Source organism: Alligator mississippiensis, chromosome 6 (genome assembly GCF_030867095.1).
Source record: "Alligator mississippiensis isolate rAllMis1 chromosome 6, rAllMis1, whole genome shotgun sequence".
NCBI lineage: Eukaryota > Metazoa > Chordata > Crocodylia > Alligatoridae > Alligator > Alligator mississippiensis.
Genome location: NC_081829.1, coordinates 55,305,730 through 55,437,651, shown reverse-complemented (window position 1 = coordinate 55,437,651; position 131,922 = coordinate 55,305,730). Strand labels below are relative to the sequence as shown.

The window sequence follows — 131,922 nt, the reverse complement described above, 5'->3', positions numbered from 1 at the left end:
TGCTTGCTCATACATTTTTCTTAAACATCTAGTATTTGCATACACCTGATTCAAGAGGGATGATGACTTCAGGGAGCTGGCCTTTCCAGCCCAACTTTCCTATGATCCTGTGATGTATATTAAGACAAAAAGGAGCAGTTGACGTCCCCAGTTTTTAAATGACTGTAGCATTCCATTAGGAACAGAAGTAAATTTTCCTCTCTACAACAAATGTCTGCTTCTCCTGGAAGCTTTGATGCACTTATTGTTTACAGTAATATCTGTGTGAATAGCGAAGCTGCAAAACTCTCATTCTTTGCAAAAAGATGCATTCAAGATTCCTATTACAAGTCTTTTTTTTTTCCTTCTAAGTGTTTAGAGGGTAGAAACCTTAACTTTCATAACAGGAATAAGAAGAAAAACATTTACCCAGTATGAAGTAAATCCTAGTAGAAATTCTACTAAAAAAATCTCCAACTAGTTCCCAATGTCAGCTAGGTTTTGAAACAGAACAATAAGCCTCTAATAGACGACTACAGAAGCCAGTACAAAACCAAGTTAGTCTGTGCACAAAATTACAACTACAAGAATTTCCCATAGGAATCCCTGCTTGAGTTCTGTAACTTAAGGCTGTCCAACCAACAGCCCACAGGCCACATGTGGAGCATGAGGGATTAATTTGCGGCCCCCCAAGACTCTCACCCTGCCACTGCTCACCACTCCTATTGCTCAAGCTACTGCAGTTGGGGCCTCCGGCTCCCCCTCTCTCCTCTGGCAACTGCTTTCTGCTCTCACTCCAGGGGGCCAGGACAGTGCAGTGCACAGCAGAACTGTCTGGAGTCTCACAGTTCAGTGGGAAGTGAAGGGGTAATCATGTCCATGCAATGCAGCATGGAGAGAACACAGTACAAGAGTATGGGGGGTGCTCACATGGGTGCCTGGTGCAGCAAAGGTGGTGGGGATTGCTGCAACATGGAGTGCTCATGGCTTGCCCTGGTGTGGCCCACTAGTGTCCAGTCCCAACTGGTGCATCCGGGGGGGGGAGTGGGGGGTGCATACAGCCCCTGCCAGCTTAGAAGTTGGACAGGTATGATGTATGTTAAAGAAACAGGATCCCTTTATGTGGCATGAGCAGACCACAATGCAGGCAGATGAGGCAGCATTGACTGAACCTGGACAAGATCTGAACTGAGAGTACCAGTTAAATGGAAAGTGAGAAAAGCACCTGGAGATAAAGAAAAAAATAAATGAAAGCTGGACTTGAAATACAGGGAGAAAGAGAAGGGGCATGTGTGCACAAGAATGGTCCTGGAAGCTCATGAACAAGGAGGGTTTTCTTTATCAAATAATATTCTGTAGGGGTTCTATTTCTTGCAGCAATTGAACTGTTTTTGACAACTGGTGCTGATAGCTCCTCTTGAGACCTGGCCTCTTCCAACCATGGTTAGACAGGAGGTTGGATAAGACCCAAAACCATTTGACATCTCTGAAGTCACAAGCCTTAAAAGATTCCCATCTAAAGATGTGAAAAAGAAAAAGCATTGTGCAAGGATAGGAATCTCCATAATAATTAGGAACAAACAACTTTGGAGGAAAACTATAAAGAAGAAGCTTGAAGAATTCTGAATCAGTGCAGTCAACAACATAGAACAGAAAAGAAAAAACACATGATTAAATTAGTGTCTATTTGCTGGAGTGGGCCTTAATTCATACACTGAGGAGCCTTGAGAGAATTCCATTACAATTCTTCTGGTGTACACTCTTCAAATTTCTGCAAAGTGTTTTATCTGGATTCATAAAAGTTACAGGATGTAAGTTCTAAGACTTGATCCCTGCTAATAGATGCTCAAGTAGTTAATTGTACTTTAAATATATATTTATTCACCACAGGAAGAAACTGCACTTTGCTAAGCAGGAAATTACTAAAAAGTGCCAAAGATCAGCACATTGCTAACAATGAGATAATTCAGAAGCACTGAAGCAATTAAATAGTATCCATCTGCCATCTTCATACAATTTAAAAAGTTGATTACATGATTGACCCTCTAACATAGTGTGTTTAGGAAGCAATTCCACATTCCTAAAGTTAATCTACATGTGAACATATACCAGTCTAATGAAATCACTGAAAAATCTTACTTAAACACATTTAAATCACTTAAAATCTGTTATCTATTATCCAGCCTGTAAATTTATAGGACAAACTTCAATAGTTTTAAACTTGGCTTATATCAGTTAAGAGTAATCCGCATAAAAAACACTGAACCTTGCCAACCTCATCACCAGAAGCAAATTTCCTGCAGTCCAATGTACACTGAATGGATCCAGACCATGCCAGGACAAGAAATGTAAAACCTGCCAACGTATCTCCACCACTCCCACAATAACTACACCCCACAAAAGAACCATCATCATCCCTGGATCTTACACCTGCACCTCCAGAAATGTAGTACATCTCATCCACTACACTAAATGTCCTGACGGAAAATATGTAGGAGGAACCAAACAACAACTGCATACCACAATGAACGCACACCAAAAAGCTATCAAAGAGAAAAACACCCAGCTACCTGTAGGTGCACACTTCTCACAAGACAACCACTCTCTCCAGTCTCTCAGTTCTAATCCTCAAAGGGAATTTATAAAACACCTTTCGTAGACGAGCCTACAAACTTACAAGCCTACAGACAAGCTGGGGAATTGGCTTTGAGGTTAGACCCAGAGAGTGGTAGTTGATGGAAGTCAATCATTGCGGTGCACTGTGACCAGTGGGGTCCCCCAAGGCTCCATCCTTGGGCTTATCCTTTTCAACATCTTCGTTAATGATGCGGACATGGCTGTCAGAAGCAGACTGGTCAAGTTCACTGATGACACCAAACTTTGGGGAAAAGCATCCACATCCGAAGACAGGATGGTTATCCAGACCGACCTTGACAGGCTCAGAAAATGGGTGGATGAAAACCTGATTGGCCTTCAACTCCAAAAAATGCAAGGTACTCCACCTTGGGAAGAAAAACCTGCAGCATGCTTATAGGCTTCGCAATGCTATGCTTGCTAGCACCACGGCTGAGAGAGACTTGGGGGTCATGATTGACCACAAGATGAATATAAGCCACCAATGTGATGTTGCAGTCGGCAAAGTGAGCAAAACTCTGGCTTGCGTCCATAGATGCTTCTCTAGCAAATCACAGGATGTCATCCTCCCACTGTACTTGGCCTTGGTGAGCCCACAGCTGGAGTGCTGTATCCAGTTCTGGGCTCTGCAATTCAAAAAGGATGTGGAGAAGCTTGATAGAGTCCAGAGGAGAGCCACGTGCATGATCAGAGGGCAGGAAAACAGGCCTTATGATGAGAAGCTGAGAGCTACAGGACTTCAGCCTGGAAAAGCACAGGCTCAGGGGGGGACCTGGTGGCTGCCTACAAGTATACAAGGGGTGTACATCAGGATCTGGGGGAATGCCTGTTCACCAAGAGCTCCCCATGGGATGACAAGGTCAAACGGTCACAAACTTCTCCAAGACCATTTCAGGCTGGACATAAGGAAAAACTTCTTTACTGTCCAAGCCCCCAAGGCCTGGAACAGACTCCCTCCAGAGGTGGTGCAAGCACCTACTCTGGACTCAAGAGTCAATTGGACATTTATCTTGCTGGGATCCTGTGACCACAGCTGACTTCCTGCCCCTGGGGCAGGGGGCTGGACTCGATCTTCAGAGGTCCCTTCCAGCCCTAGTGTCTATGAAATCTATGAACTTCACTTCATAAATCTACTGGATACAGATAATCATGGACTAAATAAAGACATTGGATTGATGGTACATTATAACCTGTTTGACATCAGATAACCCCAGAGCTGCAATTTGCATATTGGCTTCCATTCCATCCAGGAGAGCAAACAAAACACCACAAGACTCTCCCTATGCTTGAAGATGGGTGTTTGTCCCTAAAAGCTTGCAAAGAACCACTTTTCCAACCATGTAGTTGGTCTAATAAAAGAGATCACGTTTACCCGAAGAACGTTGACCACATAAAAACTGCATCAAAAGACACGTCTCAAGTTAGACCAGTGCAACCGTGGATTCCAATTAGGCCTTAGGTGCTTTTGTTACCTCAAAATGAAGCTGTTGCTGAGCTAGTAAACAGAGATATTCATTATGGTAATTTAGTTCTGTGCTGGTGTAGCTCCACTGAAACACCTCAGAAGTCTGTTTCTCCCCTGCCTTTTATCTCATGTAGTCATTTACCCATGGGCTGGGCAAGAGTAAAATGGCAGGGCAACATTTTATAAACAACTGCAAAACAATTGCTGGAGGTGTAATAGTAAAAAGTTGAAATCAGAATAATTGTTCTTTTGCATTGTCCCAGTTTCAGCTTATGAAAGTGTGTCATTTGCCAAATAATTTTAACCAAGAAAAGGCCTGACTAATTTATTCTATAATTTATGACCTATAATTGAATTCCAAATCTCAGAACATATTTTTCAGAAGTAGAACAAACAGAGGACCCAAACTTATCGCAATACTTGAGGTATCAGGCTGCAAGGATAAGGCTCTCAGAGTAACCAGTTTAATAAAAAGTTTGTGTTGCTTTCAAACCTCTTTCAATAATAAAATTAATTTGCTCTACAAGTTAAATGCATTCTATATATTTCTTACTCCAGATTCTTTCTTCCACATCATACAAAGATACTGAGCATTTGTCATTAGGGAAATTATTTCATTTCAATTCCATCCATTTTTGTTTGCATCCTACTGCTTGTCAGTGAACTCAGAAGATATATAGAGGATGCAGATAGAAATCACACGTCAAAAAGCTAACCACATTTAACAGTTATTCTTGCTTGCTACTTCCTATTTTTAGTGTGAACATTTTGAAGTGTTGATCAAAACCAGTAGGAAAGAAACTAAATATGACAGTATATTTCCTTTAGGTTATAGAAATTATTCCTACAATAACATCAACTTTCCACTACCCATTGATCATGGGCTAACGTTGTAGAATTTAATCCAGTGGAGAGCTCTTCTTGACATTACATGTAGTTGTAAATAAGATTATTCAGCCAAACTTGTACCTTTTGTATCTTACACTAGTTCATTGCCTTTCCCTTGTTTGGGGTGACACACTTTGAAACTTCAGACACCAGTGAGATTCACTGCCTAAAACCGCAACCCATTACATTAATTCTCTGCTTTGCTATTGTTACCCTCATCTTCCACCACCTCCTCTTGTTCTCTAGTGGACTATTTTGGTCCTTTGAGCAAGCCCTGGGGAGAGAGGAGTGTAGGCTGGATGTTTTAGGGGATGGATGGTAACCATGAAAATAATTTCTGGATGTGGAATGGATAGATGGAGATTAAGGACCCTGTTACTTCTTCCATTCCAACAGCACAAGGAAGGTATAGAGCCAGCAGTTCTGGCCAGTGAAGAATGATCTGAATATTTTGGGTTTCATCTATACCCATTGAAAAATAAAGGAAATGACAATGCGTGTTCAATAACCACTAGTATAAAAGGAGACATGCAGATTATATTTCTCTCAGTGAGCCAATGTTCCATTCTTTTGCTCCTCTTGTAGCAACTGATACCTGTATTAAGTAGGCCATAAGTTCTGTCAGCCCTGCCCCATACCAATTATCAGTTCCATTTCAGCCTCTTGAGGCTGTCTGCAGCCAAGGTATGTGAAGAATGCCCTCAAAGCTGTTCTGACGCAGCTGAGGCAGCTAGCCTTCCACAGAGCTGCAGTACAGTATGGGGACTACAAAGCTTCTTGGCCTTATATAAACTACTAACCAATTGCCCATCAAGAATGATGGGGGGGAGGGAGTGGGCAGGGATGGAGCCCCAAGCCTCCCCCCCCCCCCCCCCCCCGGGCCCACTTCCCCTTCCTCCTGCTGCTTGGGGTCTGGGCCCATTCCTCCCACTCCCTGCCACAGCAATGGAGGGGAGGGGAAGAATGGGCCCGGGCTTGATGCGGGGGAGGACTGGACCCGAGGGTGAGAAGCTGGGCTGCCATGACCGGAGGGTGGGAAGAGGAATGGGCCCAGGCCTGACACAGGGGAGGAGGCCCACTCCTTCCCTCCCCCAGCCATTGCTGTGTCGGGCTGTGTCAGGCTGAGCCCCCCTGAGGCAGTGGGAGAAGGAGAGGAGGGGGCCTGGGGAGCAGCGGGTACAGGCCCACCCGGCGGCAGGTTGGGAAGGAGAGGGGAAAGGAGAAGTGGGCTCAGAGTTGACACGGGGGAGAAGGGGAGTTGGGGGAGGAATGGGACCAGGCCCGAGGGTGGGGAAAGAGGCCCACACCTCCCCTCCCCCTGCCACTGCCATGTTGGACCAGGCCTGCTGCTGCCTCCCACCACTGTGGCAGGCCGGCTTCTCCCCAGCCTTGGGCCCAGTCCCACTTCTCTCCCACTGCCCCCAAGCTCACTCCTCCTCCCACCTCCACCCGGTTGGCTCAGGCCTGCTACTTTCCCCACCGCAGCAGCCTGGCTTCTCCCTACCCATGGACCCAGTCCTCCCGTTCATCGGGCCCAGGTCCATTCCTCCTTCCCCCCCACCACCACCGTGACAGCGTGTCCACTATTCCCCCCTCCACCGTTGTGTCAGCCTGCATCAGGCCCTGCAGGCGGTGGCAACAACAGAAGGGGAGAGGGGCAGGCCGAAGCCAGAGCCAGTGGCCTTGCCCCCACTCCCCCACGGTATCCCAAACCCACTCCCTCCCAAACCGCCACTGCCATCACCTGCAAGGAGTAAGGGCGGGGCAAGGCCAGCTCTGGTGGCTTCACCCCCACACTCTGCTCCATCCTTGCAACCTGCTTCATCCACTCCATTGCCCCCACCTCCAGGGAGCAGGGTGGGGAAGGCGAGGCCGCCTGTGCTGGCCTTGCCCCCCGCCTCCGTCCTGTGTCCCCACCATCATGGCGGTGCTCCACTGCCACCAGCTCCTGTTTAAACACTTGTTTGCACTCTGATTGGCTGTTTGTCAGCCAATCAGAGCATGAATAAAGCGTTACAGACAGACAGACTTACGCTTTTATAATATTAGAAATCTGGAGAAAATTGGTGGTCCTCCAGGACAGCTGTGAAATGTTACATTCATGAATATCTAAGGTGCTAGTCTAGGGGCAGACATTACACATAAGCTGATTTAAGTGATCAAAAACCGATCTAACCTGTACCCAAACAGGTATTCAGTGCACATAAACTGGTTTGAAAATGGCTGAAACCAGTTTGAGATAAGCCTGGTTGAACGCAGTATCAGACGTAACTGATTTGGGTCAAACCGGCTTATACAATGTCTGTCCCAGACCCCTTGCTTGTTAAAGATAAATCAGACTCCTGCAGCATCCCGGCATGCTCTCTGGTCTGGGTGGGGCTCTCTATTCCACAGCAGGGCTGGCTCCTCCCCTCCGCTCTCTGGCTGGAGCTCTGACGAAGACTACAGGTACAGCAGGGTCTGCCAGTCTTTCCCCTGCCCTACCCCCGCCCACCCTCACTGCTCAAGCAGGAATCTCCCCCTCCCTCCCCATCTTCCACAGCACAGACCTCAGCCCCTCGGACCATAGGCATGTGGTATGCTAGCCAATGCCAAGAGGTGTCTGTGTGTGTGTGTCCAATTTCACTGGGACAGGCAGATAGAACAGTGACTGCTTAGGGAATTTTGGAGCTAATCAACGGGTCAGCTGGTAAGCTGTTTAAGAAGAGTTTTAACTAATGGAGAGAAGCTATTGTTTTGCTGATGAGGTGATAAACACTTATCAGGTCCCTGCTGGGTTGCTTGACTGTCAGTTTGCTGCTGACAGTATGAAGAAGCATGGAGAGGAAAATTGAAAAACTCCATATCATCAACAGATGCATGCACTACACACCCTGCCCCCCTTGCCTCAGAGTGCTAGCATCACTCCCACCCCTTGAGCAGCCAGCAGAGAAAAGCCTGGGATGGTGCAGGCAGACCTTGCTAATCAGAGGTCCTGCCAGGGTCTGACCATGCCCCCCTCAGCTCAGTAGTGTGCAAGGGAAGGGAGGGCTGCTCTAGCAGCCCCCAGCTTCTAGCCTGAGCCACTCCAGGCATGTGCCTGAATTTCCTCAGTCCAGAGAGAATGTCTGTCCAGTTACAAACCAGTTCAGCCAAGGCAGGTTAGACTAACCTGCAAAGATTGAATCAGTTTAGGCTCAGGCTTTTTGAATGTCTGTCCCTAGCCCTAAAGGGCAATATAAATCACCATGCGAGTCAGATTTCCTTTTGGCATGATAAACTACTATGGTTTTTCTACCTGAGCCAGTGGTGGCAGAGATAGCTGGCATGAGAGTCAGTGGTGCAGAGAGATGCACCGTGTATATCATTCATAGTGTAACCATCACTACTTCTGTCATCTGCTCAATTTTTTGTACTGGAGTTTAGGTGGGTAGAAGACTACAATGACACTTAAAACACACAATAAAGCTGAACCTTCATGCTTATTTTCACAGTGATGAACCTCCTAATTTACTCAGTTCAATCTGGTTCTATTTCTGGCATGTCTCTGGGTGCAGACAGAAGTGATAATGTTCACCTGATCTGGCCATAGAAAGCAGTTTATAGCCATGACCAAACAAGTGCATAGTTTCAGACAGCTTCAAAAATGGCTGATCTGGTGAAAATCTGACCCCTCATTGCATGAGGGGTCAGATTAAGGTATTTCAAAATAGAGCATCTTCTGTAACTTCTGTCTGCATTATTTGCCAACCTGTTTTCAGAATGGGAGGGGGGAAAGGGAGCAGAGCGAGTTCAATCGGGGGGGAGGGAGGGGCACGTGGATTGGAGCCCCCCTCAGCTATGGGGGCTCCAATTTACCCACCCCACCCTCCAGAGCCAGCTGAGGAACCCCTAGAATGAGCTCCCTCTGCTCCCTTTCCCCCCCTCCCATTCTGAAACAGGGACAAGCTAGAAGAGAACCCTGGCCATTGCTGGGGGAAACTGGCTGCAGACTTGAAGCCAGCAGCTAGACCCCCCTTCCCCCCAGGACCAACTTCTGTTTAGTCTGGGGGATCAGTGTAACTCAGAATACTTCCTGCAAAGCATTCCAAGTTACAGCAGGGAGCTACATTTCTGTCAGCACTCTCTTAGTAAGCCTTTCTACAAGACTGTTATTAACTGGTCTGAAGCCAATGTACAAGTGTTGGTACCCAGAAGAAAAAAGGAGATCTATGGGCAGTCAAACTATCAGTCATGATAGGCTGTTCATGACCACATATTTGCCTCAGCGTATGAAGCAATGCCCTAAAATAATAATTGAGACATAGGACAGCAGCAGTCTGTTTAGTTCGGTGCCAAAAATCCACCCCTTTTACAAAAAGCTGGATTGAATGCTTCAGGGGTTTAGGTTGTAGCCATGTTGGTCTAAGGACATAGGCAGACAAGGTTCCTTGGGTGAATTTGATATCTTTTATTAGACCAACCCAGATAGTTGGAGAATAGTTATTAAGCAAGCTTTTGGGTTCAAAAACCCTTCGTCAGGCTAAGGAAGTGTCAGCAGTTGGTGTGTGCTCTTCCTGGATGGAATGAATAGTAAAGAAGCCAGGGGCTGGGCTGGGGAGTCAGTTGCCAGGCAGATTATAATGTATCAAAAATCCAATGTCTATGTTTAGTCCATGATCTCTAGTATCCAGGAGGTTGATGAAATGGAGCTCATAGGCTCGTCTCTGGGAAGTGTTGTGTAAGTTTCCCTTGAGGATCAGGACTGAGAGATTGGAGGGAGAGTGGCCCTCCTGTGAGAAATGTGCCCCCAGCAGTAATTGGGTATTTCTGTCTTTGATAGATTTCCGGTGTGCATTCATTCTGGTGCGTAGTTGTTGTTTAGTCTCTCCTACATATTTTCCATCAGGGCATTTGGTGCATTGGATGAGGTATATTACATTTCTGGAGGTGCAGCTGTAAGATCCTGGGTTGCTGATGGCTCTGTTGTGGGGTGTAGTAATTGTGGGGGTGGTGGAGATGTGTTGGCAGGTTTTGCATTTCTTGTTATGGCACGGTCTGGATCCTTTTGGTGTGTTCTGGGCTTGAGGAAGTTTGCTTCTGGTGATGAGGTTGGCGAGGTTCGGTGCTTGTTTGAAGGCTAGGATGGGTGGCTCTGGGAAGATCTTTTTAAGAATAGGGTCTCTTTCTAGTATGGGTTGCAATTTTTTGAGGATTTTCCATACAGGTTCAAGGGAGGGTGATATGTCATAACCAGCGGTGTGCAATTTGTGGGGGTTCCACACAGGCAGAGATACTTCTGGAAACAGTAGGATAATGAAGTATGGTGGCCCAAGTTGACAATACCAGCTCTATGAACAAGGTAAACTAGTGGAAGCAGGAGCAAAATGAGGATGTGCTGGAGTCATTGTCAGGGTTTCCCTGAGTGGGGGACATGAGAGCAGAGATGGCTAAGGAGAAGGAAGTACAGTTGACAAGCTGCTCAGTATCCCTGATATACAGGTTTTTATTGTACAACGTACCAAAAGCCTGATTTTGCAAGCAATGAGCTAGAGAAGAGTTTTCCAAATTCCTACAAATGTTAATATTAACAATCTTTTCTAAGATTTAAAATACAGTTGACAGAGTCATCACTAACTTTTAGATCTTATTAATTTCAAATTTTCAGATAAAGTCTCACATCAGATAAGAGAAACAGAAGCCCATATGACTAAAACATCAAAGCTGCTAATCAGCAAGAAGAAAGGCTGTTTCCATTGCACAAGATCTACATGTGATACACTTCACACTCAACATTATCTACTAAGAAAAGGCCACATGCTACTTCATGGCCATTTATTCAGAACAAAAACACAATTTCCATCAACAAAATGGATTCCTCAGTGTCCTGCCCTTGTCCAAGGGTATTCATTGGTATTAGCAGTAGCAATAACAATAATATAATTGCTTAGATTTATATCCTGCCCAATCCAGAATGGCACAGAGCAGCTTACAATAGCAGACAAACAACCCACAAGATAACACAATAATAAACATGCCAATCAACACCGTTAAACTTTAGAAGTCCATCCGATCCTAACAGGGTAAATAATGCCATCTTGTCACTGGAACGTCAAAGTGGGAGTACAAAAAAGTTCTTTGGCAGGTCTGGTGGGAACAGGCTACTAGGGAAACCTGCTCAAACAAGTTGACAGACATTTTCTGAAAGAATGCTTGGCCAGTGTCTGCTGCCCACAGATATTTTCATAGCCAAACAGAAGCTCAATTAGCATTGACCTCACTTACAAAAGCATGAACTGCCTTCTTCTGTTAATAATCCTCCAAACTTTTAAGCATAAACTTTCTTTAAGTACTGTTCATATGCAGTCCTTATCCCCTTACTTGCATTTGATCAGACTGTAACTGTTCCTTCTTCTTCAGCAATCCCTCGCAGTTAAGGATGGTTGTCTTCCATGATTGTCTTATCTGTGGGTCTGAAGATGGCTGATGGAGCTGGGATTGACAGATTCTGCTACAACTCAGGCACATGTTTTTGTGTGGGGTGGGGGGCTTGTGATTCTTGATTCAGTTCATGATGCACTGTTTCTGTCGCTCCTGCCTGCTTTTCTGTCTTCTGTTTGTTGTCATAAGGTTTCAAGGTATTGAGATCCATGCAGCAGACTCTTGCCCCATTTGGGGCAGTCCTGGGCAACAGTGTCCCATGAGTTGATGCCACTGTTGTATTGTTTCAAGTTGGCCTTGAGGACATCTTTGAAGCATTTTCTCTGAACTCGTCTTAAGCAAATGCTTTTACTGGGCTGGGAGAATAAGACTTGCTTTGGGAGTCTGGAGTCAGGCATCCGGATGACATGGCCATCCCAGTGAAGTTGATGTTGGATGATCATCACCTTGATGTTTGTGGTGGTTGCTTGCAAGAGAATGCTAATGTTGGTTCATCTATCTTCCTACTGGACTTGAAGGATCTTCTGCAGGTAGCATTGATGATACTTCTCCAATGATTTGAGGTGTCTCCTGTACTTTGTCCACATCTCAGCTCCATACAGTAAGGCAGGGATTTCTAAGCCCTTTCTGATGTTCCAGACAGAGATAGATTTATTCTTCTTGGTGATTTCAGTGCCAGTGTAGGAAGCAACTCAAACCTGTGGAATGGAACCATTGGCAAGGAAAGAGTACAAAAAGTTAACTCCAGCAGCAGCATCCTCTTTATCAAATGCATGGAACATGAACTCATCACCATCAACACACTGTTCTGCCAGAAAAAAACAGGCATAATACATCATAGCAACACCTGCAATCTGAGCATTGGCACCAGACTGACTACATCACTGTTCATGCCTAGAATCACAAAGATATCCTCATCATCTGAACTATGCTAGGAGCTGACAATTGCTGGACCAATCACTGACTCATCCCTTTGGTTATGGTCACTCAAATTGGCTCCCAAACAATGGTTGCAGCAGAAACAATGCCAATGGAAGATCAGTGTTGAAGGAATTGAGACCCAATCAAACAAGACCTCTTCCACACATGCCTCAACAAAAAACTGGTGAATTCCAATCAACAACAATGGGAGAATGTCAGCAGCACTTAGGGTGCCTTCAAGTCCACTGCCACCAGTGCCCGTGAAGACACTTGGATTCTCTACCAGAAAACATCAAGACTGGTTTGATGAGAATGACCAGAAGATCCAAGAGTTGACAGACTGCAACCACAAGGCCTGTGCTTGGCAGAATGACATCAACTTCAAAAGAAAAGTGAATCTCCAACAAACCAAGGCAGAGGTCCAAAGGGGGGGACTTGCAAGATGAAGAACAGATGTTGGGAAAACAAGTCAAAGGGGATTCAACATCTCACTGACATCCATGATATCATAGAATCACAGAAAATTAGGGTTGGAAGGGGCCTCGGGAGTGTTACCAGTAGGATTGCTTTTGACAGAAACCCCCAAAGACTGACACAGCCCCTCATCCAATTTGGTGTCAAGTGAACTTTAATAGTAATTCCTAAACACTATTACAAGTTTCCTCCCTGTAATAGGACCCGGCAGGTGGCTCCTTTAGATGTTACAGCAGTGACCTGCCGTGGTACCAGCCTCAGGTCCTTCACTGGGTGTGTGGGATGTTTGTTTCTGCCTTTCCCACTGTTCAAGCAGAAATTCCATGACTGCCCCCATCTCCCCAGAGTAACAGCATGAACACAGCTGTCCATTAGTTACAAAAGTAATGGACAAATATTCTCATCCCAAATTATCCAGTTCTCAAGTTTCTTACCTCATCTTTTTAGATAAGGTACTCCAGTTCTATTCAGGTTTTGATTTCATTTTCTTTTAGGGAAACTCATGTGACTGGTATGACGGGTGAACCAGGTACAGCACTCAGTTTTTCCATTGCCTTATAAGGCATTCTGTACAGTTGTATTGCTTAGTTCCAGGAAGGCCTCAATGATGACTAAAAGCCTTAGCTTAACTCAGTTTGCCTGCTACAAGGAGGTCATCTAGGCCAACCCCCTGCCCAAAGTAGGACCATCCCCAGTTATATAAGCCCAGCCAAGACTTTGTCTAGATGGGTCTTAAACACCTTCAAAGATGAAGATTCCATAACCTCTCTGGGCAACCTGTTCCAGTGTTTTGCTACTGTCCAAGCAAGACATTTAACCTAAACTTCCCTTGCTGCAACTTGAAGCCATTGTTCCTTGTTCTGTCATCTGCCACCACTGAGAACAGTCTAGCTCCATCCTCTTCGGAACCACCCTTCAGGTACTTGAAGGCTGCTATTAAATCCCCTTCTCAGTCTTCTCTGATATGTGCAGTAACTGTAACTAGAACAAGAATATCAACATTTATTATTTATGGCAACATTCGCATCTTTTTCATCTTGTACTGCAAATACCCATAAGATGTTTCACGCATTCCATAATACCAAACGTCCTTTTAAACACTTGTGTTGGAAGTCAGACAGGCAAAACACAGGCTAGTAGAGGGACCAAAATGGATTACAACCAAAATGAAGGCATAAGGAAGAATTGTCATACAAAATTTGAAGAAGATTTTTGGCAAATGTTAAAATGTCCTTTGGAGGAACCTATTAAAGTGCTTGTAACCAGGTAAAGTAAATAGATATGGCTGCTATAAGATTGAACTGAATGATCCTTCAGTAAACACTGTCTTTATCCCTTCCAGCCTTACTTCACTTCCAGCTTCCCACAGATGAGACCATCTTCTATACCTCTGCTTGAATTTTAATTATGTAAAAATAAAATGAGATGAAACATCTCTTACTCCCCATTTGTGTATTTCAGTTGAGAGGGAACCCAATTGTTGCCTGCCTTTCATTCATGTAGTCATTTGAACTGAGTAAAGCAACAGGTTAAAAAAAACAACAACAAAAAAAAACCAGTAGTGTCCTCAAAGGGCTAGGTTGACTGTTTTCCCATTACTCAGCCAGGATGATTTAATAGTATATTAACAGCATCCTATTGTTCCTGTAGGATTTATCTGAAATAGCACACACTTTCACTTGCTTAGATATAAACTGATTCTGGATGCATGACTACCAGCACTACAAGCATGGTATTTGTGAGACATTTAATACAAGTACTGGATGATCATGCAGTTATTTATTTCCCAATAAATCATTTGCTCTCCCAAATAGAGACAATTTAAAAAATAAACAAGTTCTTGAGGGAGAAAACACAAATTTTAGAAAACAAATTCATGTAGTTTGTTCTTATGTGGCACAGTATGCATATTAATATCATACTTATGATATCATCTGTAATGCACTGTCGTATAGATATTAAAAACTAATAAGGATAATGACCTTCAAATCAAAATATTTTAAATCCCCAGTGGAGAAAATAGTCACTATATTCTCAAGGCTGTATTTTAGATGAGTTTTTCATAGATTACATATGTATTTGAAATGTCAAATCCTGCAACCTAAATAATTTTTAGGGAGAAAGAAAGTAGTTTAAGAATCAGTTCATGCTTTTGGGATTCTTCTTGGCACTTTTAACTGAACTTTAGAGAGGGAATTTCAAGCATTTTATCGAAACTTTAAAAGTATCATCCTACAAATTTGTATGCTGTATCTTCATTTTCAGAAATCTTGTATTTCCTTTTAATTCATCTTACTCCACCTTAATTTCTTCTTACAGCTACTGGATAAAGGTACTAACATTATTTTCAAATCACATGGAAAGCAGATTAAGAGCTTTGCATTTTTCTAAATAGTTAGTTTTTTGGTTGTTTGGGTTTTTTTGTATGGAAGTGGCAGCTTTTCTTGTAATACTATGTGTCTTATCCTTCAGACAGACACATGAGTCTCATTGTTGCAGGTCTGGGATTATTTTTTTTAAATCCAGGAATAACCATTAAGCAGTGAATAAGCATCCTGAACATTTAAATGAGTAAGTATGAAACACCCAGCTAGTCCTAACTCTCAAGGCTATTTACGTCCCAGGTCATTAAAGGACTATAACATGTATATTATTAATTGGGACCAGACTGTAAAATTACCAATTCTGCCATCATTAACTGTGGGATTTAAGAATGGTGTTCCCATATGAATTATGAAGCTTAATCCCATGTGTATAGTAAGTGGAGCTTGTGATGATGAAGAGATGGATACATGCTGTTGGCTCTCTTTTAGCCTGAGTATTTGGTCCATATTTGGGACCTTAACACATTGTTTGCAGTAGAAGGAGAAAATGATGGTGGTTGTGAGGTATTTCTTGTGTGCATTCCTATATGTTTACAAAGGATGAACAGGAAGTCCATGGCCCTGATCACAGCTGAAGCAAACAACAGCAGGTACTTTCCTTGTTTGTGGTCCCTAAGCCTGCTTGTTCCAGCCAGTCCTGTGCACCAGGGGCTCTGACCCCCTGCTGTGTCTTGGGGCTGCCCTTACTACGGTGGACTAGTGCCTTTTTTTCTACAACCCAGCTTGCTAAAGAGTCCCCTAGCCCCTGAGCTTGCAACCAGTCCCAGGGAAACCCCACACAATTTCTCTCTGCTTAGGTATTATTACACAGCTGATTTCCTGGAAAATTTCACTTCCCTCCAGTTATCCAATTGCATAAAGAGGCTTTAGCTCCTTCTATTTATCCTCACTTCAAAATCATCTGCAATTGATCTCTATAATCAAAGAAAGTTACTTGATGGCAACTATTAACACTTCCCAGCATAACCAATAATAGAATTAGCTAAAACATTATTTAAATGTTATTTAAAGGTTATTTCAATTCACAAAGGCTGATATAACCTTTTAATATGGCAGCTTATCGAGAACATCACAAACTGTTTGCTTTTGTGATAATCAGCTTGTAGCTCTTAAGAATGAATGAATCGGCTATCTAAAAATCTGTAGTCTGGAAAAACGAAGTCCCATATGCAGCCACATACCATGAGACAAAGCAGAACCCAGCCCTTACTTACATCCTTACAGAGCATTATAAACAACTTTTTAGTGATGGAAACAATCCAGGGGCCAGATTTATAAAGGTATTTAGGTGCCTACAATGCAAATAAGTTTTATTGTAGAGCTTTCTAACTAACCTGCTTCTGAGTGAGTTTAGCAACCAAATGCCTTGGTAAAACAGCCCAGGAGCCACCTCCTCCATCCCAGCTTCACAGAACTATGTGCTGAGTGGTTCCTGATTGCTCCCATCTCTGCAGAGATCATCATCCCTCTACTCCTTGGTGACCCTGTAGAAGGAGTTAGAATTCAGGGGTGGGTAAAATGCGGCCTGGGGGCTGGATGTGGCCCACCAGGCCATTCTGGCCCACGGGGCCCCTAAAAAAATTTAGAAAATTAATATTTATCTGCCCCTGGTTGTCTATCATGTGGCCCTCTATGGCTTGCCAAAACTCAGTAAGCGGCCCTCCGCCCAAAATAACTGCCCGCCCTTGAGTTAGATGGAGGTTACCAGACATATAGAACAACCCTTGACATGCCAATACATGTCATTAATAAGGGGGACCAAGTTTTCACAGTACAGGCAATGCCCTTTAGCAGTTCCAGTTAGACACAACCAGGAAGGCAATGGCTAGGCTTGGCAGGATTCACTTTTTATGAGTAAACATTGATAAACCGCAATTTCACCTCACACACAGACTGATGGGAAAATATTCCTGTCCATAATCACCGAAATTTATAGAAGAGGACTGTAACAAGTACCCTTCCCTTATTTACTGGACAGTGGAAAAGGGAAGCTGGAGGGACAGAGGGCTGAGAGGTTAAAGAGGAAAACAGGGGGAGGCCTAACAATTCTTCAGTTAAGCAATTAGCCTAAGGGAGATAACAGGATACTTAAAGAAACCCCTACCCAAAAGGGGAGGGGGAGGAGGGGGGCAAGGCCATGGGCATTTGAGGCTCCAGCCCTGTTGCAGCAGCTTCCTGCCTGGCCCAGGCCCATGTAGTGTGGGACAGTGAGGGCAGCCACTGCCACGGCTGCTGCTGCTGCCACCAGTGCTACCACCACCAGCACCTTACCCCATGATCCCAGAGCTCTGGGAATACCACTGACCTCCTCTTCTGCTCCCTGCCTGCCAAGCTCTTTCCTGATGAATGAGCAGAATAATATAAAGCAGGTATGATTTACTGATATTTTTTAGATGTGATTTTTTTAAAGCTTTTAACAGTGTACTGTCATTACTAAATTGTCTGTCCCCCACACCTGAATTTCATACAGTCCTGAAAATTTAAATCAGTTAAAATCTAAATAAATGCTTTAAAAAGTAAACACAAATTTTAGCTGTCTAAATTATTACAAAAATAAAAATCAAATTCTGCCAAGCCTAGCAATGACTCACTGTACCGTCTTGCATGTGCATCACTTTAGCAGTGAGTAGATGATACGATCAACCTGTTCATTGTTTCCCAGTCCAGCAGGTGAAAGATATTAGGTTTTTGTTAAAAGAATTCACTACCTTCATTACAGCATACATTTTCCCCTCAACTTGGTATTACACACTCAGGGCAGACCCAGAAGGTGCAGTGGTGTGGCTGTACTCCCCATTTTGGACTGAAATGTGGTGTGGGAGCCTCTGGGGATTTTTTAAGACCCCCAAAGCACATAAGAATTCCCTCTTCCCCACTGTGCTCAAAAGGCATGTCTCCTTCCAACCCTATTCCCCAACCCTCCTGCACCTGCCACTGCTGTTTCCCCTGCTGTCCCAGGAGCAGGAAAAGTTTTAAAGCTGCCTCTACCAGCTTGCATGGGGGTTGGGCTCAGCTGGGACAGTGGCAGCAGCAATGGGATGGGTTCCCTGCCCCACTTGCTACTTATGGCAGCAGGTGCAGAGAGTAGGAACCACCCCCCGCCCTTCATTGCTGCTGCCTCTGAGATGGTTCTCTGAGACTGTTCTCAGCTGAACCCAGCCCCCATACAGCTGGGGGAAGCAGACAGGAGTAACTTTGAAGCTTGGAAAGCAGTAGTGGCAGGTGGGGAGTAAGTGGCAGGAAGGAGACCTGCCTTGTGAAATGAAAGGTGAGATTCTTGTATGTTTTGGGGTTTTAAAAAGTTCCCAGAGGCTACCACAGTGTGGGCAGCTGTTCCTGCACCCGGCTTTGCCAAATCCTGGATCCGCCCCTGTACACACTAAATGGCAGGTTGCTGTCAGTGTTAGATCAGCACCTGTAAAATAGACTGCAATACTTTTTGGCCTAAGTAACAGTATGTTTACCTTTTAAGACTGTAGTCATTCTGTGTTTTCAATATTTAAATTAAGGCATCACAAAGTAATGATATTTTTTAACTAGAATGACATTGTACTTCTTCCACTGTTTGAGACAGCAATTTAAATGCTTCCAAAAATACGGTATTTACCCAAATCCAAGACAGCCCTGCAATAATTAGATTCTATACATGGAAAATTGTACAAATTTGTTACAATTTTCCATGTATAGAATCTAATTATTCCAGGGTCATCTTAAATTCACCACCACCACCGTGGCAAGGAAAGCAGTTCAGGGGAGCAGGCAGTAGACCACAGGTGGTTGGGAGGCAGTAGGGTGGCATGAGGTAGGGAGTCCAGCAGCTTCATCCATGCACCTTGCTCCCTGCCACCTGTTTCTCCTCACCACTTGCCCCCTCCACCTAGCCTTAGGTCCCCATTCCCCATCTTCCCTGCTGCTCCTATAGGGCAGGGATGGAGTCAGAGCAAGCACATGCTTCATGTCCACGCTGGAGTAGGGCTAGAGCCTGCCAGAGCAAGGGTAAAGGGAGAGGGGGAAGGTAGGGGGGGAGAAGTTGTGGGGTGGGGTAGGGGGAAATGAGGAAGAGACAGCAGGCAGGTGAGGGCCCCAAGGCTACGTGGGTAGGGAGAGAGGTGCCAGGCAGCAGCAGCAGCTCTGGCTTTGACCCAGGACTGAGACTGGGTCCAGAGCCAGAACCATAGCAACTGCCTGCCCCCCCCACCCCCCGCCTCATACTTGAATCCAAGACAAGGGGCTTCCCCCCCCACCATGTAAAATGGGGAAGAAGCCCTCATATTGGATTCAAGTAAATACAGTTGTTTCTGAAAACATTCTGTACATATGAGTGATCGCACCAAGGCCAGACTCTTATGAAGTTGTCTGCTTATTAAATGTTTGTTTCCCTTTCAGCACACGTGATAAATTACCCTTTTATTCCCACTTTTCTCTTTTACCCCTACCAAGCTAAACACACAAACAGCCAAAAATACTCTTGCAAATGTGCACACAGGCCTCAAATGACTACACCTTTGGGACTTAGCTCCAGAGGAGACAATAAATTATTAGGTCAGTGGGTCAGTCTCCACCATCCTCCTTGCTACCTTCACTCCCCTATTAGCAGCAGCTGCTACTGTGGATGCTACTTGCCTACCATCCCCATGATGGTTTGGTACCAAAGCAAAGACAAAGGATAATTGATAGCTATTGTAACACCTGGCTTCAATGATTAGGAAGAGGAACTGCGGCTAATAAGGGAGTTTGTTATACTGGAGGCATGACATTTAGCAAAGCTAGTAAGTTTACCTTATCAAGAATTACAGAGAAAGTGTTCTTTATCAACACACCCAGGAGTTCTACAAATTTATCACACCATCTTTTTACTAGTAGTGGTTAAAATAAGATAAACATTAACTCTTATTAGTTCAGTACAGATCTGTTGTAAGATATCAGCATTCCCCCTTCATGAATTGACACAAGTTGGCATTTTCAGTTGTATTCAGTGACCTGATTTGTACTTGCCTGCCTATTGCATTCACTCTAAAATGTTGCTTTCAGCCAGCTAACATTTCTTACCAACAGCTTGTTGGAAGATGGGAGAGAAAGAGAGAGAGAGCACGTGCACACATACTTAAAGTAGCTATTATTAATGTAAGTGCTGCTGCTAGCTTCATTGGTAGTAATTACAAGCTTAAGGTTTTTCTCCTCGACTTGCATTCCCCTTTTTTATGCAGTGAAGAATGGAAAACAGTTCCTAGATGTTACACAGATCTATAATAAAAACAACATTTTATGTACACATCAAACTTGAAGTTAAAAGTTCTTGTAGCTTCTCATTATGTCACGTGTTGTTTACAGTTTCAAAAAGTAAAGCTGAATTAGCACTTTGAATAAGTAAAAACGTAAGTTAAATAGCCACTCTTAACATTCTTGTCATTCTGAAGCCTAAGCTCTGTCTGATATTATCTTTGTTGGGGTGAATACTGGTGACCTTAAACAGCATTCAGGCTCACCTTGTAACAGAGATTTAATTAGCTTCCAGATTTCCAAGATCAAAGAATCATCTGTCAGTATTTATGCACCTGCATAAAAACATATTAAAACATTAGAACAGAAAACTGCTGATATCACAGGTTTATAATACTATGTCTTGAAATAATTATGTATTGCTTGTGCCAGATTTCTACTCAGTCCATTTTCTAAAAACATGCTTCACTGAAATCCTGCATAATTTACATTTTTTAAATAACAGCCTACATACATTTCCTGCTGCAAAAATATTTTTGATATAATCATTAGTGCTGTTGAGTTGCTCAGAGCTAATGCTCTGAATTGTAAACAACAATAATTGTTGAAACAAATATATCTGAAAATAGGAATGCAGGGTTTGCTTATGTATTACTAGTAGCAACTACAGATGGGTAATGTACAAGCATAAAAAGATGACTTCTGCCCTAACAAGTTTACAGTCTTCCTGCACATTCTTGTAAGTCTCTACATCTCCAAAAATACATTGGTGTACTGCTGGCAAAAGTAGCCAGCCAAATAAGCTTCTCCTGAGTCAATAGTTTCAAGACTAACATTATTATGAAAGCCTCCTCACTTCCTCACTGAAGAAAGAATAGAAATGTCTATGTAATGTATGTATTTTAATTGCATCTATCACTGTAGGATGGAGGAGCCATTGAAACAAAAATATTTCCATCAATTCAGTGTTTGCAAAAAAAACAAGTGACACTATGTGGTTGAAGGGCAAGTCTTTCAAACCCCCATTCATCAGGTAGTAAAAGCACCAGCCCAGCCAGCCATCTGTCATTGCAACAGTGTACTTCAATATTTCAGTAATATGGTTTTCAGTTTAAAGAATCTGAGAGCCTGGAATAATGAGATGGAAGAAGGATGGACAGCTCTACATGATCAAGAAAACAAGTATATTTGAAGGTCAAAGGAACAGACAACATGAGGGTCAGGTAGACCCGTAGTTGGAGTGCACATTTCCCAAGAAGATGCTGTTTTCAGGCATGGTAAGTCTGCAGTATACACATGGCTTCAATATGTAACTGTAAATTCAAAAGCATTTGTCAGCCATTTTCAAAAAATGTAGTTGCAGGTATTCTCAACATTTTACTGGGACTCCATAAACCGTGAGGCTAATCTCAGCTGTCATACCAAAACTAATTTCTAGCTGAATAGCAGAGTGGACTAGTAGATTCAACTGGACTGAATGGTAACTTTACCCATTTCTGACATCTGCTCTATGGCCTTGTTCTAGTCACCCAAATTCTCTCCTTTTGCTTCTCCCCTACACACCTGGGAAGATGCTTCTTTTTTACCCCGGGCATTTTTCTGAAGTTTTTATAGTTATAAAAACACTACATAAAGTGAATGCTGTACTTCATAAAGGGGGGCAACTGGAATAAAGATGGAGGCAAGAGAGAGTGATGGTAACTGTGAGCAAGGGGGAGGAGACATTATAGAATGGTCAAGGAAGATGGAGCTTGAACTACTGGAGAATGAAAGTAAAGAAACTTGCTGCTGCTATTAAAAGGTACAGAGGAAAAATGAAGTAGCAAAAAAATGAGAGAGAGAAAGAGAGAGATAAGTAAAGATAAAGTTACTCCCTGAAAGTATACAGACTGTGTGAACATGACAAGAGAGGAAAAGGAAATCTAAACATGAAGAGAAAGGGTGAAGAAAGGATAAAGTATTATTTCAGATACTTAAATGTATTGATGTTCCAGTAGATTACTGTGATTTGTTGGCACAAGTTTTACATCTCTCTGTTTAGGGGTTGGTGAACTGTTCCAAGCAATTATCTTCTGCTAGTATTTTGAGCCACTCTTCATTTCATTCATAGACACATACATGGAGGGAAGAGAGAAAAACTATTTAAATTTCACCTGAATGCAGGTAAAATCCTCTGGCTGGCAGAAGCATCATAGCTGCTAGGATCTTTCTGACTTGGAAGATTTTTTTTTTTTTTTAAATTGATGCTACCAGACATGTACAAAACATGCGTAAACAGCTACAGTCCATTTCTGCTCAGGAACATGCTAATGGTGACTCAAGGACAAATTCCTATTTACATAAAATTATCAATTACAATGGGGTGGGACAAAAGGTCTGGTATTGATAATCTCTCCCAGAAGCCTTACACTGCCCTTTGAAAAGCAGTACAATGAACAGAACATTTTCTTGGGAACAAGGGGTCCAGCAATAGTTTAATAGAGTCACTAGAAAAATCCAAATTTAGATGGACTTGGCTGTGGAAATATGCAACAGGCTTCTTTCTTGGATATCAGTCCACATCCACTCAGCACTAACATTTATGATGTTGTTTAAGATGGGCTCATCAGTAGGATTATTACTTCCCAGACTGTCAACAGTTTAGAAAGAGAGAGATCTCTTGCATTTTAATGCTAAATCCAAACATTCTCCACCTTAGCCTTGCTAATGCAGTCTTGTGCATCAATTTGTAAAGGCATATGCTTTTACAAGGTACATCAAGAATAAATTCCTTTGAAGCATATTGCTGTCAAAATGGATGATATTACACTATTTACACCACCAAGGCCTAAGAGAGGAAGTAGGCAGGAAATTGGTTTATTAAGTTATTGTATTGCTGCAAGACCAACAGGCAGACTTGTAATTCCTGCAGTAAAAAGGAAAGACAAAGATATATCGAAGTGAAGGTTACACAATCTGGAAGGAAACAGGAGAATCCCAAAGAAATGCACACAGCTTCACAGACATTCCCTGGGAGGCTACAGTCAAGGTGGTGGAATCTTTACTGGATTCTACAACATGGGTAATTTACAATCGCCTGCATTCACTGAGTTCCTCTGCATGTAGACTGGGTGCACCTGAATTAGATTCCAAGACCATTTCCCCCCCCCCCCCCCCCCCCCCCCCCCATCTCTCCCACTGCTCAAACAGCCCCTTTTGCTTGTGGACTGCAAATTTATCAGTATTCATGGCTCCAGCCCTGAGATGATAAAACTACCTTACCCATGACCAATTTTTTGCTAAACCCAGTGCTAGACACATTTTTTACCTTTGTTACGTGTATGATCAGGCTTGGATACTCTTATTTACTTTGAATAGCCTTCTTGGTGCCCAAGTTGTACATGTAATACATATGCTATTCAGTATTGTTTAATCTCACTAACTTGGTGCAACTACTGAGAAAGTGTAATTCAGTCCAATTAAAGAAATGAAAAACTGCTTCTCACTGATAAGATATTGGTTTCATAAGAAATTATTTATGTGAATATTTAAACAAAAATTTTACATCTGATCCCATCTTCAAAGAGCAGAAAATAATCCCAAGTGATAATGAGCAGTGAGAACACAGAGAGAGATCAGAACTTGAAAACCACAGATACATTTTAAACCAAAGATGGTGACTTACAGGAAGTTTAGAATATCAGCTACAAACAGCTTTTCAAAGCCAGCCATCCAATCTCCATCAAGAATATTAACCAGGAGATGAGCTGGTCAATAGATAGCAGCAAACTGCTTTCCTTCCATGTCTCAAAGTACATTTTTTTCTGATTTTCACACATTTACACAAAATTTGACTCATCTAAAAAACCTGACTGATTAGCGATTGCCTGGCTCCCAACTTGAGCATTGACAAGGCTGTTAAAACAAGTCATAGCAGCATAATATAATAACAAATATGATTATGATTACTGTTGTAGATTTCTTTAAACCTTTTCTTCCCCAGTTGTTTCAAACAAGCTAACTATAACTCTAGATATCACTGAATCAGGAAGCTACATCAGAGGGTAAGGACAACCGCCAACATACCACAGACAATATGGCATGTAGAGAGCAGTTGAGCTGAAATAGCAAGCTATACAAGGCACATTTTAGCTTATTAAAAGAGCAATGGCATCTTTATCACAGAACATCACCTGAAAAATACTCAAAGTGTTAACTATATGGAATTCAGTGCAGTTACTTGAAAATGAGAAGGGCTGAGCCTGTTTCAACAACATATAGGAGTTTTGAACGTAAAGTTTAGAACCCAAAACCACCTGCTGCTTCAGTACTTCTTGAGAGGTACCTTCTAATTATAATTATTGTGCACATTATATGCATGCATAAGGAGCTGAACTTAGATTACCTGCTTACTGGAAGCAACTATTGATAAACAGAAGACCTACTAACCAGTGAAAACGTAGTCATCAAACCTGGAAAAGAGTTGAGGATATCCCAGCAGTCAAGGATCCAGTCTTTCTACCTGCTAAACATTTTAAGTGACATTTACTGCAAATTAGTATTTTTATCTCAAGGATAGTGTAAATAAGTGTATCATCTTGCATATGCTATCAATTTGTGTAGGTTGAATGTAGGAAAAAAAAGAAATGGAGAAAAGAAAAAGAAGTGCCCTTCCATCTCCTAAGCTAAGAGAAAATGGATAGATGACTTAAGCTGAGATTTGAAAGCAGAAGACCCTCAAGGAGAAGCTACAGGAGGACTAAGAAAATGGCCCAAAAGCAGAGATTAAAAAAAGGCAAGATACCAGCTGATATGCTGGACCAGTGTTTCTCAACCCATGGTACACGAGACATGGGCAGGAGGTACATGGGTACCATGTTTGGAGTTTGGCCCACCCCCCTGCCCAGCAGGTCGGAGGCATCTTTGCCTGTTCAGGCTGGAAATTCCAGCCACTGCCCCTCCTGCCGCATCACTCCCCCCGCATCACCGCTTTCACTCCCTGGCGTCAGTGTGCCAGGGGACAGGGAGGGGGGACCCATGCAGGCTGCTTTGCCCCAGACTGTGGTTCGCAAGGAAAAAGTGGGACTCAACTTGCAGCGGTGAAACCAGAAGTGCCACGGTGGGACTTCCAGTTTCACTTTTGCCGTGTCATTCATTAGGTGGTACATAAGACACCAAAGGCTGAGAATCACTGTGCTAGACCACTTGAATTCTACCTGCTGGGAGGGATACTTCCTTGCCTGTTTTTAAATTCTAACTTTTTGTTTGGCAAGAAATATTTCAAAGTCCTCACCTTCTTTAAAGCTGTTTTCAAAACCTGGCCCTTCATGAAAGGATTTCTATTGCAACGTTGCATTGGTCTCAGCCACCTTTATAAATATAAAACATAGTACTGTTTAAATGCTAGAGAACATATGAAGAATTCTCTGTGCATGACATATTGGTAGCTGATGAAAATAAGTATAAATAGTTGGGGGTGTGCAGAAAAGCAGGAAGTCAAAACAGACTTAATGAAGATCTTTCAATTAACATGTTCCATTTCAAGCCCTCAATTTTGGGACTGGTTTTGAAATACCTGTTTCAATGTTTTTTTTGGGCTCTGTCCTGCCAAGTAGAGTCAGCATCTCTGGAAACAGTCAACTGATTCATGTTTGTTATCTGTTTCCTTTACACTAGCCCATGCCCCTAGTGTTGGGGAAAATATTTTTTTCAAATTTATAATGTTCCTTTAAGAAACAACAAACTTGCATTCAAAGAAAGTTTTGTAAACTGTTCTGATCTAGGATGGCCAGTCTCCATTGTTCCTGTAATTTCTTATCTTTTCTCTCCAAAAGATTTCCATGCCTACTGAGTTAGAAGGCAGAGGGTCCCCTCACACATTGTCACTATTTATATCTCTACAGAGTCCTGTCATTTGCACAGTGCATCAAAAAGGTACAAGATTACATTCTGTAATCATCCAGCCCCCTGCAAATCAGCGAGCACAAACCTGAATGTTGTAGTTATTTCCTGTCACAGGCAAGATTGCTTCATACTGGAGATGTTAAGATGATGTGTTGCAAGAAAACACAATGCAATGCACCACAAGTGCACGCTGACACACACATTCAAGTAGAGAGCAGTTTTCAAAATGCAATTGTAACTGCCCACTTGCTTAACTGGCTCACGTGGATTGAGCACTCACAATACTGTTCAGGTTATTAGCAGCTCACTAGCAAGATAACATTCACTTAACTAAGATGGTTACCAGAGTTCAGATTCATTGGAATAATTAAAAATGGGTTAATGATTAAGATCAAGACAAAGATTAAGGTGGATTTCAGTGATTAAATCATGTCTGATTTGTGTGGCAGAAGGAGCTGATAATATTTTAATTCGATGCGTGGTCTGTGGCAACGACGAGGGGCCACTTTCTACCCTTGTTCCCACTCACGTTGAGGCAGGTTTTGCCTAAAGCACAGCAGACACTTGTAGATCCTGATCAAGGAAAGGAAGAAGCCCCTCAGTAACTTGTTCCTATTCCCCTGCTTACCTGTTCAGAAGTTAAGGCAGTATAGCTTATTCTTTTATCCCTTATGTATAGTTACCTTCTGTAAAATAGCATCTTTCAGGATTCTCCAGCCTGCTACTTACCATCTCAATTTACTCAATAGATTTCTTAATTCCATATAATGTATCTTCCAAGAATTTAATATACTCATACTACCAGTACTATTTACATGCAAAATTTATAATAGGTGTTACTTTACACAAATGCATAATTAACATATATAACTCAGCAACATGAGAAATAATTAAAGTGAAAGACCACAGTGAAATTAAGAAGTAGTTGGCATTCATTAACATAGATAATATTCTGAGTTATCCCCAATAAGATAGCAGTACATAAGCCAGCCATTACATCGCTATGGTTACAAGGAAGTTTTCTAGCAGGAAGGCTATTCCTGAATTTTCTTTCACCCTCCTTGCAAATCCAGTCACCATTAGAGCCAGCATACCAATCTGGATTTACTAGCAGTCTGACCCAATGTGATTATGTGGCACTGGGTATTTATTACCCAGAATTCAAGTATCTTGTAGTTACTAGTACCAAATGGCTCCAATACCTTAAATCAGTTCCTGTCTATTGATAAGATGATCCAAGGCTTCTCTGATTGCATTCTCTACACAGACACCCATGTTATAATCTGAACACTAATTTAGGAATCTCTTTAGCATTTAATTGCTTTTGTTATTCAGAGTACTATTACTGCACATCTGTAAGAGGCTTTGCTACTCAAGCTTCAAGCCCTTTGAGAACATGGGCTACAGTAAGTGCAATCTCTCTCCCCCTTTGGTTTTAGTTCCTTTTGGTCTTTTTACCCTGTTTTGCCTTCTCACTTCCAGAATATTTATTGCAACTTATAGGTACTATAAATAACCTAAATCTGTGAAATACCCACCCTCTTCCCGTTGTCTACCTCCAATTTGAATCCCTTCAGTAACATTCCAGTCAGCAAGATCAACTCAGGCTTCAGTTCTGTCCATCACACTTTGTCCTTCAAGAAATACTTCTTTTTACTTTGTTTCCTATCCCAGTTTATTTGTACAGACTGTTTAGCAATTAATATTTCTTTTATTCTTCAAATTCTGTTTCCAAACATCTCCAGATTTATTGTTCACGCATTATGAAACTTGCCAGGTTATTTGAGCTAACAGAAACATTCTTCATCTCTACCTACAGCATTAAGCCCTGACAGGTTGGATCCTGTTATTGTTCTGTTTAGATCTGTTTCCCTGAGAATCTATGCTTCAGTTTAAAAAAAAAACAAAACATCTTTTCTAACCACCTACATGACAAATATATTTCATTATGTAAAGCACTGTATTGCTGCTCTGAGTCTTGTTGAAAACTGTCTAACCAAATAGTTGCAATAGCAAAAGTGTGAATTATCCCCTCCTTCCATGCCTGTGAGACACCAACCACTGAACCTCCACTAAGCAAGTGTAAGAAACACCCATGCAGGTGACGGTAAGACTTTTTGAAGCAATGGGCCAGATCTTGGCTGACAATATCTCTGCTTTGTACCATGCCATTCTACCATCATCAGGCAATCCATCCCTACTTCCCCAAATCAATGAGCTTGTCTGGGGCTGACTGTGGTGACTAGACCACCACCATTGTGCAGCAATTTTCATCTTGAGTTGCTACGGCTCAGAAGCATTTAACAAATTAGGAGCAACCCTGAAGCTGCTTTAAGTTGTACCAGGAATGGTTCAGAATGTGCATCAAGCAGAGGTTGGCCAGACCCAGGTCAATTAATTTGGGCATTCTTCTCTATTGCCTTTATATAGGGCATTTGGTTTGAATTGAGTATGGATAGGAGTTCAATATTTCAAACAAACAGAAGAATAAAGGGTAGGGAAAGGAGAGAATTTTTACAGTTTGGGGACCCAACAAAATTTTCAATGCTTTCTTTAATAACTAGAGAAGTACAAGTAACACATAAAATGGTAGGAATATAGACAAATAAGAAAACTTACAATTGTATACCTTTAATAGTAATTCTAGGAGGCATGAGCAAATTCTACACTAGGGCTATGCACTAAAGTCATTCACACCATAAGGGACAGACAGATGAGGGGACATACATCAGCCACTGATAAAAATAAATTTGAATTAATGATAGCATTTATTTATAGAAAGAGACCATGTAGAGACCATGTAAAATTGTACATGTTATTTATTTGGCAAATTTTGATCTCAGTTACACAATCGGAAGGCCAGAGAAAATCCAGTGATTTGAGATTCACATAAGTTTAACAGCTCTGAATTGGATTGATAGTCCAAACCTGTCAGTTCTATAGATGGTTATGAGTAATGGCTCCTCTTCTCTTTCCCTCTAAGTGAATGTAATGCATAGACTGGCAAGGGTACTTCAGAAATGCCACTGCTGCTGGTAGCAGGATTCAAAGCAGGCGTTTCTATTCCAGGCAGAAAAATCAGCTTTCCTGCTTAAAACACCCAATTTGGGGTACTGATTTTGGGGGGAAAAGATGCTTATGGTATATGAGGCCATCTTTACAGATTACAGGTACCACGCAATTAACTGGTTTATTTTGCAATTACCTTGAGACCGGCTACATGTGCAAAGTAGTTATTATGCCATAAAAAGCTCCAACCAGCTATAAAGTTAGACCTCAAAAGTGTGTATGCACTTCATAGCTAGTTGTTATCAAGCTTTAATTCACACATGTAGCAGGGTCTCCCCTGTGGCCAGGAGCCCTGGAAGCTGATGGGGCTCCCAGCCACAGGGGTGCACCAGCCCAGCCAGGGCTGGGAGTCCCGCAACTGAGGGGACTCTCAGCCCCAACAGCTGCCAACTCCAAGACCTCACAGCACAGCTACTCCAGGGACACATGAAACTCTCAGGCCTGGTGATCACAGCACCTGTGATCCCCCCCAGCCCTGGGGATGCATGGGTTGCTCCTCCTTGCTGGTGCAGGGAGAGCCCAGGATTGGGCTTCCCCTGCATTGGCAATGAGGTACAATGGGATCTAATACATGATCCCACAATCATGCCTCCTGCCATGCACATGTGGCATTCTCTGCAACACTTCTATCTACATTTGACTTAAAAGATGCATCTGTCTGGTTTGTTTAGAATAAATGATAGAATCCATTACAAAAACAAAACAAAACCCTAATTGTCATGTGACTGGCTTTAACAATGAAGCTGGAAGGTGCTATCTGAAAACTTCGGGGGGGGGGGGAGGGGGAGGGAGAACCAAACAAACAAGATTCCCTAGAAACAGTATGACTTCAGACATTTAGGATGTGCATAAAATGGTCATTCAAGCTATGTCCAAAATCTGCATTAGATATATTTGTCAAGATCACAGCAGCCCCTAATGTTGCAAATGAAGAGGGAAAAGAGTTACTCAATGCTCTTAACCACAAGTTTATGCACTTGATTTTAACATAACAGTTTTTGTCTGTGCAATGTCAAAAGTATCACAGGGTTACCTTAATAGGTAAGTCTTGCTTGGAAAGATTATTTCAGAGTGTGGCGGAGCACAGGGTGCTCCTGCCACTTTAAGGGCCTGGAGCTGGCAGCCTCCAGGTGCCTGATTAGGGCAGCCATTTTGGGGCCTATATAAACCAGGCAGTTTGGCTGCAGGAGGTCAGGCAGCAACATCGCCTGGCCTTAGGGCTGCTGTGTACGACCCGGAGGTAAGGGGGAGCTGCAAGGGGTTGGCAGGAGGCTCCTGCTCCTGGGCATGACCTGAAACTGCACCCTGCCGGGAGTGGGTGGTCTGGTGGGGCTCTCAGTGGCACGGGAGCCCCCAGGAAATGCCAGGCCAGTGATCACCCCGGTGAAAGGCGGGTCGGGGCGCCTTAACCCCTAGCTCCCACCACCACCGGGTGGGTTACCCTAGTGTTTACTGGAGGGCCAAGAGGGCCCGTGTGATGAGGGCCGAGAGGGCTCGTGTGTGTGAGGGGCCCAGAGAGGGCGGACCCCGAGAGTGGGAGTGATGTGGGCGAGGTGCCGCGGTTGCTCCTAGGAGGAAGGGAGTAGTGGCACGGTGAGGCCCAGTGTTAGTGAGTGGCTAGAGAGACCCAGCCCGAAGGGGAGAGTCCCCTCGACTGGCCCATGCTGGGGCCAGGACCAGTGAGGGTCAAAAGGGCCGGGGCCCACCGCGAGGGACGCCTAAGAGCCGGGGGCCTGGGGTCCTGACTGGCCTTGAGGTGGGCCAGGGCTAGGTAGCCGAAGGTTCCGGGGGAACCACACCCGAGAGGGGAACAAGGCTTCGGGTGGGTGAGGTAGCCCAGATGACGGCGGAGTGGCCGCCTGAGTAGGGAAGACCATAGTGGGGTCTTGCACGGAAGATTCTGGGGCGCAGTGCGGGGGCCGGTGAGGAAGAACACCATGATGCCATCTGCGAGGCTTGGGCTGCGGTATTAGGGGAGGTCGGAGCCGCAGAGCGCCCCTGGGCATCAGGGCAGTCGAAGGGCAGCCTCCCGCTTAATTATCATCATAATTGAATTCATTATCATCAAAGGCGTGGCGGGCGAGATGAGTGGGCAGTTGCCCAGAGACAGGTGGGCGGGCCATGAAGAGCTCGGCCCTGAGTAGGCCTGCTGTCACGGTGACAGGCGGGCGGGCCACAGAGCTCGGCCCCGGGAGGCCCCCCTGTCACACAGAGTAATACACACAGTTATCCAAATTAACTTCACAACAAAATGTTTGAGTATCAAGTTCCACTTAATCTCTTGCAAGCAATGTCCAGGTAGGGTGGATTCTCTTCCTTATCCAGGGTGCTGAACAGAATGCAAACAAACACCAACTGAACTCAAAATGTAGGACACTGTTGGCTACAAATGTCTAACTCAGGATCCTTAAAATTCTGGTTTATTAGGCGGATTGAAACACTGTAATGAAGTTAAATCATAAACCTTGGGGTCCCCATACATGCGCACACACACACAGTAGTGAGTTACAAGAGTCAGGTATACCTATCCCACAAGTGCTGGAGTCTGCCGTCGATGGCCAGTTGAGGCTTCTTTCAGCATGGTGTTATCCTCCAGAAGGGGGTTGCTGGCTGGTCGTTCTGGCTAGACAGGTCGGGTGCTAGTTAAGTTGGAGATCAAGAGAGCACCCCTGAGGATCACTTTTCACTGCTTTTCATCTGTCCTTGGCAGACTTTGGCGACTCCCCAGTTTTCAGGTTTGCCCAATTCAGGGGTCATTGACCCTCATGGGACTTCCCCCTTGGTGGCTACTGGATGGCATCTGTCAGCCCCAGGGGTCGTCCGCATGTACGTGCAGGTTTGGGAGTCCATTGATGAATTTTGAATAGGGTTCTGGGAGCAGTCGATCTGGAGATATTCAGCCCAAAAGTTAGTCCCCGGTGTTGATTAACTCAGACCAGGGCTTCTAGCCCTTGAACAGTGACGTTTAGAGAATTCCCGGTTGTTACATTGCCTCCTATTGATTTCTTCCATTGGTTGATCTGCGGTTTTCCTAGGTGTTAACTGCTGCTTGCTACTGTGTTACACATTCAATCACTGATTCACTCGCTCTTTCAGGGGCCCACCTGATACAGGGAAGGGCAGTTTGTTTCCTGCCCTTGTTAACATTGTTACAATGTATAACTTACTTCTGAAACTAAACACATTTAGTTGAAAGGTGAGGAGTATAAAACATAAGCTACAAAAGTAATGCCATGGCACTCAAATAGATAAAAATACCAAAATACAAGGGGAGATACAAAATGCACACATACAAATTTTAAAACACAATTCTTTATCTTAAAGTGAAAGAAAGAGGAAGGAAGAAGAAGTAGAAGAGGAAAAACATACCCAAGGAGGGGAGAGCAACTGCAGGCAAGAGGAAAAGGGGGCCTTCTGCTACAACACAAGTCAAAGAAGCCTCAGTCTTGCTTCTCATCATCACATGGAATTTAATCAGACCCCTGCAATATTTCCTGCTACAGAATTATAATAGTAATTGACTTGAGGAAAGCCGACTTTGACAAGCTCAGGAGGCTTGTCAGTGAGGCCATAAGGGACCATGACCCCAGGGAGAGCGGAATTCAAGAAGCGTGGTTGCTCCTCAAGGGAGCGATCCTCAACGCACAAGCTAATTCTATTCCATCTCGGAGGAAAGGCAGCAAGAGGGCACAGCAGCCCCCCTGGCTCTCCAGGGACCTAGCAGACCTCCTGAGGCTAAAAAGAAAGGCCTACAAAGGATGGAGGATGGGAGTCACCTCCAAGGAGGATTATTCTGCACTGGTCCGGTCCTGCAGGGAGCATACCAGGAAAGCCAAGGCTGCAACTGAACTCCAACTAGCTTCGAGCATCAAGGACAATAAGTCGTCCTTTTTCAGATATGTGGGGAACCGGAGGAAAAGCAGGGGCAACATTGGACCCCTGCTGAACCAGATGGGGCAACTGACAACTGATGCCCAGGAAAAAGACAACCTATTAAATGGGTACTTTGCGTCAGTCTTTCATCAGTCCCATGGGACACCCATGCCCACTACAGGACAGAGAAGTCCGGGTGAGGGTGATCCCCTGCCCTCCATTAATGCTGACCTCGTGAAGGAACATCTTGAGAAGCTGGATACCTTCAAGTCAGCCGGCCCTGACAATCTACACCCCAGGGTACTCAAGGAGCTGGCGAGCATCATAACCCAGCCTCTAGCGCGGATCTTTGAAAACGCTTGGCGCTTTGGTGTAGTGCCCGAAGACTGGAAGAAGGCCAATGTGGTGCCTATCTTCAAGAAAGGGAGGAAAGTGGATCCGGCTAACTATAGGCCCATTAGCCTGACTTCTATCCCGGGGAAGATCTTAGAAAAGTTTATTAAAGAGGCCATCCTTAATGGACTGGCCGACATCTTAAGGGATAGCCAGCACGGGTTTGTCGCAGGTAGGTCTTGCTTGACCAATCTCATTTCCTTCTACGACCAGGTGACCTATCACCTGGACAAGGGAGAAGAGATTGATGTCATATATCTTGACTTCAAAAAAGCCTTCTATCTGGTATCCCATGATCACCTCTTGGTGAAACTGGCCAATTGTTGCCTTGGGTCCACCACGATCCACTGGCTGGAAAATTGGCTCCGTGGTCGGACCCAGAGGGTAGTAATTGATGGAAGTCACTCATCATGGTGTCCTGTGACCAGTGGGGTCCCCCAAGGCTCTGTCCTTGGACCCATGTTGTTCAACATCTTCATTAATGATGTGGACACGAGTCGGAAGCGGGCTGGCCAAGTTCGCCGATGACACCAAACTTTGGGGCAAAGCATCCACACCAGAAGACAGGCGGGTGATCCAGCCTGACCTGGACAGGCTCAGCAAGTGGGCGGACGAGAATCTGATGGTGTTCAACACCGATAAATGCAAGGTTCTCCATCTTGGGAAGAAAAACCCGCAGCATCCTTATAGGCTCGGCAGTGCTATGTTGGCTAGCACTAAGGAAGAAAGAGACTTGGGGGTCATCATTGACCACAAGATGAACATGAGCCTGCAGTGCGATGCTGCGGCTAGTAAAGCGACCAAAACACTGGCTTGCATCCATAGATGCTTCTCAAGCAAACCCCGGGACGTCATTCTCCCCTTGTACTCGGCCTTGGTGAGGCCGCAGCTGTAGTACCGCATCCAGTTTTGGGCTCCACAATTCAAAAAGGATGTGGAGAAGCTTGGGAGAGTCCAGAGAAGAGCCACGCACATGATCAGAGGTCAGGGAAGCAGACCCTACGATGACAGGCTGAGAGCCCTGGGGCTCTTTAGCCTGGAAAAGCGCAGGCTCAGGGGTGATCTGATGGCCACCTATAAGTTTATCAGGGGTGACCACCAGTATCTGGGGGAACTTTTGTTCACCAGAGCACCCCAAGGGATGACGACTAGGTCAAACGGTCATAAACTACTACAAGACCGTTTCAAGCTGGACATAAGGAAGAATTTCTTTACTGTCCGAGCCCCCAAGGTCTGGAACAGCCTGCCACCGGAGGTGGTTCAAGCGCCTACATTGAACACCTTCAAGAGCAAACTGGATGCTTATCTTGCTGGGATCCTATGACCCCAGCTGACTTCCTGCCCTTTGGGCAGGGGGCTGGACTCGATCTTCCGAGGTCCCTTCCAGCCCTAATGTCTATGAAATCTAATACCTCAGATACCTCTACAACACACTGATCGAAGGTTAGTCCTCCCACCTTCATCTTGCAGATAACAATTCCCCAAACTTCCTTCTAAGATCACTCAAGTGCATGCCAGAGCTAGAACTGGGATTTTGGAAAAACCAACTCTCTGGTCCAAACTGGTTTTGGGACCCTCCAGTCTACCAAGCCGACAGAGAAAACAGATTCCAAGCCCATGGATCTAGGCAGGCCAACTGCTTTCTTCATTGTCCCATAATTCTGTATCTGAGAATACACCGAGAAGCTTGTCTACCATGGCTCCCTCTTCATTACTAACATTCCCTTTCCTAGAAATAACAGGGAAGTGAGAGTAGCTATAGTACAAAGTCTGCTAGTTTCCCTGCTGATAGAGCTGCCAGGTTGAGAGGACAGTGTTATGCAGAAGGGCAGATTTCCCTCTATTCCACCTCCAGCCCAACACATACACCAGGGGTGAGCAAATATGGCCTGGGGGCTGGAGCCAGCCTGCCAACTGATTCATCTGGCCTATGGGTCAGCACCCACAAGGTTATAGGATCTGGCCTGTGGGGAGCAGGCAGCTCCAGCTGCTGCATCATGTTGGATAGGCAGGCACATCCCGGCCCTGTCCAAAGCTTACATCACCTCCCACCCAGTGCGCTGGAAGCAGCACCAGCATCACTGTGGATGCTGCCTGCAGGTTCCTGCTGAGGACTGGGGCAATTGCCTGGGACCGCAGCTGATGCAGTGGGAATGTACCAGCTGCATCCACAGCTGATGCCAGTGCCCACCCAGGACTGCTTCTGGTGTGTGTGGGAGCTGGGGTAAGCTGTGGGGATGTGCTGTAGGTGTGAGAATTTGGGGAGGGAGGAATGGGGGTGGCAAGGGAGCAAAAGAGAGGCAGCCCTGCTCATGATGAGTGGCAACAGCCAGTGCTGGGCACCAAGCAAAAATCAGGACACTGGTGGCAAGCATGCTTGCTGCTGCTGAGGCCCTTCTGGCTGAGGCCGCTTGGAGCCTGCCCTGCAGCTCCTCCCTGCTGCTGCCCGTAGGCCCAGGGCAGCCTAGAGGTAACACCAGCGGCAGTGGCAGGGAGGAGCCACAGGGCAGCCCCAGCACAGGCTTCAGGCCACAACCAGAGGGGCCCTGGCAGTGGTGAGCTGCTTTTGCCTGGCACCCAGCACTGGTCACTGCCACTTATCATAGGCAGGGCCTCTTCTCTCTGTCTCTCTCTCCCCTCCTAACTGCCCTTCACCTATAGCATGCCCCCACAGCTTACACCAGCTCTGAGTGCGCACTGGCATCAGTTGTGGACACAGCTTGCAGGTTCCTGCTGGGATGGAGGCATCTAGGGCTACGCAAAGCTGCAGGCGCCGATTTGATTTGAAGGGAATTTGGCCCGATTCGGTGGCCGAATCTCCAAATCCGAATCAAATCAGGGGACCAATTAAAAGGTCTAAATTGATTCAAAGCTCTCCAAATCGATTTGGAAAGGTTCTGAGAGCTTCGGCAATTCACTGCAACAGGGAGCTGGACCTGGACTTCTTGCTGGTAAGTAGGGGCTGAGGGAGAGGAGCTGGAGGAGAGGGGAGGGGACCTTGGGGGGGATATCCCTGCCAGGCACCATCCCCTGCCTGCTCCCCCAGGCCCCCTGAGCACCCCTGACCCCCACCCACTCCCCTAGCCCCACCACATGGCTGCCCCACCTGCCCCAGCTCCTGGCTCTTTATAAAAAAAACCCAAACCAAAAACGAAAAACACCTGCACTCACCAGCTGCTGCAGTGGCCTCGGGGCTTTGAGAGGCTCATGGCAGAGCCCCCCACACAGCACGGGGCAGTGGGGAGCACCCCCTGCCAGGCAGCAACCAATGAATGGGGGCTTCCCCCCCCAAAGAGCCAGGAGCTGGAGCCTGTGAGATTCGGAGATTCAGCAGAAGCCAAATCTCTGAATCGAATCACTGTCCCCCGAATTGACTGAATCCGAAGCAAATACTAGCTGCTTTGCAAGGGCCTAGACCCATCTGCCCAAGCTCCTCCTGGGGGTAGAAGCTGAACCTGCTACCTGCCCCCCCCACCTGTCTGCAGCCCCATCTCACACAGAGAGGTTTGGTGAGCTGTTGCAGGGAGAGGGGACTACTGACCCAGCTTCTGACACCTCCCCAAAACTCATGTGGCCCACGAGCCCAAACACCCCTGGCAAACACCCTTTAAAACAATGCAACACACAGAAAAGGCCTCCTGGTGCTGGCAGGAAGAAGGGCGAGTTCCACCCTTCCTTACTGGGACTCTGCCTGATGGGCTCTTCCTGTCCCTCTTTAATGTTTTATTTGCCTGAATTGTGCAAAGTCATGGAAGAAGTGCTACCAAAAAACTGGAGAGTTCACCTGTAGAGTTAGCCACTAGAGTGATTTATGCAAATTTTGCATGAGTGAGGAAGCATCTTGTAAAATGTGCATTAAAACTTTACTCTTTCTATTGGGGAAGGAGGGAGGGGGGGGAAGAGACAGGAACACAGTAACAACAGAAGTCATTGCCTCAAAAATCTTACCAATTAAAGCAAAGAAAGGAATAAAAACCCAGGAGGTTAAACTGAGTTCACAGTAACCTAATCTTTAATTAATCTGTGAATTAAATGGCTGACCTCACACATGCTTTGTAGTTAAAACTCAACATTCTTGAACAAAGCTTTGCCCCCTAATCTAATAAAAGTTTCAAGGTTGTTACTCACTATAATTATCTAGATTAATACTAAAGAATTACTGTCCATGTAAAATGTATAAAAAGAGCTTCTAATATGAATTTGGTATCATTTCAAAGCATAACACAATAAGGGTTTTTGGTGGGCATCTGACATGATATGGCCTCAGCAGCAGACTGAGTCTTGCTAGTCATACTCTTGAACATTTAAAAGACCTGGAGAACTAATGTCACCAATTTGTCTATCTTCCGGGAGATCAAGGAGATAAGCTACTTAAAATTTAAGATTCCAACTGGAAGTCAGAAATGCAACCTCAAAGAACATTTCACCCAGACTTAAACTAGCAAGATTGGGTTATTTTATATTTCTTGACAACTACCATCTCCTTGATATTTGAGCCAAGATATTCAAGTGCTTGGTCAACAACAAGAGTTAAAGCCTCTTCCCTCCTTACATTACACTGTGCACATGTAAAGAAGAGTTCAAAAAGCAAAAATAAAACCAAGTTAAACCTAGAATCCTGAAAAAGCCAAGGTTTGAAAGAAAATAAAACAAAAAACCAACAAACATTCAGAACAAAAATTAATTTTAACCATTTTCAAAATTATTATGTGAAATGTATGTCAAAGTTGATAGTTTACTGGCAATATCCCAGAATGCAACAGAAATGTTCAGGATTCTTGACTATCCATCTCATTTGCCCATGCAGTCCATGGTAACTGTCTGATTTAGTGGTTCTCAGTGCTTTTAGAGTCAGGATACCCTTCCACAACTGCTTTGAATTCAGTGACACCCTAGTTGAAAACCACTGTTGAACTGCCTTCACTTACCTTAGTGGCTCTCTGTCAGAGTGCTGCCGCACACTCGTGCCTGTATTAGGGTTTTCTGATAAACTTAATGCAGGCAGGAGCAGAAGCCTAACTAAACTGCCCCATGCTGAAAGCAAGTGGGGGAGGAGAGGAGGGAGGTCTTACCTGCCCTGGGTGTCCCCTGCTCCTCCAGTCAGGAACTGCAAAAGGCTATTGCTGGAGCACTCTCTCTCTTTGCACCCCTTCCTGGTCCAACCCCATACACTCCTCCTGGAAAGAGGGGTTTTCTACCATCCCACCTGCCCAGCAAACCTTGTTTTCTAGGAGCATGTCAGGTCAGACTGGGAAGGGCTACAGGAAGGGTGCCGGCTCCAACTGCAGCTACTTTCTGATCTGCCTCCACAGGAGACATACAGGGCATTTCAACCGGGCTGCAGCAGCACCCACATTGTGACACCACTAAAAGGGGCTCATAGTATCTTAGTTGACAACCATTGGTCTAAATAATGCAATCTGGGATACGTTCAAAGGAGATAAATCTCAAAAAGCTGAGAAACTCCATCTCCTCACATTAATATGTATAAGCTATAGTTTAAGTCCAGCTATCTGTTATTTTCAGCCTCTGTTAAATGTTGTCCTGGTTCTGCTGGGCTGATTAGAAAACAGGCAATCTGTCCTCTATACTTCTACCAGAAGTTCCGCCCCCAGGAAGCACAAGCGTCTCAGAGGGGAGGTGTATTGTTTTATTTGTTTGTGCCATCCTATATTAATAGTCTGATTAGAAGTGGCATTCAGCAATATAACCGAGTTAAACACAAGTTTGACCATTTTGTAGTTCACTTTGTAAACTTGCATATTAGGGCAAAGTATTTGACTTCACTATTAAAATTATTTGGAGTAACAAAAGGAACAATAAACCAAAAACTTATTTGTGTACCATTTAGTCATCCAATTCATACAATTTGGCTTCATATCCTTATTTGAGTTACAAGTAGATAATTTGATAGTATTCACCAGCCCATCATACCAAAAACTACACAAACACTCACTTTTCACTACTCTAACACAAGCACCAAGATGAAAACAATTTTGTGCATGAGCCATCGAGGTCAGCTACTATTCAGAAATGGTAGATCAGCTCACTCACGTCACAAGAAAAGACTGAATAAATTAAAGTTAAAACGGTGGGAACCTCTTGAAGGCTAAGTAATTCTGTTTCGAGTTGACTGCCCTCCACACATTTACATATATGCTCAAGTTAACATTTGCCATTTCCAGGGTCTGCTTCATGTCAGTCTATTTCAGTCTGTGGTTAGGAGTCAGACAATTTGTCCTCTGCTTTCAACAGAATTTCTGCATGCAATTAGAACTTACCACATACAAACCAGCAGTTTTTTGTCTCACAGTAAGAATGCCCCCACTCTTGATTAGTCATAGCTGAAGACACTTAGCTTCAAACCCACCTCAGAAGAAGTCCTCCATAAATATCCACATTCTCCTTAGACACTCCTTTTCCATGAAGCCTTAAAAAAACCACAAAAAGTTAGGCTGCTGGTGTGCCAAGCCCAGGGCCTATCATACCAACATCTCATTGTTTCCTTATCCTCACCTGTCTGCTTCCATCTGTTGTTCTTCCTCTTTGGAACAGGGACCATTTCAGTTCTGCACCAAGCCCAATGGGCTCCTAGGTTTTAGGCACGGCTAGGGCATTAGGCACATAGTATTACAAATAATAAACAATTCAAATGCATGCATTTATTGAATGTATAGGGGTTTTAACTTGACTAGTTACATACTTGGTAGGGAAGAGAATGTTTTTTAAACAAGCTGTTTACAAATGACCCATTTACCCAGTGGGTGACTACTGGTTGCTTTCTTGCTGCATGTTAGGCCAGAATTTCCAATTCAGCCAAACTATTCTCAGTACAGGAGCAGAGGCAAAGGTGACACTTAATTTCTCCCTGATCCTGGGGACCAAATAGGGTTTAGGTCAGTCCTTTATAAAAAAGGATATTGTTTTGTTTTTTTTTAAATCAAACACGATGCAAGGCTGTCCAGCTATTAAGTGACCAGAGGTCATGTGACCCACTGGCTGCACTGGCAGGGGCCACACCACGATGAGCCAGTTTGCATGCCATGGGCACCCCTTCCCCGGCTGCACAATGCGCTCACATGGTTGCAGCTTCACCCTCAGCTCTTACAGCAGCAGCCAGAAGGGAAGGAGGAACGCAAAGCCTCCCTCAGGAATAGCCAGAGCAATGAGAGGGGGAGCAGCCAAGAGAAAGCTCAGGGCCATAACTTAATCCTTTGTGGGCCTCAAATAGTCTGTGGGGACCCACTGAATGCCCTGCCCTAACATGTCCAGCTAGGCCAAGTGCTCTTCTGGCAGCAGGGGGGGAAAAAAATCCTGTGTTGTAGGGAGATCTTGGCCATATCCCCTTGGTTCTTGGAATCCCTTGAGGGGACCAAGGAACATCATGCTTTCCTTAGGATAATTTTCTTGCCATTTTCCAGTTGGTCTAATAAAAGGTATAATTTTGGAACCAAGAGTTCTAGTTTTTTGTATGCTTTCCTTAGTGTATTTGATCATCTCTCTCTTGCCTGCTCCTGATGCCTGCCTGTTTGTACAACAGTTGGGAAGAGGCAAAGGGTTACAGGATTCTACAACTAAGTGAGGCTGCAACATATTTGACTCCTGCAGAAAGTGCCGAGTTTCTACTGCCATTCAGGTCTTAAAAAAAATTCAAGAAAGAATTAAATAGTAAAAAGGACTCAATAGAAGAGCTTTTAGTCAAGCAGGTCCATTTATTAAGCCTCTATAACAGGTACTTTGAGACAAAATAATTCATTATAATATACAAAATAAATATAAGACAACGTAAAATAACCATGTGAAGGGAAATGTGTTTCTTAGGGACAAAGATTAGGAAAAAACTCTAACATCATCTGTTGTTGGCAGAATGTGTTTTACAGTTCTTAGAAAAGTTCTCTTGGATAGAACAAGCTACCCAGTAGGTTTCCTTAAAAGAACATCTGAAGCACAGCATTGCATTTAGAAATGGAACCAAATTCTGGAGGAAGACAGACAGGAAGGATTTATATTTCCATAGAGCAAGCAAAACAAAGCACCAGCTGGACATTTACTTTACATTTAGAGACTATATACCATTAGTGTAGGACAGCTACTTAACTGAACAGTTCTCAGTTTTACAAAAGTTTCTATCGCTGCCTGCCACAGCTAGAGCTCATAACTGCAGACAACTGATTTCTAAGAGCAACACCTAGGATGCAAAATGTCCAATGGCACTTCTTACAGATACCATTTTAACACTGCACATTTCCATTCAGTGAAGACAAGAATTTAAGTGAATGGACATAGTTTGGCTCTTAGTCTCTCCATTCTTGTTGGAAGAAGACCAACCATCTCTTTACTGAGTTCTAGTTCAGTTTCTATGGCACGAACAGCATCTGGATATTTCTCACAGTAATCTACCAGAAATGTGTAATATTCCAATGATGTCTGCATATTTTCCAATTGTTTCTTGCCATCAGAAGTAATAAGCTTGCCATAGAGTCGTGCAATGTGAAATTTGGCCACCATTGCAGGGCGAAGAACATCGTCCTCCAATTTTTCTGGAAATATTTTATCTGGATTTCTCAAAGAATCCAAAAAGAGTTCATAGTACTTGACTGCTAACTGAGCCAGAGAATTAATTTTTTTTACTGTGTGAGAGTCAAGCTCCTCTAGACGGTTACCAATAGCTACCTTCAAATCCATCATCTCATAGTAGGTGTCTGCCAGTTCAAACTGAAGTTGCCTACTAATCAGCAAGTAATACTGTGGATTCAAGTCTGCATATATGGGCTCCAGCATATCTATTCTACGCTTGTGCATCTTGCAGCGCCTTTCATAATCTTCCTCAAAGAAAGCAAGTACCTTAAACAAAGCACTGTGGTCCTGAACAATTTCAATGTGGTCAGTAACATAACCATCAACCTGAAAGAATTCCTTTGCTTCCTGAACATAATTCTGACCCACAAGAAAGATTTCTCTGGCTTCTTTAAAATCTAAAGGACATACACAGCTCACTTTCTCTTCCATGGCTAACACAGAGTCACACAGATCGCTAGTTCCAAATAAAACAGCTTTCTTCCTTCTCTTTTCTTTTTCATCCTCTTCCTTCTTTCTTTGGGCTTTAAGTTCCGATTGCCTGTCTGGATCCAGCTCTCCAATGTTGTCCTAAAATAACAGAGCATGTTACTTAAGAATGCTCGTGCCTTCAGAGAACCATATATATTGAAGTTGCTTTTAATTATAGTTTTCTGTGCAAATACAAATGTAAAACAATAGTAGTAGCAAGACAGAAAAGGGGGCATGCTAACGTTTTAAAAATTATACACACGAAAGTGCATGGAAATTGTGATCCCTGTTCTGCACGTTCTCTCTCATGCAATACTCTCCCTCCAAACAGGCACTGTATTCCAGGCTCCAGCTAAAGCATCTGCTGAAGTACTGTGTCAATTTTAAGTATGGAAGTAGTTCCACCGGAAGGCAACAGAGCAACTTGCTTGCTTAACTGCCGAGTACAGATGGGCTTATTTACATGCTTAAACACCTATAAAGGCTGTGCTGAACTGAACACTAAGAGAATGGTAGCTAAAAACTAGAAGAATCAAGATGTTGTGATATGTATGTTCTATGAATCAAACTGCAAGTTTGAGCATGCACCTTGTTTTTGGCCCTCTGTCCATGACTTCCTAATGCTACGGCTGTATTAAAAGAATAACACAGCTCTTAGAACATGCAGAGCCTACAGTTTGAACACCTGTCCTTCAATTACTGGTTGTGCAATTATTCCTATTACAAACATAACTGTTCCCCGATTCTGTACTCATGATTTTTAATCAAGCTTTCAATTACCTCAAGCAATTTGCGAGCACTTTGCAGAAGATTTAAACAATACTTAATCCAACACCTTGCAATTTCAGCTTTCCGCTGCTCAAGATCCTGGTGGTCTTGTTCAGCTTCATCTGATAAATACACATATCACAAACAAAGCTGAAGAAAAGTGAAGCAGTCCAGCTCAAAGCTCAAATATGCATAAAGATGACATCTTGTTACTAACACTGACTGAGTTGTTATTCTGCCTATTATTTTCAGATGAACTAGCCCTGAGTGCATTTCTGATTGTAGTACAAATGGCTGGTAAATTACCGTTATAAATACATCTTTAAAACAGTTCAAAGGAATGTACACTTAAAATGGGAAGAGCTTCTGAAATCTGACTCCCTTCTTAACCCCCACAATGTAACAAGCAAATGGCAGCTGTAAGGGGTCTTCTCCACAGTGAGAGGGAAATATTTGTTTTCTGTTCTGAAGTAAGGAGTTCATAACAGAACAACTATGGCAAAAACTGCTTTCAAGGCACAGTTGTTCTGCATTTGCTCTCTCAATGGGCCTAAGAATTGACATGAAAGAAAACAACAAATCAAGTCTGCACAGAAAAAAAGTACATCTGCTAACCCACAAAATCTTGCACTCTCCTCCTCCCAACACTACCACAATCATAAAGAGCAACACTGTTAAAATATGAGTTTCAGGAACTGAATGTGAAAACTGGGCACCTGTGAGATAAGGCAGAGATAGATTAGTAGGACAACATGGAGAAGCTTCTACTATTGCTGGTGGTCATTTCAGAATACAAAGGAGGCTCTCATCTTGGTGTTGCTAATTGGGACTTTTCCCTAGCACTACATTCAATTACATGTTTTTTGATTAGGGAACAAAAAGTTGGTCCTAGCTGTAAAGTTATCCCCATTTCTCTGCTGAAGTTGGAAATACACATCTTTTCCACTGATCACAACCTTGTGACTAAACTAGAGACCATATATTTTTGACAGGCTTCTGGGGTAGAAGCATAACCATACACTTTAAATCCAAACCTTCAACCCAAACATTGCTCTTGGCTTGCAGTTGAGTAGAAATGTAAACAGGCACCAGAAATATCTTGTAATTTTTATTCAAAGATGTTTTCATAGATCCCTCCTCAGATTATCACAAACCTGGGATTGGTCAGTCTCAGGTTTCCCTACCTAGACTACCTCTTAGATATCCTGGACTTCAATGTTCATGTACAAGGTGAAATGACTGACCAAGTAAGTTTTTTCCTCTTTTTTCAGGCTTCAAAAAATTGCCATTAGAAATCTATACCCCGAATACTCACTTGACTGAATTTGGGCAGCTTGAATGAGTCTCTTTAGGTTGTACTTTGTCCTGACTAACACTACCAACTGGATTTCAAGGGATTACTTTCCAATTAGTACAAGCCCTTTACAGTTAGCCAGTAGTCTCACTGCTTTAGTACCATGGCAGAGGATCCCCCCAGTGCAGCACCACTGGACCAGCTCCAAACATACTCTTGTTCATACTCACCCAGAGTCTGTTACCTTTCAGAAGAAAAGGGGGAAATCTTGCTCTGAATTCTTACACGTCCAAAGTTTGGAATTATACAAATGTAGCAAAACAGCTCCAACTTTGACACTGCTTCATCCAGGTTAAAGATGGAGCAGCTTTGCTACATTTATGTCACTCCCAGCTTATACACACTTAACTATTAGAATGTAATGTCTGCTGTGTGTTCCCAATCACCAGTTCTCTTTCTGGAAAGGGCCCCAAAACTTATGTTTGTCCATACTATCCTCCCCCAGTGAAATGCTATTGACCTGAAGCTATCAGTTGTTTGAAACCTATAATACAGTTTGTGATACAGTTGTTCACAGCCCCACATTTACTGTTTTACAGGAAGTAATGGAGAGAAGTGATAGTCAGGTGACCTTGATCCTCAGATCTGACAGGATCTCTAGAAAAGTAACTTCTATTCCTCTGTATGTTGCCTTAATACACTGATATCAAACACAAGTCAAGGATGGCCCCTAGTGAGACTGCACTGGCATCAAGTGACAAAACATGCAGGATTTTACACGCATGTGTAAAATCTAAGAACAGTGCTGCTATAGTCATCATTTTGTATTTTATTTATTTTCAGGAAGTGTATACAGACGCGTTCACTTACTCATCTTTTCTATTTAATTTTAAGAGCAGCCTAATTTGACTGTATGTTCTGAAATAAGTGGGTAAAACAGGACACACACTCTTCAAGAGAAGAAAATTCCTTCATACTCTTACAAGAAAGTAGGTAGAAATGCTTATATTTTGAAAATTGCCCCTATGCACTGTGCTTATCTAATCTCAATTTTTAGCCTATAACTTTTTTTTGATAAAACACTAGACTTCGGCATGATTCTTTCTGGTAAAGGTCCTGAAACAGCTGCAGTGTTTGTGTGTAGCAGATAACTATTCAGTCAGCAATTTAAACTTTAGAGAAAAGATTTATAAAATTAGTTGGACTAAAAGGACCTGGAACTATTACTAGACCTCCCAGCTGGCCAACATATTAATATTTAACATTTATACTAATCATATTTAATTCACAACTACCTTATTGAAACTAGCCAGCACTGAAATAAAAAACTTACTGTCCTCTGCAGATGGAGCCTGCCCAGCTTGGCTAAAGATGACGCTGGCAGCTGCTAAACAATGTCGAGACTCCATAAAGCACTGCTGTAGGGAAACAAAAGCAGTCGTGTTTACCAGTTGGCCTAAATAGTAAAGAGATGCTGTTTTAAACTTTGCTAAACTCTCACATTATATAGCTGAAACATGTGAAGATGGGGGAAACTGCAACACTGAGAAATCCAGGAGCATTTGTCTCTGGACACTCAAAGAAAAAGGTCTAAAATGATTTTTATGCTTAAATATAGAACACCACCTTCCTACCATAACACAACTACTACCCAACACCACCCACAGTGGCAGCCCTTGCCTTTGATATCAGGCACAAACAGTAGATTTTTTCCGTGTTACTCTGATCAGTTATTGTCATTTCCTGTGGCTTGCAATAAAGACAGTCATGAGCTCAAAAAGCAACAAACATTGAATCATATCCCAGTTCCTTTGCTTGCATTCACTAGCCTTTCTTCATGGTTAGGCCCATTGATTGACCTACTCAGAAGGACAGAGAGCGAATTATTGCTGAAATTCTATCCACAAGTGATTTGATTACTGCATCCAAGTACTGCAGAAGTCTCCACAATGCCTACTGAATTATTCAATGTATTGTAACTTGAGTTATCTGGAGTAGGAAGTGTCCTAAATAAACAAAAATAAAATACTTCACAAAGCATCCAGTTACTTTGAGGTAATGCAAACACTTGGGAAGCAAAGACTGTAGCAATTATGGACTCAGTTCCAATAGTCACAAAGCCTTAAACAGGTGTTATCCACTTGCTGGAATATCAAAGGATAATAATTTAAAGGGTGCTATCTTATAACTTGAACATGTTCTTTGGTTCTTATTTACTTTTATAATAAAAAGAATATTATAATTGTAGTTGCCTTAGAATTAACTGATCGCAGTTACTTTCCTTTAGTTTCACTTTTAAAAACCTCATTTACAAGACCATATCAAACACCATCCCGGTCTATTTCCCCTCTGGCCCTTTATTTTTAAATCTATCCACAGTTCATTTTCACTTCTGGTGGCGTGTGCAATCAACACATTCTTCTACCAATCCAAAAAAATATTTGACACTGGAGGATAATTTGTGGGCTTAAAGGAAGACATTTTAAAATATAATACTTGCACGTCTCAGTGAGCTGCTCAAACATTCACTGACTTCGTAGTTACATTTGTGATAGCAGCTTAATAAATCAAACATGAGAGCATTTAAATGATTACCTTAGTGAGATAATATTGTGACAAGGTAGCAGCATTGAGAGCCCATTCTACTGGGTAGTATCCACTGTACTCAAGCTGTCGTTTAAGGGTGGTATGGCAATATTGCGCAGCCTTCTCAATCATTTCCAGATGTTGGTAGACTTGGGCCAGATAATAGAGTGTATGGGTATAGGCCTTTTCAAATCTGGGGAAAACAATATGGGTCTTTCTTTAGGGTTTCCTTCTTTCTTTTTTAAACAGCTATCACTCACACAATTAAAATGCATGCCATAGCTGGTACCCACCTTTTTGATCTCTCTTGATCTGTCAGTTTTTCTTCTTCTGCCATGAAGTGTTCACTGGGATCAAGGGGAGGATTCCCATTCTGCAAGGAAAAACCACAGCACATACAGCTTATTTGGTGACATTGTGCTCCCCCTGCTGGCTGCAGTGTCAGACATGCTCAAAGCAACACAGGAGGGGGCCTAACTGCACATATACGGTTCTCCCAAATCCAACAAGCCTTAAAATACTATTTTTTCCAGAAAAACCTCTGAATGGTACATACTGAACACTATCCCCTAAAATCCATTAGATGTTAATTAAAAGATCACAAATACTATACATCTCATTTTTTACTACTATAAACCCACATACAAAACTGGTGCATACCATATTTATTCAATTTAAAGATGATGTCCCTCCCTCCCAGTTAGCATGGGAGAAAAAGCTCCTTGTCTTATCACAAACAAGGAAATCTCACTAAATACATAACTGCTGTCCAAAGCAGCATTTGCTTAGCAATGGCAATGGGAGACTGCTTTTAACCTTTCCCCCTAGCTTTAAAGTTGGGGAGAAGCAGAGAGCTATCTATTTTTTCTGCTGTAGCAGTGGGAAGGGGACAAAGTCAAGGCAAACCTCCAATAATTAGATTCTATACCTGGAAAATTGTAACAAGTTTATTAATTTCCCATATAGAGAATCTAATCATTGGGGGGTTGTCTTATAACCAGTAATTTGAGTAAATATGATAGACATTTTAAAAGTATTATACTGCATATTCTGAAATTATTAACTATAAAAAAACTCAGGCGTTAAAGTTGGTGGCTCTCTCACATATGATAATATAATGACTCTTTTAAAGCACTGAGCTCATTACAAAACACATGTAACACCCTCACTCCCCCCAACCCCCTCCCCCCCCCCTTCCTAATCCTTGCAGGGTTAGGAACAGAATACCTAGCAAACCTCCCACAAAGGCTGATTCTGCTAGCAGTTTTGCACAAGAATAGCTGTAACCACAAAGCAAGGGAACTTCTCATTACAGTGGTGTTACTTGCGCACAAGTGCAACAATGGGGGACTACCCACAACCACTTAAGTTAAGGTCTAGCCTGCCCATAATTTTTGTACTGATAAAACTACTTCTATGAAATTTAATTAAAATGTTTGTACCACAACAAATCCCAAGCGAACAGTTATTTTGATAAGGTATCAGACAGCGTGGTTTATTCCCCTTCCTATACATGACAAATTGTATTGTTATACAACACCTTTATACTAATATTATTACATTCACATAGTTGGGGTGGTATCACTTTAAGTTATACCAGCAGAAATAAATAAGTACAAAACTTTTGTGCACAGACCAGCCATAGAAGTCTAAATCCTTGACTCTCAAGGTAAAGCACCAGGCTGATCAATTAACATGAGGACAACAGCAGACAAAAAAAATTATGCATACGTTAATCTGGGCTACACACTTCTTCCAGCTTGAGTAAAGTGTTGTGACGTTTCAGATCTCTTAATGTCCCCCAATTGAATAAGGCATGGTTTACAAAATTATTTACAAAAACATCAGGTTTCTACAGTCACCCATAAGAGCAAGAAAGCAGAAAGAGTGGAAGGACATCATAAAAATCCAGCTGTGACTCCGTAAGTGAAGTCTCATTGATTTTAAAAGGAAAAATGCAAATGTTTATAAACTTTTCAATAGGAAACAATGAGACATTCATTCCAAAGAGAAGAGACTACACACAAAAAAAAAAGAGTCTCTCCGAAATCAAAATAATTGCCTTTGACTACTGATTTAGGTAGGTTTTAGCAGATATTTAGAATTCATAAATAAGCAGGCTTCAGCCACATGCTGCTGCGGATCGGACAGACCCAGTTGGGTCGATACCGGCCAGCAGAAGCGGCGGCAGAGTCATGTGCCACTCAGTACTGACCAGCACAGGCAGCTGGAAAGTGCAGCTGAGTCCCTGTCACTCCGACTAGGCTCGTCCCATCCCAAGCGGCACACAGCTCCGCCGTCACCTCTCCTTCCTGACGCCAACTGAGCCGGAGCTGCGGCCCAGCTAATGCTTCCCCTCCCCAGTAGCAGCCCAGCCCAACCCTGCTCAGCCCGGGTGGCACGGCACGGGGAAAGCCAGCCCAGCAGCAGCTTTCCTGGGCTTACCTTTCGGGCAGGGCCCTTTCCAGTCCCGTGCAGCAAAGCAGAAGGTGGCGCAGACACAGGTTCTGGCTCAGGCCCCCCTGCCCGTCTCAAGCTGCAAACGTGGCCTGAGCCAGGGGCAGGGTGAGGCCAGCTGGGTCAGGCTGGGGTCAGGGTTGGTTGCCTCACAACCAGAACCCAAGTAAACAACCTGAGGTGCTGCAACTGGCAACTGATGCTGCTGGTTGCCGCCGGAGGTTTTTAAACAGGCAGCCACCGTTACCTGGGTTTTGAAGGGGCTCCGTGGGCCAGAGAGAAGTGCTTGGCAGGCCATATTTTGCCCACCCCTGCATTACAATCATTTGCAACATGGTGGCCAGTTTAGAGGGACTACCAGAATCACATGCTCTTAACTTTACAACCTTATTGCTCAAGCACTTGAAAAATAAAGGGCAGATAGATATTTCCATCGTACTACTTCACTCTTGTTTGAGGATCTCTTTATACATTACATGGAGGATGGCAAGTACATTATCCTCATGTTATGAACTGAAGGAGAGTGAAGCAACATCTCTCAGTAGCTCAATAGAACTGCTAGAACAAAACCCAGTCCTCTAGAGATGTACAGTCCTGTAGCCTTCACTGACCACACAGATTTCCCCAAGAAAACAGAACATCAGGAGGCAGGACCTTCTCTAGCAACGTGTGTCATTCTCAAGTCATGTCACAAGACAGAAGGAATCTGGCTCAAGATTGTGAGACAGACAGAACTGGTACGCAAGTCACTGTATTCTTTATACTTAGTATTAAAATATAGGCTTTTCCAGGATAACAAACATATCTCTATAGCAATAGACTATCCCCTACACAGGAAAGTCAGTTGACTGACAGATACAGAAGCAGCATGGGTTATACTCTTCATAGGTCATGGTTGGGAGCATTACTTGAAATCTACTGGGGAGAGTGGGAAAACTATACAGACAGGCCCGTGCCTTATGTCTTTTAAAAAAAAAAATAACCTCCCTTGTCTATAAAGAAATAATGTTATCTTTTATTCATGTTCTGTCTAATCTGGAAACGCATGGTAACTAGAGAACTAATGAAAGGATAACATAAGAATGAAGACTTAACAGCCCCAAGAGGAAGTCATCTGTTTGTTTAATCCTTTTTGGCTACTCTGTTTAGCTTCAATTATTTAACTTATATTATTAATGTTAAAAAATCTGCTAGTAAAACATTTCTACACCTCTAACTGAAATGCAAAAGCTCATAATCTCTCTCCTGGTAGCTTCCAACAAGTTCTTCAACGCTCAACAAAACCAGTTACAATTCCCAACAGAAACTAATCTGCACCTGCAACCCTTCTTAATCCCCATGAGTGCCCAACTCATGTGTCAGGCTTTGGGTCTTCCCCTCTCCTGGAGAATTCCATGATTCTCTTCCTCCGAGACCAGGCCCTAGCCACAGTACCTAGGCATCAACAATGCTTACCAGCAGCTCTGAGTTCAGCACTTGTGGTTCCTCTTAATGCTCTACTGCATGATCTAACAGCTTTCTTAAAATCATAGTGGTGTTTTATTTTGCTATAAGAACAAGCCAGATTTTAAAACAGATTCAAATGTAGAGAATTTGTCATCCTGCTTAAAGCTCCGCCACCCAGTAAGGACGACTAAGGCATAACTAATTTTTCTGGATGCCCTCAAAAGATCCGTGTGTCCATCTTACTCTAAGTAGCTACATGTACTTTTGAGAGGAGAGAATTCTGCCGGAATGCCTTTGTTCTCTTGCTTGCTAAAAAGACCTGCAAATTAGCTGAAGGCACGAAGCAGAATCTTTAATGGAGAGAGGCACATATCTTAAGACATGGTTTCTCATCCTGCTAGTTCTCATCACAGCCCCAAATTATCAAACCTGTATATTCACACAGCAAACTTCCCAGTAACTAAACACAGAGCTATTCCATAATAATTAAGGAATATTCCAATTCTGTCTCAAAGAATTTAAAAGCATTTGCCCTGCTCTTCCCCCCACCCTCACAGCAGCAACGCCATAAACTTGATTTTTAAATGTTCTTAGCATGTTAGATTTAATATTCAAAGTCCAGCTCACAAGCACTTACAAAATAAACATTGCAACAACATATAGACTTTCATAGATGTTAGGGCTGGAAGGGACCTCGAAGATCATCAAGTCCAGCCCCCTGCCCCAGGAACAGGAAGTCAGCTGGGGTCAAAGGATCCCAGCAAGACAAGCATCCAAATGCTTCTTGAATGAGTCCAGAGTAGGTGCCTGCACCACTTTCTCCAACTATAAGTGCATGTTAATGTGCGGGCCGGACCCCGATCCCACCTTCGTCGCCATGTATGGAGGTGATTCCGATCCCATTCTCACCGCCATGTGCGAGCCGGGGGCGAACTGGGGCAAACCGGACCCGTCTTCGTTGCACATGGGCTGTGGCCAGCAGCCCGGGCACACGGGGCTGGAGAGAACCGCTGGGCGGTTTAGCGCACGCGAGTTAGAATTAGTTACGTAGGCGTAATGGTTGATTGAAAAGATTGTTTACTTACACCCAAAGATGGTATTGGTGTAGGCTAGACAGGTTTCCAGGCACAGCTCCCGCTTGGATTCTCACTAGAGCAACACGACAAATCGATTGCTCCCACGGAGTTTGCTAGGCTCCGCGGGTCCAGTTCGGTTGGGTTTGAAAAGTTTCCCCAGAGTTACTTAGGCTCCGCGGGTCCGAAGTTACAGGAAAGGGATACGTCTAGGATTGAGCTCGGTGACGGGGAGAGGCTAGAAGCTAAAGCTCCGTAGGCTCGGTTCTATTGCCTCTATTGCCTGCTTCGGGGAGGCGCGTCGGGTCCGCGAGGGTCCGCAGCGCTTGGAGATCTTCACACAGAATCTCTCTCGTCCTCCCTCCTCCGACTTGGGCGGAAACTACCCAAGCCTTTTATACGGCTAGCAAGCCAATCGCTAGCCGCCATGTGTGCCTACATTAGGAATGGGCCAATAATGTGGCGTGAATCCCAATACAAATGGCAGGAACTTCTTTACAACGTGTATCACTACGATGCAAAAGAGATGCAGCCTGCAAAGAAGCTGTAATCTGGCGGGAAATCCCCCGTTGCACCAGAGTTCTCTCTTGCAGCAGAGAACTCTACCGTGCAAAGAAAGCGACAAATTGGCGGGAAATAATTTAGCAGTGCCGAAGCGCGCACACAAACAAAAAATCACAACTTTGGGTTGTGACAGTTAAAACTACCCTGACAAACAGCCTTCCCAAACTGACTGTTACTCTTGCTTGTTTTAATTCAGGTTAAGAACTGAGTTGTTACAACAGCCTACTTTATTTAAGCAAAAAGCTGTTTTTCTGGATTATTAAAACAATACTGGAATACCATGCAATTCAAGATTTCAGTTCTTCCAAGTGTTAGCAACACACATTATATCACTTCAGAATCTCAGTACATGTGAAAAGGAAGCACAGAAATTCATGCTTCACAGATTTTTTTCCAGATATAACTCAATGTAAAAACATCAGGAAACATCTCCCAGCCTGGGAGGACTCAAAACGATACCCTTTGCAAGCTGCAGTCTTCAGGGCAAGACTCATCTTTTATTGTCTGTACAGCATTCAACCTAATGCCAGGTGCTACTATAATATATGTACCAGAATGCTTAGTTTACATGCAAACTTGCAATGCTGAGACCAACCAGCATAGTACCTCTTTCATGTACTGATTATACAAGGCTTCTGCAGATTCCAAGTAAGTCTGTGCTGTTTTAATTTCATCCCTTTCAGACCACAGGATACCAAGATTGTTCTGAAAAGACAAAAAACAAGGTTATTTTCTAAATTGTTTCTCCTTCCCATTACCCTGGCCTGCATATACAGCCATACTGTGTCCTGATATTGGCAGCCAACCAAATCCTATCCAGTAAATGGCAATTTCAAGTTTAGGATTTGGCCCAAAGTTTTAGCTTGAGTTGCCTAAAGAGGGATCACCACACTAATATAATGAGCCATGTTGATACAGACAAATAACTTAGTTTGCAATTTTCTGTATTTCTTCTATTACAGCAGGTGTTTGTGTGTGTTTCAGAGTTTTGTCTTTCCCAGCCTGTTACATGGGCAATTCACCCAGCAATTAAAGGCCCAATGGGATCTGATCTGTGATCCCAACAATCACATCTCCTGCCACACTACAGGAGGAGATGCAACTGTAAACGGATTCCTGATCCCACAATTATGCCATATTGCTGGTGCAAAGGGAGCCTAACATCACGATCCTGGGCTCCCTCTCCACTTGAAAGTGGTGATCCCAGGGCTGTGAGCACCAGTCAGCTGAGAACACCAGCCAGCTGATGCACCAGGAGTGCATGCGAGCCAATCATTTGACCAGAGTTCCTCAGCCTAGTTAGAACGCCACAGTGCCTTGGGTATTCAGCCTTCCACGTTTCAAAATAGTGGTGGGAATGCTTTAACTAAACATTAGTCAATGAGCTTTAGTTAAAGTGCCCTTGCTGCCATTTTAAAGTACAGGAGGTTGAATATCTGAGATACTGCAGCACCCTAGATGTACGAGAGCCCTTCAAGGCACCAGTGCTGGCCACAAATTCAATTTATAGTGTAATGAAAACCAGCCACAAAGTTGTTATACATTTTTTGTGTAATAACTTTGCAGCTTATTCCCTGTTTTAAACTGCCATTAACTGAAAGAACATGTGGCTAGGTTGCTACGTAATATGTGATTAACTGGTTAATCATTTCATAAGTATAACGTCTTATACTGCCAGGGGCTTTAGTCACACGTGCCGTCATAAGATTTATCATGATGCCAGAAAGTCAGAATCACACCTCTGCAGCCAAATTAAGAGAAAACAGACAGGGAATAAGCAACAATATTTAAGTATTGTCAATAGGCGACAAGGACAGTGAAAAAATGCATTAAATTTAAAATGTGTGCATCTTTAGATTTAAAACATGGTAACTTGCATAACAATTCTTGCACTATGATCCCCACACCCTCCAATTTCAAAGCACTTCTCCAAATATATCATTAAAATATAACTATTCACAAATGTTATTAAATTTGACATGTATTCATTTAGTTTCTGTATCTGGCTGATGGATGATTTAAAAATTAATATAAAAACTAGCATAACAGAAGATTCAGGATTATTAAATTGCTTCTAAAAATGGAGTACTATGAGCAGGCCAGGAACAAGGGCAACAGCATGATGTTTGTGAAGAGAAGCATGCTGCCCAATGAATTTACTGAACAGTGAAACCAGCTAAACTCAGTCAGACAGCAGTTGTCATTTATGTCACCATGTAGATGAACAGAGAGAGCCAGTACTTTAGGAACAGATGCAATATAAAATGAAAGGAGCATACCCAGTTCTTCCAAAACAAAGGTCAGACTGGACACTAAAGCAGAAAGCTCTAGCGTCTAGAAGATTCTGGTAGTGGAACATAGGCAACACTAATGCTCACAATACTTATATTTTGTCTTATCAAATGTTTCCAAATTTGTTACCATTTAGAACTGCGCACCCAATCTTCAAATCCCACAGCCAGACTCACAATTCCTAGCTGTTACTTGTATCAGTTGCCAGCTGGACAGCAGAACTATGTTATAACACTGAAAAGATATTTGGAAAGCAGATGGAATCAGGGATCTGAAACAGGAGGGAAAGAAAGGAAGGGAAAACAACATCCTTAAGACAGAATGGGTTCATTACAAAGAACAACTGATTTAGACTGGCATTGTTTCATCTGCAAGACAGCAGATGTGGCAGCCTATGACGTAGATGGTTTGCAGTGTCTCTCACGAAACTGAATAGACCAGTCGGAGATTTGCATGCCCTATGTATCATGAGAACCAATACCTAAATAAATAAATAAAATCCAAGCAGAACCAAAGACTTAGTCCACGGCAGCATTTCTCAACCTTTTTACACTTGAGGCACCCCTTGGAAAATGCCAGCTCTTACTTTTCTATAATAAAAAAAAAAATAAAAAACTAATAGAGCAACACTTTTCTTGCACAAAACACAGAAAGCCCACAACAGATCAGGATGTTTTAGGACTCTGGATTCCCATTTGAAAAATCTGGGTTTATCTTGCGAAGCATGTCTGCACACAACGTGCTAACACTGTGTGGCAGCCATGGCCCCTGAAAGGATCTCAAGGCACCTGAGGGTGCCATAGCTGCATGGCTGAAAATCACTGATCTAAGGCAACAGAAGGGCCAACTTCAATGAGCTTAGGAGACTAGTGGGGGAGACACTGAGGACCCAGAAGGCAGAGAAGATGGGAGTCCACGAGGGATGGTCGTACCTTAAAGGGGCGATCCTCCAGGCCCAAACGGATAACAATCCCTGAGAGAAGCAAGCGGGGTAAGAGTGCTCAGAAACCCCTTTGGCTCAGCAAGGGCATTCAGCAACGCCTGAGGACTAAAACAGGGGTGTACAACCAGTGGAAGGGAGGAGCTATCGCCAAGGAGGAGTACTCCTCCTCGGCCCGGGAGTATAGGAGGGCTATTAGGAAGGCCAAGGTAGAGATGGAACTCAAGCTAGCGTCCAGGATTAAGGACGACAAAAAGTCCTTTTTCAAGTACACTGGGAGCAAGAAGAGGGCACTAGGCAATGTAGGGCCCCTGCAAGATGCAAACAGTAATCTCATGGCTACGCCAAACAAGAAAGCTGATATTTTTAACAGTTTCTTTGCCTCTGTTTTCTTGAACAGGGACCAGGACATCCCACCTACCAGAGGTAGGGACAACCTTGGGGATAGCTCTGTCAGGCCTTCAGTCTGTGCAGATGTAGTTAGGGATCTTCTGGAAGGGCTAGACATTTTTAAATCTAGAGGTCCAGATGCCCTCCACCCAAGGGTGTTGAGGGAGCTGGCAGGGGTCAACGCGGAGCCCTTGGCCCAGCTGTATGAGCATTCATGGTCATATGACCAGGTGCTGGGGATTGGAAACTGGCTAATGTGGTCCCAATTTTCAAGAAGGGGAAGGAGGACGACCCAAGTAATTATAGGCCTGTCAGCCTCATCTCAGTGCTTGGGAAGATCTTGGACAGAACCATCAAGGAGCACATCTGTGGGGGGCCTGCAGGGGAGATCATACTCAGGGGCAATCAGCATGGGTTCATCAAAGGTAGGTCCTCTCTCTCACCCTACCCTCATCAATAAATTAAGTGACTGTGGTATTGATGCCTACACAGTTGGATGGGTAAAACATTGGCTGATGGGGCGCACCTAGACAGTAGTGGTGGACGGGTTGTACTCAACCTGGCGAGATGCAAGCAGTGGGGTACCCCAGGGCTCAGTCCTCGGGCCCACACTGTTTAATATCTTCATCAGTGACTTGGACGAGGGGGTGGAAAGCAAGCTGTCCAAGTTTGCTGATGACACCAAGATGTGGGGTGAGGTGGACATGCTTGAAGGGAGAGAGAGGCTGCAAACAGATTTAGACAGACTACAGAAGTGGGCAGACGAGACTAGGATGGGGTTCAGCATAGACAAATGCAGGGTGCTGCACCTTGGGAGAAGGAATCCACAGCATACATACAGGCTGGGGAGTTCCCTTCTTGAAAGCACAGAGGCAGAAAGGGATCTTGGGAATCATTATCGAGTCCAAGATCAACATGAGCCACCAATGCCAGACGGCAGCCAGGAAAGCCAGCCATACTTTGTCATGCATCCAAAGGTGGTCATGCATCTCAAGCCGGTCCAGAGAGGTGATACTCCCCTTCTATGCGACTTTGGTCAGGCCGCAGTTAAAGTACTGCATCCAGTACCGGGTGCCACACTTCAAAAAGGGATGTGGCCAGCCTGGAGAGGGTTCAGAAGAGGGCCACCCGCTCAGTGAGAGGGCAGCAGGACAGGCCCTATGAGGAGAGACTGGAGGACCTGAACCTGTTCAGCCTCAGCAAGAGGAGGCTGAGGGGGGACCTGGTGGCTGCCTACAAACTCTTCTTTTCTCCCCAGCACCACCTGGGGTAACAAGGAACAATGGTAATAAGCTGATGGAGAACAGGTTTAGGTTAGAGATCAGAAGGCAATATTTTACAGTTAAGGTGGCCAAACTCTGGAACCAACTTCCCAGGGAAGTGGTCCTTGCCCCTACCTTGGGCAAATTCAAGAGGAGGTTGGATGATCACCTGTCTGGGGTCTTGTGAACCCAGCATTCATTCCTGCCTGTGGCAGGGAGTCAGGCTGGATGATCTGTTCAGGTCCCTCCTGACCCTAGCTACTATGAAACAAATCTGAAAACTTTGCATGACCTAAACATGCTTGACTGACTTCTGATTACTGATGACACACTGTTCTGTCCCAGCCAGGTTCTTAAGCAACCCTGGATCTGTTAAATGATTGCTTTGCCCTGCTGAGCATGGATATTTCATAAGTAGAGGTCTACCTAAATCACAGGGGAGCTTACCAGTTTTTGCAAGTTGATCACAGTATAAAGTTGTAATTCCATGGTCATTTCACAAAAAGCCCTGCCCCTCAGCACTGACTGGAGAGGCTGTGTTGGGGGGGGGGGGGGGGGGGAATGACACAAGGTGGCAAACCCCTCTTGCCTGCTGCCCTTCATGTCACTCCACCAGCTGGCACCTTCCCCTCCCAGCAGCAAGGACCACTGGCTCCCGCTGGGGAGCCAGTATTTTATTTTTAAGGGGCTCTTTCCATTAAATTTTGCAGATTTTGTGGACAATCTGTGAAACCACAAATTAAGTAGGTCTGTAATGAGGTGTCCCAATGAAGGACAATAACCAAATCTTTTAAACAACCTGCTTAAATAACACAAATGGCTCTCCCCAGTCTGTAGCAGAGACCCTCCACAGAAGCCTTTACAGGCTAGTTGTGTGAGGCTTTGCAAGGAAATGGCTGTTGTTCTAGCTTGGTGACTCTCAGCCTTGTCAGTGTAAGGCCTGTGGCCAGCCATGCCCATTTTCAAGGGACCCAGACCCAGCTGCAGAAGTGTGGCTAAGCAGAAAACCCCACAGCCTGTTTCTAAGTGATCGTAGTGTAAACCTTTGTAAATGTGACAACTAGCTTGGTCAGCAAAGGAAACCATCCACAGGTGCCAGCAGACATAGAGGGACACTGCTTCAACATACTGCAATTACAGTGCGTTGGAGCAGACTCAATCCAGTCTGCTGGTGTGCACTAATTAGTGTGCTCCAACAGCCTCCACATCTTATGTATTCAGAGTCCCTGTGCTTCAAAATGGCAGTGGGGACATTTACTAATGCTTATCCAGTGAGCTTTAGTTGAAGCACCCCCACCCTGATTTTGAAGCACAGGACACTGAATACATGAGTCACAGCAGGTGACTTAATTAGAGCAGCTCTCAGAGCTCAAGGCCTAAAAGACCATGTTAATTAATCCAATACATAATATCATAGCTTTATCTTAAAATATTAGCAGTAACAACTGATGTGCTCAAATCCATTAGATGTCATGTTGCTATATGTTTGTTAAAATGCTTAAATAATTTGTAGAAACAAAACAGCCTTGCCAGAAAAGGCCATAAACTAAGGTAAAAACAAACAAAAACAGGCCCATGTTAAACAACACTGGACAACAACAAAAAGAAAGGAGAAACCCCGCTTCCTTTTACTTCCTCAGGGATATAAACCTCGGGTATTAACACCTTCCAAGTCCACAAAAAATCTGGTTTGTTCCTGCTCCAAAAGTTCCAGTAAAGCAAAAAAAGATAAATAAAATCAATCAAACCCCATTTAATAAAATATTAAAGCCAGCACCTGCAAATGCTAGGGTACTTAGCAAATTCAAGAGGACCTGGTGCCACCCTTGGAGCCTCCCAGCCCAGGACCCCGACACTGAACTCCAAGGTTGGTTTGTTTTCTAGCTCAAGCTGTGGCTGCAGACCCGCTATTGACTGTTATCAGCAGCCGCCCCACGCACGATGCCACCTGGGTCCCAGTCCCAGCGCAGGGCTTTGCGGGGCAGCGGAGCAGGGGGCTACAGCACAGGCCTGGCGAGCGCGGCCGCCGCGGGCAGGGCAGCGGTTCGGACCGGGGCTGGATGCCGGGGAGACGCCCGTGCCCACCTGCGCCTGGATGTAGAGGGAGACGCAGGCCCGCGAGAGGCGGCGCGGCTCCAGCAGCCGCGTGCACTTGAGCAGGTGCTCCTCGCCCGCCGACAGCTCCTCAGTCTCCGTGTGGTTCACGCCCAGCTCGTACTCGAGCGCGGCCAGGCGCACAGCCCGCAGCGCCGCCGCCGCCCCCGCCTCAGCCTCGGCCGCCTCTTCTGGGCCCAGCAGCTGCTTAATCTCCTGCAGCAGCTGGCGGGCGCCGTACTTGGAGCGGTAGGGCTCGGTCTCCGGGTCCTTCTTGGACTCCACGGCCGACAGGCTCTGCGCGCTGCGGAACTTCTCGCACAGCGCGGCCCATGCGCCGCCCGCCGCCATCTTACAGCTCTCAATGCCCCGGGCAGCTGCCGCGCAGCGCCCCGACCCGACCCGCCCCCGGCCGGCCGGCCGGCCAATCGGCGCAGGGGCGGGGGCTGCCAGTGACCAATCGGCGCGCGGGGCGGCCTTGCAGTCAGTGTTATGGTGCCCGACAGGGACCAGCTGCCACTAGCCCCGCAACTCTGCCTTAGCTGCTACGTCACGGCCCCACTGGGTCGCGGCAGCAAAGTGGGGGAAGGTGCAGTGTGTGCCAGAGCCAGTGCGCGCAGAGCTCCGCAGGTGCAGGGCGGGCTCCGCTCGCAGCCTCGCCTGGGGGCGTCTCACGCACCAGGGGCGGAACGCAGGTATCGAAGGGGAAAGACTAGCGAAGACCTTTTCTCTGGGGCGTATACACAAGCGGTGACATCCTGCCCTCATGTGCCACAAAGCTGTAGGCCCCCCTGCACATCCCTTGTTGTCACTGTTTCTTCAGAAACAGCGTGACAGGTCCGAATGGCCCCCACGGCAAAATCCAGCCCTGACTAAGGCTGCTGCTAGTGTTACATACATTAAACAATTAGCTGGTCAGTGGGTGTGCAAATGCTGTGAGGTGGATTTACTCTAGAGTAAATCCACGTTGGGCAGGCATCTACACATGCAAAGATTTGGGAGCAGAATCACTGCTCTGGGCAGCAGTCTGCCCCCACCCCCTCCAGCCCTGCAACAGCTCTAGGCTCCTGCTGGCTGCTAGCCCAGGGGCTGGCAGGGAGCACAGGGCCAGGAGATGGGTACCTCCTGACAGGGATTGGGAGCCCGCTCCCTGCCCCTGGGAGCTGCCTGTTGCCTGGGGCTCCTGTGCCGGAGCCAAGGAGGCTGGGACCTGCCGCTCCCTTACAGTTCTTTCCAAGCCCTGTGCCCTTCATCTCCCACTTGGGGCAGGGCGCTGGGAAGAACCTGCAGGGCTGGGACCTGCCCCTGACTGGAACAGTTCCCAGCCAGCCCCAGGCTGCACAGGGAAGTCTGCAGGTGGAGCCCAGAGCTGACAGGGGACTGCCTGAAAACAGGACAGCCGAGTGAGGGCTGGGAGTTCCCTGTTGCCAGGGTAGGGGGACATTGTCCCTGCCTCAGCTCTGGCAGTGGAGCCCACCATGGCAGCAGGCAGGTCCTAGGGGCAGGGAGCAATCTCCCACCTCCTGCTGCCCAGCTGACCAGGAGCAAATTACCTAGGTCTACACACGCCATACTGTGCAGTAATTACACGACAGTTAATTTGCTACTTGCATTTAAAGGTAGCAAATTAACTGCGAAGTAAGAGGAAATTACTGCGCAGTAAGGGTCAGCACATGTAGATGGTGATGCTTACTATGCAATTATTAGCTCTATTGCACAGTAAAATGTCTCTTGTAGATGCACCCAGTCATTGCATACATCAGGGGCTGTCAACAGGAGTACGCATGCCCCTGGGGGTACTTAGGAAGGTCCCTGGGGAGTACATGGCAGCAGCTCGAAGAAGGTACCTGGGAAGTGTATCATTGCTGTCAGAGAAGGGGCAGTATTTGGGAAGTGCACCATCGCACGCTGCCCAAGTACCCCCCCACTTTGCATCTGTCCCGCTGTCAGAATCCCCCCCCCAGCTCATCCAGGGAGTACAGTGTCCAGGAGGGGTACCCACCAGAAGAGGTACACTCCTTTAAAAAGGGTGAAACCCCCTATATAATGCAAAATGAGTCAGTTGCACAACAATGTAGACAAGCCACAGTGCAAAGTCATTACCATCCAATAAAAATGACTGTCTAGCTTTAAAAAGAGCCAACCAACTCTATAGTGCTTGAAAATGTATAACAACTCCATAGCTGGTTTCTCACCAGCTTTTATTTGAAGGTATAGCAGAACCCTAAGGAAATGGGAAGGCTAGGGTTTCTCTTAAGAGCATAATTTAAAATGCCTTAGCCTCTGCATTCAAACTAGCAATGAGAAAATGGGGCTACTACTGATGAAAACCTGCACTACAGTTTCATAGTTGGTAGGATCGAAAGGGACCTGAACAGATCATCAAGTCCGACCCCCTGCCATGGGCAGGAAAGAATGCTGGGGTCAAATGACCCCAGCTAGGTGCTTATCTAGCCTCCTTTTGAAGACCCCCTGGTAGGAGCAAGCACCACTTTCCTTGGAAGTTGGTTCCAGATCCTAGCTGCCCTGTGAAGTAGTGCTTCCTGAATCTACTCTCCATCAACTTATGGCCGTTACTCCTTGTTACTCCTGGTAGTGCTTAGGAGAACAGGGACTCTCCCATTGCCTGCTGGTCCCCCTTGGCAAGTTTATAGATGGCCACCAGATCCTCTCTCAGCCTTCTCTTGTAGAGGCTGAACAGGTTCAGGTCCCATAGCCTCTCCTCATAGGGCCTGCCCTGCTGCCCCCTGATCATGAGTGGCCCTCCTCTGGATCCTCTCCATGCTGTCCACATCCCTCCTGAAGTACAGCGCCCAGAACTGGACGCAGTACTCCAACTGCAGCCTGACCAGTGTTGCATAGAGGGGTGGATCACTTCCTTGGACCTGCTTAAGATGCATCTATGGATGCATGACAAGGCGTGGCTAGCCTTACTGACCGCGTCCACACACTGGCGGCCCATGTTCATCTTGGAATCAGTAGCGACTCCAAGATCATTTTCTGCCTCTGTGCTGACGAGAAGGGAGTTCCCCAGCCTGTAGGTATGCTGCTGGTTCTTCCTTGTCAGTATTGAAACCCATCCTATTCTCATCCGCCCACCCCTGGAACTTGTCCAGATCTAGTTGTAGCCTGTCCCTCTTCTAGTGTGCCCACTTCTCCCCACATCTTAGTGTCATCCACAAATCTGAACAAGGTGCTTTTCACCCCCTCGTCTAAGTCACTGATGAAGATGTTGAACAGTGTGGGCCTGAGGACCGAGCCCTGGGGGACTCCACTGTTCACATCCCTCCAGATCGAAAATGACCCATCCACCACCACTCTCTGGGTGCAGCCCTCCAGCCAATTTGTGACCCACCTGTGTAGGCATCGACACCACAGTTGCCTAATTTTTTTATGAGAATGGGGTGAGAGACAGCGTTGAAGGCCTTCCTAAAGTCCAGGAAGACTACGTCCACTGTGACACCTGCATCCAAGGATTTTGTGACCTGGTCATAGACGGCAATCTGGTCTGACAGGACTTGCCTCTAATGAATCTATGTTGGTAAGCATAATCTCCCCTGCTGGTCCCTCGCAGATGTGCTCCTGGATAATTTTCACAAACAGCTTTCCCAGGACCAAGGTAAGACTAATGGGCCTATAGTTTCCTGGGTCATCCTTCCTTCCTTTTTTGAAAATGGGGACCACATCGGCCCTTTTCCAGTCTCTGGCACCTCACCAGAGCACCACGAGTGCTCGTAAAGCTGTGCCAGGAATCTCGTGATGAACTCTGCCAATTTCCTCAGCACCCTGGTGTGGAGATCATCTGGATCTGCTGACTTGAACACATCCAGTCCCACCAGACACTCCCTGGCCAGGTCCTCATTGACCCTGGGCCTGGCTGCGCCTCCCCTAGGTCCATCCGGGATCCCAGTGCAGGGTGGGGGGATGTCCTGGTTCCTGCTCAGAAAAACAGAGGGAAAGAATTTGTTAAAGAGGTTAGATTTCTCATCTGGTGTGACCACCAGATTTCCAAATGTGTCCTGCAGAGGCCCCATGTTACCCGGTACCTTCTTTTTACTCCCTATGTATTTAAAAAAGGACTTGTTATCTTTGATCCTGGTCACTAGTCCCAGTTCTGACTCTGCCTTAGCCTTCCTAACAGCCCCCTCTACAATCTTGACCAATGGAGATATAATCCTTCTTGGTGATGGCCCCTCCCTTCAATTGGGTGTATGCCTCTTTAGCTCCGAGACATTCCTGGATGCCTTTGGTGAGCCATTGGGGCTTTTGAGCACTCTTGCCTCCTTTGATCCACTTCGGGACTGTTAACCATTTGGCCTTGGAGGATCGTCTCCTTAAGGAATGACCACTCTTCTTGGACTCCCAACTCCCCACCCCTTCCTGACCCCAGTGCCTCCCTGGCTAATATCCTTATTGAAATCAGCCCTCCTGAAGTCCAGGGCTGCTGCCTTGCTGTAGGCCTTTGACACCCTGCACTGGATGGTGAATTCCAGTAGGCAATGATCACTATTGCCCAGGTGGTTGAGAACCCAGAATCCCCGCACCAGGTTGTCGCCTGTGGCCAGGACCAGGTCCAACAAGGTATTTCCCCTGGTGGGACTGTGCACCTCCTGGGTTAGGTGGAGGTCCTGTAACTCGGCTAGGAACCTATGTGAGCGGTCAGCTGACTGCTCCTCCCAGCAGATGTCTGGGTAGTTTAGGTCACCCATGTTGACCACGTCCTTTGACTTAACTGCCTCCATGAGCTGACCTGAGAATTCCCAGTCCAGCTCTTCCCCCTGGTTGGGTGGTCTGTAGTAGACCCCCACCATTAAGTCCCTTTCCCCCTGACCCCGTTGTATTCTGACCCAGAGCACTTCAGTCTGCCCCTCCTTTGACCCAGTGCTGTTTGTTGAGGACGTGCATTGCTCTTTGACAGAGAGCCACACCCCAGCATTTCCTCCCCGTTCTATCCCGCCTGTACAGCCTATAGCCCTTGATGTTTACCACCCAATCATGCGCTGAATCCCACCAAGTTTCAGTGAGCCCCACTATGTTTGGGTTTGTGTTAGCTAGCAGGAGGGCAAGTTCCTCATAGAATCCATCATCAAAAAAAGAGCCCAACCCCCTGAGAGATAGATGAAAGAACAGCAGATAGGGCAGGTCTTGGGTAAAACAGAGCGGATGGCTGTGGCCATCCTTTAATAGTAAGATACAAAAGGTCCCGTTGGTAGGTTCTTAACACATTTTCAGGGTCTCAGCCCATACCACACAAACATGAGTGACACATGCCCCCGGCAGCTGATGGGACACAGCAGCATTGGTAGCAGCAGGAACGCGGCGGTGACAGTAAGCAGGGGAGCTCCTGCCGACGCCGCTGGCACTATCTGCAGGGGGGAGGGGGGGTTGGCAACCACCCGCAGATGCCACCAGCCTGTCTGCAGTTGGGGAGGGGTGGAGGGGGGGTTTGGCATCCACCCAGATGCCGCCAGCAGTGTTGGTGGCACCTTTCTGTAGGTGATGCACTGCCACGGTCAGGGGGTGCATGTGCATCCGCGTACACTCCCTACGCATTGACCCTGGACACAAGGCTGCAAGGCAGAGGTAGAGATTTGTAAGGTCATTTGAACAGCTCCTAAGACACACTCTCAACTGGCAACCATCGGTGGTGTACATGGGATGCCTTGCACACTGAAGAAAAGGACTAAGGGTTGTTTGTAAGTTTCTGGCTTTATGACGGCTTGTCCATACATTGCATACTTTCACAACTCTAAGTAGAATCCCACATATCAATCAATACGCCTGTTTGCAGATTTGCATGCAATAAATTTGTCCGATTAATGTACACCTTCAGGAGCTTCCATGTATTTATTAGGGTGGCTCCATGAGGCCAGGTAGCTGTTTACTCACACTGAGGTAACTTTAGAGAGACAGAGAGGGCTATTTTTCATGAGAGCGGGCTACTAAAGACATTTGCACTTCTACAGACAGTCCTACCATTGGAACGTGTCCCTCATCTTTGTGATAAAATACTATTTGCAAATGGAATCCTTTTGACAGCAGGGATATGCACTTCTACATGCTCCTTGGGACAATTATAGTCTGATTTGTAAAGCAACATGGTTACCTCTATACCACTACAGAATAATTTTACCTCATTAATCTAGCCATGGAGAGAAGTCAAAATACCTCAAACAGGTAGACATAGGTCACAAAGTACTAACAGCTTTGTCTGTCCTGGGCTCTCAGGATAGTCTCTAAGTATCCTAAATTCTGCCTCCCTGAAACATACTCAACACAGATTATTTTTGTCAGCTTCAGCAAATACTTTGGCTTCATCCCAAGTATTTCCCTTTTTTGAATAATGATGGAGCTGGTGAATTGTTCAACTCTTGAATCTCATGTTTTGTGAAAAAAACTGTTCCACCTAATATTTTTGCAAAAGCAAATGCCTCAGATATACCTTTGGTGGATTTTCATCTTTTGCAAGCATATATTAAATTGGAAATAACATTTAATTTTATTTGATGGGGTTTAATTGGGTTTTATCTTACAGATTTTGATGACTAACTCTAAGCACATATATACAGCTACCATCCTACCAATTTATGACATTATTTCCGCTAGCCTGAGTGCTGACTTGTGTTGTTATGCCTCTGGTTGGGGAAGCCTGTGACTGAGGGTGCCTAAAAGGCATGATGCAGCAAAGGAGCCTACAGCCAGGAAGTTTAGAGTAAGGCAAGCATCTGGATCATCTAGACCCAGCACTCTTTCCTGCCTGTGCAGGGGGTCGGACTCAATGATCTGTTGAGGTCCCTTCCGACCCTAACATCTATGAATCTATGGATACATGGAACACTAGCAGGGGTAGAAAGGGAACCATATGTGATGTTTGGCCCCTGCTAGGGGGCCAAACATTACACAACCTCACAATGCTTTGCAAAAGGCAGATAAGGAAACTGAAGTGTGAAGTTCAAGATAATACAAGAAAACTATGGCCAAGTTAGAAAGAGAACTCTGAGTTCCTGATTTCCAGTCCTGTATGCCATCCTTTGGATTAGGCTGCCTACTGCTTACATGTATTAGACACACTGGACAACTAACTTTTTTGCTCTCAAATCAGGGCTCTGGCTCAGCACCCTCAATAATACTGATTCCTGTAGCACCACTGACAATGATTTTTGTCTAAGCATTGGCAGTGCAGCTGCACTGCCAACTAAGATAGTCTCACAGTACTTGGAGAAAAAAATCTATTAATTTAGCATATAGAAACTATATCAGAATCCCTCTGAAAACAATGTGATTGTACTGGGATTATGGCTAGCAGGATTAAGTTGGTAAGTATTAAAAAACAAACAGGAATGTTCAATAATTTTACTTTCATTCAGTCACATATCTGCATTAAGATGTGAATCAAACTGGTGATCAAAATGCTTTATTAAAACTTCGCTTCTGACCCGATTTTAAATCTATCATTTCTGTAGAAGTTATTGCCTTGTCTCCCATTCTTGAAATTGGAGAAACCTTGGCCTGCCTCACGTGGTGTTTCTTCTAGTTCAGGTAACTCAGTGGCTACAGCCAGCTGCCAGCGCCTTGAATCTTGCCATTTTTCCTGAAAAAAAAGGAGTTTCATGTGTTCATTCAAACAAAACAGGTGATGTATCTGCCTCAACTCACATGTCTGTTTGTACAGAACCTTACAAATCTTGTGAAAAACTGCAAAAAATACTTTCTCAGAGGGGTTGTTAGCCACATGGCAAGGCAGGGTAGAATGTTCATCTATGTAAGCTGTAGTCTACAAAAACTCATTCTCCCCTGTCCCTTCCCCAAAGTTGAAAACCCCTTTGAAAAGACATTTCAGAATAAACCCCACTAAGGAAATTACTTAATCAGACCCCTTTTATGAGAAAGCTGTACCTTATTTTGCAAACCCTTAAAATTCAAAAGCTTGACAAAATACAAGCATAATCACAAGCAGCAGAAATGGTGAGTCAGATACTATTACTACTCTCAGTCAAGTGAGTTGGTGGCAGTTGGAAGGCCAAGGCCTCCACAAAAACTAATACAGGATTTTGTTAAACTAAAAAAAAAAAAAAAAAAGGATGATGTTTATGGTAAGGGCAACAGATGGACAAGCAAGAGTTAGAACCAAAGAAACGCATTTTGAGAGGGATAGATGCAATACTGTACTCTGCAATGAATGGGCAGGGGTCTTTCTGCACAGAATTTTTTAGTGAAAAAGCCTTTTACTACCAACTGTACAATCTCCCAATTGCCAGCTACAATATGCAGCCTAGGAGAATTATAAACATGTTAAAAGCCCCCTAGCAACTCAAACATACCTGTATATGACTCAATTCAGCTACAGGGACATCAAAGCACACACCCTAAATGCAAAAACAGAATCATTTACTCTTCTACTGGCATTCAGAAAGAGATTTTTATAAAATTAACTTTACAGAATAGACGTTTGAAATATTATTTATTAATTCCAAGTAAACCTAAATACAACACAGCAGCCAGGAATTAGCAGCTGCTGTATGCCTGTTCCACTTGTACCCTTCCTTTTTAATATACTGAGGGACTTATAACAATTTCAGATTTGCAGAAGTAAATGCTTGGTGCTGACAAAATGCTTATAGAGGATTCTAGTCTTCTGCAATTTCTCTCTCAATACTTTTGATACAAATGGCAGCATATTTATATCAAGAATACAAGACTGCACTGATGAATACTGAATACCTGGCAAACAAGAATGGGCAACAATGGGACAATTGATTTAAATCCAGATATAACATGATAGAGAATTGTAATAAACAGAAAACTACCTTCTTTGTTATTGAGTTCCATTGGAAACTCAAACATCTTTTACCAACCTTGAGGCTCTTATTTTAAAGCCAAAGCCATTATCAATCTTCAGTGGAATTAAAGAAAATGCATTTAAATTGTCCATTTACACCAACCAAAAAATTAAAAATCCCATGAACCAAAAAAGGCAATCCATTTTACCGTCTTTCCCTTGAGAAAACATATTCTGAATACTTTATTATCTATTTCTTCACCAAGCCGTTCTTTTAGTCCTCGCCAAGCATAGCCAATGCTGTGCATTTCTATTGAGCATTTTAATGTCATTGTCACGTATCCCTTTAAAAAAAAATAAAGAAACAAACAGTAAAATACCTTTACAATGAGAAGCTAAACTTGTTTGAGGCAAACTATATCTAATCTGTCCAACTATATCTAATCTGCTGCATACCTCTTTGAAACTGTATGGTAATACTGGAGGTGTTGCAGTTCTGCTAATAAAGGGACTTCCTGAAAACCTCCAGAAGCTGAGGGCGCTCATCTATCTAAAGCCCCGGGAAAACATTACACTTAATCTGTTAATCGTGTTTTAAGTAGTAACTTGGCCACATGTTCAGGGAATTAATGGTGCCACAAAAAGGGAAGCAAGCCAAAAACAAATATTACATATTTTTTGTGCAGTATTTTTAGGCTGGTTTCCATCAGGCTTTGAACAGGCAGCAGTGCTAGGATTGCACCAGGGTCTCCAACTAGGTCTGGTGGTCCTGGCAAACCATGAGCCGATACCTTGGTAAGGCCCTTATTCTGCTGACAAGCAGCAGATAGTCAGCTGATTGAAAGCTGGATGCCTGACAATTTGCCAAGTAGGGGGGGATTCTGCAATCATGATCACAAAAGATCATGATCCCAGGCTCCCCCTGCACTGGCAAGTAGTATATGATTGGTATCTGATAACTGTCCCCCAAAATAGCACATCCTGCCATGCGTGGCACAGTTGTTGGGGTTGGGGATCGGGTTTCACTGTGCCTTTAAATTAACATCCATTAGCGGTCTATTGACAAAATGCAAACTGTTGGCGACTAAGGTTTTTGGGGTGGTTTATTTTTTTAAAGGGTTTTTTGTTGGAAGTGGAGGAACATTGGAAGGTGGCATGTATGTTGGAAAGTGGCACGTATATCCCCACACAAAGATTTCAACAAATAAACAAACCAAACTTTGCATAGGTTACTATACAGAAAGCTGGCCACAAAGTGAAATACAGTGTACTGATTCCAAAACAGATTACTAGGGGTGCACCGATAGAGACTTTGGGGGCCAATACCAATAGCAGTTTTTTAAGGAGGCATGCTGGCCTATACAGATCCGATTTCCAATACAGCATGGAGAGCTGCATGCAACTCATAAGTCTGTTGTGGTGGAAGAGGAGTGGGGAGGGAAGGGGGGAGAGGGGGCAGATCAAGTCTCCTATGGTGAGGGAGGAGTGGGGCTGGGGCTGGGCCATGGGATGGAGCCACAGCTCACCGAGGAGACATGGGGGGGAGGGACGGGGAAAACTTATGCTGCTGCGCATACCCTGGGAGGGCATGGGGGGCAGGTAGTCCTGGCTCTGTATGGGGCACAGGCAGAGTGGGCTGCTGCTGCAGGCTGGGGATGCCGCGGTACTGGACACTACCCAGCAGGGGCTGGGCTGGGCTGTGTTCAGGGTGGAAGGTGGTGGCACTGGGAGCGGGGCTGGGAGGGGGGGGAAGAGCTGCAGCAACCCCAAAATTCATCATAGCCCCCTCTCCTAGCGCTGCTGCCGCCCACCCTGACAACAACACCCCCCCCCCCCCCAACACACACACCAGAAAGAACCTGGTGCAGCCCCAGCTGCAGCCCACTCTGCTAGCACCCCACACAGACCCAGGGTCAAACCCCCCCCCCCCCCCCATGCCCTTCCAGGGTGTGTGTAGCAACAGGAGCCACCCCTGCCCCCAGATGAGCCGCAGCTCCACCCTGCACCCTGTCCCAGCTGGGCAGCACCTGCCCCAGCTCCACTCCCTCCCTCCCTCACCATGAGGGCCTTGATCTCCACCCTCACTATGCTCCTTCCCTCCCACTTCCCATTCCACCACAACAGACTTACCAGCTGCACACAGCTTTCCAAGCTGCCGGGCTGTGCTTCTCACTGCCTGCATGCTGCACTGCAGCTGTGCACATGCATGCGCATTTATCAGCCAAATAAAATCACCCACATCAGACCAATTTCTGATGCACTCAGTTTTCTTTATACTGGTGCTGATCCAACATCGGACCGATGTATTGGTGCACCTCTACTGATTACCATCCAACAATAAACTGAGGAAGGTTTTCCCTGGAATCAGATACCTCCACTCACTTTTTCCTTTTCTTAAAAGATGTTGATATTTAGCACAGTTTATTAGGAGATAGACTAAGTCTGCAACAAATAGAACCCCACTAGCACAAGAAACTTCAATATAATTTCTATGACACTATTACTGTTTTCTATAGTATTGGATGGAAAGTTGGGAATAGCTATTAAAAGCAATGGAGGATGCTCTGTTTGGACTGGGTTAGCAGCTTGGCAGTACCTAATTAAGAGGAACAGAGATAACCTCTACAGAAGGTAGAGCAGATACGCACCTTACAGACTAAGACAGACGTATATACAGCACAAGTTTGTGTGCATTCAAGCTTACTTCATCAGCTCTCTATACCCAAATAGTGCCAGAGAACATTGGTTTGGGCCCGTTTCAGATAGAGAGAGGCAAAGGGTGCTAGCCCTTGTGATGCTTATTAATATATGTCACACTGCTTACCATTTACTACACAAACCCTCTCTAGTTGTTATAAGGATTTGTTTATACAGTTTTTTGAACACAGAAGTACTATGTAACGTTATTTACCACATCCGAGGAGAGCAAGGATCGCTGTTCAATGGAAGCAGCCCCAGAGATGTGAGCTAATGCTGCAGCCAAGGCCCTGACTGCCCCCTTTTCCTCTATGAGCTTCTCAGCTGACTGTGTGAAATAGTTGATGGCAGAAGGAGGAACAGAATCCAAAAACCTGAGTGTTGACAGCAAAAGCGTGATAGGTTGATACACAAAAGGCTAACATTAGGAGATTCAATTGTTCACAAGGTATTTCATAAACTTTAGAGACTAAAGTAAGAATTAAGAGCAAGACTTTCAGAGGTGTCTAGTTATTGTTGGTGCTTCACTTACTAGGCACCCAACTCAGGCATACTGACAAAAATGCCAAATATACATGCTCTGATAATGAGGTTTCTACAGTTTGTCACAAGCACCCTAGCTACTGTTAAAATATTAAGCAATTTGTCCAAGCAAAAACTTACTCAAAGCTTAGAAGTAGTGCCCTTGGCACTAGGAAGCCTTTGCCTTGCAATTCTGAGCTAAGTCTGAAGTCCTCAACCTTTTTCAGCTCAAGGCTCCCCATTAGATTCAAGACAAATCTTGGAAAATGCCAGCTCTTACTTTTCACTTGTTTTTTTGACTATGGAAAAATATTACAGCAATTTTTCTGTTGCAAAGAACTCAGACAGACCACAACAGGTCAGAATGGTTTTGACACTGTGGATTCCTACATGAAATCTTTGGGATTACCTTGTGAATCATATGTTTACAGACCTATGATTGCATGGTACCCCACAGCACCCTTGAATTACTCAGCTAAGGAATTCCTTATATTATCTTCTGCACATGCCCCTCTCCCCCCCCTCAAAAAAAAGTCTCCTGCATTCACCATCAACCAGAATACACAGGTAATTGTTCAGGCTTTATCAATGCACTTTTGTTACTCACAATGTTACTGAGAAAGAAGTAAGATAAGGTGCTTCCTACTCCTAGAGCAGGCTGTTTGAATGCACTAGTACAGGGGTAGGCAATGTTTTTTGGCCAGAGCACCGAAAAAACCACAATGTCTACCTTGGAAGGTGCCGGAGTGCCAACATGCCGGAGCCTGGAGCAGCTGTTTGCAGCCTCCCAGCTGCAGCCGGCCCACGGAGCCTCGTCTGCTTGCAGCAGGGCTTGCAGCGTGGGCTCTTGTCGCTGGCAGCAGCTGCTTAAAGCCCAAGCTGGCGGTGGTGTCCCAAGCAAAATGGCCTTGGCGTGCCATGCTCGGCACATGTGCCCAGGGGTTTCTGACCCCTGCACTAGTAGATGCAACTGGCAAAGGGTGCAAGACCAAAACAGAAGGCTTAAATTTGCATCTCCAGCCTGGTACCTCACCACACAAGCTGTTCTCAACCTATACCTTGGTAACAAACTTCTCCTACTTGGTGATGTGGGAAGGGCAGAATAGTAGGGCTGTGCAAAACAGCACCTTTTCGTTTTGACTTCCGTTTCGATGGGACAGTGTTTTGTTTCGAGTTTCGTTCAGTTTCGAAACCACTGTTCCGTCGAAACTGTTTCAACGTTTCACCCATAGGCTATAATGGGGAACCATGAAACTGCCTATAACTTTGTCAGTTGTTGCCTGATTCAGACAGAACGTGCAAGAATGGTAGCTCCTTCTGGGGCCATGAAGCCTGCCAAGTTTCAAGGAGATAGATGCAGGGATTTCTGGGAAACTGCATCTCAAATTCTTGAAAGCAAAACTTCTGTCGAGTGTGTGCAGACATGCTAGCCCCTGCTGAGGCCACAAAGCCTGCCAGGTTTCAAGAAAATAGGTACCAGGGTTTCTGGGAAACTGCACCTCAGGCTGCTGACACGCAAAACTCGTGACATGAGTGACAGAAAGCAGGCCAGTTCAAGCAATGCTGCTTTTTATGCTGTTTCTCCATCCATCCCCCAGAGCACTGGGATTGGAAGGTATCTCAGGGAAGGACCACAGTCACTGGCCACCTACAGTCAATATGAGAGCAATCCTTCCCCACTCTTCCCCCTCCCTCTCCGTACTTTCTGTTTTCCTGCAGGCAAGCCCTGCTTAAGTTTCAAAACTCAAAACATTTTGACTGCCCTCAGTTCGAGGCTGTTTCGAAGCCCTTTGTTTTGTTTTTGCTGTTTCGAGCTTGAAACGAGTTGAAATGAAACAGCCGGAAAAATTTTGCATAGCCCTAGAGAATAGTCACAACACTCAAGACCTCTTGTACAAAGCCAGCCCTCCCAAATTTCATAATGAACAAATATTTTGAAATCATAATAGACTAGCAAAATCTCTTCTTGATGCAAAACAAGTAAATACTATCAGACCAAATTAAAAAACATGGGTGCCACTTATCAATCACTTTTAACTGTGCTTGTATTAGCACAGCTGTTCCCAAACTCTGACAGATTGTGCACCACCAATTTAAAACGATACAACATTAAATACCACCAGCAAATGTTTTGTCATATAAAGGAATTATAATACATCTGTTAATGTGAACCGCTGACAGGTTGTTTGCATACCACTGTTGGTACCCATACCACAGATTGGGAACCGCTGCATTGGCAGAAAACGCTTCGTTTCTCCGATCAAGGCCCTCCAATTGACAGCCCATGTGCTGCAGCTAGTGCCCCTGAGAGGTTAACCTGAAGTCCCAGGCCTCCTGGCCTGGGTACTGCTCCCCTGACTACTCTAGCTGCTGCTGGAGTCTCCAGGCTCCCCCTCTAACTTCAGCTGCCTGCCCCTGCTCTGGGGGTGGGGTAGTGCAGCCCATGACTGAGCAGCCTTGGGAAATGTGGGGCCCCTATGAGGAGCAGGGTCAATTACAGCATGGGGCACAAGGTGTAGTACGCAGAGCATGGTGCAGCCAGGGGAACACCAATAATGTGGCCCCTGCAGCATGCAACCGAGGGCATATAGCACCCCAGGTGCCCAGAAGCTGGATCACCTCGCTCTGAATAACAACAAGCATTGCTTAGTAAGGACCCAGTAATCTGTTTAGACTAGGGGTGGGCAAAATGTTGGGCTGTGGGCTGGATGGGGCCTGCCAGGCCATTCTATCTGGCCCATGGGGCCCCTAAAAAACTTAGAAAGTTAATATTTATCTGCCCCTAGCTGCCTCTCATGCAGCCCTCGATGCCTTGCCAAAACTCAGTAAGCAGCCCTCTGCCCGAAATAACTGCCTGTCCCTGGTTTAGACCAAAAGTGGCCAAGCACTGCAAATGGCAAGAAAAGTCTCTACATATGGCTTGCAGCAGGCCAGGGAAGGGACATGCAACATGGCAGCAGATAGAGCAGAAGACAGAGCAGGAGATTAGGCAGGGGAAGGGGATCAGAGTGGCACTTGGGGATAGCATGGAGCTGATTTGCAGCATGCCTGATAAAAAGGTTAGCCCCCACTGGACTAGACCAAGCACACACAACCCCTGGCCTGCAGGCCGGAGCCATTTTATCTGGCTGTGGGGGCTCTCCCATGATCTGAAAATTTGGTGTGAGAGAGCAGTGGCAGCTAACTGTCATTCCCCTACTATCAAATTTCTGGACCCAGAGTGAGCCCCAAGGGCTGGAGAACCTAGCCCTGGTGCTGAGTGGGGCCAGTTGGGGCAGAGCAGCACAGGTTCAAGTAGGACTGAGTGGAGGTGCCATGGGGCCCAATGTTGATACACGGGGCCTGATCTGACCTGTGGACTGGCCCTGTGGGCCAGATGAGCACCACTGATCTACACTGTGCTATCACTATAAAAAAGTATTAGCAGAAATGGGAGACTCAAGTCTATGCTCAACTAACAGTGCCCAAGTTAGGAGGTCTTGGATAGTTTTAGGCAAAGGTCACATCATATTTGACATGGACTTGTGAAGCACTTCTCGGGCATAAAGGTGATATACAGGAACCAATCCAATACATAGTCTTAGCACAGGAAATACAAATCTGCTGCAAGAGAAGCATTAGAATAAATGCCAGCTAGAAGCAATTTCCATCAAGTAAGGGTCAGATGTGTATTGAGTTAGGACTGAAGCGGCACAAAGTCAACGTGGAAATCTTAACAAAGACCCTAACTTAGCATGTGGCAAGTGAAATACAACACACACCTGTGAGAGGGGTGCACTCTTACTTCTGCTTAAAACAGTATCACCTGCCTGGTAGTAATTCTCTGTTATAGATATTTAAACTTGTTTTGTAATAAATTAAAAACACTTTGAACAAAATGTGTTTTGAAGGAGAGTTTCACTGCACGAGGGTCTCTGACATACAGACGTTCATTGCCATTATCTTATTAGAATCTACTGGTCCATGCAGGAAAGCACAGAGGCACATTGGTACATATACCAGAGCTGACCCTTAGTCCACATTAACAACAGCATTGCTGCTTAACAAGTTCAAAACATCTTAGAATGATGAGCAGATAGCAAACATACCTGACAGCATCTTTACTGGAAGCTTTAATGATCTCTGTTGGAGTAGGAACACCTATACGCTTAAATATTATTCCCTGAAATTGAGAAGAAACCATGAATTACAGATCAAGGTCTTTTTTTCTCTATGGTACTCAATGGTCTAAACCACAGTCAAGTCTGGCTTTACATGCTTCTATTCCACTTAAAGTGCTGAGTAGGAAAATCTTCTGTTCGGGATTTATTTAACTATAAATAACTTTTATTTCATCTGAAATATAAAAAAAATCATGTTGGGATCTTTGCTAACTTGCAGATACTTGTGCCTAGTCTGCATATTTATACCAAAGATGATAGCAAGGAAAAAGCTTGGATATGTTGTCAGAGTCCAAACTCACAACACAAGGATTATTAATTATTTAAAGAGATGTTACACTGGTCTTAGCCAAAACACCAAGCAATAAGCAGCAGAATAGTTTTCAAATGCTGGATGAAACTGAAAATAAAACAAAAGAAATGGAAAGCACACTATGAGGAAAAAGATAATTCTTGGATGACATCTGGCTCAAAACTTTGGCTTTTAATACCAAGATTTAGATATTTTTCCATTTTACACTGATGGATTGATAGATCATAGAGCAAGACATTAAAGATGCTTGGAAAGATGTGCAATATATGCTAAAAAGACGAAGAAAGAATTTAAATTCCATGTTTACCCTTCAACAGTAAAAAACATAGAACAGAACAGAAAAAGTAGCCATTGTAGGGATTTCAAAACATCAAATGCAAGCCTTGGTAGATAGGTAAGGTACGAGAGGATTTTAAAATATTTCATTTTAAACTTAATTATTCATAAAATCTTAAGTACCTTTAACAATAGAACCTAATAGTACCTATGAAGTTTCATGTACAGTAGTGATAGTAAAGTCAGAGTTACTTAACAGAATGAAAAAGAAACAATTGCCAAGCATAGTATAGCTCAATATATCAAAGCTTTTCAAACACCGATGTTAACCTTTTAGGACCTATGTATTCCCAAAATGGATTTGTGTGGTTTTAAGCAAACTTATCATGTGAGCTATCCAAGAACCCAAGGAACCTTGTCTGCCTGTTGTAATGTCAGACACTGTGACTCAATTAAAGAAAATAAACCCCAAGAAAACTAACCGCTTTTTGTTCTACATTTCTAAGTTGATCTTCTTCCTTTCGCTGATAGAAACAGATACAAATCCCATTCCGTCCAGCTCGACCTGTGCGCCCAGACCGATGGATGTATGAGTCCACATGCTTTAAAAATAAGAATAAACATGAAAACAAACCTTGTCATTTGACCACAGGGTTAAATTTGCTAAGAACGTAAAAAAAGGAGGTTTAACCAGGGGTGGGCAAAATGCGGCCCACCAGGTCATTCTATCTGGCCCACAGGGCCCCCCAAAAATTTAGAAAATTAATATCTGCCCCTGGCTGCCTGTCATGCGGCCCTCGATGGCTTGCCAAATCTCAGTAAGTGGCCCTCCGCCCGAAATAATTGCCTGGCCCGGGTTAAATTCAAGTTCAGAGCCCTGGAAAGAAGTAGGAAAGAAGTTATACGGTCTTATAACTTTGAATTCATTCTGAAAACTGAAGGAGAGCTAACATCTAGAGGTTCACTGATACATCAGTCCAATATCAGATCGGCACCAATATAAAGAAAATTGAGTGTATCGGAAATTGGCCTGATGTGGCCGATAATTGCTTGTGCATGCGCGCAGCCGTAGCGGAGCACACATGCAGCGAGGAGCACAGCCCAGCAGCTTGAAGAACTGCATGAAGCTGGTAAGCCTGTTGTGGTGGAAGGGGAGGGAAGGGGTGTGGGGGGGAAGATCAAGGCCCCCACGGTGAGGGAGGGAGTGGGAAAGGGGCAGGTGGTGCCCAGCTGGGGCAGGACAGGGAGCAGGACAGAGCCACGGCTTATCTGGGGGGCGCAGGGTGAGGGGGGTGGCTCCTGCCACTGCATACACCCCAGAGAGCATAGGGGAGGCATGTGCCCTGAGATCTGTGGCGGGGGGGCAGGGGTGGAGAAAGCCTGCAGCTGTGGGCTGGGCCAGGCTGCTCTTGGGGCAGGCAGTGGTGGCATTGAGAGCAGGGGCTATGGTGAAATTTGGGGTGGCTGCAGCCCTCCCTGTAGCTCCCTCCCAGCACTGCTGCTGCCGCCTGCGCCAAGCACAGCCCAGGCCAGCCCCCACTGGGAAGAGCCTGGTGCAACCCCAGCCCCAGCCCACAACTGCAGCCTGCCCTGCCCTGCACAGATCCAGAGGCACATGCCCCTCCCATGCCCTCCTGGGGTGCATGCAATTAGGGAAGCCACCCTCCTCCCACCCTCCCAGATGAGCCATGGCTCCAGCGCATACCCTGCCCGGGCAGTGCCTGCCCCACTCCCTCCCTCACCACAGGAACCCTGATCTGCCCCCCTGCCCCTCCTTCCACCACAATGTACTTACCAGCTGTACACAGCTGTATCAGAAATCAGATCAGCATCGGCCAAAAAAGTAGTGGCAAAAACCAATATAACTAACCTAGCAGCACAGAAAAATAACTGCTGTTCTTCCTATTACAAGTAATCTATGTGTAATAGGTCTTCATAAAAGAAGTGTGCCCTTACAGACCATTTGGAAATTGAAGTGACTTTTACAACATCTGTTTTGGTAACCACAAAAAAGAAATAAAAGACCTTGCAGAACAAAAATGGGAGAATGACCCCAGATGCAGCCTAGATACATCATAGGCTTTAATGAATGAAGGCTCCATGCATACTGAACAATTTAGAAACTGGACTGGAAAAACAGATAAACTTCAAAATGAGGTAAAAAAGTACAGAAAAAGTTTTGGAGGACGTCTTAAAATATACAGAATAAAAAAAAAGGGGGGGGGAACCTAATTAATGTACAAAATGCAGTTGCTCAACAGGAAAATTCTCTCTGTTGTAACAGGAAAAAAAACCTACTCCAAGGATGACTCTCAAATTTACATCACCAATAAATCAGGACATTATTCCTTTGAAACAGATAGAATACTGAGACGTTGTTGCTGCCCTTTCATATAAGGATAAATTACTGATTAATTTCTCCTGTCTCTTACCCTTGGTGGTGAACTTTGTACAACCAGGTCAACTTCAGGGATATCTAAACCCCGGGCAGCTACATCGGTTGCAACAAGGACTTCAAATAAACCATTTCTAAAACCTTTCAATGTGATTTCTCTCTGTTTTTGTGGAATGTCACCATGCAGGACTTGGGCATCCTGTAAGAATACATAATTAAGATTTAATGTAACAGAATGATCTCAGTAGCACTATCCAAGTGACACAGATTCCAAAATCTACTGGTTCTATACCACCCTAATGCCAATCACAGCAATAGCCATATTGCTGATATAAAAAAGGTAAGCAAGATACCAGAATTCCAGTTATAATTATTTCTGATAGATTTCATCTTATTATTTGTATAGCACCAGAGTGCAACATAATTTATAGGCTGGTATGCAATAAGACCCAATTCTAATTCACTTATACTTAGGGACCTACCTAATTCAAGGGGACTGCCTCCTGTTTTTGCAGTCTGAGCACAGCACCAGTTGCCATTTCTGCCCCCTCCCCCTCTCTCCTGTGCTTCAGGATAACATGGCTTCCTGCCTCTGGTTTAGCTCCTGCCCTCTACCCCCACATGCTGGCTGTTCCCCAGCTTTTTTGCAGTCCCCACACTTTTTGTTGCACGAGACCTACCATGTTCACAGTTTACATGAAAATCATAAAATCAGTAGGTCCCTACTTATACTAGTCAATTGGAGGTAACTCTATTTGAAACTAGTGCAAGATCAGACTCAAGATTAAGTACTCTGTACTGAGGAGCTTGCTAGAGGTAGAAAGCATTTGATATGATGTTGCTAGGGGTAGCCAAGTTTAAATTATATTTGATATTTACAGAACAGTGGTTCAAATCTAAATAAGTGACAAAGTGAGAGCTTGTAATTGAATTCTAAGAGATAATGAGCATTTGCTGAAGTGGAAATTATCAGTACATCTGAGAGAATTTCAAACTCACTTCACTCCAAAGGACTTACATTAGCATAAAAATGTAAGTACGTGTGTGTGTCAATACATAACAAGTTAAAGTTATTAGTTCGTTTACTGCTAATGCAACAAACAGATTAAAATCAAGCCAATCAAATTACCTGTTTGACCTATACTGTACTTAATGAAGTAAATGAACATATATGTACTCATATATACTCACCTCTCATTTCAACATCAAAATAAAATTTGCTCCATGTAAATTAAGGATTATCATTACCGGGGGATGAAATGCAAAGTGCAAATGGCCTAGCCAGTGGACCACCTAAAACCTAAATTAATGATTTAAATACTTCTTAAAGAAGAGTGGACCTTCATTCCTGTAATGTGTGCATCCCATATGCCAATTATTCAAACGATGCATTCTTTTAACATTCAGAAATGTAAATACCAGGTTAGTCTGAGGTGGGGTATTTATATTCTACTATTGTTAGTAATTGTTCAGTGTTCGCTGTAAGTTTGGCACTGCACAGTACACAAAAAGAAAAGCTGTTATCCTGAACAGTTTTACAGTCAAACAAAAGCTGACATAATTATGGTCAAGGAGGATAAGCTTCTGGTGTCAGACACCTGAAATATTAAAAAAAAAAAGTCTCATGGACAAACGATAGAATTTTAGATTCCTATCGACTTTATTTGCATGGCTGTGATCCCATCCTCACACTGCAGATTTCTAGCCTAAGTGCCTAATAATACTACCATCTTTTCAGAAACCAATACCTGTTTGATTGAAGCATTCAGTGCTAGTTCATTTGCCTCCTTTTTGGTCTCACAAAAGACAATTGTCCGTCCGTGACTGCCACTGTAGACCTGAATAACATCACCAATAATGGCTGCTCTCTGAGACCAATGACACGCAATAGCCAAGTGCTGTAAGGGAAAGAAAAATCCATCTATGTTGTATCTATCGTTACTCAAAAGAATAGTAGCAAAACAAAAGCTTGACATATTTTAAAGAAGTTACTCTAAACATTTTTTAATTAAAAAAACAACAAAACCCCACCCAGAAAACAAATTCATATAAGAAATACTGTTCATCTAAAAATGCTTTACATGGCTTAATCTAATCTGACAGCCAAACAACAGAAATTTAAAGTAACTGCTGACCTTTTAAATGTGGGAACTGTAATCATATCATCCATACGGTACATCTCTAGAACTGATGCTATTTAGTAATAACATTACTTACATCTACAGTCATAGCAGTCCTTTGAGTCTTCTTTCCAATGAGGTCAATCTGTTCATAACTGGATTTCATGTATTTCTTACTCACATTGTATAACCAGTGTGGACAAGTTGCAGAAAACAGCAGTGTCTGGGGGTTGTCTTCAGAATCTTTGAAAGACAGCACATACCATCAATAATCCTAACAGTACTTATACAAGAGAACTCATGTTTCACAGATTCTATATTACGGCATGTTATAAAAGCAGTAAGAACAATACTGAAATTTGGGAAGCATACAAAATTTAGCAAGCAGACAGAAAAGCATTTTAAGGCACTCAACAAAAAAAAATAAGAAAATATGATAAATGTTGATAAAGAGCTAAAGTGGAGCACGTGCGAGCCTACTTAAAGTCAAGCAATGAAGGAAAAATATTAATGATTTGAGTCAGATCAATATAGGTCTAATTTGTTCAAAAAGGAAAGGCAAGAGATAGGCAAATCTCATTTGAAGTTCTAGTTCCGTAGACCTGATGCAAAGTTTACTCAAATCACCTGGAACCTTTTCACATAGGTGAATGGACTAAAGATAATTCACTTTAAATTATTTTCCTGATAAATTAAAAGGATTTACTTTCCAGAAATGCAAACAATAAATTTGCACACTTACCTTTCTTGTAAGCAAATGTTAAAATTTCTTCTACTTGCTCAGCAAAGCCCATGTCTAACATTTGATCAACTTCATCCAGAACAACATGCTTCACGTTGGAAAGGCTCAGCTTGCCATTTTGAAGATGGTCTTTGATTCGACCTGGAGTTCCAACTAAGATGTCAATGCCATTTTGGATATGAAGAACTGAAGGAAAAGCAGCAAAATAGTACATAAATGAGAGAGAAAAAGAGAGAGAGAGAGAGAGAGAGAGAGAGAGAGAGGGCAAGCATAGGGTTTGCATATTGTTATCAATCTATAGTAATATTTCTAGTCTGAAGACCAAGTAACTAGGGCTCCTGCCCTTTCACTTCTGAAAAAAAACCCAAAAACTGAATTTATTTGGGGTTACAGGTGAACTGATTTAGCTAGTTATTGAAGACCCTCTACAATAAGTGCAATGCTAAAATAAAAAACTATGACATCATGAGACTGCCATCTTTCAAAATCATCTTCATTCAATTAATTTTAAAAACCACCAAAATTTTAATCAGACTTTAAACTCTTGTCTTCTCTCGCCTTAGTTTCCAGCTTTTCTTTTTCTCTCCCACACATCTGTATAAAAAACAAAAATCCCTCAGAAATCATCCCCAATCTGTTCTTATGCAACCCTGCCTGTTGTCAGTCTACAGTGGAAACCTGAAATGACAAGTCCGGGAATGAACCCCCCCAAATGCTCATCAATAACTTTTGAGCTATCTAAGCCATAAGTGGCAGAACCAAGCAGCTGAAAGCAGTATTAGAAAATAGCCAGAAAAATGTGGAAACAAGAAAATATGAGATATGCTTAGTTTCATTCTCCTCCAAACTTGGATATTAGTACAATGCAAGTATGTGTCCTGTTTTTCTCAGAGATTAGTCCTGCCAAAGTTCATCTATTTAGGCCCCTAAACAAATGTACAAATAAAGGGGTGATGGAATCTAATGGGCAATCCCCACAATCATGTTTCCTGCCATGCCACATGTGCATGGCAGGAGATGTGACTGTTGTATAAAGTATCAGATCCCATCACGCCTTATTGCTGGTGCAGGGGGAACCTGTAATCACGATCCTAGGCTCCCCCTGCACTGGGAAGTAGCAAGCTCCCTTTGCTGGGAGCCCCAGCCTGGCCACACATTCAATTACTGGCATGATAGGAACTGGCCAAAAAGTTACTACACTTTCTTTGTGTAACCTGTTAAGTGTAACATGTGGCAGGGGCCTCAGTTTCAAGATCAGAGCTTCATAAAACTGAACAGATACGTTTCAACCATCAAATACAAAATAAAAAAAAAAGCCAAAATGATTTTTCCCCTTGAACACATTACTTGGATAAAGATTTTTGTTAAACATATACACCTAACTTGTATTCTCTCTTTAAATTTTTTTTTTCGTTTTTAGCAGAAGTGAAACCTTGAGGGGGAAAGTTTTACTCCGTGAATACAATACCTAAATGTCAGCCAATATGAGAGTGACTTCTACATATTTACTTACTTTGTTCACCATATGGTGTTCCACCATAGAAACAAGCCACTGTGAGTTTCTTTGTGATGTCTTTGAAGTCTCTGGCTACCTGGTTTGCCAGCTCTCTGGTTGGAGTAAGAATTAGCACCTGAAGCAATTAAATAAATAGTCAGAAATCCAGAAACTTGCTTACAGGGTGGGAAGAGGAGAATATGGAATCAAGGAGATCAGCTACATTGTAGAGTTTGTATGACACTGTTGCCCTGAATTTTCTCCTGCTTTTAAAAATATTTGTTTTTCTATTATTATTTATAGTATTATCATCCAGATAATACTACTGTCAAGCAACATCAGATAATATTTCCACTAAAGACAAGGTAGAGGAATGGGAGTGATGCGTTCCTTATCTTTAAATGATAAAAAAGCTGAACAACTTAACTGTAGATACACTAACCTTGAACAGGATCCCTTTTAACTATTAAATCAATGTAATCACAATTAAAATATTTACAGAGACCAACTGAACTGGACTTCCACTGTTAACTTGAGCTACCCAGGCACTAATGATTTGTAACAAGTCCCATTTGCCTGACTGCCATCTTAAGTGAGTTTACAAGTAAGGGAACAAATTACAAAAGAAATCTGCTCAATGGACATTTAAGAACTGAACTGTGGTACTTCATCTGTTTACAGTATGACTGCAAGACAATCTCAAAAAAATATGACATTGCAGTCTGCTATCATCAAGATGCTGCAAAGGACTTGTCATGGTGCAGAGCTAGGCTACATGATACTGTTCAAGACCAGAAGGGAGAGTTAAAAGCCAGAGGGGAGAAGAAAGTAAGCAAGTGACAATATGTCAAATGCGGCCATAAATGTAAGGCACCAGTGTTTTCTCAAAGCAATTAAGGTACCTTTGGTGGACGGCCTCTCTTCTCTTCCTTTATGGCTTCCTGAAGTTTTTCAATCAAAGGAAGAGCAAAAGAAAATGTTTTTCCAGTTCCAGTTCGAGCCTGAACTATCATATCCTTGCCATCATATATGGGCTGGAAGGTCTTTGCTTGAATAGAAAACAGGTACTTTACTCCTCGAGCTGCAAGACAAGCCAGTAAGATATTTATTAAACGGTGCTATGACTCCACAGAGTCAAATTAAACAGCTGAAAGCCCTGTTATGTGGTAACTAACCCAAATCCACAGGACAGATTGTGTCAAGTCCTCTATTAGATACTGGGAGTAAACAGCAAATATGCATTTATTTCATTAATCCTACTTGGCAAAAAAAATATATATTTTTTCTTGAAGCAAAATTTAGTTTCGGGGACAAAAAGGACAAAATCTTTATGTTACTTTCACCATAAATGTGGCTGTAATTTACATTAATATCATTCAAGTTTGTTTTATGTACAGAACAAATTAAATTTTCAGTTAAAAAGACACAGCCCCCCAAAAAACTACTGCTCAGCATCCTATTAAAGTATTAAAGGTGTTATTTCAGAACAATGACATTTTTAAGTAGCACACGCATCAGTCACCACCATGGAACCCAAAATCTAGAGAGACAATGATCAGAATATGAACTTCACCAAGATTAAAGTTACAAAACAGGACCACTGTAGAAGAGGTAATACAATACTAGAGAGAAAACTGTTAAAAGAGCTAAGAGTTAAAATATAACCAATAATGAATCCGATTATTGCATCACACTTGAAAAAAAATCTACCAATATACACCAAATCTACCAATATTCAGGAGTTACAGCTACTGAAAAGTTTTGCGGAAAACACTGTGAGAGTTACAATAGAAAATAAATGCAATATAACCTCTTATATCAGTGGGGCCAACCTTTTTGACAGGCATGTCACAAGCTAGCCTCACACCATTCCTGAGGGCCACTTTGATCCCCTTCCTCTGCCAGATAGGTTGCACTGCTTTCTTGTCTATACTGTGCTCCCTGCTTCGTTTCCTGCCCTGCCTTCTACTTCCTGCCTGATTTCATGCCCGGCCTTCTACTTCCTGTACTACCTGCTGCTTCCTGCTTGTTCCCTGATCTGCCAAGTGCCACAAAGTGCCCATGCTACAGGTCTGTACAGTGCCCTGTCTTATATAGTGCTTGTGAGGGAGAAAAGCACAACTACCTTCCTCCAGTGTATATGCAAAAGAAACTGTCACAGAGGAGATAACCTTGCTTTGATAAGCCCACACTGGGAACTCTCAGTGTGAAACTGAAACCCTCCTTAACAGCAGCAAGGGCATTTCCTACTTACAGGAGGATCTCAGAAATCAGGATTCCTGGATTTTACTCCTGTTTGTGTCACTAACCAGGTAGCTCTGGACAAGTTAATTATAATGTGTTTTTTTGTTAAAGATGGCTCCAAACAGATCAAGAATGCCTTTTGCCACAAAAGTTACCTTTCAGAAGCTCAGCAGTCTCTTTAGAGATAGAAAAATTGGAGAAGGCACCTTCTTTTTCTTCTTCAGTCAGCTCCTATAGATTAAAATAAAACAGCAAATTCAGATATACTGTAAGAGCCAATTCACTACTTTAATTCATCACATGCCATTTTAACCTATCAGAGAAAAAAAAAAGTCTGAAAATAATTTCATTATCAAGCTCCTTAATTTGGGGAAAAAGCAGACCCTTAGGTAAGTCTCCAACACAATGGAGGCCTGACTGCAGGACAGGTTGGCAACATCTCTGGAGCAAGCTCTGGTAGTGGTATAAACTTCCATACAGGCTTCACAAACCCAGTGGTGACCTTGGGTAAGTATTTCGGTTGCAGCCCTCCACCCTGACACTTAAATCCATACTTCTGCATCTTTGCTTCCTAATCCCACCTCTTTAGTGCAAAATGATCTATTTCCTTGGCCTTTCAGGATACAGCAACATGGTGCATACACACTTGGGAATTAAACAATTTTCAAACTGTGTATACCTTGTGCTATTTGGTAAACTGTATATGCTCTCCAGGGAGACAAACAAAACATTATTTTGACACATACTTAAGAAATGAAAATTAATACAAAACACCACAAATACCTATCATTTGAAGTAGAATATTTATGGATGAAAGTTCCTTCACCAAGCAATGGGCAAATAATTTACTTACCATAAGCCATCATCATACTTACTGACTTTAAATTAAATGAACCAGCTTCTTCAAAGGATGAAAACAGATAATTTAAATGACCTGTTACACATTTACCTTGCCAACTGCGGGGGTTAGGTTCTGGAAAGTTCCCATGGTTGGTCAAACTAAAGGCTTATGGGGAAAATGGAGTTAAGAGACTTGAACACTATACAGAATGGTGTATACAAATCATTTTTACTTATCTTTAATACATGGGATGGTCAACCAGGCGTAGGCATACCCCCTAGAGGTACTTTGACAGGTTATATGGGTATGTGCTGATGGGCGAGGATGGAGCGCAACCAGGGTGAGGCAGCAGCATCTCCCCTAGCACATTCACCTCTTACCCGAGTGAGAGAGGGGAAAGGGAAGAGGAGGGGAGGGGAGGGGAGGGACGCGCTGGCCAGCCCCACGCAGCACACCGCAGTGCTTCCCCAGCCCCACCAGTCTGAATGACGGGATGAGGGTGTTTTGTGCCTGCCTCTGGCAGCATACGATTGGCCAGTCAGCAACACATGGATGGGGCCCTGGCTGGACCTGGCAGCAGCAAGAGCCACCTGCCTGCACCCCAGCCCATGACCCGGCCCAGGCTCCATTCACCATGAATGGAGGTCCATGCACTGCTGTGCAGGGCACAGTGGTGAGCAAGCCTGTTGTTCCCTGCTGCCCTCCCCCACGCTCCAGCGTGGCAGGGAGCAGAGAAGCCACGCAGAGATCGCCTTGCCTGCCGCTGCTCCCCTTGCACTGCCCTGGCAACATGCCTCCTGCACGTGGGGCTGCACCCCTCAAACCAGCAGCAGGCACCGGACACTCGTCACCAGGGCAGTGCAGGGTGAGCAGCAGCAGGCGAGAATATCTCCGTGCAGCTTCTCTGCTTCCTGCGGCACAGAGTCACCGGGAAGAGAAGCAGGGCAGCAGGGAACAGCAGTAAGCAGGCCTGCTGTTCCCTACCACCATGGATAGGGCAGCTCCCCGCCACCACATGCACCTCCAGGAGGGTAGGGGCCACTTCCAGTGGAGGAGCAGGGGCTGGGCGAGGGGTACCCCCAGAGCACAGGTAGCAGGCAGCTCGTGAGTGCTGCCATGCTGGGGTACATGGGAGTGTCTCACAGAAGTGTGGGGGGCTCCCCAGCGCACTCAGCAACAGACCCAGAAGTGGACCAGAAGCACTTCCAGTCCACTGGAGAGCGCACGGGGGACCCCCTTGCCGCTCCCAGCTCAGCAACTGGTACCTCCTGAGTCTGAGGAAGCATCTGAGGTACCCTGCGGCTGATTGCCAAGCCAGGGGATGCGGGGGAGCCCCCCATATGCTCCCCGGCAGACCTGGAAGTGGACCGGAAGTACTCCGCCACTGAGCACATGGAGGGCCCTCCCACACTCCTGTGGGATGCTCCATCTGCCTCAGCATCGCAACCATCACAAGCTGCAGTGGTACCTTGAGATATGTAAAAAAAACATTTAAAGCTGTGACTATGGCTGAATCACTGATTCTCTGAATCAGCATCGAATCTTCAGGGACAGTGACCCAAATCAATTAATCGAATAGGGCCCTTACAGGCTACCGTGACTCAAGCAGCCTAAGTTATGTCAGGAGTGGTCCAACCTCCCCAGAGCAAGCAAATTGAGAGGGAACAAAAAGTGGACACTAAAGCTACTTTAAACCATAACTCCAACCCCACTGGATTTGCCATTACTGTGAAACTTTGCTACAAACTTTGCCCAGAATTATTTGTAGCAGTACCATGCAGATGTATCTAAGCAAGATTGCTAAGTTCAGGTAGAATGAGGAGTTGTAGGGTTACAACTTTACCTCCTCTTGATCACTATCACATTCTTCGCTGGATGTTTCACTAGACTTGCACTGAGTTTTTGAGTGAACATGACCATTGCTTGTGGAGGAAGACTTCTCTTGCTCCAAGCTGTTTTTTTTAATATCTCCATTCACTTTTGTTTTGTTTTTCTTAATCTTTTTGGGTTTAGGAAGATCAAGGTCATCTTCAGAAAAACCATTTTCCTCTGCTTGAGGTATCTGCTCCTTGGATTTCTTGCTGTGTTTAGATTTCTTCTCTTTTTTTTCCTTCTAGGAGACAAGGAACAAAAACACGTGGAAAGCTCTAAATTTTTTTGTCACAAAAATACTTGGCATCTGTTCAACATTCGCCCAAAGCATATGATTGGTTACAGCATACAGTCAAGTGAAGAAACACAGAATAATATTTAGCTCCTACTCCAAATGCTGCCTGGGCTTGAGGGTATTTCCACAAAGCACTCAAGAAATAGGGAAACTGGGATTAGTAAATTATTGATGTCTCTAAAACGTTCCAAAGAGAACTTGCATCTGAAGAAGGAAACAGAAAGATTTTGGCCTCCTAGAGTCCTGCTTTCCTTTCCTGAGATAATGCAATGAACTAGAATTGAACAATGCCTGGAGGCAGCAGCATTGACTGAAAGGCAACAGAGATCAGGGGCAGATGGGAAATGTGGAGGGGCCTCCTGATGCTCTTGACATTCACCTCAGCCTGGTTCAGCAAGTCTACACCACATTCCACAGCCCTGCCCACCCATTCAACCCTAGCTAGAAACGGAAAGAGAAAAGCTTCCAACCAAGCACAGGAAGGCCTGGCTTTGCCCCGCGAGTCTGAGGGGGCGCCCCAGTAACCCGCAGAGCAGGGGCCAAAGGAACCACCCGCAGGCCTGGTTTGTGCCGGCTCCCTACACAAGCCAGGCCGCCAGTTCCCATAAAGCCCTGGTTGTCCCGGCCCCGCTTCCCTCTCCCTCCCCCGCGGGAGCGGGCGGTGCGATGACGTCACACCAGCGGCAGCACGAGGCTCCGCGGCTCGCACGTGCCCGGTCCGGCCCCGCCGCCGCCCCGGGACGCAGGGGATGGGGATGGGGATGGGGCGGCCGCAGCCCCCGGATCCCGAAGGGGGTCCTGGGCTCGTCCGCCCTTCCTCTCTCCCTCCCTTTCGCAGTACCTGGCGCTTCCTCCTGCGGCCCGCTCGCGCCGGGGCGCCATCCAGGGCGGGCTCGGGTTCAGGTTCGGGGCGGGCGGCGGCCATGTCGTGCGGCTCGGCCTCAGGCGCCACGGCTGCCGCGCAGCTACCTCCGCAGTGCTCCGCGGCCGCCGAGAAAGGAGCGAGCCCCGCCCCGGTGCACAGGAAGTGAGGCGCGGGCCTGAGGGCGGCCGGGGCCCAGCGCCGACCCGGCCCCCAGGGCACCGCGGCGAGCTCGGGGCGCCCTGGCCCGAGCAGCAGGTGCCGCAGCAGAACCGGGCCGCGGGCGGGACGCAGCACCGCAGCGCGCACCCCCGGCCCCGCCGCTCCGCGCACCAGGCTCCACGCGGCGCCCATACCGCTGCTGTGGCCGCTTGCCGCTTGCCCCGCCCCGCCCCGCCCCAGTGACGAGCCCGGGCGCGCCGTGCGCAAGGAACTGCTGGGAGCGGCGCGTGGCTTCTGGGCGCCCGGCACCGCCGCTGGGCCTAGGGAAGGCGTTTGTAACCAGAGGCTCAGGTCTGGGCGCCCCGCGCAGAGGTCTCCGGACTGCGGCATTTCACTGCCACCCGCTTCCTCCTGCGCGCGGCTGCGGTTCCAGCTACAGCCCCGATCACCTCCTGCCCCGCGAGCGGCTCTGCCTCGGAGGAAGCTCGGCCCATGCGTGGCGCCCGCTGTCGCCCTGGGGACGAGGCTGGAGGCTCCCGGCCTTAGCGCTTCTGGCGCCAGAGCAGCTCTGCCGCAGCTGCCGAGACAGAGATTTTGAAGAGCATGAGCGGCGGCTTCAATCAAACCGGCTTGGGTTGAGCTCTTCTGTCGGGCTGTTTGCAAACCTAACCCTGGCAGGGACAGGGCTGGGACTCACGCCTTACTACTCCCCGTTCAGTGAGGAAATCTTTCAGTGGCTGTGGAAGTCGTTCTCGTATTTAGAAACAGGTGCGATGTAGATAAGAGACATTTGCCTTCAAGCTAAAACGGATCCTTTAGCCTTTCTTCACATCTCGTTTTAAATACCTCCTACACTTGTTGCTGTGCTCTAGACACTATTGACTTTGTCAGCACCTGAGCCTTGTACCCCAAAACCAAGTCCATTTTTTGTAAACAGCAGTGCTGAGTTCAGAGCCAAATTCAGAGGAAATGCAGCCTCCAGGTTCCTCTGTTCTTCTCACGTTTATACATGAGAACATACACACTTAAACTGGAGTTGCTGCATTATACTGCATGCTCACATTCAGCTGTTGATCCATCAGAATCCAGTCAAGTCAATTCTTTGTCACTTTCTCCAGAGAAAAATCCTTATTGTGCAGCTGCCACCCGTAGCCTTTGTTCTTGGTCAAGGAGCCATCTTTGCATGTTGTTTTAGATCAGCAGGTGGCAACTCAGAGCCATGGACCACAGCAACCCAGATCAGGTCCAAGCCAGTGTGACTTTTTTCTTACAGCCACTTCTCCCTATTTCTGGCTATGGTACTGGCACAGCTCCCAGCCCCAGCACACTCCAGCACCCAGAAGAGGCTCCTACTGCTTAAATCTGCCCAAGCCCCACCCCAGTCTACAAGACAGATCCAGGGGCTCTATAGGCCAGATTCAGCCTGCAGGCAGGATGCTCCTAACACTTTGACCCCCTTCACATGGGATCCATCTTCATTATTTTTCTCCTCCATCTGTATACTTTCAATAACAACTTCATTTTCTTGTAGGTTTCATTTTCTCTGCTAAAGAATCAACATTCTTTAGCAGAGTCTCTGGTTTTGCTCTTAAAACACCTTTTCTATAATGATTCCCCATTTATGATTATGTTGAGATGTGTCAGACAAGACAATTTACTCTGTGCCATACTGATTTTATATCATTCTTAATCAAAATGTCATCAATACCAAAGACAGATGCCTCAGAAGAGTTTTTATTGCTTATATGGACCTCTGAAGTTAGGCTATTTGATCCATAGCACAGATTCCCAGCACTTAAGCTAACAGAAAAACTAACAGACAAGCAGTTTAATAGGGATGATATACACAATATGACTGAGTTTGAACTATCATCTGGTAGCAGCTTAACGTTTGGTCTATCATAAACCATTGTGTCCCTTCATTCTGCCCTTCTCTTATTCAGTCCCCTGTAGCAAAGCAGTGTGCGTGCAAGCACTGGGTTTTTAAACGTGAAGCACACTTCTTGCAGATACAGGTAACACATGCAGTGCACTATTTGCTACATTAAGTAAGAAAAATGAAGCAACATCTAAAGCACTGAAAATTTAAGAATGCAATCCGATTTAAATGCAACTTTAAAAGACTACATCTAAGTCTTCTTGTGTTCTCCTCCCCCCACACTACTTTAAAAAGTGTAGTTAAAATCTTTTTCAAGCCATGCATTCTACAGCATTAACAACACAATCACTCCACTATGTACAGATCAACTTGTAGAAATAATGTTTTAATTCTTTTGGAAATGTACAGGTTTCAGTCACCAGTGAAGATCTCTATGTTTTATAATAGCCCAACCTAGAGAACTGAATGTAAATACCCCTCTCCTGGAATAAGAATCTGCAGAATATGCTGATGAATCACCCTTGGACATACCTGAGAGGGAGACAATGGTTGGACTTAAATTGTTTAAACTAAACTGTAATTTCATACAGTGGACGTTACTTACATCCATAACAATACTGGGAAAAAAATATCTTGAATGACATATTTTGCAGGCAGTAGAAACTTAAGAGAGCAACCTATTCAGTGCCATAAAATATATTTTAGTCCCATTTCTGCAAATTTAATCAAAGCTAACGATCATATGCTCGGTCATGACTCCGCTTATGTCCTCTGTGTCTTGATCTGTGTCTAGAGCTGCGACCTCGTCTCCTGGAGTCTGAGGATCCTCTGTCTCCTTCTCGCTGGCTTTCTATCAACTCAGGTAATTTAGTTGCTACAGATAGCTGCCAGTATTTTGAATCCTGCCATTTTCCCTGTTAAAACAAAGTTGCATGTATTAGTAGTAATGTGTGCAGACAACCAATTTGCAGGAATTCAAATACAGAATAGCTCACAACTATAACAATTTTAAAATGGAAAAATTAAGAACAAGCAAGGTATGCAGAAGCAAAGATCTGTATTTAGAAGCAACAAACAGTCAATTTTGGACTAGAAACATAAGGAGCCACCATGACTGCCAATTTGGTCAAAACACGACTTAGTAGGTAACAAAAAATTTAAAAGAATATCTGTATGTACATGTTAAAACATCAGCTAAGTATGTAGCATGAAGGAAGCCTCTATTTTGTAGAGCATCGCAAAACGAAGGCCCTACACCCAGTCATTCCTGAAGAGCTCATCTCTCGAGTGCAGATCCATACAAGAACGAATGCCTCAGCATAGAGCCAAAGCAGCAGAAGTCTTACAAAACAGCCTCCATAGTAAAGGAACCAATTCCTCCCCTCTCCCTCCCTGAGATACAGAAGTGCAGCTAAAAAAGGAGATGAAAAAGCCACTTCATGCTTCTAGCCAACACACTAGTTTGGAGTAGAATTAACCCCATTTTAGGGCACTGAATTAGTGCTTAGTTTGGGGTAAAAGAAACGGGGGGAGCAATCCATGAAGAAAAAGCAGAGAGGTAGTTAGGCAGGAGGCAGGGCAGCATGACACCTTACAGCAAGGATGGGCAAAATATGGCCTGCGGGCCAGATCCAGCCCAAAGGATTTTATCCAGCCTGCAATGGCCCCACCTGCCCCAGACATGGGAGGCAGCCTGGCTCATGGCATGTGCTGCTGGTCTCACTGCCCCTTGGCACACAGTGGGGCTGGGGCAGCACAGCAACCAGACTCTGCTTCCTAGCTGCTGGCAGTGGCAGCCAGAAGCATCGCTACAGCTAGACCTGGCCCTACTGTCCAGGTACCCTGGTCCATCCATCCTGCACCCACTGCCAGGTATCAGATGGAGCAGGTAGGTGGAGACTGGCCTGGGACCCATGTGGGCAGGTTGTGCTTGGCTGGGTGGATGGGATGGGGCCATGGGTGGATGGGGAGTAGCATCAGAGTGGGACAGGTGGGTCCAGGGTCAGGATCACAGGGCAGTGACAATGCAGGGCCAGGGCCCCAGGCAGAGGCACAATATGCTGCCTGCACATCCCTGTGATGAGCAACAGTTCCACAGGCAGGGGTGTGCTGGGAGCAGATCATGGCTCAGCCTTGGACCTGGGCCCAGGCCCCTTCATTGTCACTGTCCTGCAAGTTTGGCCCTGCCCACCCACCCCACTCCCCACAGCCCCATCCCATCCACCAGATCAAGCACCTTCCTACAGGGGTCCTGGGTTGGTCTCTATGGAGACCCCAGGGCCAGGATTACTGGGTGATCCCAGCATGGAGCCAGGCTCCAGGGCAAAGCCACTTAAGGAGTTTTGGTGAGCAGTTGGGGCCAGGAGGAGGGTAGGTGCTGATCCAGCCTGCAACTGCTCACCAATATTCCCAAGTGGTCTTCCAGCCTAAATAACTGTCTGTCCTGCCTTAGAGACTAACTAGTTCAGAGAGGCGCAAGCTTTTTTAGGCTGCAGCCTACTTAATCAGATGCTACAAATGGATTTTTCAGAGTTCAGAGGTACTAAAGAGAAAGGAATAACGTAATTTAAATACATAAAATAGGGAAATGGAGAGGAAAGAAGGGAACACTACTGAGAGCAAGCAAAAGTATGTACTAGGAAAGATCTGTATTTAGAGAGCCCAAACAGATAGCATCCAGAGTTCATTCACTTGCTCCTTTACCAAAAATCACATATGCCACCACCCGCTTATAGTGTCCCTCTGCTGTTTGCATTTGACAAAAAGAGCAGTCACTATATGAAAAAAAAAAAAAAGACACTAATTTGATGCCAATTCTAGAAAGACAAAAGCCTGTGACAGGGGACTTTAACCTCCCTAGACAGTCCATCACTGACTTCAAAGCAGCTGTTCTGAAACAGCAAAACTTTAAAAGAAAAACAATGATCTGAATGCTGAACTGCAGGACATATCATCTACAGACTGGACTGTTTTAAGTATGATCTCAATGGAGACCCTGGATTCTTATCCCATTACCTGAACTAGTTGTTATAATCCCCATGTTCCTCAGTGGGTTAACTGCTTTATTTACCATTTTTTATTTCGTCAGCCTGCATTCACCTTTCTCCCCTTTCTCTCATCTTTTGTATTTGAATAATGTTATTCCTTCCTACTTAGCACGCCTTCTCTCCACAAGTCTATCAACAAAGTAGGCTGTAGCCTACTAATGCTCATGACCCTTTAAACAAATTAGCCTTCAACACTGGTCGGAAACATTTTCTCACTGTGGGCTGGAATAGTTCTGCTCAGATCCAAGGTGGGCTGGCACTAGAACCCAACTGTCACTGCTTGTCCCCACTGTCCAGCTGTGGCACAGCACAGGAAAGCTTTCCACTGCTCAGCTACAGCATGGTGTCAGCAAAGCCCACAAAATGCCACCAATGCCCCCAAATGCTTCCAAGACCCCAGGTCAATGGGCCATATCCAATGGCTCTGGCTATAAGTTGCTGAACCCTGATCTATAAACCCTGTCCTGCCTTCTGAATGAGATTAGTAAAATGAAAGCAGCCCAGTGTACCAGAAGAAATAACAGCTGTAGCAAATCTGATTTCAGAAGTTTCTGGAGAGACCAAAGACCACTGCATTTTAGCAAGCGAATTGACTGGAGAAGCTGATATGGGCAAACCAAGGAAAGTTCCACATTAATTCGTGAACAGAGACTGTAGTGTAAGAAGTAGCACTAAACAAGGTGAAAAAAAACCAAACAAAAAAACCTAAACCTGATTTTGATAAAAGGAAAAACAGATTTCATACCACATTTATTGGAGGAATTTGTTTTAAATTTAGGGTGAAGGAAAGTTATGGTAGGAACTGCTTTTCATTGCGATTGTAAGTATTAAGTTTGGCTATGGAGTTCAGTCCAGCAGAAGTGACAGAGAAGGGAGGCAAATCTATGTTATGAAAGCATTTGGGATCTCCTGCTATAAATTTAAGAACTCTACTGAAATAAGTACCTGTATTTCTCGTAGATCTGAAGCAAGAATATCAAAACACACACCCTAAAAAGAGAATAATTTTAGTATCAGTTTGTTATATACAACAGTGAAACAAAAGAAAGCAGTACTGTATTGCAGGAAATTGTGCAGAGCCAAGTTTAACTTGAAGATACAGAAATTCTACCTTTGGAAAAAAAATAAACAAAAATCATCAACAGGTTATGGAGCAACACATCATACTTTGCTCATCTACAGAAGCTACCACCTCCTCAGCTGCATATTCATGGGTTTTTTTCCTGCAAAGCCATTTTCTTCTACATGTATTTCCTTCTTTACCAATAAATATACTGCTCTTCATTTCCTGAACTGTTCTGCATTGTCTTGGCTTGTAGACTTGGCTTGTAGATTCTTTTGGACATGTTGTTTTAATCCAAGGAAAAAAAAAAAAAAGACTGATAAATGTACAATGAGTAAAAACATTTAGATTTAGAATAGAAACCTCCTGGATTTCAGGTTCATGAAGGGCTTAGTCTGACAGATGGGCCAGTTGGGCGAAACAGGATTTCAGGTAATAACCAGCCGTCTAAAAGTGATTCAGAGGGTGTGGGTTACCAGTTATAGGTAATGAAAGCCACGTGCACACACTTGCCCACACTGTTCAGAGCATTATTTTGTAGGTGACTGTCAGACCATGCAGGAACACTAAAATCCAATGTAGACAACATCAAGCACTAGTAGAAAAAAAAACCAAAAACCATATCTGAAAAGGAAAAAAATTGAAAAATAGTTTAGGAGAGAAAGTAATATGCTCTACTATTGTAAGTGTCCTGAAAAGGGACTTAAAACTAGAAGTTCCCAAAATGAAGTTGGTAAATTGTATATGAATTTCACAACTGTTAACATTTTCAGAAAATTAAATATTAGAAGAATGGGGCTTACATACTTTTCTTCAAAAGTTTGCAAACCAAAAATGCATAAAAAGATATAGTTACAAATAGAAGACAGACCCAATTAATAATTGCTCTTTTACTTAAAATCAAATTATTTTAAAGAGCTAGGTCTATGCATACTCATGTCATTCACACATTTTAAGCCTTAAAAGAGAAAGTTTCTGTTAACTGTTGTGACCTATAAAAACAGAAATATTGGAACTGACTAATTACTAAATAGCAAACACTTATCAAGTGCACAACATACACCTGTAGATTCAAAAAAATTATAATCTTGCACATTATATGGGTATTACATTTGACAAAAATGTCAAGGAATATCAGAAATTACTTGTCTTCTTCAAGAACCCTGTTATACACTTACACAAATCATAGAACAGTGCCCATTACTTATATTACTATACGTGCCTTTTAAGGAATTAAAATTAAAAGTACATTGTCTAATGTCATTGCAGTGACTTCACTGATCACTGAGTGCAACATTATTAGGCTGGTAATTACCCATCTGAGCCCTCTTAGAACTGGAGATCTAAATCAGTGGTTCTCAAACTTCTTTGTACCAGGACCCAAATGTAAATGTCGATGGCCAGTCCCGACCCAGTGGCCCTCACTCCCAACCCGCTGCCCTGACCTCCAGGCCCCTGGTGCGTGGGGCAGGAGGTGAGCGTATGGGGGCAGGAGCAGGGGCAGGGGGGGCAGGGGGGACACCCCCCCCCGCTCCAAGTAGCCCCTTGCAGGGTAGAACTCTGCCAGCCTGCAAGGAAAAAGCTGTGGTTTCCCATGTTTTTCTCCTTTAAAGGAAAATTCATTTTTAAAGTTAGTTTGCGACACTTTCATATATTCTTGAGACCCACTTTTGGGTTGAGGAACACTGATCTAGATGATAATGCTTTAAAACAGTTGTCAACTTTCTGGAGCTGCAGGCTGAAACAACCCAGCTCAAGTCCAAGGCAGGCAGGTGTTCTGACCTGGCTGCCACATTTTCTCTGTCACTGCTTCTCAATGCACCTCCCTCACCCATTCAATTTCAGCATGGGCACAGCCCCCACCCATGACAGGCACAAGCTAAGGTCCCCACTGCTGAGGACTGCCCTGCCCCTCAGGTCTGCAGACCAGATCCAGTTCACAGGCCACATATTCAAAGGCAATTAGTTTTCTTTCCTGCTATAAAGAAGTCCACAACCTTAAGAGTTCAGTATGATAAACTATCAAAATAGGATTTTCAATCTTACCATCCTTCCTTTGATAAAACACAGTCTGTGCACCTTCCTATCAATATCAATACCCAGCTGTTCTCTCAGTCCACGCCAGACATAGCTTATATTATTTATTTCTTCTGAGCTTTGCAGTATCATTGTAACAAATCCCTGTAGAATAAGAGGTAGAACGTGGAACATACTCCAATAATAATTTCACGTCGGTATATTCACTGCAAATTAATCAATATGCATCAATAACTTGCATATTCATGCTTTATAGAAAGTTGGAAAATAAATACAGTAAAATCCCTGTTATGCAGCACAAGTGGGGAATGAGGGGTGCCAGATATCTAAAAATCCCATTTACTTGAGGCTGGCAGTTTTCAAAGCTCCCCCCACCAGCTCCTGGCCTGCTGGAAATTCCAGTTAATAGTGTCTTCCAGTTACTCAAATGCTGGATAACAGGGATTTTATTGTATTTTAGAAGGGGGTGCTTAAGTAGACATCTAAGAAGTGATGATGAAGATGAAAACAGGAAAGTTTCTACTACCAGCCTTTTCAAATTAAGAAAAAAGCATTACATGCATAAAGTTTGCAACAGTCATTCCTATGTCTTTTACAATGAAATTAAGTAAGATAAACATAACCTTTATAGAATTATACACACAATCCAACTAGGATAGCAGATGACAGGCTCCTCTCCTCAACTCCCTGAAATTCATCATCTTAAAAAATATTGTTTCCAACAAAAATGTCACATAATCCTTCAAGTTTAAATGTCCACTCTTGACACTGGGGCATGCTAATATTTGCAGCCAAAGATCCACAACTCTGTAGTTGAGGGATAGTCATCATAACTCACTTTTCCAACTCTTCTGACACTTAGAGTAGAGAGGTTATTAGCTCTCTTAGTATTAAGTCAGACAGAATATAAGACAGGATAACAATTGGAGAGTTAACTTTGACTGAGTTATGGTTTTGAAGATGCCACTCTGCCCTGCTTTTTATTAGGCAGGTTAAATTCAATCTCACGGTTGGTATTACTACTGCACGGGGAGAGCTCTGGCCATATGTTAAAAAGAGAAACTACTAGGATTTTTGGCCAGACCCAACACCTTATATATTCCACCTGGAAATCAAGAGGCAGCCAGTGCAGATTCTAGAGCACTTTATTAGTGCTATGGGCTTACAGCAAGATACCCTTTTAAATAAGTGACTACCTTCTACCCCAGGTTTTGCTGGAGATCAAGTGTAATCCCACACAGCATTTTAAATGCCATCTGATTAAGAAATGAGAATAGCAAGGCATGCATCCAAGGGAGACTATCTAAACCCATGTTAAAAAATAAAATAAAAAGCTTTCCCAGTCCAACTGTTACTATGTGAGCATCAAGGATTCTAGTTTTCTGTTTAAAAATTGCAAATTCTCAGATAAAAACTACTAAAATCCATGTTTTTCCACAACTAAAATGAAACACTACTATATATACACACATCAATTTCACACAATGTTTTATTGATATATTTACAATTTAAAAATAATCTGGAATCCTATCAGTACCTCAATTATTATAATAAAATAAATTCTAAATATCTACATATTTTGGCGCTTGACAAAAAACAACAAAACAAATTATCACGGAAAAATCAGAACTCCCCCTGCCCACTTTGCTCACCAGGACACAGGTCCAGCTGCAGCTGTCCTCCACCTGCTGCTTTGTGGCACTGAACAACACTGATATACTAGTACCCTGCCCCTACCCGTGTTGGCGGTGCCTCTCACTCCCAAGACAGCCCCACCTCCAGCCCTGCCAGTGCCTCGCTCTCCCAACCCACAGCCCCCCACCCTCCCCAACCCAGTCCATGCTGGTATCCCTCACTCCCAACCAACAGCCCCCCTTCCCTGCTGACCTGCAATCCCCTGGTTCTGCCAGTGCCCCTCACTTGCAACCCACAATCCACCACCTCCTAAGGAACATGCTAGTGTCCTGCAATCCCAAACCACAGACCCCGCCCCCCAGGTGCCCCTCACTCCCAAGCCACAGTCCCCCCAGCCTTGCCAGTGCCCCTCACTCCCAGCTTGCAGCCTCCTGTTCCCTGCCACACTGCCAGAAGAGCCCCCCAGTTGCCCATGCCGCCTGGACCGGAACACAGCAGCTGCAGTGGCTCTGACTTGTGCAGGCAGCGGTATAGCAAGTGCGGTCCCAGCGCAAGCTGGAGGGAGGAGTGGAGGCCTATGGCATCTGCTGTCCTGGACTGGGTCTCCTGTGCTGTGCCAGGCAGCTTAGCCACGTGGGTCCACCTCCCCCACGGGCAGCATCTCTAGGCTGGCCCACCCCCGTGAGCAGGAGCACTGGCCCCCATGCCACCAGCCTGGCCAAGCAGCTCCCCCTGCCCCAAAGGGCCCCCTAGCCCACTGGAGGGACAGGCACATCTCATCTCCCCCCCACCCCTGCTCAGCCCCAGTGCCCAGACACCTTCACCTAGCACTGGCAGGCACCTGCCCCACCTTACACACCCATCCCCTCCACACAGCCTTGCCACCTCCTCCCCACCCCACAGCCCCCTGGACAATCCCCATAGACTTGCCTGCATTCAGCTTCCAGGGCTGCTTCCATCACCTAGCCTGGCTGCATGCAAGCCATGTCTGTGCATGTGCACACATGCACTTGGCACCCTCTGCCTCCACATGCCCCAAGCAGCTCCTTGAAGACTGGAATGCTGCCAGCCTGCCAGGGAAAACTCACTATTTCCTGTGATTTTCTCCTTTAAAGAGGAAAATCCACATTTTTCTGCAGCAAATGGAAAACCCGGGTCCCTGGTGAGCATACAGTAGCAGGACTACCATAAGACCATCCAGTTATTAACTTGTCTAGAGCTCATAATTTGCATGGCATTCCCAATAGAGTGAATATGCACCACAACCCAAGTGTTTAGTCCAATGTGGACATCACTGCAGTTCTCTGGACTGAACCTCAACCATCTTTTTCACCCAGGCTCACTATGTTGTATGCATAAAATCAGTGCAACCTCTGTATTAGGAAGAAAACAAGTGTGAACCGGCACACTTAAATCCAAGCTTCCTTTAGTGACCCTTTTACACCAGCAAATAAGGTTAAATAGGTGGGAATCAAGGCAGGTTTGGCTTTAAACTATTATAGAACTTTCTTTTTCAACACTCAAAATATCTAAGGGAGCCGAGCTAACTGAAAATCAGATATCTGATCTTCATAGTCAAGAGGAAAGAAGCCAAGTGAACAGAAGTGAACTGGACTTTGTTAAATGTCAAACTGTTTGTTTATACACACACACTGTATTAAACCACACCCATTTGCAATTTTATTTCAGTTTAGGTTATTCACTTGAGAAACTAACCGAGTTGAAAAAGCATTCATTCATACATATTATATACATGTCTTAGTCCGTCTCTGTGTGTCTGTCCATAACACTCTTGGAGCACTCTGACTGGTTGTCTCGGCAGCCAATCACAATGCTTACTGAAACAACCAGAGTGCTTTGCATAGACAGGCACACAGACAGATGGCCAGACACTGGGGAGGCATGCAGCCAGATGTGGAGCAGCAGCAGCACGAGGCAGTGGGTGGTAGCAGCCACCACTGCCCTGCACTGGGGGCAGAGGGTGCACAGCCAGATGCAGAGTGGCAGCAGTGCAGGCTGGTGGCTGGCATGCAAGCTCTGTCCCCACCTGCATCCTCTCCCTGGTCATTCCTGACAGGCAATTAGCTAGTAAAAGCATGTTTTCTTTGCTAACATACAGTGTAATTCATGAGTGGCTGAAACTACTTGTCCTAAAAACATGGAGGGGGTGACTAGAAAAATTTCAGTTAACTAACTCGAGTTAATTCTTCCTATGTTTAATAAAAAAAAGCCCAAAACAATCAGTATGAACTCAACCTATATTGCTAAAAAGTCACATACGCAATATTTTTTACATGTTTTATTGGCTAAAATTTTTCCTTGGGAAACAAGGAAACTTTAGTTGATGCTCTTGGGGTTTCAGGACCTGATCCTGCAGGGGAATCCCCAAGGTATGCAGGATTGGGCCTCTGAAGCCCTGGAAGCACCTGCGCAGGGTGGCTGAAAAGCAGGCTGCCCACACGCTCCTGCTTTAAAAAACAAATATCTGCCACAAAACAACAGCACAAATTTATACTAGAATTTATGCAAATTTATACCCAGAAGTGGAAAATGACAGCTTTTACATTAAATAAATTCTAGTTTAATTAATCTAATGCGACAAATAAAACATTTGATGATAAAGGAGCGAACAAGTGATTAAAACACTTGCCTGAGAGAGTGCATGCACACACTTAAAACATTTGACCAGAGAGTCAGTGAGAGAGGGAAAATATCTGACCCCACAATCCAGGCGAGGATGGGGGCGGGGAGAGAAATATGAGAGAGCAAGAAAGGGGGGGGGGTACGACGACGGACGACATGTTCAATCCTGGGGTGGGGGGAGAGGGAAGCTGCTCTATCCCAAGGCGGGGGAGGGGGAAAGCTGCTTGATCCCGAGGCTACTCATCTTGCCCTAGGCAGTTCCAGACCAGTATGTCAGTCTTACTGGCAAAGACCAACTATAACCATAAACTGTATTGGTGTTTTTAACTTAAGTAGAGATCAGATTTCTTTTAGACAGACTATAGTTTTAGAATGGGCAATATCTGGCACCATTTTTATGCTTTTTTTAAGACAGGGTCAAGTTGCTCAGATATTTCAGTTCTAAAACTTCCAAAACGTTATAAAACTAAATATTCTTACCACATCTGAATTGAGTAAAGAACGCTGTTCAATGGAAGTAGCTCCAGAAATATGGGCTAGTGCTGCAGCCAGGGCTTCAACTGCTCCCTTTTCTTCTATGAGCCATCGAGCAGACTCTTTGAAATAGTCAATGGCCGTTTGAGGAACAGAATCCAGACACCTAAAGCAAGAATGTTACTTATCAGGAGGCAAGAGACAAATTTAAAACACTGAAATACTGGGGTTCCATAACAGAAGGAGAAAATTCAAGGGGATCCAAACTTGATTAGATGGAGATCAATGAATAATTTATATCCAAGAAGTCAAATGGCAAAGGAGGATGATCCATTACCACTGAACATACCTGATTGCATCTTTGCTGGAAGCCTTTATTATATCTGTTGCAGTGGGAACCCCCACACGCTTAAAAGTAATTCCCTAAAATTAACAAAAACAAAAAAAAAAAGGAAAGAAGGGAGTTACATGATCCAATTTATTTATTAAAAGGACTGACTCAATGTATATGCTACCCTCAACACAAGTTCAGGGCAACTTACAATAAGAGAACAGAACAAATTTACAAAATAGAAAAATGACAAGAGAACAAAACAACTTTAAAAGCCCAGCTAGTGCTGAAATTCAAACTTTCATCTTCCCAAGTAAAAAAACCTGGAATATTCAATCCATTTCAGAGTTTTCCATTACCAGGCCAGAGTACCATCATTAAAAAAAGGAGTTAGTAGGGCTTATTATAAAATTGAGGGTTTTTTTGGTATATTCCTTAAAGTATTTCAAACTTTATTTAAGGGGACCCTTAAAAAGCAGCAGAATTAAATACTTAAAAGGCAAGAAATAATATTAATGAATTATTATTCACTGTGTATTTTACTTGCAACCCAGCTGGCCCAAACTTGACCAGTTTCATTCTTTCCAATCAATTAATTGCACATAAGGGCATAGAAGAATGCTGCAGCATTTAGTACTCAAGTCACTACCGGAGTCCCCATAATTATTTGAAAGAATGTTTGTTTGTTTTTATTGTAATTCTATTAAAATTATGCTTCAATAAAGCTTATTTATAAAATGTGCATTTTGAGCCTGTGTATTTATTTTATCAAGTAATGTGGCATGCAGAAATTCTAAAGCTTTTTTATTACATGGGAAACCATGTTTCCCATTTGCAGAAGCACACCCAGAATTGTGCCTCAGGAAACAAGGAAACTTTCGTAGCTGCTTCTCAGGGTTCCAGGGACCCAATCCTGCAGAGGAATCCCCAAGATGTGCAGGATCAGGTCCCCTGAAGCCCTGGAAGCGCCTGCACTGGGCATCTGAAAAGCAGGCTGCCCACATATTCCTGCCTTAAAAATCAGATATCTGCCACAAAACAACAGCACAAATGTATACTACTTTTTCGCAGCCACAAATTCGGGCATTTGTGGCAACATGACAAAGGGCATAGATGTCTGTTAGGTTTTGCTTTGTGCTGCCATAAAAATGTTCATGGTAGTACAAAGGCAATACCAGTTTGAACCTTAGAAATACTGGCTATGGCAAGGGTGTGGGGAAGGGAGGAGAAGAAGAAGAGTGGCTGTGGAAAAGAGGCATTCAAAAATTTGACTTTTACTTTTTAAAACAAGGCTAGCAATAGTTACTGAATCCATAATCTGGCTTACCAGTAATTGAACCCTGCTTCTCCCCTCCCTGCCCCACTCCCCCCGCCAATACAAAACAAAGTGTTTTCCTGTAAATACCACAGGGTGGGGGGGAGGAGCAGGGATGGGGGGCAGTGTTTTTAAAGTCTGTTCAGGAATGATACTCACTTCCTGTTCCTAGATATGCAGACAGGCAATACAGAGCTATGTAGTACTGGCGCACAAACTTCAACTCCTTTTAATGGCCAATAGAAAGTTGTTTTGATATTAATTTCATATTTTCTACCTAACTACATGCTTTGCCCAATGCAAGTACAGTAAATTGCCACAGGCCTTTATAGGGAATGATAGCATCTAAATCTAACAAATACAATGGATCAAAAGTAAAAGTAACCCACTGAAATGTAAAGGCCTATGACATGCAGATCAAAACAAAATGATCTTTTGGCCTTACACTTAATAAATCTATTACTCTCTTTTGACATTGTTTTGAAAATAATCCTCTCCTCCCCCCCAAGCAGAAAACAATAAGTAGGAGTGGGGACCAAGCTTAAAAATATACTTTAATAAAGTATATGCCATTACACAGCCTTTATAAAGAACATTGAAAGTGTTTCACCCTTAGTGTCCTAAATTTTATGGGCTTGAAAGCAAATTGTAACTAATGTTTTCTCACTGATTATTAAGCCTATCTTATAGAAGGCCACGTACTAATTGCACAAATGGTTTTGACAACATTATTCTAGTTAAAAAAAAAGATGACAATTCAACTTTAACTGAAAGGAAACTTATCACTATATCCTTTATGACAACTCAGTTAGTACATTGTTATGTATTAGGGTAGCTTGCAAAACCCTTACATTACTAAGTATTCATGACTAAAAGAAAACCATGCTGTACCGCTTTCTGTTCCACATATCTGAGTTGATATTCTTCCTTCGGCTGATAAAAGCAAATGCAAATCCCAGTCCGTCCAGCTCGACCTGTCCGTCCTGAACGATGAATATAGGACTCTACATCCTTTAAAATAAAAGCAAAAAATAAGAAGTATTTGATTCAGTTGTTACTGCGGTAAAGTTTCACAGACCCTATTATAATATTACTTGGGTGTAATATACTGTCTGAAAATTATTTTAAATTATTTATTTAAAACAAGTTATCAGAATTCCTCCTAAAACCTCTATGAAATAATGCTTAGAGATGATGTGACATACCTGTGTTAACAAGGTACCACTACTACTCCAGTTTCAGCATAAGGCAACCAAATGTACAGATTTGCTGCCGTATCTTTATGCAAACTTAAGTGTTGCAAACATTACATGCTTATCACAATGCAATAAATTCTCAAAGGAGTAAGCATGTTCTTGTCAGAACTCAATACACCCTTCTCTTTGTATCCTCCTGAATTTCTCTAGCCCTTTCCACTGGGCTCTCCTTCCCATCCAACTGCAGCACCAGTCATTCTACTCTACAGTTTTCCCAAATCCCTTCCAAAGTATCACCATTCATTGCTTTGGGGAGAAGTGTAATGCAGAGGGTCCAGACAGAATGACTGGTAAGAGCAGCAGTCTGAGAAGAGGATTTCCTGGCATCTACTTCTGATGCATTCTAAGTTGCATGAAAGACCATCTCTGGTAAACAGAAGCTTCCTTACAACCAAATGTAACACTAGCAAGTTTAATAGGACTTAGTTTTCATGTAATAAAGTAACACATTGAAAGACTGCATTACAAAAGATACCCAACATATCCATCTTTTACCTTCGGTGGCGAACCTTGTACAACCAGGTCAACTTCAGGAATATCTAAGCCACGAGCAGCCACATTGGTTGCAACAAGAACTTTAAATGCACCATTTCTAAAGCCTTTCAATGTTATCTCCCTTTGTTTCTGAGGAATGTCACCATGCAATGACTGGCAATCCTGTAAAACAATATGACACCATTCAGAAAGGCAGTAAGAAACAGTTTTGTGCATCATGCTACAGAAAGAATACTGAAGAACTGAAATGTTTTAGATTTATTACAAAAACGTTATACTTCCAAAATATAGCTTCTACATAGTGCTTTAATTCGCATATCTCAGCACTTTACAAAAATGGGGAAGCATTATCCCCAAATTTCCAGTGAAGCTGAAACAAGACACACTGTACCACTGCCAGACTTGAAAACAGAACCCACATCCCAGCTTCCAGCCCAGTGCCCTAGGAGTAAATGTTGCTTCTCAAAACAAACCCCATCTCTAATACCATGCTATCCACACTATTATACTACCACTGTCACTTAACTTCCTTTTGCAAGATGCACATAACCATCTGTCCCATTCAGAAGCAGGATAAATGTAAGTTTTAAAGGATCAAAATGGAAATTATTTTTAAGAGCTTAAATAGATACTTAAAAACCCCAATCATAAGCCGGAAAAAAATCATCTCATTATAAACTCTCAAAATTAATACAAGTTCCATGTTAGAAGGAGATTCTCTTCTTCCTAAAACAATGTCAAATGCACATGCAGTCAGTTTCCATTCCGTCTTTCACCTAGGAGCAGATGCAGCTGATTACAGTCACAACCAGAAGGCTCAAAAAAAGGCACAGGACTCCCTTCCCCCCTCTGTCCCCCATTTTTTTTTTTGGCTATGCTTTAAAGCAGGAGTGTTTTACACATAAGGCCTATATGCTGGAGCCAGGCCATGGAGCCACTCTCTCCAGCCAGCTGGATTATTTGTGTTGTCAGGGTGAAGTGGCCTGCTGCAGAGCAAGGACTGGTTGCCCTCTGGCTGCTTTGCCAGTTGTAACTACCACAGACCTACCACCCTGGCCACTAGCCCCTGTGCTGTGCCAGATGCTGGAGGTGGAACTGGAGCTGCTATGGCATGGGACACAGTGGCAGCTGCTCCAGCTGTAGTACAAAGCGCACGGTGAGATCAGGAGCTGAAGCTGCTATGGCAGCTTCCTCATGACCCCATCTGAGTCTGGGTGCAGCCAGGGACACAAGGGGAGTTTGATACCCCTCTTTTAAAAGGATGATCTATAAAGGGAATGGGTGTATAGTTCATCAACAAGCTTAGCTATGAAGATATTAATGACTACATATTTGTGTCCCCTTTTCTTACTTGCCAAGGCCAGAGTTTTGCATTTCTCTGCAACAGATTATATCACAGATAACATCAACAGGAACACAGAATAAGGCTCCATGCTGAGGATTTAGCTATTAGTGAGGTCATCTAATAGTGCAGAAGAAACACCCTTCTGAACAGAAATGTGGTGGGTAAAACTTTCTTCTTTTCCCCTAAAAGCACAAGAATATACTGTTTTCTAGTCTCAAAATAATCTATCTGATCAAGTAAGAACACTGACAGTCACACAATGATCTGGACTAAGATCAAGGGATCTACTACTGTAATACTAGCTAGTATTTGGCACAGATATCATGGTGACTTGCTAGTGTACCGTCTCCCACACCCCAAACTTAGTATCAAGTGCCTTCAGTTAGCCTCAGGCTTCATAAGTCTCAGAAATAAGAACCAAAAGCTACATTGTATGTGGAATTTGCAACTGGGGGGGGTTATTTGAACTCCTTGAGAGAGGAGACAACAGTACTAATAAAGCAGACACATCTCTTGTCAATTTCTAAATGTATACCTCAGTCACTGACTTAAACTATCATAGGGCAGAAATTGCCATCATGCTAACTCCTAGTAATTGCTAGTCTGCAAATATGTAATCATCACTGGTATCCCAGAACTGACAGAGAAAAAGACAGATTTAACTTGTAAAAGTTTCACCTCATGTCTATGTTTTATCCAAGGAAAAACTATATCCTTAACACCACCACCACCACCAGTCTTTATCCAATACAAATAGGAGCAAAGAAGGGACGCCCAACATTACACATATGCAATGCTTTACCCGGTGGACTGATCTTGTGGGTGCCTTTTGGGTAACTTATACCAAAATTCTGAATCAATGACAACTCAAAAGATGCTTGCAGATTTAGTGAGGATAGGTTGGTTACTACACCTATGTCGAAAGGGGCAACACACTATCTTAGTAAGATAGCAGACAACATACCTGTTTAATTGAGGCATTAAGAGCCAGTTCATTTGCCTCCTTTTTGGTCTCACAAAAGACTATGGTCCGTCCATGACTCCCACTGTAGACCTGAATGACATCCCCAATAACTGCTTCTTTTTGAGTCCAGTGGCATTCTATAGCCAAATGCTGTCAGAGACACAATCTGGTATTCAGCTTGTATTAAAAACACTTAAATTACAGCTTTAGAAGTGTACAATTGAAAGGGTAGAATTTAAAAATAGAACACTGTTATAAAGATGGTTTTCCTTGAGCATGAAATTCTGAATAATGGAAAAATCATATTACTAAAACATGGATGGCAAAACAATAACGTGTGGATCACTTCTGTCCAAAAGGAGAAAACTAAAATAAAATTAAAATAAGCATGGGCAAAATAAGTGTACTGCAAACAAGTTTCCCCAGGTAGGGAATTCATAGATCTTCCCTGAAACAAGATCATGCATGATCTAGAGTTGCATGAAAATTTTTATGAAGCAGATGAGCAGAATTCACAGATCAACTCTAAAATGTGTAAATTTTCAAATTCAGTCCTTAAAAAGCAAATAGGTGTATTTTATTACAGAAAACATGCTGTATTAACAACATTACTTACTTCTACAGTCGTAGCTGCTTTTTGAGTCCTCTTCCCAATTAGGTCAATCTGTTCATATCGGGATTTCATGTATTTCTTAGCCACATCATACACCCAATTTGGGCAAGTGGCAGAAAACAGGAGCGTCTGAGGGTTATCTTCTGAATCTTAAACATACAACAACCCATTTAAAAATCTTAGTATCTAAATCCTAGGGGATCACATTAGCTCAAGGGGAAAATATTAAGGCCTAAACTCAGTTACTTAAAATATGAAACACTACAGAAATCATTCAGACTTTGGAAGTCTATGGATGGAAACCTATGGGAAAATATCCTCATAATAGTGTTATGTTTTCTCTACTGCTTTCCTCTTCCCAAACTTCTCAAATGGTCACATTTGAGCCAACCTTCAAATGAGCAGAATCGAACACACCTCCGTTTGGAGTGAACAATACCCATGTTACCAAAGACAAGGGTCTATTACTTAAGGAACACAGAGCATTTTTGCCTTTATCCTCATCTCAAAATTACAACCCCTTTGTTCAATAAGAAATACAACTCCATTTATTTATAATATGTCTGAACTAGGTCACTATACCAACCCTGAAATACATGATTTTAAAAGAGAAACTTTTATTAGTATCTCTTCTTTTGAACAGCAAAAAAACCCCCAAAACTCAAAAAAAAAAAAAAAGTTAGCAAAATCCACTAAAGAAACACCATTAATAAAAAGCTATTACTCCCTAAAGAGACACCATTAATAAAAAGCTATTTCAATGTTCATAAACAAAGCATGTTTGTGCTAATCGCAATACAAGTAAAAAATAAAATACAAAATGCCCAACCCTTCAGAGGAAAGATTTATCTTCACTATTAAAGAGGAAGAAGCCTCCATTGTTCTTGCCTGGGAGTTCCAACCATTCATTATTTCAGCTTAGGAAAGGGTGCCAGGGAAAGTTGCTTACTTCCCACTAGCAGATGGATTTCAAGCAGGTTGGCACCTTCCCTATTCTGAAAAATCTGTGAATGACTTCTAGTTTGATATCAAATTACCCAGAGAGATATCTATGGTAGGTTTTTCCTAGCACTCTTCTTCATCCCACACCCACCTCAGTTTACAGGTTTTAGAAATTCTAATTCAACTGTCTGATTTTAGTGGACTAATTATTATTACTATATTCCCAACTACTTGCTTCAAAGTCTGAAATTACCCTTTTTGTACGCAACTCGTAAAATGTCCTCCACTTGTTCAGCAAATCCCATGTCCAACATTTGGTCAACTTCATCCAAAACAACATGCTTAAGTTTGCAAAGTTCCAGCTTGCCATTCTGAAGGTGGTCTTTGATTCGACCTGGGGTCCCTACCAAGATGTCAATGCCGCTTCTAATTAAGTCAACTGAAAACAGCAAGATAGGAAAGGACAGGACATTTAGATACCAGCAATTTCAGTTAGAGTGAAGAACATGACAACTTTATTTTATTACACTGGTGCTACTACACTAATACACAATCTGTATGACAGACTAATACGGACACCTGAAAAATAAAGGAAAAGCTCATGAAATTGTGTGTCATAAAAGTTTGTTTTCTTTTTACTTTATTTGGGAAATAAACAAAAATATCAGAAGAAGAAGAGAATGAAAAAAAAGATGACAAAAGGGTGGGCAGCAGCTTCAATGATCTTATTGCAGAAGATTTTTTCCTCCATTCCCAAACTAAACTCTGGTTGCCTTTAAAGTATGACAGCCAGTGACCCCATGCTTCAGGGCTCTTCTGGTAACCAGACAGAGCGGCGGCGGCAGACAAAGTATGGCCCATGGGCCACATCCAGCAAACCAGAACATTCTATCCAGCCGGTGGGGCCCCTAAAATTTTTAGAAAATTCATAGATTTCATAGACATTGGGGCTGGAAGGGACCTCAGAAGATCATCGAGTCCAGCCCCCTACCCAAAGGGCAGGAAGTCAGCTGGGGTCATAGGATCCCAGCAAGATAAGCATCCAGTTTGCTCTTGAAGGTGTTCAATGTAGGCGCTTGAACCACCTCCGGTGGCAGGCTGTTCCAGACCTTGAGGGTTCGGACAGTAAAGAAATTCTTATGTCCAGCTTGAAACGGTCTTGTAGTAGTTTATGACCATTTGACCTAGTTGTCATCCCTTGGGGCGCTCTGGTGAACAAACGTTCCCCCAGATACTGGTGGTCACCCCTGATAAACTTATAGGTGGCCATCAGATCACCCCTGAGCCTGCGCTTTTCCAGGCTAAAGAGCCCCATGGCTCTCAACCTGTTATCGTAGGGTCTGCTTCCCTGACCTCTGATCATGCGCGTGGCTCTTCTCCGGACTCTCCCAAGCTTCTCCACATCCTTTTTGAATTGTGGAGCCCAAAACTGGATGCAGTACTACAGCTGCGGCCTCACCAAGGCCAAGTACAAGGGAAGAATGACATCCCGGGATTTGCTTGAGAAGCATCTATGGATGCAAGCCAGCGTTTTGGTCACTTTACTAGCCGCAGCATCGCATTGTAGGCTCATGTTCATCTTGTGGTCAATGATGACCCCCAAGTCTCTTTCTTCCATAGTGCTAGCCAGCATAGCACTGCCGAGCCTATAAGGATGCTACGGGTTTTTCTTTCCAAGGTGGAGAACCTTGCATTTATTCGGCATTGAACACCATCAGATTCTCGTCCGCCCACTTGCTGAGCCTGTCCAGGTCAGCCTGGATCACCCGCCTGTCTTCTGGTGTGGATGCTTTGCCCCAAAGTTTGGTGTCCTCGGCAAACTTGGCCAGTCCGCTTCTGACTCCAGTGTCCACATCATTAATGAAGGTGTTGAACAGTATGGGTCCAAGGACAGAGCCTTGGGGGACCCCACTGGTCACAGGACACCATGATGAGTGACTTCCATCAATTACTACCCTCTGGGTCCAACCACGGAGCCAATTTTCCAGCCAGTGGATCGTGGTGGACCCAAGGCGACAATTGGCCAGTTTCACCAAGAGGTGATCATGGGATACCAGATCGAAGGCTTTTTTGAAGTCAAGATATATGACATAAATCTCTTCTCCCTTGTCCAGGTGATAGGTCACCTGGTCGTAGAAGGAAATGAGATTGGTCAAGCAAGACCTACCCGCGACAAACCCGTGCTGGCTTTCCCTTAAGATGCTGGCATCGGCCAGTCCATTAAGGATGGCCTCTTTAATAAACTTTTCTAAGATCTTCCCTGGGATAGAAGTCAGGCTGACGGGCCTATAGTTAGCCAGATCCATATTCATAAAATGAATATTTATCTGCCCCAGCAAGCTGTCAAAGCTGACGAGACAGGGGCAGTAGGACCCAGAGGGAACCCCAGCAGGACTGAACAGCCCAGCCTTGCCCCCACCCCAGGTATTTCATTCCCTTCCTGCCCCTGTCCTGCTCCAGCACCAGGTGGCTGCCAGCTGCAGCTGCATTGCTGAACTGGGAGCAGGGGGCCGTGCATGCATGCGTAGGCAGGGAGAGCGCGTGCTTGTGTTCATAGGCCGAGTCCCACATGCACATCCCACTATACACATGCACCCACACCCCCTCTCGCATTGACATACATGCAGACCCCCCCCCACATCCCCTCACACCCCAGGCACCCATCCCCCACAAACCCCATATGCACCCACACTCCACATATCCACACTCACACCCACATGCTCTCTCACCCCACACCCACAGGCCCCCCAACAAACCTATACCCACCCTCCACAATATACAAGAGTAAGACTACATTTTAAGCTATTGTGCAATCATCTCTATGTACACTACACAAACACATGTAAATAAAGACAAAAATATTTTTTGAAACCAAATTAATGAATGTTGTAGACGTTTCCTTTTTAGAATATAATTTGGTATTTTTCTGGTTCCGAGATGGCAAAACCTCTTGCTGAAAGGAGTATTTCCAGGGGCAAGGGGAGGGACTCCTCATGGCAAAGGTCAGGGGGGCAGGATTTCTGGTCACAAGATGGTGGCCAGGGACAGGGCTACCCATGCAGCCCTCAACAGCTTGCTGAAACTCAGCAAGCAGCCCTCCAACTGAAACAACTGCCTGCCCCCAAGATAGAGCCTGGAAGGAATCCCTCATTTAATGCTACTGTCTTGGGCAGAGGGAAGGAGAGGGGACCTGGTGTCACCTTTCTCTGAGACACTGAACACAGCTAAAGCTGAGTACTTTTGACTGAGGTACACCACTGATCCCTACTCTCTGCGACTGAATCCCAGCTATGATATACAGTCCACTGACAGTGAAGGGCCTTATCAGCGATCACATTAATTATCCTTATTTATGATCATCAAGATATCAACTGAGTGATCTATCAATAGAACTTTTCCTCTGCTGGTTTTTGTTTTTTTAACAAAAAATGTTTGTCTACAACTAAAAACAGTAGCAAAAATCCACTGATAGCTTAAAGATGTAGTGTTCTCTACTTATAGATTTACTTTACAAAAATTTCAAATGTGTTATTTACAAAATATCAGACCCAGCACTGTGTTTCCATATATTATTCATTCCAACATCTTCTCTTTAGCACCCTAATTTTGTGAATGAAGCTCCAAACCTGAGAGAAAGGCAGGAAGCCATGCATTTTACTAAAGACCCTCTTGTTTTTCTACCATAAAAAGATCCAAATTAAGACACAGGGGGCATTTTTACACATACAGGTTCATGCTCTGACATGCCAGGGAGCAGACTTGATTAATCGAGTCTGCTCTGCATATGAGCTGATGTGCACATACAATTGCATGCAATGTAGTGCAAAGTGGCAAAATGCACATCAGCATGCAGAAAATGGCAGCAGCATGCCTGAGCTAAAAGCATCTGCAATGTGTTTTAATTCAAAAGCGTGCCACTGCCATTTTCTGCATGCTGATACACATTTTGCCACTTACACACCTGCATGCAATGCAGCACTGCACACTTTTAAAAAAGCACCTGGCACTGCAGCACAAGCTTGTGTACAAATGCCCAGAAAGTCTCCCTCAGAAGTTGGAAAGACTGATTAAAATAATCTATTTGAAGACAGACAACTGTATTTCTCAACCACATTAGTCAATCTGCATTTTACTCAGTCACAAGTCTCACTTACTTTGCCCATTATACGAAGTTCCTCCATAAAAGCAAGCAACAGTGAGTTTCCTTGTGATGTCCTTAAAGTCATTGGCTACCTGGTTTGCCAGCTCTCTGGTTGGGGTAAGAACTAGCACCTAGGCAGGAGGAAACAGTTAAAACAGATGCACCCTCTCTTGACTTTTACTGAGAAGGTGTAAGAAGCTTTCAAAATTAGGTCTATATATTTACATTTCTCTTATAATAGTGTTACAGGTTTGAACCAAGTGGTATTTAAACACAAAACCACAGAAACATTCAAGATTCTTGTGCCTTCACCAAATCATAATGAAGTCACTTCTTTGTTCAGCTAAAACATTGCTACCTTTGACGGAAGTGACAGCACAACCCATTTCAAATGTGATAAATAACATTTACTTACCCATTTCAAACTGTGGCTCTTCAAGATGTTATCCAAATGGATTCCACTCCAGATGAGCACATGAGTGCAGGACTGGAGTCTCTGAATACCAGTGTCTACTGGGACTATTCATATACCTATAATGCTGCCTCACGCTCTGTATCAGGACATACAAAGTAGAGTTGCTCTAACAGTCCCTCAGTCCCTTGCAAAAAATCCTGCACCCTCCAAAAACAGGAATGAAGAGTGGATTGTATGACCCACCCTGACATCCTGAAGAACCAGAGTTCCCATAAAGCAAGTAACCATTGTGTCAATGAGGATCCCACCATAGGTGATGGGCAAGAAGTGTCCCAATTGGATGGTGGATCTGAAGCATTTTAAACATATGTAATTTAAGCAAATCCATAGCTGCATTCCTAACCTGATATCTGACTTAGCTGTTAGATCAAGGGCATAATGCTTAAGGGCACTGAATTCAGCAAGTTCTTCCATACTGGCACTTCACAAATTTTCGAATACCTTAATATTTCTTCAGATGTAGGAAACACTGCTTGTATTTTGTACAGTAAGCTTGGATATTTTGAACCACTACCAAAAGATCAGGGTTTTAGGAAAGCCCTGTAACAAAATGGCTCTTAAAGGCTCAATATAGCCATAAACAGGCAAGACAGCCTGAAAGATGTTTTCTGACCAGTTGTATACCCACCTTGGAGTAATTTCATTTAGACAATATTTTCTTTGTTTCACTATAACAATGTCATGTGGAACCGCATCAAAAGCCTTCCTGAAGTCAAGATACCTACTGCTTTCCCCCATCCAGTAAGCTAGGTAGTTATGTTGAAGAAGAAAATTAGTTTGACATCTGTTCTTGACAAATGAATACTGGCAGCTGCTCATCACTTCATTACCCTTAAGAAACCTACAAACTGATTTAATAATCTGTTCTAGTAACATTGTGGTATCAAAGTTAGGCTGCATGATCTTCTTCTGGCCCACTACCTGTAACCAATGTTAGGTTAAGTTTCCCTCTCACTGACCCGCCACAATTTCTCTAAAATAACTGTTAGAGGTGGCTGTTCAGAGGTGGCTTCAGCTAGTACCATTAGTACTCTAGGGTAAATGTTATACACCCCAATAATTTGAACACAGGTAGACCTAAAAGTTCATAAAGGGATAAAGGAAAGAATTTTTCCTTCATCCTCTTCTTAATATTGTTAAGCATTGAGTAAAAACTGAACTGTTGCACAGACTGAAGCAAGGCCCTTTTTCAGCTTTCCCTATAATATCTGTTGTTTTTTTCACCTCTCCAGTAGCTAGCAGACCTATACTTACTTTAGGCCCCCTCTACACATTACAAGTATTGCACAATTACCCATTTAATTGAGCAATTACCTTAAGACCAGCTACATATGCAAAGTAGCTATCACGCCATAAAAGCTCCAACCAGCTATACAGTTAGACCTTTAAAATGTGTACTTAACTTTATAGCTGGTTGCTATCAAGCGTTAAAATCTGTATGTGTAGCAGGGTCTCTCCTGCAGCTGGGAGCCCCCGTCAGCTGAAAGGGATCCCAGCCTCAGAGGCCGTGCCCAGTTGGGGCTGCAAGTCCTGCAACTAAAGGGATTCTCAGCCCCAGCAGCTGCTGACTCTGGGTCCCAGCATCTCACAGAAGCAGACACTGGATGCCAGATCCCAGTTGGGTCCCAACCCCTAGGGGCATGGATGCCCTGGGGATGCATGAGACCCCTGGGCCTGGAGAATTGCAACAGCCACGATCCCTCAGTCCCAGGGGTGCATGGGACACCTCTGTGACTGGGAGCCCTTCAACTGAGGGGGCTCCCATCTGTGGAAGCTTGCTTCTTGCCAGTGCAGGAAAAGCCTGGGATCAGGTTCCCCCTGCACTGGTAATAATGCACAGTGGAATCTAATGCATGATGCACACAATTGCACCTCCTGCCATGCACACATAGCATGGCATAAAGTGCAATTAGTGCGAATAATGCATTAGATCCCATCTGGTCTTTATCTGTACACATACAGGGGGGGTCTTAGTCTTTCCCTTGCTTTAAATACATTTAAAAGAACCTTTGCTTGCTGCCTTCTCTCTCATTTTAGTTGCAAATTATTGTGTGTGTAAACCTTTCTAGCTATTCCTAGGTTAAATGCAGTTTCTTCCAGTGGGATGTCCACCAATACCATGAATGACTGATACACTTTACTGGTACTTGTACAGTTGATGACACTAGTGAAATTGATACCAGTACATTTTGAGCTATTATTACCAAGACTACAGCTGGTTCCACTTGACTACTACTTGTTTCTGAATGGGCCTTAATGGGCTTATTCCAAAAGGACTGCTTCAGCCTTCCTCTGTGGATACTAAGCTGTACCTGGAGCTTGTGCTTCTCTGTTCAGACATCTTTTACTGGTTCTGAACTTGGTGTCAAGGCTCTTTTCTCAACACTTATAAGTTGCTGCCATTGGTTTTTATTGTCATGTCCCTGCTGCAAAGGCACAAATTTCTTCTGTACCAGCTGGTTCGCAAGCTAGTTTCTTCAAGGTCCAAAGTGACCTTAGACTGCTCTAACAAGCAGAGGCTAATAAAAGGATCCCACAATCAAATTCATAGAGAAGCAGCCAACTGTATGCCAGTCTGGTACACATCTACATGGTTTGTACAAAAGTTACCTGCTCTGGCAGTCTGTCAAAAGAATCAGAAGATAAGATGAACAGGGTTTGTAGCCCAAGGATTTCAAATCAACCATCAGGGAAAAGGGACTTAATGGCCCTGCACAGGGACACATGTATGGGTTCCAAACTACAGGTGGCAACCACTAAGTAGAAGCAGGTTGGATACCTCCAGTTTCAACTGTGAAAACAATGCAGCTGCCCTGCCCTTTTGGCATTCACGTGGAACGCAAGGAGCCACAGTGTACATTTGCAGCCCCAAACACTGCTGTTCAAAAGGCTCCAGTCTCAAATGCATTTTGCACCTGCAGCAGGATCCACACTGACACAGGCTTGAAGAATACTGGAATCAACGTGACAAAGAAACATAGTAAGCATGATCTCAGAATATGGTAACTCTCATGTAACGTGCTGTTACCTTTGGACTCCGGCCTCTTCTTCTCTCCTGGGTGTCTCCTTGAAGCTTTTCAATCAAAGGAATAGCAAAAGAGAATGTTTTTCCAGTTCCAGTCCATGCTTGAGCTATAACATCTTTGCCGTCATATATAGGATAGAAGGTCTTTACTTGCACAGGAAACAGGTATGATACACCTCGAGCTGAGGGGGGAAAAAAATTGCAATGAGTTCATGAGTACAACTACATGAATTTCAACAGAACATCATGTGCCAGCTCCAGGAAACAACACAAAAACACAAACAGCAACACATCACTGTCTTCACCACTTTACTTAATCTTAAAATCCAGTTCCAAAACTGCTCTTAATTTACAGGCAGTCCTGAGACTTATGACGCAATTGGTTCCTGAAAAATTTGTGTCAAGTCGAAACGTTGCAACTCAGGAACAATTTTCCCATAGGAACAGTGTTACAAATGGGGGACTGGTTCCATTACCATGGTTGGTCAATACTGCATGCAGCTGGTAAGTGGTGGAGTGGGGGGCAGAGCAATACTCCCCACAGTGAGGGAAGGGCTAGAGCAAGGGCTGCCCAGCCAAGGCCAGGCAGGCTCAGGCAAGTGGGGGTGTGAGGGCTCCCACCACTGTGCACTGCTCATCTGGCAGCTCAACCAGCAGTTTCCATTGCTGGCCCAGGAGGGCATGTGGCGGGGTGCGTGGCCCCAGACCTGCCTGGGGTGGGGCAGGCGGGGCCAGGGCTGCACCAGGCTGCACTCTGGGCAGGCGGCAGAGGCTATGGCAAATTTTCAGGTGGCTGCAGCACCCCCACCCCCACCATTGCTCCTGTTCCAATCTAGGGGCATATGCCCCCTGCATGCTGTCAAAGCTGCAGCTCTCCCAGGGGGTGCAGGGAGGAGGGGCGGCTCCTGCCACTGCAAGCTGCTTATCCGGAGGCAACACAACAGCTCTGCTCCGTGCCCATCCTGCCCTGGCTGGGTGAGCAGTGGGAGGGCATGTGCCCTGGAACAGGGCAAGGCAGGCAGCGGATATGGCGAGGGCTGCAGCCACCTGAAAATGCACCGTAGCCCCCGCCATCCTCCTGGAGCGCAGCCCTGGCCCCGCCAGCCCCACTCTGTGCAGATCCAGGGGCACGCATTTCCCCATGCCCTGCCGGAACAGTGGCAGGAACAGCGGCAGGAACTGCCAGCTGAGCTGCCAGATGACCAGCGCACAGTGGCGGGAGCCACCGCACCCCTCCCGCCCCCCACACCCACCCAGCCCTGGCTGGGCAGCACCTGCCCCAGCCCCTCCCTCACCATGGGAGGCGTTGATCTGCACCCCCACAGCCCTTCCACCATTTACCAGCTGCACACAGTATGTCATAAAGACTAAACCCATGTCGGAATGTTAAAACGGAGCGTCACTTTATAAACATCACAAGCAACGTTCGTTGCAACTCGAAAAGTCATAAATCGAGGACTGCCTGTACTTCGAACTATTTTCTGTTGTTGCATCCTCAGAAATATTGTTTCCTACTTTCCCACCCAACAGCTCTCCCTCACCAAAAAATGGAAACTTAATTCTGTCATCCAATTTACACTCCATCCATTCTTTCATCCTTGAGTAGATTGCTTGCTTTAAGTAGCATCTGAAAGCTACCTCCTTTGTTTTTTAGTTTATGAATCATTTGTTATAAAATGTTGTTATATAAAGATATTACACATATTTTGTTGTTAGTCTGTTAGTATTAGAGTTACAATTTTTAGTCCAACTACAATGGAATTTTATTCCACTACCAAAATAATTAGGTTTTAAACCTATGTACCTTGGTATTTTGTCATTTGGAATCTAACATAAAGAACAGACTGATGAGAACTATATAAACATATCAATTTAATAAGACGAGGTGGTAAACCTGTGAAATGCATGTCACAAGTGGCACAGGCAGCCTCTAGGCACACAGCAGATCAAGGAGGGCACAGACAGCAGAGCAGCAGATATAGCAGGAAGCAGACAGCTGAGCAGCAGCCCAGGCAGGGAACAGAATTGGGTTGCACTCAGGGAGGGTACAGGCCTAATTTATGGCATGCTTGCCAAAAAGTTGCCCTCCTCCCTCTTCCCCACTGTAATAAAGTATGCTTGATATAGGCTCTCTGTATGCTACTGTAGTAAACTTAATGTCATTGTCCACCTACACACAGCAGTAGGGACACATTTGGTCCCGCTGCTTATTACACTTTCCTCAAACTGAAAAAGAACGAAAGATACTTCTTTACTGCCAGTTATACTGCGTGAACACAAGAAAAATTACCTCGAAGGAGTTCAATAGTCTCTTTAGAGATATAAAAATTGGAGAAAGCACCATCTTTCTGTTCTGTAGTCAATTCCTGTTAAGTTAAAACAAAAATTGTATACCAGTATTAATCACCACCATTCTGCAGACAAGAAGAGGAGAAAAGTGTTAGCTGTTTACCCCAGGCAGTTCAGACTGCCACAGGAGAACTGACAGCCCGTCAAGGTCCTAAAAGCCCGTTCTGGTTTTCTATTTCCTGAATAGAACTCCTGTGATCTGCATGTGATTTACAACCTGAAGTAAGCAGTCCCATCTTCAGTACCTAATGTATTTAAATGACTATAAGAATTTACACATACACTAAACAAATAGTGGAAGTCTTAGCTAATTCAGAAGGTGCTGATTTAAAAAAAACAAAAACAAAAACAAAAAAACCCAATAACAATTCACACTGAACTAGTGGAAATTACATGAACGGAAATGCACAAAACCTAGGTCTAATTTCCAGCATCTGTTTCTAAGTTCTTGGATAAGTATAGCACAGGTACACTGCAGCAGGACCTCTAGTAGGATGGGCAAAAAAATCATAAGCAATAGAGAAAATAAACAGGGACGAATATTTTTTCCACCATTCCAAAGAAGCTTCCAGTAGTATTCTTCTAATATTATAAAAGCCTAAGTCTGTCCATCTGTCATGCTTTACTCACACTCCAACTGGCTGACAGAAACAGCCAATCAAAGTGCTCCAAGAGTGGGGGAGCGCTGCTATGATTCAAAGCCACGCCGAGGATCGGACAAATTCCAAAGCTGCGCCCAGGACCGGGCAGTGCTGCTGGCCTCAGCTCCCCCACCCCGGTTTCTGCAAGAGGCAGAACAGCAGCAGCATGGGACTTTAGGTGGTGGCACTCCATCCCAGCCCCTTCCCCCTGTCTTCTATATAGAGAGACAAACTACAGACATGACACAGCAAATTTTTAACATAATCTGGATAAGTATTGTTCATTTTATGTAAGTCTTGTTCATCATATAGAATCCTGAAAGACAAGCTAAAAACACAAACATTCAGAGCAGTTAAAACTAAAGGTGGCACAGGGGGGTAGCTTGTGCCACTGTGCACATCCCAGGTATATACGGGGGGGGGGGGTGCGGCAGCATGCGCCTGCCAGATCTGAGTGTGGCAGGGGGGCTGCCGCTGCAGGCTGGGGCCACACTCTTCACGATGGAGGGCGGTGTGGCAGGGTGGCCTGGCCGGGGGGGAGGGCTTGGGGCAGGCAGCAGCAGTGCTGTGAGTAGGGTTGGGGTGGTATGCGCTACAGTGAGTTTTGGGGAGGCTGCAGCCCCCCCCCCCCTTGCCCCCTCCTAGCACTGCCACTGCCCACCCCGAGCCCAGCCCAGCCCCAAGTGGCATCCCACCCTGCCCTGTGCAGATCCGGGGGGCATACGCACCCCCACTCCCCATGCCCTACCAGGGTGCGCACAGTAGCAGGAGCCACCCGCCCCTCCCCACGCTCACAAGACAAGCCGCAGCTCCATCCCACACCCTGCCCTGCCCCAGCAGCACCTGCCCCACCCCCACTCACCACAGGGGCCTTGATCTGCCCCACACTACACATCCCTTCCACCACAGGACTTATCAGCTGCATGCAGCTCTCCAATCTGTATCGGAAATCAGATCATTATTGGCCAATATACCTCCTTAAAAATCAGCTATCAGTATCGACCCCAAAAATCCCTATCGGTGCACCCCTAGTTAAAACATTCTAAAAATGCATTTTATAGAAATGTTAAAGTAAGAGCTTGAACCATGCCCTACTGTTGCACCAATTAAATAACTTGTGAGACTACAAGTTGCTACTCTATACATAAGCAACAGTACTAACAGTGGAATGGTTTTCCACTAGAAGCAGCTAGGTTTTTACTTAAAAGGAAATCAAAGAAAAATTATTTTCCAATATAGACCACTTAGAGTAAACTCTTGGCAACTGTATCAATATTTAATGGCTGGTGCAGAATCCCATTAAAACACCTCCTCACTGCAGCTTGTCAGCCTGCCAGCTGCTACCATAACATTCAATCCAGAACTCAGGAAACCAAACTACTGTGTCATGACTATTAAAATTGATTCTGCTAGATTCTACTCAGTAATTTTAGTGATTTAATTTTTTTTTTTTTTTTAAATCACCGCACAATTTAGAGATACTAGATTTTCTGTGAGTTGTAAGGCTATCTGGCAACAACTAAGTGTGCTCAGACTTTTGAAGTATTTTAGATGACCTCTTTGTTATTGAAGACATCTAAATTTATTAATCTGAATCCTTGAGAACTAGTCCACTGGTCAGACAAAGAGATGAGAAATAACTATTGAGAAACTTTTCCCACAGTTTTGGAATATAGAAGCTGAATGCCACCCAGCAATTAGTTTCACCTGCTCTTGTTCACTGTCACCCTCTCCACTGGATCCTTCACTGGAATGATGCTGTGTCTTTGTGTGGGTCATGCCATTATTCAGGGATGAAGATCTTTTCCTGCGGGCAGGGCTTCCTTCCTCAGTATCACCATTCACCTTTTCTCCCATTTTTGTCCTTTTGGGTATTGGAGAATCACGGTCATCTTCAGACTGCCCACTATCCAATCCATGGGGTTTCCTCTTGATGGATTTATCATGGTATTTATAACCTTCATCTTTTTTATCTCTCTGGTATGTAACAAAATAATGAAGAAAAAGCCATTAAAATAACTGCAGATGTTCATACTGGCCAGGCAAAACATCACAAGATAGTTTTTAAAGTAAAAAAGCATTTGTAGCAGTGCCCCTATGAAAACTTGTAAAGGTGCATGTATTCAGGTGTGCGTGCATATGCGTGTTCTTTCAGCACACTGCATGTGCATGAATTCAGGACACTGGATATGTGCGTGCGTGCACTTTCAACACATTGTGCATGTATGAATTCAGAACTGTGTGCGCATGAGTAAGCACACACATACATGTAAGCTTTCAGCACATTGTGCATGCATGAATCTGTGTTTGTGTGCATGCGCACATTTTCAGCACACTGCATGTGCATAAATTCAGAACACTGCATGTGTGAATACGCATACAAGCAAGCACGCTGCATGTGCATGAATCCGTAACGCTGTGTGTATATGCACGCACATTTTCAGCACATCACATATGCAAGAGCTCAGAACACTACACACACATGAATATGCACACACACTTCCAGCATATTGTGCGTGCATGAATCCAGAAGGCTGTATGCGTTTCCACACGCACATGCGTGTACACATTTTCAGTACACTGAGTATATATGAATTCAGACTGCTGTGTACTGTACACGTGCTTTCAGTACATTACACATGTATGTAACCAGAACACTGTGTGCACGCGTATGTACATTTCCAGCACATCACATACATGTGTATTCAAAACAACGTGCACATGCACTTGTTTTCCGCAGGTTGCATGTGCACAAGTTGAGAACAAACACTGTATGCACCTGTACACATATGTAAGACCAGGTCTAGTACCCTGCAGGTGCACCTGTTCAGAACTGTGTGTGCACATGCCCAGCACCCTGCCTACAGAGACAGACTTTTTCACTTGAAGGGGAATGCAGACAGGCTGCTGGGGGGGGGGGGGGGAGGAGGCCTTTCCACTTTGGCTGAGAGATCCACAGCCTGGTTTAAAAATAAACCTGCTCCTTATGCCCGCCTCTGACATCAGGCTCCTACCTGAGGTCGCTTCAAAGCCCAAAATCTTTTCTTGTTTTTAAGAAAGAAAAGATAACCCAATACCACCACCCCTCAACAACCCCCACTAGGAACCGGGATGACGCAGCTGCCGAGGACCGCAGCCGAGCCCCGCGCCCCAACCCCTGCCCCGCTGCACAAGAAGCCGCACGGCGCCTACTAGTGGCCGCCAGCTCGCCGCGATCGGCTCCACAGCGCCAGGCCCGGCCCAGCCCAGCCCCCAGCGACCACCCCGCACCACGGGGGCCGCTTCCGCGCGGCAGGCCGGAGGGGCCGGGCCGGGCCGGGCTGGTGACGCGGCGCCCCCCGCCCGTAGAGCCGAGCCGGGCCGGGCCGGGCTCCAAGCGCGACCGGCCGGAGCCGCCGCGAGAAATTACCAGAGAGCAGGGTCCGAGGAAGCGGAGGGCAGGCGGAGGCGAATCCTACCGGGCCGCTCCCACGGGCCACGGACGGGCGGGCCGGGCCGGGCCGGGCCGGGCCGGGCCGCGGGGACCAGGCGAGGCGGGCGCGGGACGAGGCCGCCGCGCAGGAGCCGCTGCCGCTGCCGGACGCGGCCGGCCCGAGGGGAGCGCGGCGCCAGCCCAGGCCCCGGCCCCGGCCCGTTCCCGCAGCCCGACAGTGCCCGGGGCCCCGGTACCTTGTGCCGCCTCCTGTCGCTGCCGCGCTCCGGGGACGCGTCGCTCTCCATGCGGCGGCGCTCGCGATCCGACTCATCACCGCTGCTGCTGCCGCGTCCACGGCTGCGACTGCGGCTGCGACCGCGGCTCCGGCTTCGGCTTCGGCTTCGGCTCCGGCTCCGGCCGGACGCGCGGCCGAGCCGGGCGGTCTCAGGCATCCCCGCCAGCGCGGTGTAGCTCGGTGCAGGCCACCACCACTGGGCCCGGGCGTGGCGCAGCGAGCCGAGCCGAGCCGAGCCGAGCCCCGCCCCGGAACCCGTGGCGGCGCTGCCCGGTAACCGCGGGCGGGTCAACTGCCCTGCGCACGCGCTGAGCCGGGCCGGGCCAGGCCTCGCGCCGCAGCCAATAGCAGCCGTGGTTGTAATGCGGTGCGCGGGGAGGGTGGTAGTAGTAAGCGCCCCTCACTGCCTCTGGCTTCCGGCGGCGCTAGGCCCGGGAGCGGCGCCGGAGCCCCCGCGCGGGCCGGGGCGGAGATGAGTGGCTGTGGGGGGCGGCGGAGGCAGCTGTGGCCGCGAGGAAAGATGGGGTGTAGGGCCGGCCGGAGCGCGAGCCCCGCGACTGTGCTGGGGCTGAGGAAAGTCAGGCGCAGCGCCGCGAGGGCAAGATGAGGAGGGGTGGGGGGACAGGAACTAGGAGCTGAGGCCTGGAGAGCGGCCCGGGAGCCAGCTGTGGGGAAACAGGCAGGACTGCAGCAGGAGCCGGCTGAAGGGGACAGAGTAAAGGGACTTTTATTATTTACTTAATTTGTATCAACGGTCAAATTAAGCAAAACTAATTCCAAATCCAAGTGACCAGAACTATAAGTGGCCCTATTAGGCAAACATCCCCCACCTGCATCTGGGGCTTGGGATGTTTCTAAAATCTTTGGCAGGCATCCTACTTTCAGGCCTAAGACTGGAAACTTAGGGTTTGGATGCCCCTAAGTTTTGCTTGCCCTTAGCTATAAAACCCTCGAAGCAAGCAAAGGGCCCCATTTCCATAAACTGGGTTTAAAGCTGCTGCACCTTAGCAGGTACTGAACCATACCAGGAGAGCAGTTGTCCCAGGGTGTGCTTCATGAAACCTGCCTTTTTGGACACAGATGCATGGTTCTTCCCCTGCTAGGTTAAGAAGCCACTACACTTGTCCTGAGCCTTCAAAGAGGGACTTGGTCTTCGGCGTGACAAGGCAGAAAAGCATAGCCTGCAGCAAAGGGGAGCAATCTGCAAAACTCCCTAGCTTTGCACATACCCCTCCCTCCAGCCCAGGAGGCAGCCACCTCATCATATCAGGCTTTAACTGTACTGTGATCATCTAGATATCAATAGGAGGCCAGTAATGGCCTTTGTTTCCTTCCGTTTCCCTTTCCTAAAATGCTAGAACTTTACACAGTGTTGATGTGACACTGAGCATTATTCAGACTGTAAAATCAAGCACTGAAGTTAGGAAACAGCCGAATTAAGGCAGAATTATGCCTTAATCTCTGTGCTTAAATTTCCAGCTTTAAAATGCAGCTAATAGGATGCAAATAATAAATGCAGCACAGAGGGTGTTGTGATTTTCAGAAGCCCTCAGATACTGTGGAAACAGAACTAGAAGAGATCCCCACATCCAATCCTGTCAGTGACCTACTAATACGCGTGTTGTTGACATCATGTTGCATAATCTGGCTCATAAATTTAGCAAGTGTTTGTTTAAAATAGTTGTTCTGTTCCCTCTACTAATATTAAGAAGCTGTTCTTGAACCTTACTCTTCTTTTGATTGACAGGATGGAGTTATTAATGTCTAGTTTATATCTTGTTCTTGTGTTACTCTTTTAAGATTAAACAGCTATTTTCTCTCGCTAGTGTTTGCCCCCTGCCCTTCCCAAACCCATAGAGAGAGCCATTATATTCCTCCCCAGCATAGGCGACTCAGGGTCAGGGGATGTACCCTCCCCTGAGATTGGCCAATGACAACAACGACACTGATTTCTGGGGGCAGTCACCACTCACCACCCCCACTCACCACTACTACCACCTGCAGGCAGTCACTGCTGGCCGATACCACCACTTTAAGTATTAATAATGTATTAATATAAACTTTGGCTTATTTTATTGTACTTATTATTTTATTTGTCTGTTTGATTGTGTAATAACTGGTCTTCACAACACCTGTTTAGCCGCAGGGTGCTAACAATCCCATGTGCCTTAAACAATTCCCAGGCGTGAGTAATAGGTTTATGTAACAAAAAACTCTTGGCATTGTAAATATGATTTTTAACTCACCCACAATGAAAGCACCCATTGTCTACACATTTGCTGTCATTAAACAGAGATCTATCTACACAGCTGGAATCTTCCCTTTTCATGATGGGGGTAACCATGACTAGAGCTATGGAAAATAATCCTGGAGAGGATGGTAACCCTTTGCAATTTTTTCTCTGTATATTTCCACCAATTTGTGGACAATTTAACTTTTGAGGGAACTATATATGTAGTGTGCTAAGTTTCTATACAGACTTCAACCATGCTGGCATATAAGGAAGCCTAGCGTGCTGAATTACATAGGGACAGAATGTTGTATGACCTTGAGATCAGAAACCATCTCAGCTATGCCAAAAGATATGCCTACTATTGGTTATTTCCTGTGTTGACAAGCCTGCCCCAGGATAGACATATTTTTGTTGCTATTGCATTTGGAACTGCCTCTGTACATTTTGAGTGAGGAATAAGTTTGGCTGCTCCTTTTTAATTCTGAGTCCTAGGGAGCCCAGCAAATAGTGCCTGCTGAATGGGCTTGCTGTCTACTTAAATCACATATAAGATATGCAAATTGCTTCTTTCTCCAGTAGACCACCATTATCTCCAGTATTTCAGTGAACAATGCTTGGTGCTGTCAGCAAACCAAATACAACACCTTATTTTAGTGGGAAGTGACAATTTGAAAGCATCCTTTTTTTTTTTTTATATTGTCATCCATTCTGTATACAGAAAATAAGCACCCCAAAGGTTGAGAGCCGAATACCAGTTCTTTGAATCCAAGGAAGAGATTATGGAAGGCAAAGTTACCATCCTGAAATTGATGTTGTGGATAAAGGTATTCAACTACATCAGAGCTCCCCAAATCCCAACCCCCTCTGTTCTTTGGTATCTCTGGCAATAGCAAAAACAACTCGTTCCTTTTGTAATCTACTGGAACTTCTTACCTGCAATTTCAGCGGCCTGAAAACAGACAGGGGGGATAGTATCCAGTGCCATAAATAAATGGAATTTAGCAAGTTAAATTACTACCCTTCTAGCACTTAGGTAAATAATCCACATCCAGAGTCTAGCACAACGTTGGAAAACTGTAGCCTGATATCACCACTGCTGCCCCACATTTCATGTTAGCCAAAAAAAATCTTTCAGGGCTTTAAACAAATTGCCAGGGGACAGGTGGGCAACTACCAGTACAAGCCAAAGAAATGGCAACCATGGAACCAGCAAACCAGGGAACAATTAGGGTTGCATTGATAGAGATTTTGGGGGCCAATACAGATGGGCAATTTTTAAGGAGGCATATTGGCCAATACCAATCCAAATTTTTTTACAGCATGGAGAGCTGCGTGCAGCTGGTAAATCTGGTGTGGCGGAAGGGGAGGGGAAGAGGCATGGGGGGATCAGGACCCCCATGGTGAGGGAGGAATGGGGCTGGGGCAGGCACCACCCAGCTGGGGCAGGGCATGGGATGGAGCCATGGGTCATTCGGGGAAGAGTGGCTCCTGCCACTGAGGGGGGCATGCCAAGAGGGCTTGGGGGGGGTTCCCCTGGATCTGCATGAGGGGGGGCTGCAGCTGCAGGCCGGGGCTGGGGCTGTGCCAGGTTTTTCCTGGGGGGTGTTGGGCTAGGCTGTGCTCAGGGTGGGCAGCAGTGGTACTGGTAGGGAGGATGCAGCCCCCCCCCCCAAATTCATTGTAGCCCCCCTCCCAACACTGCCCACCCTGAGCACAGCCTTAGCCCTCCCCCACCGCACAGATCCAGAGGCACACGTTCCCCCCCACAGGGTGCGTGCAGCAGCAGGAGCCACCTGCCCCATCCAGTCCCCTGCCCCACTCCTTCCCTCACCGTGGGGGGCATTGATCTGGCCCCCCACCCCTTCTCTCTCCTTCCACCACAGACTTACCAGCTGCATGCTGTGCTCCTCACTGCCAACATGCTGCACACATGCACAAGCATTCATTGGCCACATCAGGTTGATTTCTGATGCAATCAATTTTCTTTACATCAGTGCTGGTCCAATATCACATATTTGCACCTTTAGGAACAATAGGAAGCATATTCTGACACCAGCTGAAGGACAGGATTTTCTGCAGCACACCAGGAAGCCTAAGGCCTCCAATGGCAGGCTTAGTTGCCTGTACACAGGGCCATCCCTAGCAGGGAGTGAATCGGGGAGACTGCCCTGGGCCCCATGCTTTGGGGTACCCTGCAGAGTCATGCCAACTTGGTGTCTGGCTGTTTGCCACTCTGCTCCCTCCCTCCATCTCTGCCTGTACACAAATGCTAGGAGCATGGAGAGAAAGTAGGAGGAACTGGCCCTTCTGCTAACAAACAAGCAATATGATCTCATAGGGATTACAGAGACCTGGTGGGACTCCACCTATGATTGTACCACAGGTAGAGTTCTACACCCTGCATAAGAAGAATTGTGTTGGGAAGAAGGGTGGAGGAGTTGCTCTTTATGTGAAGGAACAGTACACCTCTCTAGAAGCAGACATTGGCAGTGAAGAAGGGTATCTTGAGATTCTCTGGGTCAACATATGGGGAGAGCATGGGGAAGGGGATTTGACTGTACCTCCAAACCAAGAGGAAGAGCCCAACTGGGAATTCTCTAGAGAACTGGCATAAGCTGCACATGCTTGAAGCATGGTAGTCATGGATGACTTCAATGATCCAGACACCTCATGGGATGAAGACTCAGCAAGATCTGATCAGTGATCACTCACAAAGCTTCCTCATTTGCATTGAAGAGCTCTGACTAAGTCTACAGACCAACTGGGGTAAGGTACTCCTTGACTTGGTTCTGGCCAAAGGGGACAATCTAGTGAGCAACCTGAGGATCGAAGTGAAACCAGATGACCATGAGATGATCACTTTCTCCATCCACCATAAGACGGGAATCAGTCAGTAGGGTAGAAATCCTTGATTTCAGGAAAGCTGGCTTCCACAAGCTTGTAGAATGGTTGGCAAGGCCCTGTGGGGCCATGGTCTGATGGGGAAAGGAGTACAAGAAAAGTGGTTGTTCCTCAAGGAAGCAATCCTAGGTGTACAAAGGAAGTCCATTCCTTTTCATAAGAAGGGCAGTAAAAGGGCTGGGAGACCCCCTTGGCTCAATAGGGAAGTCATGGACCTCCTGAAATTGAGAAGAGAAGCTTATAAGGGATGGAACTCAGAAATTAGCATGGAAGAGGAGTACTCAGCAATAGCCCACACCCATAGGGAGCAGATTAAGAAAGGAAAGGCAAAAACCAAATACAAATTGGCAACTGTAATCAAGGACAAGAAAAGGTCCTCCTTTAGATATGTAGGAAGTCAGAAAAAAATAAGGGAAGCATAGGGCCCCGATGAACGAAATGGGACAGCTGATAACTGACACTCAGGACAAAACTGAACCCCTAAACAAATACTTTGCGTCAGTATTCCACCAGTCCAAGGGTGTTAGCCTGCTTAATAGGATACCATATCATCAAAGGTGAGGTGGTCACCCTTCCATAGTTGGCAATGATCTTGCTGGGGAACACCTACAGAGGCTGAATAACTACAAGTCAGCAGGACCAGATGAACTATACCCAAGAGTGCTAAAAGAACTGGCTGACATCATTGTGTGACCTATGGCAAAGCTACTTCAGAACTTGTGGCTCTTGGGAGAGGTCCAAGAAGACTGAAAGAGAGCTGATGTGGTGCCCATGTTCGAGAAAGGGAGAAAGGAGGACCCAGGAAATTACAGGCCAGTCAGTTTGACTGCAATCCCTGGTAAAATCCTGGAAAAAATTATCACAGAATCCATTATTGATAGACTAACAGAAGGCAATATTTTAAAGGACAGCCAACATGGCTTCATTGCGGGCAGGTCATGCCTTACGAACCTCATTTCTTTCTACAATCAGGTAACTTGCTACCTGAATAAGGGAAATGCGGTTTATGTCATATATTTAGACTTCAAAAAGACGTTTAACCTTGTCTCCCGTGATGTCCGCATGGTAAAATTGGGAAAATGCAGCCTTGACAGCTTTATGGTCCAGGGACTAGGTAACTGGCTCCAAGATAGGACCCAGAGAGTATTAATAGACAAAACTTAGTCAACATGGCGGAAGGTTTTCAGTAGTATCCCTCAGGGTTCAGTACTTGGGCCAGTTGCTTTTCAACACGTTCATCAATTATTTGGATTCGGGTATTAAAAGCATACTGGCAACGTTCATAGATGACACCAAATGCGTATGGGGGAGTGTGGTCACACTCAAGAACAGGCTGGTGATACAGGCTGGCCTGGATAGGCTTGCAAGGTGGGCAGATCATAACCTGATAACATTTAACAGGGAGAAATATAAAGTGCTCCATGTGGGGAGAAATAATCCGCAACACACTTACAGGCTTGGCAGTGCTATGCTTGCCATCACCACAACTAAAAGAGACCTGGGGGTCATGACAGACCACAGAATGAACATGAGCCACCAGTGTGATGTCGTAGCTGGCTGAGTGAATCAAACACTGGCATGCATCTACCAAGGCATCTCAAGCAAGACAAAGGATATCATCCTTCCGCTCTATTCAGCCTTGGTGAGACCGCAGCTGGAGTTCTGCATCCAGTTTTGGGTGCTGCACCTCAGCAAGGATGTGGAGAAGCTTGAGAGAGTCCAAAGGAGGGCCACGCTCATGATTAGAGGTCTGGAGAGCAGGTCATATGAGGAGAGGTTGAAAGACTTGGGACTGTTCAGCCTGGAGAAGAGAAGACTTAGAGGGGCCTTGGCTGGCAGCCTATAAGTATATAAGGGGCCTGGGAGATCATCTGTTCACCAAGGCACCCCAGGGGAAGACAAGAAACAATGGGCACAAACTGATTGAAGATTGCTTCACACTGGACATAAGGAAAAACTTCCTTACAATTTGAGTGTTGAAGGTCTGGAACAGACCCACCCCCCACAGAGGTGGTACAGTCGCTCACCCTGGAGATCTTCAAAAAGCATCTTGACGCCCATGCTCATCTGACCCCAGCAGTCTTTCCTGCCCAAGTGCAGGGAGGCTGGACCTGATGATCTTGTTAGGGGCTGGAAGGGACGTTACGACTTTATGAAACCCTAACTGCTGACACAAGCAAATAAAGTAGTTTTCTTCCACATTTTAATTCCAAGCCATTTTTCATTAACAGGGAATGCACATTAAAAATCCAGATTCTTTAATCACCGTTATGTAAAAGTACATCACAGTACAAATTTTGTAGTCAAACTTAACACACCATCAGTGTGTTTCTTTCTTTCTGCATGTGACAGGAAATTGTTTAGTTAAAGCCAAAATCCCATTTGCCTTACACTGATAGTAGGCCAAACAGCTCTAGGGAGGAGATTATATTATTATGGTTCTTTCATATTACTGAAAACCTGAGGTCAATCTCAGGAGTTGGGTTTTTGGGGAGTGTGCAAGTCTTAAAGTTTAGTTATATTTCAGAAGTAGGTTAGCATCCAGGGAGTTCTGTTGGCCCTAGAGTACACAATGGGAATATATTTATGAAGTACAACTTGGATAAGTGTTTGTAATCACGCAGCTTCTACAGTTCCAGTTGCATCAGGCTACTAAGTTGATTTGAATGAAGCACAACTCCAGTTCTTTTTATTTTTAGGTTTTTTATTTTTTCCATTTAAACCATTTGTATTACAAACATGTTCACAACACTTAACTAAAAACAAAATTAAGTGGCTTATGAAAAAAATTACATTTAAAAAACTAAATGAAATGTTCATACTGTTGAGCTGGAAGT

The 131,922-nt window shown here is 44.7% G+C and overlaps 3 protein-coding genes and 1 long non-coding RNA gene across 6 annotated transcripts; 1 reads left to right on the top strand and 3 right to left on the bottom strand.

Moving 5' to 3' along the window:
• Positions 1-41,274: 41,274 nt before the first annotated feature.
• Positions 41,275-60,162, bottom strand: KIFBP (kinesin family binding protein). Of its 2 annotated transcripts, none has more exons than XM_006273484.3 (7): positions 59,788-60,162; positions 53,425-53,523; positions 47,572-47,651; positions 47,288-47,471; positions 46,026-46,110; positions 43,411-43,520; positions 41,275-42,729 (listed from the first exon to the last, which is right to left on the bottom strand). In XM_006273484.3, the coding sequence occupies exons 1-7, from the start codon at positions 60,145-60,147 to the stop codon at positions 41,851-41,853; spliced, it is 1,797 nt and encodes a 598-aa protein (XP_006273546.1). In that variant the 5' UTR covers positions 60,148-60,162; the 3' UTR covers positions 41,275-41,850. The 2 variants fall into 2 exon arrangements, with proteins under 2 accessions (XP_006273546.1, XP_019339927.1); XM_019484382.2 differs by having other exon boundaries at positions 46,026-46,107.
• A 6,973-nt stretch (positions 60,163-67,135) lies between these two features.
• On the bottom strand, positions 67,136-89,576 carry LOC102571968 (nucleolar RNA helicase 2). The gene is made up of 15 exons (XM_006273485.3): positions 89,389-89,576; positions 88,224-88,493; positions 85,695-85,770; positions 84,198-84,376; positions 83,314-83,431; positions 81,801-81,986; positions 81,156-81,301; positions 80,687-80,836; positions 78,976-79,137; positions 77,026-77,145; positions 75,883-75,956; positions 71,487-71,646; positions 68,785-68,919; positions 68,118-68,162; positions 67,136-67,387 (listed from the first exon to the last, which is right to left on the bottom strand). The coding sequence occupies exons 1-15, from the start codon at positions 89,470-89,472 to the stop codon at positions 67,214-67,216; spliced, it is 2,079 nt and encodes a 692-aa protein (XP_006273547.1). The 5' UTR covers positions 89,473-89,576; the 3' UTR covers positions 67,136-67,213.
• Positions 89,577-89,836: 260 nt separating this feature from the next.
• LOC132251173 (uncharacterized) lies at positions 89,837-95,790 on the top strand. The gene is made up of 2 exons (XR_009463048.1): positions 89,837-90,339; positions 92,244-95,790. It is a non-coding gene; the product is annotated as an uncharacterized LOC132251173 (long non-coding RNA).
• LOC102570664 (nucleolar RNA helicase 2) lies at positions 91,290-124,199 on the bottom strand. 2 transcript variants are annotated; one of them, XM_006273480.4, is made up of 15 exons: positions 123,911-124,199; positions 121,949-122,218; positions 119,542-119,617; positions 117,255-117,433; positions 113,765-113,882; positions 109,864-110,049; positions 108,672-108,817; positions 108,056-108,205; positions 105,747-105,908; positions 104,887-105,006; positions 102,699-102,772; positions 102,356-102,515; positions 97,607-97,741; positions 95,443-95,487; positions 91,290-92,364 (listed from the first exon to the last, which is right to left on the bottom strand). In XM_006273480.4, the coding sequence occupies exons 1-15, from the start codon at positions 124,106-124,108 to the stop codon at positions 92,182-92,184; spliced, it is 2,202 nt and encodes a 733-aa protein (XP_006273542.2). In that variant the 5' UTR covers positions 124,109-124,199; the 3' UTR covers positions 91,290-92,181. The 2 variants fall into 2 exon arrangements, with proteins under 2 accessions (XP_006273542.2, XP_059585871.1); XM_059729888.1 differs by lacking the exon at positions 123,911-124,199 and adding an exon at positions 123,651-123,748.
• Positions 124,200-131,922: the final 7,723 nt, after the last annotated feature.

Coding starts and splice junctions, on each gene's coding strand:
- KIFBP (XM_006273484.3), bottom strand. CDS start 60,147: ATGGCGGCGGGCGGCGCATGGGCCGCGCTGTGCGAGAAGTTCCGCAGC. Junction 47,472..47,571: donor GATCAAGAGAGATCAAAAAG/GTGGGTACCAGC, acceptor TGTTTTCCCCAG/ATTTGAAAAGGCCTATACCC. Junction 43,521..46,025: donor GGCTCCATCTGCAGAGGACA/GTAAGTTTTTTA, acceptor TGTATTTATCAG/ATGAAGCTGAACAAGACCAC.
- LOC102571968 (XM_006273485.3), bottom strand. CDS start 89,472: ATGGCCGCCGCCCGCCCCGAACCTGAACCCGAGCCCGCCCTGGATGGC. Junction 71,647..75,882: donor TCCAGTAAAGATGCTGTCAG/GTATGTTTGCTA, acceptor GTCAACACTCAG/GTTTTTGGATTCTGTTCCTC. Junction 68,163..68,784: donor GTTTTCTCAAGGGAAAGACG/GTAAAATGGATT, acceptor TTTTGCATTTAG/GGTGTGTGCTTTGATGTCCC.
- LOC102570664 (XM_006273480.4), bottom strand. CDS start 124,108: ATGCCTGAGACCGCCCGGCTCGGCCGCGCGTCCGGCCGGAGCCGGAGC. Junction 110,050..113,764: donor AACTTCGTATAATGGGCAAA/GTAAGTGAGACT, acceptor TGCTGTTTTCAG/TTGACTTAATTAGAAGCGGC. Junction 102,773..104,886: donor GATATGTGGAACAGAAAGCG/GTACAGCATGGT, acceptor TGTTAATTTTAG/GGAATTACTTTTAAGCGTGT.